The 133,226-nt window shown below is 48.6% G+C and overlaps 5 protein-coding genes and 2 long non-coding RNA genes across 17 annotated transcripts; 5 read left to right on the top strand and 2 right to left on the bottom strand.

Annotated features, from left to right (window-relative positions):
* The first annotated feature begins 18,635 nt into the window (after positions 1-18,635).
* Positions 18,636-20,803, top strand: LOC111851718 (uncharacterized). Its single transcript, XR_002840088.2, has 3 exons — positions 18,636-18,832; positions 19,642-19,725; positions 19,805-20,803. It is a non-coding gene; the product is annotated as an uncharacterized lncRNA (long non-coding RNA).
* A 6,320-nt stretch (positions 20,804-27,123) lies between these two features.
* On the bottom strand, positions 27,124-32,474 carry asb6 (ankyrin repeat and SOCS box containing 6). 3 transcript variants are annotated; one of them, XM_023840735.2, is made up of 7 exons: positions 32,332-32,474; positions 29,769-29,914; positions 29,106-29,269; positions 28,725-28,831; positions 28,537-28,645; positions 28,356-28,442; positions 27,124-28,248 (listed from the first exon to the last, which is right to left on the bottom strand). In XM_023840735.2, exons 2-7 carry the CDS (start codon positions 29,873-29,875, stop codon positions 27,500-27,502), a joined length of 1,323 nt encoding a protein of 440 aa, XP_023696503.2. In that variant the 5' UTR covers positions 29,876-29,914; positions 32,332-32,474; the 3' UTR covers positions 27,124-27,499. The 3 variants fall into 3 exon arrangements, with proteins under 3 accessions (XP_023696503.2, XP_023696501.2, XP_023696502.2); XM_023840733.2 differs by lacking the exon at positions 32,332-32,474 and adding an exon at positions 31,588-31,655; XM_023840734.2 differs by lacking the exon at positions 32,332-32,474 and adding an exon at positions 31,404-31,581.
* A 58-nt stretch (positions 32,475-32,532) lies between these two features.
* On the top strand, positions 32,533-47,803 carry fkbp15b (FKBP prolyl isomerase family member 15b). Of its 4 annotated transcripts, none has more exons than XM_023840728.2 (29): positions 32,533-32,824; positions 35,372-35,478; positions 35,606-35,684; positions 35,767-35,836; positions 36,263-36,337; positions 36,438-36,536; positions 36,706-36,855; positions 37,469-37,537; positions 37,624-37,767; positions 37,949-38,088; positions 38,227-38,275; positions 38,459-38,578; positions 38,702-38,792; positions 38,931-39,022; positions 39,997-40,084; positions 40,168-40,277; positions 40,381-40,574; positions 40,831-40,933; positions 42,302-42,334; positions 42,602-42,773; positions 42,876-43,012; positions 43,572-43,727; positions 43,859-44,011; positions 44,828-44,920; positions 45,040-45,150; positions 45,739-45,846; positions 45,947-46,647; positions 46,841-46,946; positions 47,115-47,803. In XM_023840728.2, the coding sequence occupies exons 1-29, from the start codon at positions 32,775-32,777 to the stop codon at positions 47,193-47,195; spliced, it is 3,681 nt and encodes a 1,226-aa protein (XP_023696496.2). In that variant the 5' UTR covers positions 32,533-32,774; the 3' UTR covers positions 47,196-47,803. The 4 variants fall into 4 exon arrangements, with proteins under 4 accessions (XP_023696496.2, XP_023696498.2, XP_023696499.2 ...); XM_023840729.2 differs by lacking the exon at positions 32,533-32,824 and adding an exon at positions 33,967-34,356; XM_023840730.2 differs by lacking the exon at positions 42,302-42,334.
* A 1,029-nt stretch (positions 47,804-48,832) lies between these two features.
* LOC111858766 (uncharacterized) lies at positions 48,833-57,049 on the top strand. The gene is made up of 9 exons (XM_023840839.2): positions 48,833-48,940; positions 49,566-49,649; positions 50,562-50,760; positions 54,344-54,512; positions 54,647-54,788; positions 55,134-55,245; positions 55,530-55,648; positions 56,478-56,547; positions 56,650-57,049. Exons 3-9 carry the CDS (start codon positions 50,749-50,751, stop codon positions 56,923-56,925), a joined length of 900 nt encoding a protein of 299 aa, XP_023696607.2. The 5' UTR covers positions 48,833-48,940; positions 49,566-49,649; positions 50,562-50,748; the 3' UTR covers positions 56,926-57,049.
* Positions 49,024-50,682, bottom strand: LOC111858767 (uncharacterized). The gene is made up of 4 exons (XR_002841675.2): positions 50,545-50,682; positions 50,003-50,132; positions 49,771-49,912; positions 49,024-49,605 (listed from the first exon to the last, which is right to left on the bottom strand). It is a non-coding gene; the product is annotated as an uncharacterized lncRNA (long non-coding RNA).
* Positions 57,050-71,147: 14,098 nt separating the features above from the next.
* LOC111858663 (CCN family member 1-like) lies at positions 71,148-76,197 on the top strand. The gene is made up of 5 exons (XM_023840606.2): positions 71,148-71,425; positions 72,377-72,590; positions 73,235-73,570; positions 74,229-74,437; positions 75,002-76,197. The coding sequence occupies exons 1-5, from the start codon at positions 71,351-71,353 to the stop codon at positions 75,302-75,304; spliced, it is 1,137 nt and encodes a 378-aa protein (XP_023696374.1). The 5' UTR covers positions 71,148-71,350; the 3' UTR covers positions 75,305-76,197.
* Positions 76,198-85,629: 9,432 nt separating this feature from the next.
* On the top strand, positions 85,630-100,492 carry LOC111858775 (LIM domain transcription factor LMO4-B-like). Of its 6 annotated transcripts, none has more exons than XM_023840865.2 (6): positions 85,659-85,699; positions 85,948-85,984; positions 92,528-92,746; positions 98,293-98,389; positions 99,048-99,215; positions 99,713-100,492. In XM_023840865.2, coding segments are annotated over exons 2-6 (495 nt in total). In that variant the 5' UTR covers positions 85,659-85,699; positions 85,948-85,982; the 3' UTR covers positions 99,722-100,492. The 6 variants fall into 6 exon arrangements, with proteins under 6 accessions (XP_023696637.1, XP_023696633.2, XP_023696632.2 ...); XM_023840864.2 differs by lacking the exon at positions 85,659-85,699 and adding an exon at positions 85,706-85,826; XM_023840866.2 differs by lacking the exon at positions 85,659-85,699 and adding an exon at positions 85,724-85,749.
* The last annotated feature ends 32,734 nt before the right edge of the window (positions 100,493-133,226 follow it).

Here is a 133,226-nt window from a genome sequence, read left to right as displayed (position 1 = left end):
AGAGAGGAGCAGACCTTCCTGCCTCCTAACCTCACTCATGGCGAAATGCTGGTAGGACCTCAAGACAAGCAGTGTTATATATCGCAGCATTTCGGTGCGAGAGCCTGGCTACACAAAATAACATCTACCAAGACAGAGATATGCACACTGTGCACAGACAGTAACACAAGGGAACGCGCCTCAATTAATTTGTGGTACTGAATGACAAACTTATGTGGATGGCAAACCTTACATGCATAACTGCATGAGTATCTTAGAATGGGTTGGTAGCTAAGCAACAAGAGCTTTGTATAGACGGTACCTTTCCTGCAGTCCTGGTTGCGCCACTGGAGATATTTATTACATGAGCTAATTTAACTTTATTGCAGCTGACCAGTGAGGAGTCCAGCAAACTGGGATTTGCTCTGGCAAAAAACCAGAGTCCCCTATGGACTAACTGATTGACTGATTCAATGACCAGTCTGAATTGGGGACGCTCACGGATATCTCCCTGCATCCTTGGTTCATGTAAAAGCAATTTGAGCTGAACCCCTTGCACATTTCCAATGCGTTGGGTCGGAAAAAAACTAAACGAAAAAGCGAAAGTGGATTCAATTCGGGGGCTGCCAGGTCCGCTTAGGAGACGGCCGTGTGACAGGACAGGACCCCCCCCGAGCCGCTCTGATGGGTGAAGTGACCCGGCCAGTGCCCGTATGCAAATGGTGGGGGGAGACATGTGACGGTGCGCGCTCCTGGGGTGGGGGGGTTGGATAGCGTGCCCCACCTCCCCATCCTATCAGTGCCGACCCATGCGTGAGCCCTGAGATGGGGGGGGGGGGGGGGGGGGGGGCTTGTCCAGCAGCCCGCACCTGTCCTGGAGGAGAGGGCCTTCCAGTCTGGGGAAAGAGTAAACCCCCTCTGGGAGATCCATCCTCATTTCTGATGGGTGGGGGGAGAGAATGTGATCCCTGAATTTTGCAAAACAGACCTTTAATTGTCAGTCAATAGCGCTAATCAACGTTACAGAGTTTTGTTGTACATAAATAATGAGAAAGATATTTTACTCTAAATATTCTGTAATGGGATGGGAGAGTGTGTGCAGACCATTAATTTGAAGTATGTGTTACGAAGAGTCCTGAGAAATCTTGAAAACCATTTGAACCATGGTTTTTAATGTTTATGGGATTTTTAAAATAGATTATGACACCTTATAAGCTCGATCTACCACTTATATCAAAACAGCAAGTCACTAAACTTGACCCAGCAGAAATAACTGGGCAAACAGCGCAGCAGAAATACGGCAAAATAAACACAAACAATCCGGCTCCCAGCCGGGACTGTGATGAAAAGGTGGCGCAGGAGGGCTGCACTTCAGAATTCAGCATGGTATATATATACATAAAATATATGTTTTGGTGGGGGGTGGGCTGGGCTTACAGAGTGTTATTTTGCCTGAACCGTGTGTCAGTGGATTCCACTGTGCGGCAATAGAGTTTTATTTCAAGAATAAGCCAGAAAATAAATACATTTCAGCCTCATAGGTGAGCGAGGTTGCCTGCACACTATTTGTGGAAAGACGGGCAAGGCAATCCATCAGTTTAGCCGGGGGAGATGAAAAGGAGGCCGGGTGGCGGGGGTGGGGGGGGCAGCCAGACGGCTGACACCCCCCGTACTATTTCATGCAACAGGGAGCCGTTTAGGAGCCGGCCGCGGGGTGACAAGGGCAATGGAACTGACTTTGCCACAGAAAATGTTCCATTATGTTCCAATTACCCCTGAAGCCAGCACACCAGCAAGGTAGGCCCTCTGCTGCCCAATATAGGCGGGGCTGGGGGCTGGGGGGGGGGGCTCTGTCCCCCTCCTGTCTCAGGAGGGCTCAGCTTTATCTGACAGAACTCCAATAAAATCGGCTCTGCCACTCGGTCACAGTCGCACCCTTTCCGTGACCCGACCACGGGACGGGCCTGTGTGTCACATGATTATTCTCCTGGGTGGGGGGGGGGGGGGCTCGCCTCTTAGGTACAGGGAATTTTCTGAGGCCTCAAGTCAAGGCGACATAAATTGTTTTCTTATATGGTGTGTTTGGGAGTGAGCGATGGTGGTGATTCAGCTCTGATCTCCACCCGGGGTTCACCTCAGCATCGCGTTCCAGACTATGGTGGCCACCTTCATCTCAACGTGCTGGCATAGTGTTAGCCACACGCTTTCTCATTAATTATTTGTAATTTGTATATCTGTTTATTTTTGCAATGCTATTGGACAGCTAAAATCCCCCCTGGATTTGTATCTTTCGTAAAGTTTGTATCTCATCTTGTCTTAGCTTATCGTATTCGCCAGCAGGGGGCGCGGAGTCAGCGTACCCTTCGAGGTGGATGGGTGGTGCTCCTACTCGATGTTCTGCAGAACATCTCTTTGTACTTGTTGCCTGGCAGGTTTCAGCCCAAGCCAGACAGTGAGAGTAACCGTGGCTTAGCGTATGAAGCGGTTCCAGCATGACATCGCTCAACCTGTGAGTGCGGTCCAACAACTTAATTCTGAAAAAAGGCTCGGAAAAGTACGAGGTGGAAAATGTGGGCTTACGTGCTGACCGGAGGCGGTGGCTGGGTGAGAGAAAAACTGCTAGGGATCATGGGAAATAAAAAAGGGGAGGAAGAGGAAGGAGAATATGGAGCTGAAGAGTGAGAGCCTGCAGCTGGCTGCTTAAAAGCTGCCCACCTGGGTCTCTGCTAGCTTAGCCCTCAGAGAGCTTCCCTTTCTTCTTCAGCTTCTCTCACCCCCCCCCCCCTACTTGCTCATGCTTTTTTTCTGGAGCAAAAGATTGAGAGAGTGAGCGAGAGAGAGAGAGGGAGAGAGAGAGGGAGAGAGTGAGCGAGAGAGAGAGAGGGAGAGAGAGAGAGAGAGAGAGGGAGAGAGAGAGAGGGAGAGAGAGAGAGAGAGAGAGAGAGAGAGACTGGCGCCAGCAGTCTGGAACAACCCTGACAGGATTTGAATTATAGAAGCCCAGCAAGAGGAGGTGAAGGAAAAGATGCAGTTGTGTGTGTCAGTCGTTCTGTGTGTGTGTGTGTGTGTGTGTGCGCACACGCGCCTGCTGCAGAGGCAGTCCTATGAGGCAAGCAGGGGAGGCATTTTCATGAATATATTTTAACTGTAGCAAATTAAACTATCAATACATTGAACTCTTTATTCAAGCAAATGTAAGTCTTTCTTCAAAGTAATGACTTAAAGAAGGATCAAACAAGCCTGCATTCTGGGTTATTAATCTCCCGGTGTTACTCTTCGTGTTTTTGTGTCCCAGCAGTGTAAAGCTGAGTAAAGCTAATGCTATAAAGATCGTGAATATCATAAACACATTAGCCTTCAATATCACAGCTTACATCCTCATAGTTTTCTTTGTCCTTCATCTCAGTTTACTTAGAAGTCAGAGCTGGACGTGCCGTAGCAGACTGAGCGATGTTGGATAGAGCAATCGCTCGGTGGGTGAGATCAGTGGACACTGTAGATGAAGCATTAGGAGCTGGCTCTGTACGTCACCTGTGGTGGGCGGGGCCAGTGAGTGCAGTGGATAGAGCGTTAGGAGCTGTCTCGGAACACCATGTATGGCGGGCGGGTCAGTGGGCGCAGTGGGTGTAGCATTAGGAGCCGTCTCTATATGCCACGTGTGGTGGGAGGGGCCAGTGGGTGGAGTGAACTTCACAGGGGTGCTCAGGGTGTGAGGTTAGTGAGCTTCACAGGGGTGCTCAGGGTGTGAGGTGAGTAAGCTTCACTGGGGTGCTCAGGGTGTGAGGGTAGTGAACTTCACAGGGGTGCTCAGGGTGTGAGGGGAGTGAACATCACAGGGGTGCTCAGGGTGTGAGGTGAGTGAGCTTCACTGGAGTGTTCAGGTTGTGAACTACACAGGGGTGCTCAGGGTGTGAGGTGAGTGAGCTTCACTGGGGTGTTCAGGGTGTGAACTTCACAGGGGTGTTCAGGGTGTGAGGTGAGTGAGCTTCACTGGGGTGCTCAGGGTGTGAACTTCACAGGGGTGCTCAGGGTGTGAGGTGAGTGAGCTTCACTGGGGTGCTCAGGGTGTGAACTTCACAGGGGTGTTCAGGGTGTGAGGTGAGTGAGCTTCACTGGGGTGTTCAGGGTGTGAGGGTAAAACATGATGAATTAATACTGAAAAAAAATCATGCTCTACACTTATATGAAAGCCTCCCTGCTCCTTCATTGTCAATGTGAGGCTTGTGCAAACCCATATGCTCCATTTTAATTAATCAGATTACTGTAGTGCTCCGATTAATCAGTTGGTGATTAATTAGATTACGTAATGAATGATGTGTCAGCGAAGCGCCACACTCAGAGCCTTCTGTGCCCTGATCTCCGGGCATCTCGCCAGTGGGTCCGAGGGGGGGGGGGGGGTGTGCACACCCGGGGGACTCGCATCCTCTGCTCACCTGCAAGGCTTTCCGGTTACGGCAACAGCACACTTCCACACCCGGCTCATCCGCTGCCTCCCCCCACAGAAGGTTCCGGAGCACACGGATGGAGAAAGACCAGTGAGCGACTTATGTTGACATGGCTCCCAGTCGTTGTGTGTTTCCTGTTGTCACAGATGTGTGTGTGTGTCACAGGTGTAAATATGAGTATGCTTGTAAGAGAAGTGTGTGTGTGGGTGTGCGCAGTGTGTTACACACCCCTGTCAACCACTTACACAGGGTGTCACAAAACAGTTTTATGTTTCATCGTAGGGCATCTTTTCCATGAGATTGATCATATCCAGTTTATAAGCTAGTAAATCATGATTTATGTTTAGTTCTGGTTATTAAATATTAATAGTTATGTTTCAGATGTGGCGTAGCTCTGTAGGGCATCCCCTGGTTTGAGTTTAAAGTGTGTTTGTCCCTCCAGTTTATTACCACAAGCTGTACCCTCGCAGGGCATTGTTCCTGCATGGGGGGTCGAGCTGAGGGGGGGAGGCAGTGCCCCCGGTGGAGGTTTAGCTGTTCTGCATGCGCTGGCATTTCCTGTGGAGTGTGCCGCCAGTCCCGGCCCCCGAAAGACACACTCATCCAAGCCTCGGTGGCCCCACCCTAGTGGATGAAAGCAGAAATGAAGATGTGCTGGGGACTGAGTTGAGGACGGCAAGCTACCACACTGCGCTGGGATCAGTTGCGGCATGCAACCGACCCTCATGGCTTATGGGACGAAGCATTGCTACCGTGAAGATGGACTTCATCTGCACGTTATTACGGATCACATCGAATTCGGATCTGTATTTCCCCCCAATGCCCCGGAAAACACCCTGATCTCCAATCCTGAACATCTCCCTCTCCCCGCTGCTCCCCCGAGACTCAAAGTCTGTTTCATCTTCCTGTGTGCTTCCCCTTGTGCTGAGAGCCAAACAGCTTCCTTCCTTCTCACTAAAATAAACCCTCCACTCCTTCCTTCCATCCCCCTGTCATATGGTTTAATTCCTTGTCCCTTCCGGAGCCTGCCGGAACCTGCCGGAACCTTTCAGTCCTACAATAATGTTTCCAATATTGGCTCTCCTGGCTTCTTTCCAACAGCATTTGACCGAGTCACCTCACACAGAACAAGGTGCTGGACATTCATAATACATTTATAATAATTTTTATTACTAATAAATAAATTGTCTATCCAATAAATCCATAAAGGAGTTAATGTGTTAATAAGGCACATTTGACCTTCATGTGCTTTTAACATACAGCTGAAACTCATTTGGGCAAACAGAGAATTGGCAAAGAAGCTCTTTAATTACCCATTTTTGTTGTAATTAATTCTGGCTAGCCTGATTAGCTCAGATGCAGCAGTGGACCCTGACTCCCGCACTGGGGAGCTCGTGAAGAGTCTCGCTCAGATGCAGCAGTGGACCCTGACTCCCGTGCTGGGGAGCTCGAGAAGAGTCTAGCTCAGATGCAGCAGTGGACCCTGACTCCCGTACTGGGGAGCTCGTGAAGAGTCTCGCTCAGATGCAGCAGTGGACCCTGACTCCCGTACTGGGGAGCTCGTGAAGAGTCTCGCTCAGATGCAGCAGTGGACCCTGACTCCCGTACTGGGGAGCTCGTGAAGAGTCTCGCTCAGATGCAAAGTGGGACCCTGACTCCCGTACTGGGGAGCTCGAGAAGAGTCTCGCTCAGATGCAGCAGTGGACCCTGACTCCCGTGCTGGGGAGCTCGAGAAGAGTCTCGCTCAGATGCAGCAGTGGACCCTGACTCCCGTACTGGGGAGCTCGAGAAGAGTCTCGCTGTAATCTGGCGGTGATGCTGGACGCTCTGGCGCAATGCCACTTCCTGTGTCACTCTTGGGTCACGGACCTTCCCTTCTGCCCCCCTAAGAAGGCACTGGCACGGCTGCACTCATCCCATTCTCCTCCCCTGCCAAACGGCATCAGCTGCCCAAACGGGCTGACCTAGAAACAGCTGGATGTTTATGTGTAAAAAGGCTCATCAGTGCCACGTTCAGGTCAGCAGTGAGCAGGGGCGATTCTAGGATTTTTTTAAGGTGGGGGGCATAAGAGAGTACATGATTTGTACAGAGGGGCCATCCTTATCATTAGCCAATGATATTTTTTGAATTGGTGAGTGACAGGATAAAGGGCCAATCAGCCAGTCAGTACCCCCTATAACCCCGCCCCATATACGTCCCTGGCACTGAACACCTACAGTTTTAGGTTCTATCAAAGCAAGAGAGTCTTCAAAGGAACAGTAGGACATCCAGTTGTAGATCACCAGTTCCTGTAATCGGTTCTCTTGCTTGATGCTGTGTGGGGAGATGAGCCCAGAACATTGTACATCTGGCATGTATCTCCACAGCGATTAGAAATAGGCCATTTAAACTGCGATGAGTTCTCCTCTTTACATTGCAAGTTCTCCCACAGAGGAATCTGTGGTTATTCACTGACTCAGAGTTGAGGGCAAACAGTCAGCTAAAGATCCTGGAAGCGACCATATCCAGACGCAGACGGTCTTTTTTCATCACCCAAAGATGTTTCCTGGCTGTCTGCTCTGCTGTAATTGTTTACATTAGCTGCTCCCCGGCATTGGAAAAAGAAGCAGAGAGTGTAGTGAGCCCTACATCATGTTTAGCATAGATAAATAATTACAGTGGACTACATTATCCAAAATCCTCAGTCGCAAAAAGACATAAAAAAATTTTTTACAACACAGTCAAACCCTTCCTGTTAACACCCATCCGCAATTTTAATGAGGACAGATCCAGAAGTTTGCCAGGTACAGAACCAATCCTGTCATGCACGGGATACAAAATGCCAGATCACAGCCGGGAACACACGGTGACACAAAAAACACTCTTGGTCACTCAGCCGCACGTGCAGACCGGGAGGGACACACGGATCGAACATGCAGCAAATTCCCCCAGAAATCTGGGTCGGATCAGAACATTACAGTTTAGCTCATATTCACTTTAGCACCCAGGAGTGCTGGGGGTGTCATACAGCTGTGCAGGGGGTGCTGTACCGGACCACTGACTGTATGCCAGTGCTGGTAACAAGGTTCCCAGGAAACAGCCCGCCCCCCCAAAAAGCGTTTTACTGCACTGCAGTTCTCACATGTTATGGTTGCGGGGAGTGTTCAGCTGTGGCAGTGGGAGGTTGCGGGGGGCGTGAAACTTGGCCCCCACCAGACTGTCCGGGTGGGATGGGGGGGAGGAGAGAGAATTAGTACATTTTTCCCAGCTGAAGTCAGCACCGGCTGTGAGGATCTGGAGTCAGGGTTCACACGACGTGCACGCAAATGCGGGGGCAGACTGCAACTTGGAGCCCAAAGGGGGAACTGGCCTCCGGTTCCGTAACCTCATTCAAACAAAGCGGATGGAGAGGAAAGCATCCATTAAGGAACAAAGAGGTGTAATGTGACATTAAAGAGGGGAAAGGGCCAGGATCATAGTGCTAACACAAGACTGGAACCTTCCCAGAATCCCCTGCGGCTACCCAGAATCCACTGCAGGTAAGTAGCAAGTGTGAGAGCAAAGACACCAGCAGCTTGAAAAAGTCAGAATGACTCTGTGCAGCACAGAAGTGACAGATAAATGGATTTTGTCTGTCACAGAAATAGCCACGACCTCTGAGACCTCAGGCGAACGGCGAATGAAGGAGAACTCAAAAATGATGGTTCTGGATGGGAGGGTGGTGTGTTGAAAGCCCAGCGATGGACCTCAGGCTCCCCGGATCACAGGTTCTGTTTCGAAAAGTAAGAGCATGTTTGTAACAGGTGTCCGCGGACCACCGAGGGTGGCGAACTGCCCTTCTAACACGTCAGAAAGAAAGCCACAAAACCCACTGACGACCCCTCTGCTGTGACATGGACACCCCCAGCAAGGGCCGCTCTGCCCCCCCTCACAGCCCGAGTCACGGAGCGGGTAGCTGTTTGGCTCCGTCTAGACAGCGTCTGAGGAAAGACATGAACACACCCACTGAAGGAGTGTGTTTCTGGGGGAGCAGAATCCACCCTGATTCAAAACAGAAACAAAAAAATCACAGAAATACTGCATTCATGATTTTATTATAGAGTGGCAAATGCCTTCTATCTGCTGCACACTGAACCCCATGGCTCTCGGAAGGTGCTACTCCCTATTCTGTCATTTTCTTCGCTTTTTCACATTACAGACCTTTTCCCAAACTCCCTGCCCTTACCCAGACTTTCCCAGCTCCCTAGTTACCCATTCTGACAAACACCTCCCTACATTAAAAGCTCTCTTTGGGTCACAGTGCCAGTCCTGACTTTAAGGCCGGTGATCTAAGAAGAGGAACGTAGTAGCGAAAGGTGAAACACACGCAGAGACCCTCCCCACGCGATCCGCAGAGAACAGTACTTAACCCCCATCTCCAGCTGTAGGAATGAGGGGTTGGGGGGGGGGGGGGTTGCCCCAGTAGGGTGGGCGCCCATTCCCAGTGCTGACCTGTTTGCCCGCAACAACAGCCATTTGTTTCTCCCGGAGTTCTCTTGACAATTTTTTGGTATTTTCTGGTAGGACCCCCCCATTTCGTGAATGTTATCCCCTGGAAAGTTTTGCTAGCCAGCACTTTTCACATGGCGCCTCTGCGAGCTGAGTGGCCCCCGCTTTCGACCTGCCTTCCCCAGAATGCCAGCCTTTCCCGCTCGCTTATAATGGGGTCCCGTTCCAGCTGTCACATGTCCGGGGGAGGGGGGTTGGGGGGGTGCTGCCCGGTGACAGGCCCGCCGCAGTGGCAGTTACGCAGGGTGCCGTAAGCGCAGACCTGCCGGTTGGATGGGGGGGGGGGCGCCTGAGTTACAGCAGAAGCCTGTCAAGGCGATGGCCCCACAGATGAAGCACATGCAAATTCTCTCCTCTAACCGACACCATAGAATAATCACCCATCTGCCAGCAAGGGGGAATTCAGCCGCATGGAGAAGGAAAAAAGGAAAAGAATTAAGAGGATCGGAAAAGGAGGCTGAAGCAGAGGGGAGAGGGAAGGTCGGGGGAGATGAGGGGAAGAGGAGAGGAGAAAAGGAAGAGGAGAGGAGGCAAGAGGGGAGGGGAGGAGAGAGGGGGGAGGAGAGGAGACAAGAGGAGGGGAGGAGAGGAGGGGAGGGGTTAAGGAGGGGAGGCAAGAGGGAAGAGGTAAGGAAAGGAGGTGAGGCGAGAGGCTAAGGAGAAGAGAGGAGGCGAGAGGGGAGGAAAGGCGTGGAGGGGTTAGGAGAGGAGAGAGGAGAGCAGAAGGGAGGTGAAAGAGGGAGCCTTTGATTCTAATTTCAATGACAAATAAGAACAGCAAAAAAAAAATAGCCGAAAGAAACAAGGGTGAGAGCAGGAGTGCAATATGGAGCTTGGGAAAACTAAAGGGACCAGCACGCCGACTGCAAAACCTCTGCTCACAGATGGTTCCGTTTACCTACTCCTCTCCCTCTCTCTTCCTCTCCCTCTCTCTTCCTCTCCCTCTCACTCACTTGCTCCTGCCATTAAGATTCTGATGCTGCGCTCAGGCGCATGGTTTCGAGCGACCACCAGCCAGTGCCGGTCACCAGCCCACCTCTATCCACATGAAAAAGAACCCCCCCCCCCACACACACACGGCCCACGCCGCTGGCCCCAGGCTGGGCTGCCGGGGATACCCTTTTAATTTCACCTAAAGCAAGACCAACGGTTGGGGGGGTGGGCAGAACAGAGGGAGAGAGAAAAATAGGAGGGAGGGGTAATGATGGAAGCAACTCGATACTCTTGTATGCTGAATATTCCCCTGGGGGGTTTTTCCATTACCCGGGGAAGCAGAATGGTGGAGTCATTTAGTTTAGCCAAGCTGTTCCCTCACTCATCTCCCGCCCCTCCCTCCCCTACCCACACACCCCCCCTCCCCACACGCCCCGTGCTCCGGTTTTTTTCCATGGGGCACGTTGTGCAAATGTAACCTTTCTGGAGGCACCTCCCCCTCCAGGAAGTGGACCGGCCCCTTCGCTGCCAGGAAATGTGGAAGAACTGGCAGGCTGCCCGTTTAATCTCCGAACGGCGAAAGGAGAAAGGGGGGAGGAGGGTGTGACAGCAAGGCGGGGAGAGAGAGACAGAGGGAGGGGGGACGGGGGAGGCCAGAGGTGAGCCGCAGGAGAGGGAAACGTAGGAGCTGGACTCGGCAGCCAAACAGGATGTTGCTGAAATAGGGTCGGGATTGGGAATGTGCTCACAGATAGCGGAACACCGGGAAATGCAGCATCTCTACACCGGCCGGTCCTGAGCGGCGTGACGCTCATGACCACGCTCCAGAGTCCGCTCCTCTCCTGCGGCAGCACGGGCCGAACCCTCACAGCATTCCCACATTCTGGAATTCCGCAGGAAAGGTCTCACGCTAGGGCCCCTGAAAGACAGAACCCACAGGGCGGCTGTCTGCCGCTTCCCGGCCCGGCTCTTGCCGGTAAACAAGCGTGTCGTCACGCGAGGATAGAGAGGGAGTCACAGAGGTGTCACATGGGTCTTGCCATGGGTGCTGTGATCTGGCAGACATCAGCGTCGCTCCTCCTGGCGTCAGCCGGCGAGTTACGGCTCACGCTGAACTGGCAGAGCCGGTGGGCACCGTGCATGTGTGTGTTTGGGGAGGGGGGGGGGCTGACCCTGTCTGGGGTTTCGGAGTACAGTCCGTGCAGATGTTGTGTGAGTCACCCCACCGCCGCTCTGTTTGTTGTGTGCCTTTCCAGTGAGCTAAGCCTCCATCCTCTGGCTCTTAAATTAGGACTCTGTCATATTTGCATTCGGGTTGGGAGGGAAGAGAAGAGGTGCATTTAACTACAGTGCCACCCAGTGACTACTCTCAGAATTGCGTGGCCATGCATACAGCGCCCCCAACAGGCCAGGGAGGTAACCACGCTAATCTTTAAATAGGACTCAATATACCATGAAAAAGTTCCCTCATTTTCAGGTCCAAAGGGTCAAATTAGGCACTACATGCCTTTGTAAAAGGCAACTCAGAGTAGGAGAAGGCTTTAAATCAGTTTTGTTAATCTGTGAATATAGATTGCAAAAGTTGTAAGAAATATCAACATAAATTACAGCTTCTATATATCATCAGTATCTGTAAATATTGAAATACGTCTGTATCTATAGATCCATATCCTTGTCCATAGAAAATGCCTTTAGTAAAGTTTGGTTAAATATACCTGAAAATGTTGTCTGTCAGTTTCAGAATTGATGACCCACCCCCCACCCCCCTGGAACGGATGTTGTGCCAAAGTCGTCATTCCAGCTGTGGTGTTTGTACACGAAATTGCAGTTCAACTCTGGAAGCCTCTTTTCATCCTTAACATCTCTGTTGTTGATCCTTCCTTTTCCTGCTCCGAGCACAGGGATTGCGACTTCCGCCTCTGCGTACTCACATCCCGTCAGGCGGCCACGGTCACCCCTCCCCCCCCCCACCACCACCACCACGCGTCGGCACTTCCCGGGGAATTTCCTCCACAGCGGAGGGGCGGCCCTGACTGGGCTCCATCCTGTCTGCTGAACCAGGGCGGCTTTGCCGTGCAGACGGCTTCCTGCCCCGTGCTCTGCTTTCCTGGAAGTCCATGCTTCTTTTGACATCCTCCCATGACGCACTTCCCCCAGCCCCCACTGAGGTTGCGAGGCGACTCTGTGTCGAAGGGACACCGTGTTTATGGGGGGGGGGCTGTCATGCACGGTTCAACCCCTTCTGAACGCAGGACAACTTCATCAATTCACAAAAGGAAGCATTTCAGGGAGCCCAGAAAAATCGGTATGTGCACGCACTCCTGAGCACCCCCTGCTGGTGACATATATATATATATTTTTTGATTCAATCCTATATCAATCACCCATCTGTCCTGTTAGAAACTAAAAGAATTTGAAGCATTTTTTCTTAATATATTTGATGAACGTCTCAGCAGTGTCTTGGTGAGACCTGGTTCCTGGTCAGATCAGACCCATTTCCAGGGAGAATTGGGGCGTGGGCTTGTTTTTCTTTAGCATCTTAAAAGAGAGCTCTCAGTTTTGTTGTCATAGGTTTTATTTTAAATTCAAAACACTTTTACTCAAATAGGCTTTTTAAACATATAACAATATGTTATATGTTTTCTTCTCTCTTTATTAAAGGCCTCTCACAATTTTTCCCCATTTGTATAAAACTATACTGTACTATAATACTCGACATCAAGCACAGGTACTGAGGCACAACCTTCACCGGTGAGGAATCCTCAGCCTTCAGTCCCACCTTTGGCACAGAGACTCCAGCAGTCACACCACAAGATGCAGAAATGCTCCCACCCTCATAAGGATGCTTAATTATCAGGTGTAAGGGCAGCGTAACTTAAACTGCTGGTCATTTTGCCATTTGTGTTTGAGATGCAGTTTTTCTTGTGTTATTGATTTCTCTTGAGCCATTTATTCCTGATATTGTCTGATGCTGCTACTCACTAGCAGTGTTTTTGTTCATGTTCTGTTAACTGACAGCGTACAGGAGGTGTCTGAGTAAGAATCTAATTGTGCAAAAATTACCATGTGCCAGAAACTTCAATTTAACCTTTATGTCCCAAGTCCTTAACCACTGCGCCACTGTGCCCTACAGTGAAGTGAACAGAAGGAGGAGTCGGAGGGAAGAGCAGGTTCACGTCTGCAGCATCTTGGCGGGGATGCCACTTACAGGCGAGAGCCAACAGGGGGCGTGAGAGCTGAGCTCTGGCTTCAACCACACAACTGTTCTTATCGCCTAACTCTAGGCTGTTGGATGTGATACAACCAAACTGCCGCCCTCCCCCCATGACAGTCTGAAGGTGAGGGGGGTAAGAAGGCAGTGGTGGATAGGGGTGGGTGGTATATAAATTCCAGCTTAGTTCCCTCACACCCCCCGGCCCTCCACCCTGTGAACCCTCCTTCCCCAGCATATCCAAGGAGAACAGAACACAAACAGAGGCCCCCTGCTGGGGCAGAGCCTAGGGGAAGGAGGGCCCGGTGCTCGTTTCCTGTTAGGTGCTAGAAGTTGCCTTTAGTTCTGGTTCTCAGCGGCTTCTGCTGCAGGCCGAGGGGCAGATGGGAGTGTCACATGGGGCGGTGAGGCGTCACATGGGGCGGTGAGGCGTCACATGGGCAGGTGAGGCGTCACATGGGCAGGTGAGGCGTCACACGGAGCGGTGAGGCGTCACACGGAGCGGTGAGGCGTCACATGGGGCGGAGTCTCGCATATCCAAATCCCATGGTATCCTTGGAAACCGAGGGAAGCTACAATAAGCAGCATCAAACCCTGCATTCAGAGTGTGTTTGTGTGTAACGTGGGGGTATCTGTGATTTTTTTGTGCTATTATTTTGCAAAACACTCTGCTCCTCTACTTATTGTTGTACTCGATACAGATGTTCATCTACGATGGAGAAATATGCATGGATTATAGCGGTTTTGTGACATCACGTAAGCTGGTAGTTTGAGCCGCTGGGTTGCGTTTCGCTTGTCTGTGGTCGCCATCAGATGAGCTACGTCAGTAAACGTTGCTGTTATTTCAGAAAAGTAGTTAATTATGTTGTGGACAACTTGATATCAAAGGTACAAATGTGAGGACAGATGGGTGACGGGAAAACGGGTATCACTGTTAAAACCGAATGCTTATTTTTGGTGAACGCGGTACTGCATATCGATTGGGTGGCCGCGCTGTCTGCTTTTTACGGTGTTATTGCCGATCTGCCGGTACAAGCTGGTAGGCTTTGCCAGCTACGGTATTGCGTCATCGCACATCGATGCAGAAGATCTCAGAGATGCAGAGGAATCCATCCATTCTGTGTGAAACAGTTTGCAGGCTTTGATTCTGGAAGAGCACTCTCCCCACTGAAATGCAGACTGGCACGGATTAATATTATTGGCAAAAAATACTCCTCGCTCTCTCTCTCCTATTCTCCACCTCCCTCCTTCTCTCCTTCTTCCCCTAGTTATCATTTATTTGTTCCAAGGAGGTCAAGGATTGAGCAATGGTGAGAGACTTGTTTGCTGCAGAGATATCTTGACCCCATGCCAGCCGCGGGCCGCGGAGCGGGCTGGCATAGGACCGGCCATGCGCCCGGCGTTCCTGGGTTCCCTCTTCATCCAAATTGAATTTGCATAGCAGGGACAGCTTCCAGTACCGATGAGACCGGACAGAAATGTGTGGGTGTAACATGAAGCTGTGCGGACAGTCGGAATTAAAAAAAAAATACAACAGCATTTGGGTGTTCATGGTAATAAAGAGTGTTGAGTGATTTTCAGAAGCAGTTAATTCCAAGATTCAGACGAGCCTGTTAGCGGTTAGCTTTGTCTTAAAGCCGCCTGTTAAGTGTCAGGCACTAATCACAGCATTTCACAATAAAAGCAGTTCCTTTGTATAGTCATACAAAATATGTTCCACGTACTGTAAGTAAAGCAGCTGGGGCACCAGAAAGAGATGCTTTGTTTAAATGTTGCACTAATTGTTTATTTTTTTTATTTTACTTACCAAGTAGAGATTCATCTCATAACTGCAGAAGGAAACCTGCATGACACAGGGAGAACCTGCATGACATGGGGAGAACATGCAATCTCCACGCACAGCAGAGGTGGGAGTCAAACGGGCAACCCCAGAGGTGTCAGGTAACAGGGCAAAACCGAGGTGCCTGCATCACGGACGCGACGGCCAGTCTGTTTCCTGGAATCCCGCCAAAAACCAGCATCTTAACCACCGAAACATCCACTGACTAACATGTGATGCTGGAATTAGTGTATTTGTTATAAAAATGCTTAATGCTTATTTGTTGCATCTGCATAACCTGGCTGCCCCAATGAACACTGGGCAAAAGATCCCGCATCAGCGTTACGTGTATACTGAGACACATTGGACAGTCACACATAAGAACGTGACCGACAAAACAGTGACCATTGCTATACTACATCACTGCGGGAAACCAACAAGATCCAATGGAGGAAGGGAAGCAGAAACTCCTCGAGAGTGATGCCTGTGAATGCGTGTTATGCCAGAGCTGCTATTTACCACCACTCAAACAACAAATTTGGTCGGGGCCCCCTGATGGCCACAAACAGTCATTACGCTAAATATTAAACACATTCAATATTTAGAGGACGTTCAAGCAGCATGTTATGCTAACAGTTAGCTAGCTAGCATATTCTGATGCTACTTGATAGCTATTCAGTTTCTGAAACATCTGAGGAGGGCCCAAAGTGACGTTTTGAGTGGGGCCCCTGAAACGACAAGCCGGCCCCTTTGTGGTACTGACCTTCCTATTAGCCATCAGCACTTCCTTCCGTGCTAACTGGCTAATTGTTATTGACTACAGCTCTTATGGATGTAAATGCCTTGTTGACCACACCTGAGAAGTAATGTGTCCTACACCCGAGGAAAACACTCATGGCCAAATCGATCGATCCCCTAGCTTCAGCTCTTCTCGATTATTCCCGCAGGGTTAGGTTTCGAGCCCAGCACAAAAAGCAGACATGGTCGTGTTTTGGACATTCTGGCACGGACAGGATCTTCCGATGGGAGTGCAATATATTTAGGACCCAACAGCCACATGTAGATTTATGAATGAACTATAAAAAACTGCTTTTTTATAGTACCGTTTCATGTGCTATCCATAAATCTGTAAATCACAAAGGTCGTTCCGTAAATTTGGACAGACATAAAGACTTCAGCGGCTGAATTCATTAAGATGAGATAAAATTGCCCTGCTATTAAACTGTCTCCCTCCCTAGAAAAAAAAAGTAATTCAGAGACCGTCACCATGGGCACAACTTACAGGTAGCATAACCGCTAACGCTAACAAACATTATGAGAAGCAGATGCTCATCTCTCATTGGACACGGATCACAGCACAGGGCTGCTTAGCTGGTAATCATCCTGAGCAGCGTTCAGTCACACACCATGTACGCCATGGAAGTATCTTTCACCCCACAGAACTGTGTCCTGAGCAGCGTTCAGTCACACACCATGTACGCCATGGAAGTATCTTTCACCCCACAGAACTGCATCCTGAGCAGCGTTCAGTCACACACCATGTACGCCATGAAGTACCTTTCACCCCACAGAACTGTGTCCTGAGCAGCGTTCAGTCACACACCATGTACGCCATGAAGTACCTTTCACCCCACAGAACTGTGTCCTGAGCAGCGTTCAGTCACACACCATGTACGCCATGGAAGTACCTTTCACCCCACAGAACTGCGTCCTGAGCAGCGTTCAGTCACACACCATGTACGCCATGAAGTACCTTTCACCCCACAGAACTGCATCCTGAGCAGCGTTCAGTCACACACCATGTACGCCATGAAGTACCTTTCACCCCACAGAACTGCATCCTGAGCAGCGTTCAGTCACACACCATGTACGCCATGGAAGTACCTTTCACCCCACAGAACTGTGTCCTGAGCAGCGTTCAGTCACACACCATGTACGCCATGGAAGTACCTTTCACCCCACAGAACTGTGTCCTGAGCAGCGTTCAGTCACACACCATGTACGCCATGAAGTACCTTTCACCCCACAGAACTGCATCCTGAGCAGCGTTCAGTCACACACCATGTACGCCATGGAAGTACCTTTCACCCCACAGAACTGTGTCCTGAGCAGCGTTCAGTCACACACCATGTACGCCATGAAGTACCTTTCACCCCACAGAACTGTCCTGAGCAGCGTTCAGTCACACACCATGTACGCCATGGAAGTACCTTTCACCCCACAGAACTGCGTCCTGAGCAGCGTTCAGTCACACACCATGTACGCCATGAAGTACCTTTCACCCCACAGAACTGCATCCTGAGCAGCGTTCAGTCACACACCATGTACGCCATGAAGTACCTTTCACCCCACAGAACTGCATCCTGAGCAGCGTTCAGTCACACACCATGTACGCCATGGAAGTACCTTTCACCCCACAGAACTGTGTCCTGAGCAGCGTTCAGTCACACACCATGTACGCCATGGAAGTACCTTTCACCCCACAGAACTGTGTCCTGAGCAGCGTTCAGTCACACACCATGTACGCCATGAAGTACCTTTCACCCCACAGAACTGCGTCCTGAGCAGCGTTCAGTCACACACCATGTACGCCATGGAAGTACCTTTCACCCCACAGAACTGTGTCCTGAGCAGCGTTCAGTCACACACCATGTACGCCATGAAGTACCTTTCACCCCACAGAACTGCGTCCTGAGCAGCGTTCAGTCACACACCATGTATGCCATGGAAGTACCTTTCACCCCACAGAACTGTGTCCTGAGCTGCCCAGGAGATAACACTTCAGGGTGAATGAACTCAGTGATGTGGGACAAGATGCAGCAGGACTGGAGCCAAAGCCTGATGGGTTTAGATGGATCGGAGTCATAAAACTAAAGGTGTATGGAGATGTTATTCAGGCAAGAACAAAACAGCGAAGGTCCTGCCACAGGCTGCTACTGACTAGAGGCTTTTTCAGGCAGATTGGTTTGCTTATTGGACGCAATAACACCACAAGTCAAGATTGAGCAGCCAGGCTGAATATAGCAAACCAATACAGCAAATGCTAGATGTAGTGGATCTAATCTGAGCTCCGCTGAGCGCAGAACACCTGAGAACTTGGGCTGAACTCTAGAGCTTGATGCAGATCTAGAAAAATGCAGATTTCTTTTTAATATGTATAATGATCAGCTTTTTCTGCTGAATAAGTATAGATGGTTCTCTATTGTTTGTAACTTTGTTACCGATTCACATAATTTACCATTTCGGAGAACATGAATGCAACAGCAGTAGCACAATTACTAGTATTTTTTTCTTATGCAGTGAAAAGGATATAAAATTGTGTTTTCCAATATTCACAGGTTTATACATCTGCATCACACCTGCCTGTAATGAGCCTTCTCTGCTAATGTAAAAATGTGCAAATAAAAACTTTTAAGGTGCGAAAAAAATCTGCGTTTATTGTTTACTATCATTTCCATGCGTCTGCTCTCCCATTTCCTCTCAGTCCGAAGACGAGCAGTTCAGGTTAAATGGTGATGTCTTCTTTTGTGTCCTTCGTTTTTCATCATGGCACCACACCGAACCGCATAACGACGGTTTGCTTTTCTGTCACGAAGCACGTCAAGCGCAAAGGCAGCAGGCGGCCAGCACTGACGTAGTACCACCCAATTGGTTCAAGGCTGCGTCACTCAGGAGGGCTTTATAGAGGAACTATTTGTCCTCTTCGGAACATATTGTAAAATGTAAATAAACGTCCTAAGCATAAACGACGCATAATTTATTTATGTTTTGCAGGTTATTTGTCCAATATGGCCAAGAGCCATTAGTCTAAAATGAAATGTTATTTGTTTCTGCAGTCTATAGAATTAAATATGCTGCTCCCTCTATATAGCTAGGTGTATAATTTGCAAAATAGAAAAATCAACTTTCGGACTGAGGTGAGCCCAAGGCGCTGGCTAGTTAAGCTATGTTTAATTTAGCCGATAGCTCTAAATCTCCCGGCTGCTTGTGTTGCTTCTTCAATTAAAGTTGTTTAATGCAGCATTTGGTTGTTTATGAGGCTGCATTTGGAAGCTATGCTGTGAGATTGGTTTGTGCTACAGCGACTAATCATTTTAACTAGGTTAGCCCTGTGTCCATCGCTTTCGTCGCCCTTTTGTTACTTCTTCCTTTACCATGGGTCCTGATGATAATGGCCAAACAAATAAATCCAACTTGATTGGAACTGCTGTGTTCTTTTGCAGCAAAAAAAAAAACGTAGAATGGCCGTTAGCATGTGAGAGTACCTACCCGAATGCGTTGTAAGGCACTGGGGTCCTGCCCAAGGGGTACCACGCCATGGCCCAGCGTACTCCAGTACTAGTTAGATAAGCAGTTATTGAAAACGTATGGATCAATGGATGGGTGTCTGTTATGTTGCGCAGTGACACCTGGTGGTTGTTAAAAGATATATTATTTGGAAAGAACGTCAGTTTCACCTTCGTAAACAGGACCGATTTCCCTCTTGTGGGAACACAGGCGCTAGCGGGCTGCTAAATTTAGCTTCGATCGCACAGAAAGAAAGCGGAGCTTAGTGAGCTGACTTAACATTGAAATGTACACATATCTTTCCAGGTGAATTATTTATTGCTTTTATAAACACCCCAGTTGTATTTCAGCAGTAAAATTGGTTAATTACATGAGTACTATCAAGGTTCCTGGGCTGAAAATCTATGCTGAATTTTTTTGTTTTTAATTTTTAAACAAGGACAAATGTACTTGGAGAAGAACGTGCAGGAATATGTGGAAATCCTTCAAAACGCCAAGTGGTGAGGACGCCATCACTGTACAGGTGAGACCTGAAGCCAGGTGTTCCTGTGGCCTAGTTACATCACGGTCCGAGTCTGCACGTCTGTCCCTCTGCGCCATAGATGGAGGAGAGGCCCGTGTTGCCCTCACCAAGTGTCAGCATATGAAAGCAGAGCTCCTTCTGCGTGACCTCTCCGACCAACAGCGACCCCTTGTGGAGGACCGGTGAGATGGCGGGATGAGCGGGGGCAGATGGAAGTATGAGCGGGGTGGGCAGGCTGGGATGACGGTAGAAAGTCAGAGAAGCTGCTGGAAAAAGGGAAGCCGTGATAGCCTGGAAGGAGGAGGCGAGGAGAAGCCAGGGAAAAAATAAAAGGAGGCAGCAGTGAGGAGTAGGGATTCTGCGAGCCCACAGCACGGCAGCCGGATCAATAACTAATTTCAGTACTGGGCTGCACTCAGACTGTTTTCCAATAAGCTCAGGACATAACGAGTCAGCCTGGACAGCCCCGCCGCCCATTCTCCTCCCTCCTCCCTCCTCTCTCCATCCATCAGCCCCCCCGCCATGTTTTCTCCTTCTTTTTCAGGACTCGGGTAACCAATGATCAGGTTGCTATATATGCAGACGACGGCTCTTAATTGATCTAGACCCTCTCGCTCCTGTTCCGTGCCTTTGGTAAGGTACCTCCATGAGAAGGTGTGGATTTAAACAGAAGTCATTCTTTACGCGGGTTTCTGTCTCCGGGAGCCTGTCTCATCCTGCCTGCAGAATCTCGTCGGCTCGAGTCTCCTGTGCTGCTGGCGGGTGTCGTCCAGCAGCCCAGAACACATGTGCAAGTGCAGCTCGCGTTAAGCCAAAAAAAAATCCTTTAAATGAGGGAGTTTCCCATAATCAGCACGCAGGACACGCAGATGTGTGCCAGCTGATGACCGTGAAATTACCTGCGACATTAATGTGAATTAATGCAATGTTTCTGTAATGTTTTTCAGGGACATACGAGTTAGTTGTTCGAGTGGTTCTTTGCCTGAAGGTTAGAGTGCTGTGTGCGTGCCTGTGTGTTTTTGGGTGTATGTGCATATTTGGGTATGTGTGTTTTTGGGTGTATGTGCATATTTGGGTGTTTTTGGGTGTATATTCAAACAGCGTGACTGTAGACAGGGGCCAGTTTGTTGTTTCTGGGGCTCCTTTCAAAAAGTCACTATCTCCCAGCCCCGCCCCCCCATGATGTCTTCAAATCGAATAAATAGCTAGCAAGAAGCATCTGACGATGGTAGCTAGTTAGCTGATTAGCAGAACACATTGCTTCAGCATTACCTAAATAATGAATGTGTTTATTTACTGTTTAGTGCAGTGACTGTTTGTGGCCAAATTCATGGTTTGAGTGAATAGGATAGTGATACTTTATTATTCCCTAGGGGGGGATTCTATTTACCTACTCCGTAAGACACACAGACAGATAAGAGCAAGCTTGGCCATGGGGGGGGGGGTGTCCCATGACAGGATCAGCCTGTAGATGGCAGTAAAGGGTCTTGCTCAATGGCCTACAGAGACATGACTCAGTTGGGGCTCAAACTGGCAACCTTCTGCTCAGAGACCCAAAGACTTAGCCCGCCGAGCCACACAGCAGCCCATAGACACTACTGCTGACTCTAGCAATACTGGCTACAGAAAAGAGGTGGGCTGGGGTGGGGGGCAGCTATGGCCTCCAGCCATTCGCTCTGCCAATCTCCCTCCCTCCAACCGCAGAACCTGGGACACGTACCGGCAGTGAGGTGGCTGTCTGGAAGTCCGCGAAGTGTGGCTGACATTGACCCAGGCGGGCCACCCGCTGCAAAGTCCGTCTCAGGCCCCACTGGCGAGTGAGTGCTGGACCAGATCCACCAATCAATAGCCATTATGGCACTGAAGCAGATCCGAGATGCCTCATGATTACTTCAGGCTTACTTTTCATACAATTCTTAACCTGGACACACTCACTACCCACAATGCATCCGGCTGTGTGGGGAGAGACGAGCGTTCTGTTTACCTTGGACGTTGGAGCCGGGAATGACGTCACACTCGAGTTAACTGTGTTCCAGTACAACTGGCCAGATCAGCCATTAGCAATACCAGTTCTAGCCAGGTTCATTTTTAGCTGTTAAGTAGTATGCATTACCATTACCAGCCATACCATGTGCAGTTCACCTGAAGCTAAGCAGGTTTGGGCCTGGGCAGTACTTGGATGGGAGACCAGCTGGGTTGTCCCATTGTGTGGATCCCAAAGCCCCAGTGCAGTGATGGGGATAGGGTGCTGTAAAGATGGTGCCGTCCTTCAGATAAGATGTAAAACAGAGGTTCTGACTCTCTGAGGTCATAAAAGATCCCTGGGCGTCTTTTGAAAGAGTAGGTGTGCTACCCCGATGTCCTGGCTGAAATTGCTCACTGTGGCCCTATCAAATCTCTAATCATTCCCTATATCTAACTGGTGAATTCTCTCCTGCCCCTTCACCACCTTAGCTACTGTGTGGTGAGCGTACTGGTGCAGAATGGCTGCCGTTGGGTGTCTTGAAAAGGTGCAGTATAAATGCAACATTCTTTCATTACACGTTCTTTGCACATACAAACAAACATGTCCACAGATAGCAGTTGAACAGTACTGTGTGTATGACCAATTTAATGAGCCACAAATAAACTTTAAATGCTAATAAACAATATATAACTACAGTTTTCACTTCTATGGATGAAGGGTGCAGCCATCTCCTATCCTAGCCAAGGTCGAGGTTGCAGCGGTTCCTCCAACTTTCCAAGTTGGAACTCTGACTTCAGGGGGTGTTCCAGTTCCTGATTAGTAACTGAGAAATTCTGACTTTCCAGTTCAAAAGGAATGCACCAAGACACTGGTAAACCAAGCTTGTGGAATAAGTGAGCATTTGCAAATCTCTGTTATAAAACAAAGGTTGAACAACAATTATCACAAATCATTTAGATACTTTTCTCTTAATGTATGAAAAAGTAGATAATTTCCGTAAGTTTTTGCAAAGTCAAACACGCATTTGAAAACACAGAGACAGGCTCAGCAGGAGGCCCGCATAGCCGCTGTCTGAGAACTAGCTGCGGCCCGTTTCATTCCAGCAGCTGAGCCTGTATTAGCAACTGCTGACCAGAAGGTGGGGCTGTTGAGGCGCCCGGACAGAGAATGCTAGAAACGCCCAGCTCTCAGCATGCCTGTCAGCATTAGCATACTGCACACAGAACACGTGCAGACTCTTCAGTGGGAAATAAAAAATTAGATTAAACTGGGGTCCTGTGTGATCCATGAAATATACAATAAATGTAAACAGGACAAAGGCTGATATTCAGCAACTCTCCCGAGAAAGTATACTTGAGGTGTGGCAGAACACTCTACAGCATTTTATTAATGATAGAAATGTATTTCCGAGTCGACTCTGCTCTGATTATCTGCCGCTGTAGCTGGCACTGTGTTGCGCGCTAACAGCTAAGAGCAGTGCTCTGCTCCATCCGGCTTCTGCTCTGCCAGGCAAGTTTGCCTAGCTAAAATATTCATGAAATGCAGGCCATGCATTTTAAAGCGCGCTGGTCGCCAGAGGTCCCGGCAGCCGCCCCTGCGCCGTGCTGCAGCAGTCTGACTGCGATCTGGCCGGCCAGCTGCATCCCCCGCAGTGTGTGCTGGCGGACAAAAGAATCACCGTCCTGGGAAGACGAGCACCCCTGGAAGGGGGGGGGGGGGGCACACCCCCCGAAAGAGAGGCTTACCCAGGGCTGAAAATCACTCCATCCTACCAACCCCAAAAGGAAACCATGCAGAACAGTCACCCCCTCCAAAGAGGGGCACACCCATGGATGAAAGTCAAACTCCCAAAAGAAAGACACCCCCCCCCCAAAAGAGTCATGTTCTACGCAAAGAACACCCCCCCCTCAAAAAAAGCATGTACACCCCTCAAATAAGGCGAGAGCCTAGAATCACACACAACCACAAAGGAAAACCAGATGGAGAGAGCTCTCCGCTCATCTCAGCATTCCAAACAATCCTTTCTCCTTTTTCCACTCCTCTTTGTCTTTCTTTTTCTCTTGCTGGGCTCTTCCCTCTTCCTTGTGCCCCCCCCCTATTAAGTGGACCTTCGAAATGCTTTAAACCTTCAATCCGGCAGAAAGAAGCACAACTCAGATGCAGGTATTTCCTCGTCAGCAGCACACAGTGTTTCTCGCTTATTACCTGCCATGGGGCTAAAGGCAGGGATTCCAGTGGTTGCCGGTTCGAGCTCAGGGACTCGCCACACAGTCTCTGGGGAAGGTGCTTCAGTGATTCCAGCATCTCAAACCGTGTTTAAGTGCTTGGGCCTCAGTATTTTCCCAAAGCTGAAACCAGGAATATTCTGGGAAGCATGCAGGCTGCTGTTAGCCATCAGCCGTCGTGTTCCTATGCAGTCAATGGTATCAGCATCTCCTGGAGCTTCACCTTCACAGCATGATTCCTGGTGAAGGTCGCAGTGGCTGCAAAGACTTCGCCCTCCGTCTTGCAAGTTGCCCCCCGCCCCCAAGGTGAAAGGTGGGGGTCAGACATGGTGCTGCTTGGGTGGACAGTGAGAGCACCACCCAGAGCTGTCCGTTTGAAATGAAGACTCCTGCAAGCACCTATATTTACACATTTCTTATAAAAATTCCCTTTTCCATTTGAGTTAATACGCTATAAATATCATTGTTGAATACTGGTAAATGGTAATTACCGATACCCGGGGTATCATCAGAGTGCGGTAGGTGTAATCGGGGCAGGCATAGGGGAGCGGGTTCCGCATCAGGGTTCTGACATAGAAAGGATGAACCCAGAGTCCCTGAGCGCCATGCTTGGGCCGGGGGGGGACAACAAAGCCAGGCAGCTGGCATGAATGGGGTGGGGTGGCCCAGTCCACTTGGGTGGAGTTGACAAGCCGCCGTGGGGTGAGCTCATCTATACCAGGCTGTCCTGTTTAACCTCCTAAGGCAGCGATTGAGACCAAAGATGGCCAAGCAGAAAATGCTGCACCGGCTGCAACTCTAGTCTTGCCCTCCAGGGGGCAGTAGTGACCCACTCTCCAGGAAAACAGTGACCTGAGCCTGGGGCTGCATCCTAATGAAACTGAGTGACTCCTCCACTGTGTTTGAGTGTCCTGTCTCCTTGCGCCATCTGCCTGGCTGGGAGGTCCCACCGTCCGCAGCTGATTTGGATGGGCTCGCAGTTCTCGGTGCCGCTTCCCTGGCTGAGAGGGCGGGTCTGGGCCGGGCAACGGGTCTGGCTGCTGGGTCAGGTGTCCATCTGTTTGCTCCCGATATCAACCACCTCCCCCCAGACTGAAAGGCAGGCCGCCCCTGTTTGCCATATCGTTTCTCTCAAAAGTATCTCACTTTTGTGGTCTGATGACATTACAAAAAATGTCTAACATGAATCTCCAGCACCGATGGACCCTTGATTGACTGTGCCTTGGTTCCTTTAAAGTGCTGCACATTATGGACATGGACACAACAAGCCAGGGGTGGGTAGTTCAGGTTCAGAAAGTAAAAGTCCAGATAAGGATTTTGTTTCATACAATCAGTTGAGTACTCTGACTGTGACTCTTTATACTCAACTGGTTGATTAAAACAAAATCTTGGATTCTGGATTTTTACTCTCTGGACCTGAGCTACCCACCTCTGCCATAACTTACCATCGATTCCCACCCTGATTCTGCATGGGTGCAGCTTCCATGTTCTCTAGGATTCAGCTTCTGTTTGCCATCCAAAAATGTCTTTGCGTCTTTAACTTGCCCCAATGCTTTGTGATGGACGGAGGACCCACCCAGTATCGCTGCCCCATGCCCTGAGCTCGGGGAAGACGCTGCTGCCTGCTCTGTCCTCAGCGGCAGTGGAAAATTTAACATATAAATGGACCAAATGGAGTTATGACAACTCATTTCACCTTTAGCTGGCACAAATATAGGGGAGTTAAAGGATCTGTGCAGTTGCAAATTAACAGGAGCTACACGTGGATTAGTAGTGAGTAACGATTCAGTCTGATCTAAGTAAGGAAGGAAAGTACTGGAGTATCTTAAACCTCACAGCGCTCATGTTCACGTCGAGTTGCCGTCTTTGTATTTCCATGACACAAAGCTGCCATCTGCTGTTAAGTTTTCAAAATTGCAGCAACTGCGATATAGAAATTAATTCCTTGCAAAAGATATAACTTACACAAGTACTTAGTTTTGTTGCGATTTTTAAAAACAATTACAAAATATGCAATATTCCTTATTTAATATTAAATATATTTGCATATTTGTTTAAAATTCACCAAGTTGAAAATAAACAGGAGTAAATTATCCCTTTGTGACCATTATTTTCTGCTACAGCATTAAGTTTCGGTATCTGATAACTTACTGGCAATTTTTTTTTTACAGTTTCATACAAACCAATTAAATGACCTCACTTTCAGAATAAAGAGCACAGCCCTGGTACAGTTTTGTACCCAAGTTACAAACAACATTAATGTACCACCAATGGTACAAAACTACAGCTAAGGGTACAACTGTCAGGCCCTTGAGGGTACAGCCCCAGTAACAAGTACGGTAATTGAACCCTCAAAAGTACAAATTGGTAGTTTTTTTCCCAGAGAGTGTAGTAAATAAACTTTGCTGCACAGCCAGTCATCACTCTCCTTCATGGGCCCACACACAGCTACTCAATAACCATTTAAAATGATCGATAATTAATAAACAGTAACCTTTAACTAAACGCTTCTCCTTTCGGAAACACTCAGATTCACACACCGTCTTTAGGCAGAGTGATGGTGGGTGGAGATGAAGGTTATTATGATGGAGAACAAGCTAATGTGCAAGGGGCTGGAGGGGAAGGATGCAGGGATGATGAGAAGAAGTGCAGGGCGATGGGGAGGGAAGGAGACGAATGGCAAAAGAGAGAGAATGAAGAATGACAGGGGATGAGTGGAGGAGCGGGAAAGAGGGGAGGGTGTTTCACTTTCTCCAAGCTATAAAAACAGCAACTGCAGAGCTGACTGGCAGATCAGACACAGGACGCCTCAAAGATGTTTCTACGGCAACAAATGCTCCAGTTATAGCAGAGGCCCAAGGGTGGATGCTCCTGACTGACAGCACAACATACCAACTCACATTATATGGGTAAATGAAACAGCAAGATCACCATTAAACCACTTGGGCAGATTGTCAACAGCTCCGCGTGATATGAGAAGAGGGCTGGGGAGAGTCGCGGAGGCGGTGAAGAGGGCGGGAGGCTGGCACAGCACACTCAGCAGAGACGAGGAGAGTGCAGCAACACTGAAGCTCAGGTGATACAGCCAGTGAAGTCAACGGAGCGACTGGAAGCCAGAAACAGTATCTTTCATGGTCAGAGTCTCATGAAGGACACATACTTAGCGGCGTTTAGATGATGGGTTAAAGTTATAAATAAGAACAGATGTCTGGATCATAAGAACTTTATTGTTACACTGAAACACTGCTTCACCACAATAATGTACAGCTACAAGCTTTCACCTTTGATCATGAAGGTATATGTGACGCAAACAATGTCTCAGCTGGGATTCCCCCAAAGCGCACACAAGTGCTTCAAGTTCAGCTGGTTTAAAATGTTTGCCTGCATGTCACTGTCCACAAATGTCAGAATGAACAGGTGATCCCACAAACGAGTTGGCATGGTTCTGAAACATCACCAGTTTGATACAAGATGTTTTTAGAGGCTACATTTCAAAATGCTTCTTGGCCATGGAAATTTCCTCGTTAACTGTCCCTGTGCAGACACGCTTGGTGCATGCCGCCCCTAGTGGCAGGCGTGTGAATCAGCGCAGCGTGCGGTGCGGCTTGAAGCAGTCCGGGCTGAGCTCAGAGCAGTGCTTGTGGGCAGGAAGCAGATACCTCTTCAGGCTGTCTGGCAGAGGCAGGGCCTGCGCCTTGCTCTGCAGGTGCCATGGTCCGAGGCAGCGGCGGATGGTGGCCCGACAGAGGCAGCGCAGCTGGGGGGGGGCTGCATCCTGATCCCGTGGCGGGCTCCCGTGTAGGAACAGCAGCCCCTGGAGGCGGGGGTCTCGTTCGAAGTGGCGGAGGTCCGCTCTCGGGGGAAGAGGGAGGTGCGGTGATGATGCCAATGCCAGGTCCAGGAGGAGCTCTGCTTTGGTCAGGAGCTCAGCCTCCAGCACCGGGTCCTGGCTGCCTGCAAGGGCCGAGCCCAGTCTGCCAAAAATGAGCCCGTGCCCCGTCCAGCAGGGGGCACTGTGGCGGGTGCAAAGAAAAGGGCCACCTCGCTCCAGCAGCAGCACAGCCAGGGGAAAGAGCAAGTCAAAGTACTCCAGGCAGGTTTGGGTGAGCGAGGGTTCACCCACCTCCTCACCAGGCTCAGGCCCCATGTCGCCAGGCGTGAGGCAGCAGCTGGGGTCGGCGCCGTGAACCAGCAGTAGCCTAGCAACAGCCAGGCAGAAGCGGCCGATCTCAGATGCGTCCTCCTCAGTGCCTTCCAAAGCCTCCTTCACCAGGAAAACAAGCGAGGACACGGCCGTCTCCCCGTCTTGTGTGGTGGCTCGCACATCAGCGCCTTCAAGAGGCCAGAGGGAGATGGGTAAGGAAGTACAAGTCAAAAAAAAAAATCAGGAACACCGACACCAAAGGATTCTGGGAAAACTACCCAACCATCTGGTCTACCTTTCTCAAGCAGTAGCTGAATATTGTCAGTGTTGCGGACCGTGAGTCCGTCACTGCTGGCCAGAGCGTGAAGCAGGGCAGTCTTTCCTGCCAAGTGAGGAAGACAAGAAAAAGATGAAGGAAACCGCGAAGCTCTTGTCTCCACATGGGAGTTGGCCGGCCAGGGCATGTCTGACGGTACCATTCCTGTCCCTGGCATTTACGTCGGCACCCAAGTCGAGGAGCATTCGCAGGCAGGGCAGTCTCTCCAGCTCCTCGCTGGCCAGGTCCAGCGGGCTGCTCTCGTGGATCTGCTCGCAAAGATACCACTTGTCACCCAGCACCGCAGGACAGGGGAGGACAGGACAGAGCTGGCCTCGTTGGACTTACCCGATCACGCCTGTTGAGGTCCGCCCCATTGCGTGCCAGCAGCTGCACCATCCGCGGCCGATTCTTCAGCACGGCGACATGCAGGGCCGTGTAGTAGGACACGGGATCTTGGATCAAGCGAGAAAAATTGACAGAGAATAAGACAAGATGCTGCTCGTCTCAGAGTCAGAATCCCTTTATCTGCCAAGTATGAAAAGTACAAGGAATTTGTTATGGCGCTGGGGGGCATGAGGTGTCCAAACAAATACACAATCAAGAGAAAAGTACAAAAAAAACTATAAACTGAATAAAAATAGAAGCAGAAATGAAAATGTGCAAATAAAAACCATACATGTAGATGTATAAAGAGGAGACCTGCAGATGCAGGCTCTCGGTCCTCACCCTCGAAGTTCAGGTCGGCGCCATGGCGCAGCAGGATCTCGGCAGGGGAGGCGAGTCCCCGCTCCGTAACTTTCAGCAGTGCGTAGCTGATCCCCTCCTCAAACACGGCTGACTCCGCTTCCTTCTCCAGCAGCTCCACCAGGACACCCTCGCCCTCTGAGTTCCTGCCACCATGCACATTTTTTCATTTAACCAACGCTTTTATCTAAAGCAGGGGTCTCCAACTCCGGTCCTGGAGAGCTACCGTCCAGGAGGTTTTCTATCATACCCGGCTTCTGATGAGCCACACCTGTTCTCAGGTAACTACCAGGAACAGCTGTGGCTCATCAGAAGCCAAGTGGGACAGAAAACCTACTGGATAGTAGCTCTCCAGGACCGGAGTTGGAGACCCCTGATCTAAAGCGACAAAGCTGGGTCAGGCAACAGAGGCTTAAGGACCCTGCTCAAGGATCTCACAATGTAATCACTCTGCCGACTGCGGGATTTGAACCAGCAACCTTCTGATCACAATCACTGCGCCCAAGCCACACAGCAGCCTCCAAACTGACAGTCAACACCCCAGATCAATCAGTCACAGCATCAAGTGGTTTAGCATCCAGTCCATCTAGAACCACATGCAAAGCTCTCAGGGGGCTGCGGGAAGGTCACCTGATCTACCCTCACCTCTCTGCGACTTCCTCCTCTTCCTCAATCCCCACCACGTACATCACAGCATCCACCAAGGGCTGGTACTCGTAGACAATCCTGCGGAACCCATGTAGAAAGGGCATGTTCTCCGTTCATCTGCCACTCAGTCCAGCCCCCAGATGCTAGGAGGAAAGACAGGGGATGGTGAGAAGCAGCATTTACAATTTCAGAAAAGTAGCTCATGAGTATCCATCCATTTTCTGTAACCCATCCATCCATCCATCGTACCAAATTATCCTATTCAGGGTCATGGGAGGTCCAGAGCCTATCCCAGAGGCTATATACAGAGGCTATCCCAGAGCCTATCCCAGAGGCTATCCCAGAGGCTATGGGCACAAGGCACCTCATGAAATTAGTCATGCATGACTTTTTAGGTTGTTCATCCAAAATTACAAATGTTAACTATAAATGGCAAAAATATGTATCCATATTTGAATAATATTCAAACTCAAATAAGAAAAATATTCATATTTGAATGGCTCTGTGGAAGCAAATTATTTGTTCTTCACCAGTAGCTTGGAGCAGTTTTTAAACCAAAGCAGATTTAGGCCCACCAATGTCAAAGGGTCATGTCGCACCACTGTGCGGATCACATGAACACACGCTTCATTTGTGAGCGACATGGTTCCCAGCTCAGCCTTCTGCTTCAGAAAGATAGATCTTAACCCCGCTCTATTTTTAAATTCCACTCAAACGCCTGGGAGAGAAGTTTAATAACAATTAGAATTAGTGAAGAAAGCCGTCTGCACAGAATTACTGCTCCAGAACCGCAGGGACTGGGAGACACACCGTCGGTCCATTTCATTTCATCTGACTACAACCTCCTTTTCTGAGGGCCCTTTAAAAGTTTTGTCACAGCCTGCATGTTTGTTTTCACTGGGTCACAAATGTGCATTTGGCACCAAGCCAGGGTGAGAACATTGGAAATAACATGGGGAGACAACATGGATGGTCTGGGTTTACACATTTGCATGGTGGATGAAGACAGCAACCTGAAAAAACAGAGTTAGGAGTGTGTTACTATAGTCCAATCATCCAGCTCTAAGGATGTCAATGAGCTTTCAACTCACCACCCTGAAGGATAGGGGGGTGTGAGAGGGTGAGATCGATTACAAGGGCCCCTGAGGGACAGGGCACCAAAAATATTTGGAACGTGATTGGATTGGTTTGGGTTGAGGGCCTAAAGCGATGTGCCTTCATGGGACCCAAAGCGGGAACATTCATATATTTGCAAAGCGTTAACCCTAACCGTAAGCATCTCCCCCTCCGTGTACTACGTTCACGTGCTGTTAAGGACTGGGCGTGGTCTGCCACTTACAGCCACCATAATAGACAATAAAACACGCAAAAAAACACTACTGATCAGAATGATCATCGAAGATCAATGCAAGGTTCTCTGATTAACTGTCCGAATAAATAAATAATAGTGCAGATTTATCATCGGGAAAATCCGCGGCAGACAAGCACAAGACAACACTTGATGTATCCCTGCTTCTTTCAGCAACATCAAACACAAAACGCAAATGTACTTCCCTAAAGACTTGGAATATGTAAAATATTTGCACTCTCATATGTCATATTTAAAATCCCTAATTACTACAAAACGCTCACCAGTTGAATCGTTGCTAATGTGACAGTTCTCTCATTCTTATTAAACTACCATGTAAGAGACCCGAGGAGTAAAAATACATCTCTTTCGTGAAAAAAACTAGCATTAACCACATGTTTCACTGACAAAAAGCTTCTATCTGCACATAAGCTTATTTCATTTTTGAGAAGCTTCTTTTCAACTCACCAAAGTATGAACCGGAAAGGAATAGGCTTGACGTAAAGCTTCGCTTATGTTTAAAATAACGATTTCCGGCTCTTTTAATATCTATGGTCCGTTTCCGGGTTTGGCTTTTCAAAATAAAAGTCGGCCAAAAAATAATGATAAAAAAACGAGCAACTTTGCTTGTATAGTTGTGATTATAAGCAATCTGAATATACATTAGAAGATGTTATTAAATATTATGACTTGCATTATTCGTGACGATGATTTCACGTTTATGTATGTTATGCTTTAAAATTATCTTAACTCTAAACTTCATATGTATTGTGTAATACATAGTTAACATATGTATTAATTCTTATTAATTTACTATTCCAAGAAAAACACAGCAACCGATCCAGGGCTTGAGTCTGCTGTCCTTTTTTCATTAAGGAATATCAGAAATAAACACAATTGTATATCTTCCAAGAAAAAAATCACTTATTATTCAGTTCATATTGATAACAAACCTATAATCCAACTTAACCTTTTTAGTGTGTAGAGAACAACTAATTACCAGACACAGCTCAGAAAATGTGAGCAACACACAGGTAACATAAGCCCTGTAATATACGAATCAAATGAGTCGCAGAGAGCAAATAACAAAAGGGAACTGAGAAAAATGTTCTGAAAATTATGCGTATGGAACAGCTGCTTGATAGACACCCAAATGTAGGGACAGAACCCACAGTGACAGATACCTAGGCTGATTAGCATTTTATGGAGTACCTGTATCACGTCACTCCGGAACACTTTACGGCACATGTAACGTTGTCGCTTAGGCTGTGCAAAGGTACAGGGAACTGGGATGCCCCAGCCCGTCCAACAATGTGTTCTGTCTGAATGTAGATATTAAGCGGTGTGTGATGATAAGAATCGGCCTCCTTGCGCTTTCTGTCCGGAGCCTCCCGGCCCATTGCAGTGCCGCCACCGCAGGTTTTACGGCATCAGCTGATGGGTCATGTGGTTTCCACCGCGGACACCGGAAGAGGGATGCAAGTTGTGTGGCTGTCTGCGATCGCGAGGAACTTTGCCTCCCCATTTTTATCTGTTTGATGTGAAGGGATGCTTTGGCGACACTGTAAATTAATGCGCGCCAATTGCCACGTTTGATAACATACTGTAGTAGCCTTTTTTCGTTTCTTTGCGGTAGATTTCGGCGGGGAGGGGTGATGTTTGCGACGGATGATGAAGACGGAGATTTCCTCTCGCCATCGGGAGGGTGAGTTATCTCCAATATCAGTACAGCAATCCTGATTTGTTTGGGTTACCTGACGCGTTATTATGCCATCGCTGACAAGCTCGCTCTCAACTGCATATGTGTCTGTGTATCATGGATAGCAAGATGGGGCAGGCGAAAACAGAAGTTTGACTAATGAAGTGTCATCATCATCATCATCATCATCATCATCATGATTATTATTATTATTTCACATGCCGAGGCATATACTCTTTACCCTACAATGGATGTGACGTTAAATATTAACCTATACCGTCTGTGACATACCGTCTGATTGACTAATTCAGGCAGTGGTTTAATTTGTAACCCGGTACTTAGGTACGGATACTCAAAACCAAGGATGAAACACACAGCAAGCTGTACCCAGGATGGGAGAGCAAAGGGGCGAATATTTCAGTGTTCAGATCTTTTTTACCCCCCCAAGTACGTAGCTGTTATGGCGGGGTAATTCCAGTTTATTCAATTTTATGGCTGTATTTCGATGTATCCGACACCGTCGCGTTATTCCACAGAGGGGAAGTCCCATCTTCCTTAAATTACTTTTGCAAAGGCGCCGCCTGTTGTGCTTCTGGTAAATGGTTTTCCTTTCGGTTGGCTGGAAATAAAACATAAAAGCTTATGATATAGCACACCCTTATGCTTATGTGTGATTTGCAAATACTTTGTATATTCGTATTTAATATCGCAAGTATGACATCTGTTTTATAACTGAAACAAATATATTTTCCCTCTAAATAGGATAAAACACAAAATAAATTAGCATAAATATGTTGTGCTGTAATATTGAAATGTCTGTCAGTATACCTGTATAATTGCCATATATTACAACCCAAGCTGAGGTGTGTATTATGGATTTTACTTTCCGTATGGAAGTCCTCCTTCGTTCTTTGTTTTTTGTTTTTTGAACATGGATCCAGAAATGCCTGAGCGCAGTAACTGGAAGCCGTATAGATTTGTAGAAACCTGCAGAGCAGCTTGGTTTTCCGCAGGTTTTGTCTTGAACACTGTGATGCTGTCCTGGTATTTTCCCTGCACTGCCTCTCAGCTTTCTAAGGAGGGCGACAGCGTTCCCAGCAGCGTTGTGGGGTGGAGTGTGTGCGAAGGGGGTGGGGGTGATGTCAGCTCCCTAATTCATATCACTTGTTTACAGTTATGGGAGCAGGGTGTGGGTTTCCCATGCAACTCGCTGAGGGGCTGGAGGTTTTCCCTGAGAAGCGGTGGCACAGGCTGGCTGGAGTACCTTGGCGTGGGCCCCCCAGCCTCCTGGCGATGCTGCCCCATGTCTGCTGTCTAGCACCACCGTTTTTGGATGCCTGCTGAATCTGCTGTGGTGATGTGATCGCTGGTTGCTAGGTGGTGAACGGAAAGGCACACGCTGGACACTGAGGCATCTGCCATGGCTGTGGCATGAGTCGCTAGCTGTAGTCTTTTGGGGGCGGCTGGAATCTGGCACACGGGCTTCCCGCGATGGCTGAGGTGTGCGACACTGATTACCTCTGGAGGGAGATCCAGGGGTCAGTGTGTTTGGTTTTTCTGTTTTCGGGGATGTTACAGGATTCCACAGATCTAGGTGCTCTCGTCAGGTTGTGGAAACGGATGTAAAACTGCCTGGCTCTGCGTCTCTGTTAGAATGTGTGACCTTTAAAGAAAAAGCTGATCATTTTCTTAGCTGGCATTTATGGCTGATTGCAGAAGCTTTATAGTCTGGGTGGTACAGATTTATTGAGCTTTTCTAAAGAGATGATAACTTTATCAGTCGGACTGTAAAACTTTGCAGTTTCTTGATTTGAATGCAAGTTGTAAACATTCTGTACATTTACTGTGACGTTGACTGTTTCTGTGCTCTTAAATCAGAAAGTAATGATCCTGGTTTACTTCTTAAGGATGAAACGTGGTTTGCTGCTGGTGGAATTAAAGCTTCAATGGTCTGTATTGTTCTGGTCTAATCATGTAATCCAGAGCATACTATGGATCGGCACCCGGAAAATTTTTGTCTTCAACTTATGTTGATGCTTTTTTGGAAAAGGGCATATTATTAGACAATATAATATTTTAGCAGAAACATAATTTTTGCTTTGAAAAGGGATTTGACCTGGTGGATGGTCATTTATAGTCTTCAAATGTAACACAACAGTCACATGAAATGTAAGAAAAATATGCAGTTAAATTACAGGAACGAGGTTGTATGGGTTTGAATGCTGTGAGCGTAGATGTAGATGTAGATGTAGCAGCAGTGCAAATCTGAATATACGAGTATAAATCAACAGGTGTTATTGTGATGGTTTTTAAGTTTGTTTAAAAAGGATAACGGTTAAAATTAGTTTTTATTGTCGAACCAGATATTTTGAGGAAAACTTGTGATGCACATAAATGCTTTCAGGTTATAAACGGAATGCGCATAAAATTAAATTTGCGTTAAGTGCTCAGCCACCGTGTCATTGTCAGTAACCATGATGGCTGAGTCTCTCTCTTCCCTTCAGTGGATCTTTGCTCACCGCAAACTCGCTCACCCTCTGGGCCTCATTTCAGAGCGAAACTGGCCTCTCTGTTCGGAATGGACCAGGCCACAGCTCAGGGGAACGAGTCCTTCCAGTATACCGCTCCCAAACAGCCCAAGAAGGGCTCTGCCGGCTCGGGTAAGCAGGGCCGCAGGCAGAGGGCGCCACCTCCTGGTCATTGCATTCAAAAACATACAAAGTCTGACCAATCACAGTGTTCCATATTTTCATGGTCTCAGTAAATGGCTTTCTGTTTGTTTTGAAGGCCCCCCAGGGGGGAAGTCCACAGCGCCCCCTGGAGCACCTGCCGTCCTTTTTGCCACGGCCGTCAATGCATTTCAGTAGTAAGTGCAAAATATCATAAAAGATTGGTTTTCAGTTTTAAAATTGGCTGAACAGTGGCTGACTGTGTTTCTGCCTTATCAGTGTGAATGGACAGTACATGAAGCAGGGGAAGCTGGGAGCTGCGGTCCTGGGTCACCATGCAAGCAGAGAGGTGGGAGGAGCCGACCCCTGACCTTTGGGTCCATGCTGGTTCTGTTTGGGCTCTCTGCTGCAATGCGATGTGTGAGAGTGTGCTCAGCTCACGCATTTGTGCTGTTTTATTTTTACTTTCGGTTAGACAGTAGCAAATCAGAATTGAAACCCTGTTAGTAATAGTTGAATAGCAATGGTCTAATTTCCACTTAAAAGTTTTTTAGTAATGATGCTTACGTGTAGACTTTGTTAAAAAGTCTTAAGAAAGCGTAAAATGTTATAAAGGTGTACGTGTAACAAGGTATATTAAAACGGCTCCTATTGTCCTCGTTAATAAGTGTCACAATGTCTGTTATAAAACAGGGCAGTTAGTGGCGACGGTGGCTCTCCTTGGCCAGTGGATGTCGTCCTCCAGCTGAGTCTGACTGTCTGTCTGCTTCCACAGTACAAGATTTTGCTGTATGTCAGTCAGCAGAAGCAGGTGACCAGCACCCGGATCCACACGGGCTTTGTGTTCACGGTAAGTGGGTGACAGCTGGGGGGGGAGGACAGGATGTATGGGGGTTGTCTTATCCCCAGTGGTGAATGACAGACCTGCCCCCCCCCCCCCATCTCTGCAGGTCCAGCCCAGCAACTATGGCACCTTCTACGATGAGCAGCGTCAGAACTGGTCCCTGATGTTTGAGTCAGAGAAGGCAGCCGAGGACTTCTGCAAGCAGGTGGGTGTGCCAGTAGGTGGCATGGCGGCTGAGGATGAGCACTGCCGGCTGCCCCTCTGTGTCCCGCTGCTGTACCCCTGAGGCGACCTGCTGCAGCCACATGGCTCAGCTGGTCTTGAGGCGTCAGGATTGCGAGGCACTAAAATGGCTCTGTTCTTGTGCGACGCAGGTGTGCCTGGCCAAGGCAAACAGCACCCCCACTCTGGACTCGGTGGTCACACAGGAGCTGGTGCTGGGCGAGGGGCAGAGGGTGGAGGTCGGGGACACCCTGGAGGTGGCATACACGGGGTGGCTGCTCCAGAACCATGCAGTGGGACAGGTAGGGCGAGGGCTGGCCGCAGCACGCGGAGTGTGTGCCCGTGCAGGAACATGTAGCTGTGCACATTCAGCGCCCGTCAGGGCTCACTCACAAACCGTCCCAAACTAAAACAACAGAAGAACCCAAACAACAAGGGCTGGTCCTTTCAGTTCTGTATCATTTATTTTTGGGAACTCTGTGTCTGTGACTCTTGTGTCTGTGACTCTTGTGTCTGTGACTCTTGTGTCTGTGACTCTTGTGTCTGGTTGTGAATCCACTTCCCAGTCCTCCCCCACTTCTGTCTTATCCCAAACACCAGGAGCTTCTTTCATGTTGGAATTCATCTCCGCAGACAAACATCAGACTGACATTATTTGCTTAGCCTCGACTTCTCCGTAGGGAGTGCTGTGTGGCTCAGTGGGTTAGGATGCTGTGACTGTGATCAGAAGGTCACTGGTTCGAATCCCAGAGTCGTCAGAGTGATGTCACCATAGGACCCCTGAGCGAGGCCCTTAACCCCCAGTCCTGCTTCTATATCTGTGTCTGCTAAATAACTTACATGTAATATGAGTGCAGTGCAGATGTGCCCCCCAGACTGACCTGCATGTTACTTTTCCTTGATATATATTGATAGATGTTCGACTCGAACCTAAACAAGGACAAACTCCTGCGGCTGAAGCTGGGGGCTGGTAAAGTGATCAAGGTGAGTGTGTGGCTGGGTGAGGGGAGGGGGGGGGGGAGCACTGCCCCTCCTCTCACTCATTCTTCCCTCTCTCACTTTCTTTTCAGGGCTGGGAGGAAGGCATGCTGGGAATGCGAAAGGGTGGACGGCGCCTCCTGGTGGTGCCCCCTGGACAGGCGTATGGCTCTCAGGGCGTCCCCAGCCGCATTCCCGCCAACAGCACCCTGATCTTCGAGACGGAGATACGGAGGGTAGGGCGGCCAGGCTTCTGACATCACCAGGAAATTCTGCTTCTCAGCATGGAGACGTCGTGGGCGGCCGTAAAGGCCTCAAATCTGTGTTGTCATTTTTAATTGGTACCTGGTGTGGATTATTTAATAAACATGTACATAATCGAAATGGCGTTTGATTTCCTGGCCTTTCTGCTATCAGGTGAAGTTCGCCAAGGACGCCGGGCTGGACCGAGTCAGCACTGGGTCGCGGGACTCCGCCGCCCCCTCCCCGGCCCCCAGCGTGGACAGCACCGGGCCGGACACAGCCCAGCCCCCCAGTGCTGTGGCAGCCAAACACGGGTATGAGGCCCCGTCGCTGTTAGAGGGGGGCGCGCCCCATTTTCGGGTGTCCTTAAGCACCATCAGCGCTTAGGCCGACTCTGTTCCGATCCACACTCCTCATATTCCCAGATTTCAGGTTTGAAAATTATTTTTCAGAGACGTTCCCTTACGGGCGAAGTCCGGTTCCCTGAATGAACAGCTGGCAGTGAGTAATTAAAATACTTTTAGTAATATTATAGTCTTTTTTTTTTATTATTATTACTGCCTTCCACTGTCCTTCGATCCCTGTCTGTCCCCGGTGTTTGTGTAGTTCTTTCTCTGGTCACATGATCACTTTGTATGTCCCTCTCTGGTCACATGATCACGCCCCCCTCCGCCGGCCCCATAGAATCCCGACTCCACCAAGGCCAAGCTGATCTCCCGCATGGCCAGGATGGGCCAGCCCATGCTCCCCTTCCTCACGGGGACCCTGCCCTCCCAGCCCGACTCCAGTGACTCCGAGATGGAGGTGAGTCTCCCTGGAGCTGTGAGGTGGCATGGCCTTGCCACATTTCCAGAACGTTCTGTCAGTGGACACCATTACTCCTTTATCTGTTTTGTGTGACTTCGCCGCCATCGATATCTGTGCCAGGACCACAGCGGGTCTCGAGATAGAAAGCACCCCCCTGCCCCCTCCCCCCAGCCTGTGCAGATTTCGGCCACGCCCCCAGTCTCAGCTCAAGGTGAGTGATCGCTGTGCTGTTAACGTCCGACCCACAGTAGCTTTAAGGCTTTAAAGGAGCAGCTCTGAGCTCCTCTCGGTGCCTTCCTCCTGTGTTTACTCGCTCCACTCACGGTTTCTGTTCCTCCCCCCGCTTCAGGTGTACCCGCCCCGTCTGCCTCTATGCTTCCGGTTTCCATGACGACAGCCAATCAGCACCTAGGGCCGCCAGGTTCTGTTCATGCCTTCCAGGTGAGTGGCGGCTGCCTCCCCCAATGGTTGCACAGGCCATTCCTCTTTCACCCCGAGCTCGGTGGGGGTGGCGGGGCCGTACTTCCCATTAAACATTCTGTATAAACACCTCCCCTCCCATTACAAAGCCATGCAGACCTATATGGTATTTATGTGGCATAAGCGTTTACATTATATTTATTTCTATTCATCAGAAGCTTTTGTCCAAAGCAACATAAAAGTGAGGTAATTAGCACATTACAGACATACGGCTGTCAAAGAATCGACGAGACATGAGTGCAGCTTGGCTGAGCTTCCAGTGAGTGACCAGGTACAGGTGTAAGCAGGACTGGGGCAGGAGCTACAGAAACACATCTAACAAAGAAGGAACTTAATAACACAACTATTCAAATCAGGTGTAAGATTAAGAGCATCCAGGGACCACATCGTGGTGTCAGGCTAGTGGAGGAATTCCTGGATCAGATGGGTCTTCAGGTGTTTCTTGAAAGAGGACAGAGAATTTGATTACCAGATTGACTTAGGGAACAGGTTCAATATGCTGTTTTTAATCCAGCTGGCCAACTGATGATTTTGCATTTTGCTTGCGTTAAGGTTACCATTAATGTACAGGTTCTTTACTGTAGAGTAGCGATTCTAGTATTTTTTTAAGGTGGGGCCCATAAATGGGGCCATGATTCATATAGGGGAGCAAAGCTTATCATTAACCAATGATATGTTTTGAATGTGTGATTGACAGTGGAGGGGACACTCCAGGGGCCAATCAGCTTTCAGCTGGGGCCAATGCCCCTTTGGCCCCGCCCCTGTATCTTTATACTGACAGTCACAGCTTCAATTTCCTGATTTGTTCTAACGTAACAGGATAGTGGGGAAAGCAGCATAAGGCTGTAAAATTTTAAGTCGTTTTAAGTAAAGCTACCTGTACATTGTGCTGATGACACATGAAGATTGGGTTTTGCCGTGTTCCCGTCCCACAGCCATACTCATACAGCCAGTCAACTGCAAACACATCCCAGCTACAGCCAGTAAGCCAGATGTACACCACGCAGACCGTGCCGTACCAGGGTAAGTGACTGCCGCTGACAGGGCCAGGTAGCCTGTGACCCTCCAGCGATGAGCACGCTGTCCTGATCCGATTCCCCCATCAGGCCCCAGCGACATCACTGCCTTCTTGATGACTGAGGCCCGACAGCACAACACGGAAATCCGCCTGGCCGTGGGCAAAGTGGCCGATAAAGTGGACCAGCTGGCCTCCAAGGTCAGCCTTTGTGGAAGGTTTTCCTTCCTCCTCCTCCTTCGCTCCTTCCCTCCCTCCCTCGGTGTTCCTCCGGTGACAGGCGCTCCCCTTCTCCCTCTGAAAGGTGGATGACCTTCAGAAGCAGGGAGGGGTTTCCCTTGGCCTGTCCAACGTCTCTATGGAGACGGCCATGATCATGCACAACATACAGAGGATCATCCAGGAAAACGAGTGTCTGAAGAAGGAGGTGTTCGAGAAGAGCTCCAAGATCGAGGAGCAGAACCGGAAGATTGGGGAGCTCATCAACCAAAACCAGAGGTGAGGGGACCCTCCCCCTACCCCCTGCCAACTGCTCCCTGTGTCACTAGATCTTCGGGTGTCAATTTTGAGTTGGTCCCTTAAAGTTGCACAAATGAGCAAGTTCCAGGAGTTTTTTAGTAGACGATTCCTTGACCACTGACTTAATTGAAGGCCAGTTAAGACGGCGCTGTGTACAAGCCATTGTGTTCCACCCTCTTTCTCAATCTCTCTCGCTCTCTCTCTCTCTTTCTCTCTCCTCTTCCATTCCCTGCAGGTACATGGAGCAGAGCAACCTGCTGATGGAGCAGAGGAATGACTCGATGAAGTCTAGCAGTGAGCAAAGCCAAGCCCGCATGCTGCAGGCTGAGCTGGACAAGGTACCGTCAAGTAACCAGATGTCGCTTGCAGACACGGCCATGGGCACACGGTTACACGGCCATGGGCACTCGCGTATACGGGCACACTTGGGTACGCAGCCATGGGCACTCGGGTATATGGGCACACTCAGGTACACGGGCATACTCGGGTACACAGCCATGGACACACTCAGGTACATGGCCATGGGCACTCGGGTACGTGGACATGGGCACTCGGGTACATGGCCACACTCGGGTACGTGGCCATGGGCACTCGGGTACACGGGCACACGGGCACACTCGGGAACACGGCCATGGGCACTCAGGTACATGGGCACACTCGGGAACACGGCCATGGGAACTCAGGTACACGGGCACACTCGGGAACACGGCCATGGGAACTCAGGTACACGGGCACACTCGGGAACACGGCCATGGGCACTCAGGTACACGGGCACACTCGGGAACACGGCCATGGGCACTTGGGCTGCATGAAGCTCCCACTTTAGCCAAAGCTCTGTGCTGTGGAGCACCATCATGAACTTCCTGCCTTCATGCTAATTATTTCTGATGTTAGTCTGCCATTGGACAGTACTGGGTCATGTGATATGAGGTGGAATGTCATTTTACTCATTGTCTTGCCAAATGCTGCTTTTGATTAGGCAGGTGGTGTTGAGGATTATGTGGGACAGCATCATTGCTCTTCTCTGGTTTTGAGTGTTCGTGTCACAGCTTATGTGAATTATAAACTGTTCACTGGCCAGTATGTGCGGCATTTTTAAAACCTGTAGTGTGTCATAAAAATACTGACCTAACACCATTTTTGGGTATATAAGTAATGGGAACTGTGCACTTTGTGGATATTTGTTTTTTTCTTGGTTCCATAAATGTGTGGTTCATGCAGTGTGTGTATGTGTGTGTGTGTGTGTGTGTGTGTGTGTGTGTGTGTGTGTGTGAGTGGTGTTCCCGTCGTGACAGATTCCTCCAGTGAGAGGAACGGGATGCCCCCTGCTGGCCGGCACATGCCGCGGCTCTGCGCGGGGCCATACCGCGCCCATGTTACCGCGTTAAGCTCAACTTCACTGAATGTGATGGGTTAAAACACAAATCCAGTCTCATCCGGCTTCATTGTCACCGGCAAAATTCAGGGAGAATGCAAGAAACTTGCATAACAGTCAGTGGTTCCTCAAACGTGGTAAAATATCTACACAAGTGTTCCTTTCCAAAGCATATGTGTATTTATTCTGTCCTTTCCTGTCTTCCCTGCCTCTTCCTCTGATCATCATGTGTATATAACTCTGTATCTCCCACTAACGCGTCTGTGTTTCCTGGCTGCTTCTCCTGCTCTGACTCTGAGGGCCTCTGTTAGTGACTGATGTCTCTTCCCAGCATGCACTGCCACAGGACCTGGGATGGGGGCAGGTGAGCTGCTCTGCTTCTTCACTCCTCTTCCTCACTGTCTCCTTTTCTCGCTGATTCACATTTCCTTTATCTTCTTTTATCCATCATCCATCACTCTGTTCTTCCCACAGGGTCATGCTGTTTTTTTTTTGCCCCTGCGGCATTTTTGTTGCCCCTGCATCGTTCTGCCCTGCTCTTTCTCACATTACAGGTGTCTGTGATCTCCCGGTTTCCCAGAGCCCTAATCTGCATATCTGCATCTTCCTCCTCCTCCTCCTCCCTGTGCAGGTACGTCTGACGGAGGAGCTGGCGTCGTCCGCAGCACGCGTGTCCCAGTTGCAGCTGGAGGCCAGTTCACAGCAACAGAAAGCCGCTGAGCTGCAGGTCAAGCTGGGCGCCGCCCTGCAGGACGGAGAGAGGCACTGCACGCGGCTTGCAGCGCTCGAGAGCCAGGTGGAAGGTGAGCGGGGATGGGGGATCGGCTGATTTATTTGTCCTAAGTGGTGGGGAGTGAGATGACTCAGAGAACTGGGGGGGGGGGTTCCCTCATGTGCTCGGGCAGAGTTGAAGGAGCAGGCGGAGCGAGCACAGACGCAGTACCGCGGCGAGAAACAGAAACGGCGGGAGATGGAGCTGAAGCTGAGCAGTGTGGAGGAGGAGCTGCAGGACCTGCGGGTGGAGAAGGAGAGCCTGGAGCGCGTGAGTGGAGAATGGCCGCCGTTTCTTTTTTATCTTTATAGTAAGGTGTCCACATCAAAAACATCAAAAATCAAACCGTATAACCACAAGAATACGTCAAACTAAGCAGACAACATGGGGACAGGAGAAAGAGAAATAAGTAACATACAGCTTACATATCCGTGTGTGTGTGTGTGTGTGTGTGTGTGTGTAATGGTCATATTACACATCAGATATATGAGCAGATGATTGTAAGGCAACACAAGACAAATAACCATAAATCCTTTCTTCATGGGTGTCTGTCTTACATCCTCTTACATTTTAATCTAAAGATACTAATTAAGAGCACATGGTTCAAGAGAGAAAAAAATAAATAACTGTTTATAATGTATCACATGCTTAATATGAGAGCAAATATGATTTAAAAATAGTGTCAAAACAGATATTAATTCATAAAGTATAGCAATACGTCCCCTTTACAAAAACAAATTCACAAAATTGGATGCAATTCTAGTCTGATGAACCAAACAAAACACGGTACACTTGTGAGAGTGTCACTGTCATGGCTCTCCACGTGCAGGCGCTGGCCGACAGGAAGAGGAAGTGGCAGGCGGAGCGTCAGCGCAGCGATGCGGAGCTGGAGGAGGCGCGGAGGAGCGGCCAGCAGGAGGTGGAGAGCCTGAAGGCCCAGCTGCGGAGGGCCAGGAGCAGCACGGACCAGGCGGCTGCGGAGCAGGTGGGTCAGGCCCCTGGGGGCGGCGTTGCACATCCTGGATGTAACTGCGTGTCTCCATAGCACTCCCTGACTGCCTGCCTGTTCACGCTCCTCATTCTACCTCCATCTGCACGCTGCCCCCTGGTGCCCAGCTGACACAGCTGCAGGCGGAGCTGCAGGCGGAGTGGGAGGCGCGGTGCGAGCGGGAGCTGGCGTCGGCCCGGGAGCGGCATGGGCGCGAACGGGCGGAGCTACAGGAGCAGAAGGAGGCGCTGGAGGAGAAGCTGGCTCAGCTGCAGGAGAAGGTGAGGAGGTGTGGCCGCTGCTTAAAGCACAAAAAAACATAATTTACTTAACATTCCATTAAAAAGTGGCATAACGAGGTATAAGTTTAATATGTCAGCTGCTCAAAGTTCCACCAGCAGATCCGCACCAGGGATTAAAACCACTTCTGCCTTAAATGTTACATTTATGAATGATGTTGCATGTATATAGTGCTTTTCACGACGCCCAAAGCACTTCAACCACCACCACTGGGCAGCACCTACTGGATGATGCGACGGCAGCCATTCTGCACCAGTACGCTCAACACACAGTAGCTTAGGTGGTGAAGGAGCAGGTGGGAAATCACCAGTTAGATATAGGGGATGATTAAGGGGGCAGATTTGATAGGGCTACAGTGGGCAATTTTAGCCAGGACATCGGGGTAGCACACCTACTCTTTCGAAAGTTGCCCAGGGATCTTTTATGACCTCAGAGAGTCAGAACCTCAGTTTTACACCTTTTATGACCTCAGAGAGTCAGAACCTCAGTTTTACACCTCATCTGAAATACAGTGCCATCTTTACTGCACTGGGGCATTGGGATCCACACAGACCACAGGATAGACTAACCTGTTAGCCACACCAACACCTCTGCCAGCAGCAACCCAGCTTTCCTAGTTGGTCTCCCATCCAAGTACTGGCCAGGCCCAAACCTGCTTAGCTTCAGGTGGACAACATAGTCTGAACTGCAGGTGGTACGCCTTGTGCTGACTAGTGCACTTCTTAACTAGAATGCCACCTTCAGGACGGTTCAGTACAGTGCAGCTCAGTGAAGGCCATGTTCTGCCCTTCCCCCAGTTCTCTGCGCTGAAGCTGTCCCGCGAGTCAGAGGAGCAGCGGCTGCTCCAGCAGCAGGAGCAAGGGGAGGAGCTGCAGGCACTGAGACAGAAGGTACAGGGAGGCGATCCGGGGCTTAGGTGGGGCCGAGACCTGGGGACCAGGGCCAGCCCACCTCCTGCTGTGGTGGAGGACAGTGGACGCCAGCTCTGAGTGCCGGTTCTCCCCCCCAGTGCTCGGACCTGCAGGAGCAGGCGGGGGCCGTGAAGCAGCAGCTGAAGTCGCACGTAGCTGAACTGGAGAGCAGGCTGGCCGAGCAGAGCCAGGCAGACACTGCAGGGGAGGTGAGCGGCGCCTATATGGCACCATCTCTGGGTTCACAGCCATTTATCCAGAGTCAAGGTACAGCTGCAGGGCCTCTTCTCGTGACTTTAAGGTTATGGGGCTGTGTTCCTAACCACCACAGGCTTATATGACAGTAACGCCACCATGTCTGGTTCTTTCCACCTGAATCACGCTGTGTGGTAACAAGTAACAGTATAACGTAATTAGGGAAGGAACATAACGCCTTTATTAGACTGCCTCTGCCGGCCAGGATATGTTACAGCCTTGTGTTACCTCACCCCAGGATCCTTTACGGCCTTGTGTGACCTTATGGTGTGTTATCTAACCCCAGAGGAGGTCAGCTTTCATCCATTACAACCTAAAGGAAAGGGGGCTATAGGTTTTAAGGACAGGATGATGTGTAGCTCATTGGGTTAGAAATCTTAACCCACATCCAGAAGGTTGTTGGTTCGAATCCATGGAAAAGTTTTTAAAGCCAGCAGTTCTGAGTGCCCTGACCTCAGGGCGGTTACAGGAAGCCCTCAGGAGGGTTGACTCCCAGCATGCCGAGCGCCAGCCCTGATGCCATTCTGGATCTTCCCCTCCAGGTGAAACGTGTGATGAATGGTGTGTTCCATTCACTCCGGGGGGAGTTTGACCTGCAGGAGAGCTACACGGGCAGCGCCATTCTGGGGGTCATCGTCAGCACCATAAAGGTGCGTGACGAAGACGCAGCAATGATGGTTGACCCCTTAATGTTTGTTTTGCTTATTTATTCGTCCTGTAGTCATTTATTTTCTCTGCCACTGCTTCCAGAGGGTAACCCTGCAACTGCTGACTGAGGCATCTCAGAAGAACGAAAACGACGAGGAGGAGGAAGATGAGGAAGAGGAGGCAGGACCGGGGGAGGAGAAGCCTTCACAAGAAGTGCAGTCTAATGGAAAGATGGAGGAGGTAGAGGAGGATAAGCCAGCACTACAGGAGGAGAACAGCGTGCAGACCTATGTGGGCCTCCAGGCCAGGGAGGAAGTGGATCAGCAGGAAGTATGTCAACAGGAAGTGACCACTGCGGAGAAGCAGGAAGTGGGTCAGCAGGAAGTAAGTCAACAGGAAGTGACCACTGCAGAGAAACAAGAAGTTGGACAGCAGGAAGTAAGTCAACAGGAAGTGACCACTGCAGAGAAGCAGGAAGTGGGTCAGCAGGAAGTAACTACTACCAAGAAACAGGAAATGAAGGGGGACCCTAAGGGGGAGCTGGCCCCGGCAGTGAGACCTGCAGAAATGGCATTTGCTCCATCTACAGCGGACAACCAGCCTGAGGCCACAGCAGCAAACCATGTCCAACCTCTGAGCTCAGATCTGGAAGCAGAGGCCCAGGCTGAGGTTGTGGATCTAGGTGTGGATGGTGGGGGTCCACAAGGGGAGCCCCAGGTAACAGAGTCAGCCCCTACTGGACCCCCCACACGACCACCACCTCCCCCCGACCCTCTGCGGGGTGAAATGGGCGAAACTGTCAGGTGAGTCCGGATGCAGCCCACTGTGTGCGTTTAACGGGTCTGACATTGCCCGCCCGAACGGGTCTGACGGTGCCCACCCACTGAGCCTCCCTTCTCTGTGCTGACCCCCACCTATCTGTCTTTTTTTTTCTCTGCCTTGTACTCCTACCCTGCACCCCCCCCCCCCCCCCATCCTGGTGTCCTATTCTCTCAGTTCGTCTGAGGGAGTAGAGGAGGAAAATGGAGCAGGGCCATTTTTCCAGAAAGCAGCCCCAACCAAACCCCCCCCACCACCCACGGAGGAGGAGGATGATGAGCTGGTGAGGAAGGATCTGCAGAGCCCCCGCCCCGGACTCTCAGATTTCACCTTCATGCCCCCTGTGCTGACACTATGTGTCAGATTGTGGCTTCGTAAGCCCACCTTTTTGCTTTGGCTCCCAGTGTTTGGTCAGTGTTGACTGATTGACTTATTTATCGTGCATTCACAGAGCCTGAAGGGCCGCCCGCCTCCAGCCCCCCTATTCGGTGATGACGACGACGACGACGATGACCTGGATTGGCTAGGCTGATGGCAGTATGAGTGCGTGCATGTGCGTGTGCGTGTGCGTGTGCGTGTGATGGGTCACGGGTCATTGGGGCAGTCCCGCTTCTCGCCAGGCGTGATCCTTTCCGTCCTGCAAATAGCAGGAAATATAATGACACTGTAAGAGCCTCAGATCTATCTCTGGCGATGAGGCAATATTTTGCTCCAGTCAGTTTCCCTGCCTATGCCTCTCTCTCACAGGCAGGGACACGCCCCCTGCTGGTGAACCAGCCTATCAGACTGTGTGCTGACCTCCGCAGTCTGCTGTGCTCTGGTGGGTGGACAGTGGACTTATTTGGCCTTAATGGCAAACATGTACGTTTTAGTGGTGCAACAAAATCTTCATAGCCTCGGATTTCTTAAACTTCTCCAGAACATGTTTGAACTGAATGTCTCTCGTATAATTAACGGTTGTCAGTTGTTTTCCACAAACGAGAACTGGATAACGCTAAACTACAAATTGCAACGTCCAAGAAAATCATTCTGTGTTACCATTCAGAGGTTATTTTTGGCCTCTCGTGACCTCACTCTGCTACCAAACTTCTCTAACATAGAATGATGAATTATTACAGATTAATAAAATGTTTTCTCTAATTCATGCAATCCTGGTGTTTTATTGTTTTGACTCCCCACATGCTAACCAGGCTCCTTAGTGTTACTCATGCTAGCTGGGGGTGTAATGATTCTCCAAATCCACGATTTGGTTAAGGCATGGACGTAGGTTTGGGTATTGATGGTAGGGACAGAGTACTGTGTGTGTTTAGGGGGCTGGGGGGTTCAGGCCTGATCTGGTCTGTACCAGTATTGAAATCAAGCCTACAGCAGATGATATGCGGGTGTGCTGCCCCATAATATTCAAATGTTCATTCTAAGTTCTGTTCTTATGAACCAGTGATTTCCGTGTCTATCGTAAGTCAGCAGCCTGGTAAGTATTTTTGTCACTTCGCATGGGAGCAAACCCATAGGATGGCAGTTGTCACTGAACAAACCTAATGTCAGTTTTGAGATTTATAACTATAATTTATATAATTCATCAAGAGCCAACAAGCACAACAGTGTTAAGCCACACAGAGCTAATTACTACAAGTGCATAACCTTACAGGACAGACATCAATTAAAATGTACCATTTCTGTTTTACTAAGATTTTTTTAGACAATGCCACTATCCGTACATACTATCTAATCTCGTCAAATAACATTGTAGGTCTCGTAGATCACAGGTGTGTGTTTTTTGCTGGTATATGTGACAACATTTTAATGCCATTTCAGCATGGAGAAATTCAGGGGTCCAACATACCTCATAATGGTTGACCACCCAAATCAGATAATATGCCACTGAAACATTCTGTCCGCCCCACTAGCCTAAACAGTGTCAGATAAAATAAACATGTCAGAAACATTCTGCTCTTTCTAAACACGTTCAGTTCCTTGTCCTAAGTGCTCTTAAGGGTTATGTGACCACCAACAGCTACGTAAAATGGAAGTTAGGCCTCTTTAAGTGAAACCAAAAAAAAGTGCGTAATGCAGACTCGAAGAGACAGCTGAGTGACCCAGCCCTTCTGCACTAATAGAGTTCAGCTTGGCGATTGAGGCAGCCTGTTTAAGAAATACAAGCGAGAGGTTTATCATTCTGTCGGACTAGGTCGGACTGTTGATGGATGGATGGTCAGACGGACGGACAGACACACCCGTCCTAATACCACACCTATGGTGCAATTAACGCACAATAAGGTGAGTCATGGCATCACCAAGTCAAAAAGTCTTGTTCTGGATTTGTAGCTTCTGGACCTGAAATGCCCAAAATTGGTCAAACGGCAGCTGGAAGGTCCACCGTCAATCCGAGCGTCCGCGAAACGTGACGAGCGGTAAGACCTACATGTTTTCTGATTTTCAGTTCCTAACGTGAACATTAGATGGTGCTCTATGTCGATATATTAGCGTGTATGCATCCCGGTGATCGATGGGGTTTCTTCACCATCAAGGAGCCGCTGAAGGACGGGATGATCAGAATCATGGAGCCGTCTGCTAAACTTAACAAGAAATGTAGAACTTGTATCTAGACTTTTTGAAACCCACTTTATTATAACATAGAACTAAGTATAAATGTAGCAGACTTCTATTTTCCATCCATCCACCCATCTTCCTACCACTTGTCCGAGTCAGGGTGATGTGGAGGCCTGAGGTTTACTTTTAAATTAGATCCTCAACCCTGTTCTATCTGAGGAATACACAACCAGTGACCATCCAGTGTCTTCTCTTGATGTGTCTGCTGATAGCTGCTGGAGGACACCTTTTGTCTTCTTTAACCCTCATCTTCTTCCTTCCCTGCCTGCTCCTCATCATTCATATATTCTAGGTTCTCGGTTTTTGTCCCTAACTGCACTTCGTCCCTGTATCTGGGTATACAGATAGCATCGAGAACGCAAATGAATGGGCGAGGGTAAGCTAACGTTATAGAATTGTTTAGATTATGTGTAAACCAACTGGCTAATGTAATCTTGAAGCACTTAGTGCCATGTAAATATTGCGGGAAATTAGTTTTGGATTTAATGCATTCATACCTCAGGAAACATCTCAAAATGAAAAAAATATAAAGTTTTATATTGTGAGCCCACTGCTGCTATTGGTTTAGGCCGGAACACGTGACAAATCCCTGATCCAGATCGAAATCTGTAATCCACTGCGCCGCAGTGACCGTCATTCCTATGGAAGATTATAAGCACAAAAATTCAAATGGCAATTCATTTTGCAATTGACAATTCAATATTCAAGGTGCCCGACTTCTGCCCGTACCTCGACTATTCTTTTGGATTCCCCTCCTGATTTTTGGCTGTTCTCGGATCTTTCAATAAACCCTTTGGCTACTGCACTTCGGGGTCTGCCTCCTGTGTCCGTCCAGTACATCACAGGAGCCCAGACAGCTCTGAAAGTTCAGACGTCATAGCCGATTGTGTCACGTTTCCTCGGGACACTGTGAGATTGATGTCACTATCACATCTGTTTGGATAGGTTCACTGGAGATACAATGCCATACACTCTTCTGCCTGATCATTAGCTTCTAACTAACCCTGTCCCACTAACTAACTGGTTAACATAAGTGGGAATAATGAGTGCGATGACAACACTGTAAACCTCTCCGGTTGCACTGCCATACCTAATGATCGATTAAATGGTTATCCCGCTTCTCAGTAATAGTATCGCTCACATTAAGTCGAGTTAACATTCTATTAAGATTTTCAGATGTCACTCCAGAATCAAGATAAAACTATTTAATTTAACGAGAGATTAGCTTCAGCGAAATTTTCATCAGAAACAGAAATGTAGTTAACCGTCACCTTTTGCATTTCGCCAGGTCAAACGTCAACCAGAAAAGAAGATAATTTGAATCACCGTCATAAAAGACAATGTTCCCTGAAAAATGGGAAATTCCGACACACGAGCCGCCTTTTGCTAAAGCGTCCGGTTGCCCGGCAACGAAGTTACTCACGACCAGATGCAGCTGCACGTGCTGTCACCTCTAGTTTGTTCACCCGCTCCCTATGGCGAATGAGGTAATGTGTTCTAACAAAATGTATGCATTTTTGGGCTGCTTGATTTTTATAGTAGCTTGATATTTTCCCTGATCTCTTCTCATCTTGTCCCACCTTTAAAAAGCCAAAACAATATTTACACAGCTTATTTAATCCTTTTTTTTAAAACTTCAAATCAGCATTTTAATTACTGTGTGTTTATGCGACTGTTGTGAAATAATGATCTGGGTGTTTCATTCGGTAGGCTATTTGATGCATGTGCGCTGCTTGGATAATTTATGCAAACAGCGGGCATATTAAATGGCCTAGCTGGAATTAATAGAGATTTCGTTGGTTAATGGCAAGGGAAAAAATAAGTAATTTAAGTATCTACATAGATAATTGCGATCGGCCGTATTTGTAACTGTGTTTGAGATCTTTCATTTGCCATACAAACTCATGCGCTTATAATCATATTACCACAATACAAACACTCAGCACATTACAACCAAGTTACGACTAGGTCCTTAAGTGAATTGGTCGCTATATAAGCCCATATTTCAAGTATACTGTAGTGGTATTTTCAGTATATTTATACATGTTTATACAGTATTGTACCGTATACTGTAATAAAAAGTATGCTGTTCCCGATACGTGTTTTCTCCCTTTGACAGGTGAAAAACTATGAGTGAAACTGTAATAAACGAAACACGGAAAAGACTTGGGAGATGTCTTATCTAGAACAGCAACGTTACAAGAAGCTGGCCAATAAGTGCTAACGTTAATCATCAACGGAATTACAAAAAAAGGATACGCTAACATGTAGGCATGTTAGTGTCCTTTTGCACATTAGTGAACTAAAACAGCGCATAAAAAATAAATGTCACTTGTACATATTAATTAAGATATGAAACAAGTAAAACACTTACAGCCATTGCTTTCGAAGGCGTAAAAGTATGACAGGGAAACTTAAACCTTGCGCACATCCGTGCTTTACGCGCTGCTGGAGGTTCCCTATCCAATACAAAGCATATGCATCAAACTAAAGGCAACGGACTGCGAGTTCAGTGTACACTCATATGGCATATCATAATAAAGGTCAATAACGGCAAACAATATACAAAATTCCTCTATGGATCCAAATAAATCAGAGAGCAGAATAGAAAGGCCCAAGTTTTCGTATAGTGTATAATACCAACAGGTCGGAGAGCTGGTCGTAAGTCCAGGCGGTTGTAAAACAGGTAGATCGTTAAATGAGTATCTGTAATAATAATAATTCAGTCTATATTTCAGTGATGCCTAATTAATATGCAGATTTCAGGGTCCGTGCTGGTCCATCCCTGTCCTATGTGTTTGTCCCCATTTGGTCAGCAGGTGTCGCTGGCCATCCTGTTCCTTCTGTCATGTAACCCTAGTCCCTAATGTTTTTCTCTACTCCCTGGGTTGTCATAGCTTAATGGGCTGAGTGAGTGGCTCAGAAGTCTTTGTCCCTGTTTTGATTTACTCTACTTGTACCCTATTTTATTTTGCTCTTCTTGTACTTGTGTTCCTACTTTTGTCCTAGTATTAGCCTCTGTGTTTAGTAAAGTTTCCTTAGTTTCCCGTTTTATGGTTTTCACCTGTCCTGAGTCATGGCCTGTTAGTCCTATGTATTTAAGTGCCGACCTTTGTTGATTTCCCTAGTTAGTCATTATGAGACGTTGCTCTCTGTGTGAATGTTACTGTGTTTTTGATACCCTACTTGTCCAGTTCTGTTCCCGGTGTTCTGTAGTTGTGATTATTCTATGGTTTTTAGTTAATTCCTTATTTTTCCCCCTGTTGGGTTTCTGACCCCTCATGGTTCTTTTATTTTTGTGATTTGTTCCCAGTGTATGTTTTGGTTCCCCCCAATAAACCCCTGTTGTCTCTTAGAGCCGCAAGTTGATTGTCACCTTCTTTTCCCGCCTGCACCATGCCCCGAGTCCATAATAGCAGATCGGCTCTCCAGATCAAATTCGTCACAAGATGAACTTTATGCTCTTTGGCTCTCAGAGGAGGAGGACGCACTTCTCTCCCTCTCCCTCCCCTTATCTTCCCTGCTTTGCTCCTCTCGTCTCGTCCAGTCTACTGTCTTACTGTCTATACTTGAGAGACTCTCTCAGCCCTGCTCTTCAAAACCAAGAAAATCATGGATTTGATCAACTGGTCTCTCAACGCAACTGACACCATCTTCTCTACGAGAAGCCCAGGTTTGGGGGAACCTGAGTGTCCTGCAGGAACCTACGCAGCTGGCTACATGATGGACGGATGGGAGAAGTGGAGGGTCGCGTGTCTGGCAGCTCCGTCCGTGGAGGACATCGAAGATATTTACCTATTCGGGACCATGATCACAGGTCTGATGCTGATTGGATTAGGCATTGCCCTGGTTTATCGAAAATTGAAGAAAACTGTGACAGCCGCTCAAAGCCCCACTAGGCTGGCCGGGATGATTGACGGACTTGGCAGAGCTGTTGGCGCTCAGACTATGGCTATAGATCGCAAATTGGATAACATCACTGTGACTATTGACCGCAGATTTGATAACATCACGGAGAAGCTCACAGCTCTGCAAAGAATTTTGGATGGCGGAGACCAGCGTGGACATTAGAGGAGCTGCGAAATTACAGCTTCCCGCCCGAAAACCCAAACAACCCCATTCTATCTGCTTGTGGCTCCCCCCTAATCAGCACGGGCCTTGGCCAAGGTCGCTGCTGAATTCGACAACTCCCCCAGAAGAACAAGGCAGTGAGACTCTCTTGCATTCCTCTCCCCCAAGCCCAAGGACTCCCTCCCCCCATCCCACACCTTCGCCGCTTCATACCCCCAGCGTGAACAGGCGGGTCTGTGACCAGCGCCTCTATGGCTGCAGGACCGAGTGGCTGTTTGTCTATGCTGGACTACCTCCACCTCCCCATTTCCCTCCCCTGTTGCAAGTCACGACTTTTTATGTTGTAAGGTGTAGTGCCCATGTGCTTATGTTGCTACATTGTACTCCCTAATGGAGTACAGTCTGGGGGCTGTTTTTTTTTTCCTCCTCCTCTCTCCTCATGTAATCCTGTTTTCTCTGTTTTTCCTATATCCCCTGTCTTCCTGACCTGTCTACCCCCTATAATGTGATGTGTGTATATGTATGGTCGGGTTGATGACCTGCTTTTCGCTGGTACTTGTGACTAGTGACATGGTGCATTGCAACAGCAATAAAGGGTTTTCATCATCATCATCATCATCATTAATCCCATGTTAATGGATACCCCTCGTGTAGATGTTTATTTTGAATTGGTTTTGTTTTCTTTGGCTGCTTAGTGTCTCTAGTTAAAGTCTGATTAAGTGAAAGTCTTCATTAAACTGAACCCTTTCATGCCCTGCTCGTCCAGTCCTCCTGTGTGCCACGCCCCCTCACTACCTTGTGTGGAATCCCCATGTTACCAGCTGTTTCTCGTTGTTAATTATTCCTGTGTATTTAAGTCCACGTTCGAGTATGTTTCCTCAGTTCGTTCATTGACATTGTGATGTGTTCCAGTGTGCGTTCTTCAATTAAACCCCTTGTTCACCCGATTTTGTGACTCCTGCTCCTGTTTCCCCGTTCCATGCCGATCGACCATAACAGAACCCACTCTGTATGGACCATCGCCCCAGCAAGCTTCTGGATGAGCCCCACTGTCTTTGGGCCTTGTGCCAACATCTTTGTTGCTGGGAAACTGTGCAGCGAATGGCTAGAGGCAACCTTCGATATGCCAACATCAGAACATCCACAAGAACCCAAGTTAGCCGGGAAGGTATGCCGTTCTCCATGGCATTTGTACACAGTGCAGCTGAATAATGTGCTGGGCTTTGATGGAACGTTCCTGAGCTCCCTTTGACCTTTTCCTGGTTCTTTGTGAGAGCTGACTCCTTATCTTGTGTCTCCCAGATGAGCTCCCAGCCTTGAACGTTGTGAATGTGTCTGAGTGGTCTGAATTGGACATGGTCCCCGCAGGCAAAGTCACGCAGAAGAGGTTTATCTCAGAAAAGGTCTCCACCAAGATCCAGCACCCTTGTACTAGCTTAGACAGGTAAAAAGAATCAGGTTAAAGATCCCAAAACATTAAACAAGATCAACACATAACTAGCTTGGATCTTCTGTTGACATTTTCAAATACCTTAATCTTGTGTACCATACGCTTCACCACATGCATAGTTAATTTTTTCATCAATACCTCTATTTTATTTCCCAGTTATATTATCATAGAACAAAAGTGTTACATGAGCACATTAAACTCTCCATACGTTGTTAAATATATTCCTGCTGTAAAATAAGCTTTTGAGTAGCATAGGGATTAATGCTTCTGCTTGTTTAGGGATGTGTGAGTCGTCTATGCCGGCAGCTGCAGAGTGACAGTGTTTACCGTTTCTTTCAGCGCTATTCTGCAGCCGGTCCCCTGCGGCTTGGCCAACGTCCATTTCCCGAAGCTTGTCTCTTCGCCTCCTGCTGTGCGCCCCGCCAGCAGCAAGGACAGCAAGACCATAAAGGTTCCCGCCCCTTTGACCGCTCTGTGAATGCCCACACCATCCTGGCCGTGGCTTTGATATTAACTCTGGGCCTAATCAGCTAGACAGAGGCTTAAAGGAAATAAAACCTTATCGATCAGCAACAGAAGCCAGCTGATCAGCCAAGACTTTTGGATATTGTGCCGTCTATTGCCAGGAACGATGGGGCAGCCTGATGATTAAGTGTCTGCCTGAGTAGCTGTGAATCTTCCTCTGCCTGCTTTCTTTCCTGTTGTTCTCGCCCCTGGCACCTGTTCCCCCCGCAGCTGAGCCAGGCCTACATCCAGCCCCTGGAGCCCTGCCCGGCCCCTGTAATGATCTGGGTCCCCAGCTCCCAGCACATCACCCACAAGCCCCTGCAGTGGAGCTCGTGTGTAGGCCACCTGTAGGCCACTCGCCCGTTTTCTTACTCTACTGAGTGATGGTTTCTCTTGCAAACTGTGTTTCCAGCCATTGCATGTGCTGGCTGGAGATATGAAGATGGTATGAAAATGTAGTTTTGCTACTGCAGATCTGAGAATAAGAACATAAGAATAAGGAAGGGTTACAGTAGCTTTCAGTGTAATATAGTAGTATTCAGTCTACTGTAGTATTCATTGTAGTATAGTACCTTTCTATGTAGTGTTAAAGTATTCAGTGTAGTATATTAATCAGTGGGACGGAGTGGTAGCTCTGAGACTAGGGATCTGTACCCGCAACTGGAAGGTTGCTGGTTCAAATCCTGTGAATGCCAAGAGTGATTCTACTCCGTTGGGCCCTTGAACAAGGCCCTTAACCTGCAGTTGCTCATTCCTGTATATGACGTTAATCTACATCCAGCCCTATAAGGACGTCCTCCAACTTACTGGGAATAACTTGGGGGTTGGTGGCAGGATTGGCACATCAGCTACTGGAAAAAAAACATTTCGGACTAGTGTGGTGCTGAGGTATCACCCGCCACATGGCTGCACTCAGGTTCCCATCCCTGAGGTGGTTTGTCGTGTGGTGGGTGTGGCAACACATTGAAATCAGTGCAAGCTCCTTACCTACCTTAGTAATCAGTGTATTATAGTAGCTTTCAGTGTAGTATACATGAAATGTTATGTATATTATATAGTTTGTCAGATGTTCTAAATCACGCAGAAATTTCAGCATTTCAGCATGAGGTGATAATCAGTGGGTTGGTAGCTTCTGATGTGCATATTTTTTGTAACATTTTCACTACTGGATTTTAGGGCAAAATCTCCCCACGTGACAGTAATGCAGATCTCCTGCAGTTTTCCACCCCGGTTTGCTGACCCTATGGTGAGAGAGACGACCTGGGAAGCCAGGAAATGCTGAGTGTGGGAGTTATTTATCTCTTTGCATAGTTGATTATTAATTAGGTAAATTATTTAATTGCTGCAGGACTGGATGAAATCAAAAACTGGAGCCAAGAGAGTCCATTTCCAGGCCCCTGGAAAGCCAGAGGCCGGAGACGGTCCGAGCACAGATGGCGAGCTGGACTCGGACGAGGCAGTGGATGCACGGGGGGGCGACATGCTTTTAGAGAAAAAGCCAGAGGTCCTCCGCAACTTGAGGCAGAGGAGGCAGCGAGGGGCCTCCTCACGAGACGTCCTAGCGCCTGATTACATGCCAGACACCAAGGTGCAGACAGGGGGCGCTCTCTGGACACGTCTTTAAGCATTTTGAAGTGGCATAAATAGAGAGCAGGTTTCCCTTCCCAGGAGCAGAGGCCTCGCGGCAGGGAGGGAAATGGAAAGCCGTTATCAGGATGTCCCATCGTGTGAAAGAATGCAGCTCTTGTGTGCAGATTATCAGGGTGGGGGGTGGGGGCATGGAGGGTGGTTCTGGGGAAGGCACTATGCCTCAGAAGAGGGTCCTGTTTATGTGATGCGGCCCCTAGATAACGCCCCCCCCCCGCACCAATACCAAACACCTCTTTCATATTTGTTTTTCCGTTTGGGCAGAGCCCCGTGTTGCCAGTCACATTCCCTGCCGGCCAGCCACCCTGAACCGGTAGGAGCAACCCTTTAAATGCCAGTCCGGCTGAATCATGTGTGCTATGTTAAATCACACATTTTATTTGCTTAACAAAAGTCCCCTGACTATAACCAGTGATGCAGATTTACGGGTTACAGATTGAAACTTTTGTCACAGCAGAATGAGCTAATCAGGCTATATTAGGCAATGCCATAAGCTCTGGATATTCTACTGGCTCCCAAGGGCCCCTGAAGCTTCTAAACCATCACTAACCCACCAGGTGTCACTACTAGTGCTTTTCCACTATTATACTCTATACATTATGATTTACTGTGTGCTAATTTTTGCTAGCAAGTCTGTGAGAATCGTCGTATCATGTTAGCATCAAATGTTAGCAGGTTTAGCATTCAGTTGCATTACAAATCCATTCTGTTCAGCTGTTCTATAGTAATTTTTTAAGCAGGTGGTTGGAAATTTGCAAGTTCCAGGTTACCATGAATGCATCACAAGTCGCGAAACTACTAATAATGAATAATATACTTAGAATATAGCCTTTTTTTCCTTTGAATAATCCATGCATATTAATGTAAGACACTGGTATTTCCGTGCATTTCGGCCAATCAAATGGTGGTTTGGTCACACTGTGGGTCGGGTGCAGCTCACATAATTTACAACGAGAGCCACCAGTGCACAGTATGGCTTGGCTATAGCTCAGTTTTTCATAGAGGTATGTGGAAGGTGATTGGGGGGGTCAGAAAATGTCAACAAGAGAGTTTGTCCTTTCGTTTTATGGGGGGTCAGGAGTCATGGGAGTCATTGACTGGCAGAAGGGCGGCACCTACCTCTGGAAGGGAGACAGCATTCTGGGGCCGCTGCTCTGGGGCCACTGCTCAGCGGCCGCTGCTCTGGGGCCGCTGCTCTGGGGCCGCTGCCCAGGGGCCGCTGCTCTGGGGCCGCTGCCCAGGGGCCGCTGCTCTGGGGCCGCTGCTCAGGGGCCGCTGCCCAGGGGCCGCTGCTCAGGGGCCGCTGCCCAGGGGCCGCTGCTCTGGGGCCGCTGCTCAGGGGCCGCTGCTCTGGGGCCGCTGCTCAGGGGCCGCTGCTCTGGGCCACGCCAGTGACAGGTACACACAGCACCGTGCCACCCCACTTTCAGTCCCACTCTGATCTCCTCTCTGTTCCTGTACTCCATCTCAGCAGGCCTGCAGCAGAAGACTTATTTTTTCACTTAAAAAAAAGTACATTTACATCTAGTGAAACAAGGACGGTCTGTAATATTGTTTAACTGTGACACTTAACGATACAAAAAGAACAACAAACTAAAACTGCAGTGAGTTTTCATCACTCTGGCGTTACTTCTTACCAGGTTATCTGAGGTCAGTTCGACATGTCTATATTACAGCCAACTTCGATAAACGTACTTTATCTGACATTTTACACTTTGTGTACATTTGACTTTTACACTGAATAAATGTTTCTCCAGTCCTTCATTGTTGTAAGTCTTGTTACGGAAATGATCAGAAGACTGTTCTCTATATTTTTAACGTTCGCCACAGTTTTACACGGATCAAGTTTTGTTGTCGAGAGATTTCATTAAAATTATATTTGCTGTGAAGCATGGTGGTGGTGTTTTATTACACGGTAGTAAGTTAAAATGTTTCCAAGGTCTTCTGCTTATTTTAAAATCAAAGCACCCTTGAAGATTTATTCTAATGGTTTGTTGATGTTTCTAAACATCCCCTCGCTTATTTTGGTCATTGATGACAATTATGGGGTATTAACTTCACAGATATTCTAATCTGAGATGTGTGTGTGTGGATTTTGTCCCCGCAATGTGATAAAAACATGTTATTTTGACATTGTGGTGACCATTTTTTCAGACCATACAAAGGGAAAGTCAGTTTATAAAAGTTATAAAAGTCAGTTTTATAAAAATCTGTGACTGCAATAAAAAAAAAACGAAAAATGCCAAAAGTCTTGTGTTTTGTTTGGTTACTTATAGTAAGGTTAGGGTTGGGTAGGGGTTAAGGTTGTCATTGTTTTTCTCAGTGGACCACAGTGCCCTGGTTCCCATGGCGACCCCCTTGCTTGCCAGCTCCCTTGATGACTGCCATGTTACTTGGCCGAACCATAGCAGCTCGTGCCCAAACTCTGGACCCCATGTGAGTCCCTCAGCATGTCTGCGGCACTGTCCCCTGTGTCACCCCCCCCCCCCCCCCCCCTCCAGCTATCTGCCATCAGGAAATCTCTGCTGCTGTGGCCAAACCTGTATCTCATTTGTGTGATGCTGGGGTCTTCAAATGGCCGATTTTGGTCTGCATCCGGACTGAAACTCATGCCCTCCCAGTGGGCAAAATTTACAGAGGGGGGTGGTCATAGAAAATTCCCGAGGGGGACTCCCCTCCTGTCAAAGAAATCTCCCAAAGGGAATCCCCCCTTCCCCCCCCCCAAACATGGCTTTGTGCGACCAATAAAATTTGGACCTTTGGGAAAAATAAGCTCTGTGTACATCCCTGTCAGACCACTAGATGTCACCGTAGAGGTACAGTTGGTGTGCCTCCATCCATCCATCTTCTATCTATCTTCCATTAGCTAATCCTGATTGGGGTGGCAGGGGGGCCCGAAGCATAAGATGGCACACATGCTCACATGCTGCCATACCCTGTGTAGAAACACCAGTTAATCTGTAATGAAACCAAGCGGATCAGACTCAGTTAGGTAAGGCAGCAGATGGAATTCACAACTGAATGACCAAATACATCTATGATCTCGTTATTGTTGTGTAATTATTTTTCAAACTATGGACTTTACCTATACTGAATCTTTACAAAAACGCCTATATTTGTTTCATAAATGTGATCTCATGTTGTTTTGCTGAGTAACTTTCATTCCGCACCATCATACTGCTGTATGCTTTTCCGGAAACTATTTTGGTAAAGTAGCTCGTTCTGTCGTCGGCCACGTCGGCCGAGGTATAAAATAATACCTTATTACTTAATTTGCAGCAAAATGCAATATGTAGTCTCCAGGGCAATTTAATCTAAACAATTTATTCGAAAGTCCAACAGTGGGATGTCTCCCAGGATGTGAAGATGGCAACTTCAAGGGATCAACTTTAAGTCCTTAACCAAGGCGCCCCTTGCTGTATTATTCATAATTGCGTGTGTGATTTAGAGACAGGCGTTTAGTATGCCGGTGTTGGGACATCACAGCGGATTGCTGCGTGGCCTCTGTGAACAGCTGGTTTGTTCTGACAGTGCTTGAGAAAGTGGCCCTCACTTCCTTAGCGACAGTCGTAACGACCGCACACTTGGCTTCCAAACAAACGAGCAACATGAATTATGACTCTGTTCACTTATGAAGTCAAGTAGACTTTCTTCATTTTGCCCATGACACTGTGTGCTGGCTCTCTCGCTGTTTATTTGGTAGGTTCACCCGCCGCTCATTGGCGGCAGGACAGATAGGTGATCAAAACACATAAACAGGTCATTTAAAAATTCATAAAATGCTGTTGGCCTATTAATGAAATATTTATGGTGATATTTTTATCTGTTTCAGGCAAACGTCTTGGAAAAGTACCGATGCATTTAGTGTTTATTTTTCCTAATGCGTTAATAAATTCTCCACATGGCACGTTAAAAAGCCTTTAGCTAATTGAGTCATTTGGTGAAATTTTGTAGCGAAGCAAATTTTTAGGTGGAATGACCAGCTATTATGTTTTTCTTATTTTAATAGACTTTGGATTAAGGCTGCGTGGACCATACAGGATTAACAAGGTTGGCTCCTTCAGCGGTTTTTGTGTCGGGTGTAACTCTCACCGTGGCGGTGGGTGAGCGTCCTTGGCCCTGACTGATGCCTGGTGACTGACGTGCCCGTTTTTGATGTCTTTTCGTTGGAAGTCAGCCTGCATGTTACAGCAAGCCGGACACGCGATACGCGGCACCTCCTATGCAGCGGCATTCTGACATGGTCTGGGTCCGTATTAACATGGAGTGGAGCACCCTTCTTGCTGAGGAAAATTCCTGCCTCAGACCAAGAAAAACGACTTAAGACACATTCTGGGACTATCCCCAAAACAGGGCTCATCTGGACGGACGAATCTGATGCCTGCGGAGTATTTTTGAAATTAAATTCCCCTTGAAATTTAAGGTGTTACCTCCCAGCATATTGAATTCCTGTTTCAGCACCAATGTGTACAGATGAATATCTATCTGGAAAAAGACTGACTAGGTTACTCACCAGAGAAGTTGAACATCCACCTTCCACCTGATTCGGGGAGGCTGGGGGGGCACCTTGGCAAGCAGGGGGTATGTGGTGGGGGGCATGGGAAGCCAGGCCATCACAGATAAAGCATACCAGGATTGGCTTAATAAATTACATTTTACCATGGTGCTGCTGAATTCTCAAATCTGATTGGCCAGGAGGGTGTTGATTCATTGTCTATACCCGCACATGTCGTGCAAGCCAGGGGAATCACAGCAGTAAGTCAATGCTCTATTGAAACTACAAAAGCAAAGAGATTGCTACTGATCATTTAGACAGCAACAGTGTTTTAGGCTGAGTCAATTATTTAAACACCAAAATGATTTTCTGATGAGACGCACTAGTAGCCCAGTCATCCTGTGTAACCTGCCTAAATAAGATGGTAAACAAGTCCGCTTTTAATTATCGGTAAACTCTAAGAGGTACATCAAGCTCAATGAATAAAACACTGTACTGTATATATATATATATATATATATATATATATATATATATATATATATATATATATATTACACATATATATGTGTGTGTGTTTATTTTATTTGTCTTTGGCTCTGCAGCTTTGTGCTAAAAAATGCATAACCCTTACAGTAGCTTTTAATCCAACGTGACATTATTTATCTATTTATTTTTTGGGAGATGGCTGGCTCAGACCCCACCCCGCTTGCCAAGTAGTGAAATCACTCAGCCATATATATATATATGTATTTATATGTGTGCATGTGTGTGTATGTATATATGTATAGAAAAACGGACTAGTTTTGGGTTCTGTGTCCCGAGTATCTGAAAGTAGTCCATGAGATCTCATTGTGCTCGGTATCTGTAAGTAATCCATGACATTTCTTAGTGCTGAGTATGTGTAAGTAATCTATGAGATCTCTTTGCCCTGAGTATCTGTAAGTAATCCGTGAGATCTCTTTGTACTGAATATCTCTAAGTAATCCATTAGATCTCTTTGTGCTGGGTATCTGTAAGTAATCCATGACATTTCTTAGTGCTGAGTATGTGTAAGTAATCTATGAGATCTCTTTGCCCTGAGTATCTGTAAGTAATCCGTGAGATCTCTTTGTACTGAATATCTCTAAGTAATCTATGAGATCTCTTTGTTCTGGGTATCTGTAAGTAATCCATGACACTTCTTAGTGCTGAGTATGTGTAAGTAATCTATGAGATCTCTTTGTGCTGCTCTTGCTTTGCTGTAAGCTGCACATCTTCCGCTCCTGAACAGCTTGTGGCAGATTCCCAAAAAGAAGCAGTGATACCAGCAGCCTGCAGCAGTGAGGCCCACTAGACGGGCCGTATAATCGCTGTGGCCTCCCTCCTGCTGTTTTTTCAGTTTTATTTTTTTTTAGGGCGGCACCCACTGTAATAACATCTCGGACAGATGAAGTAACCTCTCTCAACACCCATTAGCGGTTTAGCCATTTTGCACCATCTTGTATAAGAGGACTGAGAAGTAAATAAGTGAGTGTGAGTTCTAGCCTCCCCACGAGTCCCCTCTCTTTTGAACTACAATACAATTTTCAGCACGAAAACAAGCTATATTTGCAGTCTTCCGTCAACACGACAATTTGACACCCTATTACTGCCCTTAAGAAAATATCTGGAGTCACGCAACATGGAATGTTCCAGAATGATACATTTTTCACCGTAAACGCAACCCTGATTTACCACGCTGACATAAGGAAAGTGAATTTAAAACAAATTAAAAGGGTGATTTTAAAGTGTCAACAGCAGCGCTTTAATAAAGAGTAACCCAGTGTACCAGGTGCTGAAGTAAAACACGATTAAGTGATCTGACTTGCTGTGCGATTGAAAGCACCTTTACAATGGACTGATTGTTATTACAATCAGAAGGAACCCCTAGCTTATAAATGTTGTTTCTCAGTTGCTGTTGTCAGTCGATTGTGTAAATCTTCGTCGCCAGATACAAATTCACAAGTGTGGGGAGCAGAAGCACATGGGGGGTGGCATTAGCCACCCTAAAACAGCAGCAGATGTGGCTTGGGGCAGATTGAGGATGAAGGTGGAGATTCCCAGATCTTCAGTCTGCTTTCTGGCTCACGTGGAGCCAGGTATGGCGGCCATCTTGCTGGAGCATCAAGGGACTTTGTGAGTGGGACCTCAAAGTGACTTTCTGAGTGGGCCCCCAAAGTGACTTTTTGAGTGGGGCCCCAGAAACTGCACAGTGACCCCTGGGTACAGCTTATGTCTTGGTTGGTTGTGATGAACCTCATGGTCATGTTTTCTTCCAGTGACCTGAACCTCGGCCACTTCCTGCTTGGTCTCCAAAGCCCTGATCAGGAGCTGCAGCTGTGATTCTTCACACGTTGTGAGGGGACAGCTATGGGGGGGCCATTAGGCAGGCAGCATCGCAAGCTCTCCCACCACCCCCCCCATATTCCGCTGCCACTGGGTGTTTCCAGAGCGGACGGACGGGGGCCAGTTTCCTCCCCCCAAGACCAGGTGTGCCCGCGACAGCTGGGGAGGGCAGGGTGCTCTCGGGGCGAGCCCAGAACTCGCAGTGCTTCCCTTCTGTGGGCTTCTGGAGTCCATCCAGGCTCCAGGCTGGTGACAGGGGTCACAGCACCGACATGTGCTCCCCGTGTGCCCCCCCCTGCTTTATTTGGGCCCCTGGGCCATCTTCCAAGCAGCAAGTGTCTGAAATCTAATGCTCTGTTTTGATCTATGACCTAATTAAAAAATTTCCCCAGTTACACAGAGGCCATTGGCCAGTTTGTTACCTAGAGGAAAGTACTGACAAATGGTGCTTCAGAATAGCCTGGTTATTATTTATATGAAGGCGGTTTATATATACTAACAGTGAGCGCCAGTGTTTGCAGCTGAGCCGGTCGTTAGCCAGGCACTCCGGGGGTTGTTGTTGGCACCGCGCTTGGGGTCACGGGGCGCCTGTACACTGACCATACGTCTGCGACCGCTCTGGGGTGTCACAGAAGGCCCCAAGACGATCACCCTTCTCCCACCCCATCGGTTCTGGGCTGCCAACAGACCAGCATCCTGGGAGCCATATTTGCAAGGTGGGACTTGGCACAGGGTGCGTTCAGGCCACAACTGACTGACGGCCTGACAAACATCAATTTTAACAATATTTGTTTGTGCCCCCCCCCCCCTCCGCTCCTGGAACTTTCTGTTTACAGCACTCTTAGATAACTTTCTCCATTGAGAGTCACAGGCAAGGTTCTGTGAGGCCGCCACAAACCAGCCACTCGCCCTGCATCTGCCCCACCCCCCTCATTAACAAGACACCACTGTGTCAGGCAGCAGGGTCACCGGCCCCCGACAGTTCGACTGTGTTTGTGGACTTCAGGCAAGCGAGAAACCAGCTGAAATTACTTCGTTAGTAACTGGCGTCAGGCTGGCAACTCATCTTCTGATTTTCCCTTTGTTTTTCTCTCTCCTCGGACAGGGTGCCTTTTGATGGCTTGGTGGGGGGGGGGGGGGGGGACCTCAACGCTGGAAGCGACGGCCTTCCAGCGAAGTCACTTTTCATCGTGCTCCAGGAGAGAGGACACACCCGAATGGAATGAGCCCTCGAGGTGGCCAAAATGGCAGCTCACAGCTAACATCTCCTCGGCTGCGTAAGTGTGCACCAGTCGGGTGAAATCCCTGTGCAGTGATTCACCTCCTGCTGAATTTGTGAATGCCGTGTGTGTTTGGCGGTTTAACGTTGCATGCCACATAGGCTGTGGCATGGGGGCATATTGGAGCAGGAGGGTATGGGTGACATGCTACCAGGCGGGGCACAGTGTCATGGCAACGGCATTGGAGAACACACCCCTGCCCAGGAGCTCTGGAATGGGGACTGGCCCACAGCACACCTGGATGAACCAGCCAGACAATGGGCAGTTTATTGCCGTGTGATGGAGGGTATCGCCGTCTGGGGGTATCACCTCCAGCTTTCATCGCTCCTCTTTAGCGGGGACAAGGAATGTGGGCGCGGGCCATGAGACCCAGCAGCCCGCTCACCCTGGCACTGGCCAGGTAAATGGACCCCATTGTGTGACTGGGACAGTCCTGCTCACACCTGCCTCGGACCGTTTGAGGCAGAAATGGCCAGATGTCTGGCCCAGGATATGAAAGCCCTTATGACATCATCGGCAGGTCCAGGGGGGTGTAGGGGGGGCTGCCAAGGCATCCACACCTTTCTCTTGTCTCGCTGATCCCACCCTTAAAAAACTAAGTCTTGGAACCTGAAAATTGTATAAGAGTTAGCAATGCGCCACTCCAACCTCCATATGTTAACGTCCGGGCGTGACAGTGGCGTTAGACAGGATTAGCCGCTTAGCTTCCACACGTTAACGTGCAAGCATGACAGTGGCGTTAGACAGGATTAGCCGCTTAGCTTCCACACGTTAACGTGCAAGCATGACAGTGGCGTTAGACAGGATTAGCCGCTTAGCTTCCACACGTTAACGTGCAAGCATGACAGTGGCGTTAGACAGGATTAGCCGCTTAGCTTCCACACGTTAACGTGCAAGCATGACAGTGGTGTTAGACAGGATTAGCCGCTTAGCTTCCACACGTTAACGTGCAAGCATGACAGTGGCGTTAGACAGGATTAGCCGCTTAGCTTCCACATGTTCACATACAGGCGTGACAGTGGCCTGTGACAGGATGGCCGTCTGTATGATTTCTGCTTAGACTGGATCTATTGTACAAATAGGTGCATTTACATGTAAGTTATTCAGCAGCAGCTTTTATCCAAAGCAGGGTCAGCCAGTCAATGCAGCAGTTGGGGGGGTAAGAGTCTCACTCAGGGGCCAAATGGTGACATCATTCTGCCAAGTCTAAAATTTAAACCAACATCCTTCTGATTACAGATCCAGCAGCTTATCCCTCTGAGCCACACACTGCTGCCATTTAGACACTAAAACTACCATCTTCAATTTTCAGGACAAGCCCCCCCCCCAGATTTTGACCTTATGAAACACACTGATCACATGGATCGATTCCCCCCTCCCCCAGGCCCTAGGATCTTTTAGAAAACTTACGTACAATATTTTCCACTGATATATTTAAACGCAAAATATGCACTTGGTTTAAAATAGAGTCATGCATCAGCCTGGAAAGATCCCATTTTGTGCGTTCCAGTTAATTGCATCTGTCGGTTTGACCGCTCGAGAGCATTGTGTACATCCAGGGGTGTTATATTTATTGAAGGTAACCGGGTAACGTGTGTTTTCGTAGCGCTGCATTTGAAATAGCACGATGAGCTGTGTTATTAAATCAGGGCCATATTTCATAACGAGTGGTTAATTTCGTGTTGTAAGGTAGCCAGGCAAAATTTTTATTTTGGGTGTATGAAATGTATGACGTGGGTAGCCATGGCGATCTTCTGGTGATGTTCAACAAGTGAAGATGTCACCTCTGTCCCCAACCTCTGCCCTTGACTGGCCCTGGATCTGTGGCTCTTCCAGGTCGTCCTTCATCTGGAGATGCAGGAAATGTACGTGGCAAAACTCTCCGGGTTTCTGGTCTCCTGGCTATGATACAGAAATGCAGATTTCATTGGAGGTTTTTTGTGTATTTTCCAGAGCAGAGTGGGGGAGGAGGGGCAGTTCCAACGCTTTTTGTTTCTCCATTCAGATGACAGAAGGGATGTTTGCCTCCCATCCCAAAATAATGCAATTTATTAAGGCCGGCTGTCTCCGGGAATGTCATGGATGCCGAAGGCGTGTCTGGGACACCCTCATGAGGAATGTTCCCCCCACCCCCCACAATCGAGAGCTGATCCTGAAGGGTAAGCAGGCTGACACTCTCCCAGCACAGTCTGTCACAAAACAGGCCTCATTCAAGATAACGGCCATGAAATTAATATTCAACGTGGAGTTTTAGCGTTAGCGGTTGTAGCATGGTTTACGTGCGCGGGCAGACGTGCAGCAGGGGCTCTGCGTCTCGTGAGGACGTCACCGCTTGCTTCAGGGATCCCCATGCAGGAGGGGTACCACCAAAACGAAAACATGCACACACGCGCGCCTGTGAGCGGACCCACAGCGAGGCCGTCATTCGCTACATGCAGCAGAGGAAAAAACAGATCTTGGTCCTCGTTTTCCTCGGCGCTTCCTGTTTGCTCAGAGCCCCGCCCCCCTGCCACGGCAAGCAACCCTTTCGTCGGACCTGCTCAGTGGCGTTGGCGCGGTGACAGCCACACGCAGCCCAGAGAGATGCACGGTGCAGCCGCTGTGCCACCTCACTGGAGGAGCCGGGAGCCAGAGATTCATGCGTGTAGCCGGCCCAATCACGCTCACATTCACCCCGTGACATTTTTAGTGAATGTTTATTTTCCTATTTGATAACTAATGAATGCATCGCCAGGGAAAAGGGCTCTAAAGTTCATGAAAAATGGGCCTCCTTTCAGCAGCCACCGGGAACCTCCTCCGTGATTAAGATGGGAGATCCCCCGCCCCTTCACCTCCCACCCGCCCTGTGCAGGTGAAAGGCATATCTATGCAAGAGCAAATTAATGTGTTTTTCAAAAGCCAGGCTTTATCAGCCAAGCTCTGCATGGAGCTCGGACACGAGTCGACTGTCAAAGGCACCTCCGTTGGATCAGAGGCAGGAGGGATTTTGGACCTGCAGGTTCGGTCCGGGTGTTGGACCAACCCGCGAGGTCCTGAATATGAGTGACTACCCATCTGTATAACTGGATATAAAGTAAAAGTGTAAAAACAGCATGTTTGCACAGGGGCTCCAAGGGGCCCAGTCGCTTACTCTTCACCTCATATTTGCCCCCCCCCCTGTTTTATAGCAGCTGTCACACTTGTGCCGCCTGTTGATTCTGCAGGCTGCTGAACACCGAGGTAATGTACGGCCCAGTCCGGAGACACCCCCAGCTACGGCTGGAAATGTTTATCTGGCCGGCCAACAATGGCTGGCAGGCAGCCAGCGGGCCCAGCCGCCAAACAGGCACCCCCCCTCCATCGGGGTGTTGGCTGGGGGGTAGCACACACATCCTGGCTTTGTGGACTAGGAATCCCAAGAATCTGGACTGCCCCCTCCTGCCCCAACAGCCGAGCCCAAAGCTTAGCCACATGCACCACTAACTGCCATTGCAAGCCTGTAACCACCTCCCTCGCCTGCTGTAGCCTTTGCCATCACCGATTATCACCATCAACAGCTCTAACCGACACCCCCTGCCGTAGCCAACCACTACCCACATCACACCCACACTCAGTGCGCGGACATGTTACACCACCCCAATACACGCCACGGACGCTCAGTGCGCGGACATGTTACACCACCCCAATACACGCCACGGACGCTCAGTGCGCGGACATGTTACACCCCCCCAATACACGCCACGGACGCTCAGTGCGCGGACATGTTACACCCCCCCAATACACGCCACAGACGCTCAGTGCGCGGACATGTTACACCACCCCAATACACGCCACGGACGCTCAGTGCGCGGACATGTTACACCCCCCCAATACACGCCACGGACGCTCAGTGCGTGGACATGTTACACCCCCCCAATACACGCCACAGACGCTCAGTGCGCGGACATGTTACACCACCCCAATACACGCCACAGACGCTCAGTGCGCGGACATGTTACACCACCCCAATACACGCCACGGACGCTCAGTGCGCGGACATGTTACACCCCCCCAATACACGCCACGGACGCTCAGTGCGCGGACATGTTAAACCACCCCGATACACGCCACGGACGCTCAGTGCGCGGACATGTTACACCACCCCGATACACGCCAAGGACGCTCAGTGCACGGACATGTTACACCACCCCGATACACGCCACGGACGCTCAGTGCACGGACATGTTACACCACCCCGATACACGCCAAGGACGCTCAGTGCACGGACATGTTACACCACCCCGATACACGCCACGGACGCTCAGTGCACGGACATGTTACACCACCCCGATACACGCCACGGACGCTCAGTGCGCGGACATGTTACATCACCCCGATACACGCCACGGACGCTCAGTGCGCGGACATGTTACACCACCCCGATACACGCCACGGACGCTCAGTGCGCGGACATGTTACACCACCCCGATACACGCCACGGACGCTCAGTGCGCGGACATGTTACACCACCCCGATACACGCCACGGACGCTCAGTGTGCGGACATGTTACACCCACAGCCACGAGGAATTGAATCTACCACCAGTTCCTAGGGCAGAATCGCTGAGGATGACAACAGGAATGACTAGAAAAATGCTGTCATCCTAAAATCATGGCCACTGCGAGCAGGACTGCATCCTGCCACTGCCTCATGTCTTGGTTGTATCGTTCTGTGGTATCTGTCGCAGCTGACTATGGCATTATGGGGACTCTAACCTATAATCAGAAAATATCAAACTGGGAACACACTATGAAGGTCTGCTGATGTTCTGGGCTGCCCCCACGGGGAACTCCACCTTCGTAAGCCCTTAGTACCAGGCATTAGTCAGGCCTGCTAGCTCTTGATGGCCATCCCATCCAAAATGCTCCGTTTCCGCCATTTAACGACAGCGTGAGCCAGAGTGAACCCAAGGACTTCCTGTACTAGAACAAAAACACTTTTTCAAATGTTCTCTCAGGCCGACAAACCCGGTTTGTGTTTTTCCTATGAGAACAAACAGGGTCAGTGGCGAGGGAACCTGCCTTTCCTGGAATGTGACATGTCAGGAAAGCCTTTGGAAGGATGCCGGTTTGTGGCAGGGAGGGGGATCCGAGCACAGGCTCTTCCCACGATGAGGGGGGGTTGGTGGGATTCTCCATTGTTTTCAGCATTCAAACACCTCGTAACCAGGCAAAGAGGGGATTCCCTGTCTCCTGTTTTTCTTTTTTTTTTAATGGTCGCCCTATATTTCCACTCCGGTTACGGAATCTTTGACTAAGGTGTCTAGCCCCTCTCAGCCTTGGCTGACGCTGAAAGCGACGCAGCCGTCAGGCCATTAGGAGGCTCGCGCGTCACCCGAGAAGGCTGTGGGGTTACCTCCCCTCTCCGCCGCTCGCACTGGCCAGGCGCTGCATGTTTATTCAGTCGCATCGTCGTCTGGATTGTTTCCCAAGCTTTGCACGAGTTCCAAATCTGCACCATTTTAAGCTTGAAATTTGACTTTTTTCTTTCTTTTTTTTTAAACAAACAATCCCTAAACCTTTCAGTTATTTAAGCCTTGTCACACTTTGTAATATTCATTTTTCTTGAAATTTGTACCAGATTCAAAGAGAGATGAATGTCACGCGCAGTGTGGCTGCGAATTTTCTACTCTGCACATTCTAATAAATTTTACACCCAGTTTAAATTTTGCTTTACATGTGCAACAAATCCTTACTTGACAAAAATAAACTGGAGCAGATTTTGCACTGTGCATATATTTGTAAATCACACTTGCACCACAGGATTTTGCACAAGGGAATCTGTCTTTGTTTTTATTTTATGCTTTTATTTCCCTGTGAAAAAGACAGGTGCGAATTTCACAGGGATTCGGTTTTACCGCGGTGCGTGTCTCCTCTGGCATATCCGCCAGCCGGATCTCCTCTCCTCAATCACTCACCGTTCTGCCTTTTTAATCGTCCCCTCTGCTCCACCACTTCTCCCCCCGCCCCACCCACTCAGGGGCTGCCTAGTGATGTCACGGGGGGCCGGCGGCCAGCCGCTATAAGTGGCCGGGCGGCAGAGGACTGATTTCTCAATGAAGCGGAGCGGAGAGCCGCTGAGAGTGGCGGGGGAGGCAGGGTGCGGGACAGACGTAGGACTCAGTGCACTGACACGCAAACCCAGGCGGGCTCTGAACACAGACAGGGACTTCACTCCCCCGCGTATCACGGACTCTGAGGCTTCAGCGACGGTCACATTCGTTGCCAGGAAACGAGGAGAGCATGTTTGCCCCCAAGAGCTTGGCACCGGCTTCCCTCCTGACTCTGCTTCCACTTCTCTGCATCACTGCAGCCACAGTGAGTCGCCAAACCGAACTGCACGCCGCTCTCTCTTACATAGAGCTATACTCCTTCATCATGACTGGACCTCTGGTCATCACTGTCTCTGCATCTGTTCCCTCATGGCGTGAATGACCTGCCATTATATGACATTGTACGATTGCTGAGCATTTGGCCATTAACTCCTGAATCTGGCAGGTCTCTGTCTTTAGCACATGTGGACGTTACAGTAACCTTACAGGCATTCATGCCGAAAGTGTCATGAACTTTAGTATGAGAAATTAGGAGCGATGCTGGCCATGCCTGCTGCAGTTTGTGGTTGAACCTTATTCTTGTGTAGAGATTGTCAGTCCTTCCTCTGAGGTGGTAGGAGCCCAAACCAGGCCGGTTCCAGCTGTGTGCCGTGCGCCGCGTGGTCTGTGTCTGTTCTCTGCTGACGCCCCCTAACAGTAAACAGCCGTGACAGGCTGCCGACGGCTGGAATGTGGGCTGCGGGGGGGGGGGGACTTAGCTCCTGTTGGCCATGTAAAGGCTGCAAGCATGCCCACTCAGGGTGCCGCGGGGGGAGGAGGTCAGGTGTGGGTCTCCCCGCAGAGTGGCAGGGGCACGGAGCTCTCTCTCTCTCTCTCTCTCTCTCTCTTTGTTTGTTTCCTGACATGAAAAAACAACATCTCCATGGCAACCGTACTGTCAATGCCACTCATATTGCTGTCATTAGCCAGAGCAAAGAACAAGCAACATTCAGGTACAAAGTTGTTTCCATTTATTAAACATAAAAACTCCAACCTCTAACCTCAGGAATGACACCCCCTCCCCCCCCACACACACACAGAGGCAAACCTGCATGCTTTTACTTGTTTCCTTCCTTCAGTTACAAACTATAAAGGGTTCGTTTTCTGCCGACTTTGTCCATTGACACTCTTCCTTGTTGGTCATGAAGGTCTGTTGACGACCCCCCCCTCCCCCCAGGTTAACAGCAGCTGCCCCCGAGTGTGCTCCTGCCTTTCATCACCCCCTATCTGCCCGCCGGGGGTCAGCCTGGCCACCGACGCATGCGGCTGCTGCAGGGTCTGCGCCCGCCAGTTCAACCAGGACTGCAGCCCCAGCCAGCCCTGTGACCACATCAAGGGTCTGCGCTGCCAGATGGCTGCAAACGGCGACCCAGATCGGGGGCTCTGCCGGGGTGAGGACCTGGGGGGGGCAGGGAATGACCCAAAGTGGGGGCTCTACTGGGATGAGGACCTGGGGGGGGGGCAGGGAATGACCCAAAGTGGGGGCTCTACTGGGATGAGGACCTGGGGGGGGGGACAGAAGGTCGTAATCACACATTGTCTTTGTAAATCTTTTACGATTAATATTCCCAAGCAGCATGTGCCATTAATCCAAAGGTATATAACACTGTACAGCATTGGGGGACATCAGCTGGTGGGTGGGAATGTTGATTAATTCCCAATGCAGTCATTGGTCACTGGACATTGGAGTAACTTGCTAGAGACTTAGAAACTTCCTGTTTCCATCTAATGAGTTATTTTTTCTCTGCCTATGCATTAGTGCACTTGTTAATTGTTCAGGTTGTTACTGCGTTAGGTTAGTAAGAATCTGTTACCCTGTTCCTGGGTTGGGTACCCCTTAACGAAACTGCAGCCGACTACTGGGCCCTTTGTGTTTTTATTAAATCTGTTACTATCTTCTGTTACTCTTACTAAACCTGTATTTTCATAGCATCTGCTAAATCAAGGAGCATTGATGCTCCCGAGTATAAGGCAGAGCGTAGGGGGCGCTGTGGTGCGGCTGCATGCACGTGATCATGTGTTCTTGCACCTGCAGCTGATGCGCAGGGCCGGCCATGCGAGTTCGGCGGGCGCCTCTACCAGCACGGCGAGCATTTCCAGCCCAGCTGCCAACACCAGTGCAGCTGCATGGATGGAGTGCTGGGTTGCATGCCGCTGTGCCCGCACCGCATGCCGCTGCCGGACCCGCGCTGCGCCAGCCCGCGCCTCCAGCGCCCTGAGGGCCGCTGCTGCGAGGAGTGGGTCTGCGAGGACAGCAACCATGTGGGTGAGGGTCCCCCGGGGCCCCCGGCTCACCCCAATGCCATCAACAGCGCACTGCTGCCACCACCGCCGGACTCCCGCCACCCTGGCGCTGCGGGTACATTCCAAGGTACCTGTCGCATTTATTCCTGCGCCGCTGCTTCTCTGTCACCCCTTTAAGCATGGCTGCCTTTCAAGTTTGCCCCCCGCTTTTGGACTGAGGTCGTGTAAACAGTGTGTGTTTTTGGCTTATATGCTGCATGCTAGCATCTGTGTGCTGCATGTTTCTGTTGGGTGTCTGTACTGTATGTCCGCTCCATGCCAGACTTTAGCCAGGAGTCCACGGCAGGGTTTGATCTCCCCCCCCCCCCCATCAGGACAGCGCAGATGTGGAAAGTTAGCGATGTAAGAGGCAATGAGCATCTTGTGCAGAGCATCTGATAGTTTGTGGATCTTTATTTTTTTATTTCCGTGTTGAGTCTTGCGGGGAAACTGGAGGATGAAAACTAGACAGATGGCTGAAATTTTGTTGTTCGGTGACAATAAACAAGCGTACATTCCTGTGGTCAGGGAATTATGAAGCGTGACTTGTTTTTGTGCAAGTTCAGCCCATGATTAACCTTTTTTTCGCCCGACCTTTAAAGACCTCATCAAGGCAAAAGAACAGATGCTGAATCGGTTGGGGGGGGATCCAGACAAAATACTGGCTGTATTATAATGTGTAAGACCATAAAAAGGGATGAAGAGCCTTTGCTAAGCGTGCAATTTGGCTCCCATTGCCCCCCTAGAGTGGAAGTCCCGCCCCCGCTCCTTTGTCCAGTCCCTGCAGACCGCCCAGTGCCTGCCGCAGACCACCAATTGGTCGGAGTGCTCTGCCACTTGTGGGATGGGCGTGTCCAGCCGTGTGACCAATAGCAACGCAGAGTGCCAGCTCGTCAGGGAGACACGACTGTGCCAGATCCGGCCGTGTGACCCGGAGGTCAGACCGCAGCTCAAGGTGGGACAGACTGCCTCCTGCCATCTGTAACTGGGCAGGATGTCACTCTGTGGCTGGGGATGAACAGTGTGGTAACCAATCAACCATCCATCCATCCATCCATCCATCCTATAGGACTGGGCAATTAATCGAAAGTAAATCAAAACCGACAATCAGAAACTCTATTCGACGTAATCTTAAAAAAAAAAATCTGTCAATACTTTCAGAATTAGAATTTAGTGATCATTGTTGACACACCATAGCACACAGTGCACAACAATGAAATGTGTCCTCTGCATTTAACCCATATGTGACATTGTGACATAGCAGGGGGCAGCTAATTCAGCGCCCAGGGAGCAGTGCTTGGGGGGGCGGTACCTTGCTCAGGGTACCTCAGTGGTGCCTTGCTGGTCGGGGATTCAAACCAGCAATCTTTCAATTACAAGTGTGCTTCCCTAACCATTAAGTTACCACTGCCCACAGTGTGTGTTCATGTACTGTCCTCTTAAATACATCCTGCCACATGCGTTGTCATGTGACTCCCTGGCTAATCTGGCCGACTGGCTTCTCTCTGTCACCCTACAGAGAGGCAAGAAGTGCCAGCGAACGGTGTGGCCCCGGCAGCCTGTGCGCATCACGTTCGCGGGCTGCTCCACGGCAAAGTGGTACCGGCCGCGCTCCTGCGGCTCCTGCTCGGACAGCCGCTGCTGCACCCCCTCACTGACGCGCACGGTGCGGCTGCGCTTCCACTGCCCCGACGGCGAGAGCTTCACACACCGCCTCATGTGGATCCGCCGCTGCCGCTGCCAGCGACACTGCCCCACCCACGGAAACGCCTCCGGGCCGTCTATCAGCCTCCACAATGACGTCCACACCTACGCCCACTGAGGCCTATTTACCAGCAGCCCCCGCCCCCCTCTGCCCGAGTTATCTCTGATGTGAGACTCCCGCCTATAGCAAGCCCCCATCACACCATTGGGCCTTCTGCCCATCAGTCAAACCCTCAGGCGATTGGGTGATTGGCCAAAAGTATTTGCTTGCACTTTAAGATTTACTCTCATTTGATTGGTGTGACTCTTAGATTCAGGTCCATCCTGTGCTCAGGCTGACCGCAGAATCCTGCAGATGCAACTCGACAGCTGCCTTAGCTATCTGTGTTATCGATGACCTTGTTGGGCCAACGACGACGACATGAAGAGTGCAGAAACTGCACGTTTTGCAGTGGAACAAGTTGGATATGTCCATTACAGGACAACAGCTCCTAGTTTGTCCATTTGAACAGGAATTCTTCTCTGGTCGTATGCAACTGGTTATTATTTTTTTTGAGTAGATTAGAGAAAACGTGGTAAAATTCCAGGTTAATATTCTTTGCCGAGAGAGAAGTAAACTATCAGCAGTATCAATATTACTGAGATATTATCTGTCAAGAGACGTCCTGTCACAGCTGATAGGTAAAGGAAAGCAGCTGCTTCCTGCAAATGTCAGACCCGCTCTGACTATAAGGCATCAGCTGAACAGAGCGTGGCGATCTAGTGACGTGGAGTAATGTCGGAGTAATGTCGGAGTAATGCCTTTGCATCCATGTACATGCGGAATGCGTGTGGGAAGCGTGTGTGATGTACGCCATGACTGTACAGACTCTGCCATTTTGGCAGAGTGGCACTTTCTGGAAACCACTTCATTTTTCGAGGTGTTTTAAGTGCCTAAGAGTCTTTTTGTATTGAGATGAAGATTTGATTTGTATTTAACTGCTATTTTGTTTAATATATTTCTTTTATGTCTTCCGTTTGTCTTCCAAAGTCGTCTTCAAAAGAGAAAATATGTAAACACGACAAAAAAAAATGTGTGTCTGTGTGTTGTCTGCTGATGGGCAGGGACTCATATAAACAAACCATACAAAGTCAGTGTTTCGATCGAAGAACAGTTTAGTGCATAAAGCATGAATCTCTGCCTGGGTATATCTGCACAGGCACAGAATGACCCCCAACCCACAACCCTATGGATGGAAAATGGATGGAAGCCTTGAATTTGAATGAATGACATCTGTTTTAAATCAGCCAGCTCATGGAGAGCTGGTGGCTTCTTGGTTAGGGACACAGACTGAAAGCCTGAAGGTTTTTGGTTTAGGTCTCTTGCTGTAGTAACTGTTTGGGTGAGCAGTTAGCCTGAGACAGCAATACAGAAACGCATGCCGCTCTAGACTGCCACCCTACTTATAAACCGAAGAAATGAAAAAGAGCCTTTTGTACACACATGGAGAGTTTGTTAGGGTAAGACTGTGCAGACTGCTACCAGTTCAACATTCTCCAACACAATGCACTGCACTGTGTCCTGAGCTCGGTTCCTGTCCCCGTCTTCCGGACGATGGGGTGACAGTTGAGGACTGGCTCGGTCCCCTGCGGGAACACCGGCCCCTTCCTACCCCACATTCCTGCTAGCATGGCCCCGGATTTTCATGGCAAACATCACAGATGCCTCCGAAATTCCACACAACTTCCCCCCCAGGCTCCTCAAGGCCACCCCTACCTCTGTCCACCCCCTCACCTTCCCACCGAGAAGCACGGAAACACACTGACCTACATTGTAGACTGGGCCGCAGCCAGCTTGGGTGCCCCAGATAAAGTGAGTTCCTATTACAGCAGATTCCTCTTTAGCCATTAGAACGGACACAAAAGGATTGACATTTCTTAAAAAATCATTTTCAAGAGAACCACAGTGGAAACACAATCCTTCCAAAGCAGCAGAAAATTATTATACCAAGTACATTGATTATATTAATACAATTCAGCCAGGCCATAATAGCATACCCTTCTACAGTATGCTATGTCACAATAAATAGTGCATTTGTCCAATTGTTTTTCTCTTAGTATTTTAAAAGTACTAAGTAGGCTAATTAATTTAAAGCATGTTCATAATAAGTGGTTGTTATTAGATTTTATATAAATGAACAAAGGGTATTATGGACTCTTATCCGCGTTCTGCAATTCCTGGTGATATTCACAAACCCCGGTCCGGACGCACAGCGCGCCCCCGTCCCGTATCCACGGCGCGGTTCTGCACCTGAGCTCTTTTCGGGCTCCATTTGAACGTGCGCGCTTTCCCGCTGCTATGCGCGCCTCCTGTCCGGACGGCGGCTGGACGTCACGCCCAAACACGCGCGCACAGCTCCTCGCCGTCTCCCTGGAGACCGTCGCGCCATCTGCCGTCGTCTTCTCCGGGGCTACAGCTGTTCATGTTTTACATGTATTTACTCAGATTTTACCACATTTTCCCTCCCGAATGTGTTTGCTTTGCTGCCGTGATTTATACTGATAAATTAAGCGCTTTCTTGGGAGTTTGTGTGCACTCGATCAGGACGCCGTTCCTATGGCAATGACCGAGAAATGTGTATACATGTCAGAAAAGGCCACGGACATTCCTGGGGCCAGGGCCAATATGTGTTATGGAATCGCTGGAATAAATTATTTTTTTACCTTCTTACTTTATTAACCACATAAGATACTGACATTTTCTGGAAACTCAAAATGATGTCTGATTAAATGAACCTGTTCCCTTACAAAGATCCTGGTCATGCCCTGGAGATATCATGCACCCACTGGACCACCACACCCCATGTGAAAGGCACTTTAAGAAAGGCAGGAATCAAAATTACACATTTATATTTGTCGATGCACGTTCAGAGACGGTCATTGTCAGAGGGGAAGCGTAGTTCTCTGTAAGGACATCAGCGGCATGGTGCCCTGACTGAGTAAACGTTGGCTACAGAGTGAGACAGCAGGGCTCAGGTTTGCCCTGATTTTCAGGGGGCTGACAGATTCACCATCGACCCACTAGCGGAACAGGAAATGTCTCCAAAACTCACAGAAACACCAGGGTATCAGAGGTATGGTCATTTGGGAAGGAGACGAAAGAGAATCCTCTGTCTAATGCTGGGTTATTCAAATCACGGTCTCGAGGTCCGAGCACTGCTGGTTTTCCAGCCTTCCTTTACCTGTCAGTCAGGTGTGAAGCCTCTGACCAATCAGAATCAGTAATTATTGAAATCAAGGTCTGGATTTGGAATCGAGGTCCAGATTTGAAAAACCCTGGTCTAATGTAACAAAAAGAGCGTTAAAAACGTTTTAAGGTGATCCAGGGTAGTAAATTCACAAAAAAAAAGCACGAGTTACCCTTCTGAACCTTTCCTACAGATGGAAGGTTATACAAAATGCCTTTATTGTTATTGTCAAACTCTATTAGTTTGAACTGTCTGGTAACTATTTTTAGCTCAGTTGATTTATAACAAAATGCTTGCTTGGGAATTGTTGGCTAGCATCAGTAAACCATGTCAGAAATTCCTAGCAAATATCATCGTAATTGTTGACATTTGTACTGTTGTACTATACTGTTGCACTTAGTGCTTTGGGCGCCCTCTGTTGGAAATTATTCAGAACTGACATTTAATTTGTTATGCCTACTTATTTCAGGCGAAATAGTACAATACGATAAAATAAAGTTAGAGACCAGATGTACTTTTATTTTAAATATCATTTTTAGATTTTAAAACTCTCAAAGAACTCTAATTTGATGTTCGATGGATGCTAGTACAGCCAAGAAGTGATGCCAACCTATGACAGGGCACATTCATATACACAGTGGGAGGACACAGGAAGAACATGCAAACTCCACAATTGAAAAGTGGAAGCGGGATTCGAACCAAAACCCTGGTGACGAATCTATAGCACACTCTCTAATTCTTCTTTTCTCATAAATTTACTTGCAAGTAAGAGACTGTCCACCAAAGAGCATCTGTATTCATTGGGGTATGAGAGCTTTTTTCAGTATTGGTGGGGTACGGTACGAGTGGGAGTAATTCATCCTAACAGAGTTAATAATTAAAACTGGAACTTGGTAAGACCTCAGCATATTTGCAAACCACAGATAATATACAGATGATTAACCTCCTCGGTAAGATTCACTCACCCACATTTAAATAAAAATATTTCAAGAAGTGCATTCTTTCACCCTACCACCCCCAATAGCTCCCCAAATTATTTTGTTTGTAAAAGTAGCTCTCGTAAAAAAAAAAAAAAAAGGTTGGAGACCCCTGAATTAGACCAATCAGCTGAGAAATAACCAATCTTGCTTGACCACTGATGTAAGAAGTTGCCATTGACAAAATGCATAGTACACAATGTATTGACACACTGCATAGATATCAGCATAGCAGTTCCTTCCGCACAGATTTTGCAGTGGAGTTATAAATTAAGTGTATGTTTACATTTAATCAGTAAAATGCATTTCCAAGCACTGCAAATAAACATATTAAGCAAATAGAGAGCATTAACACCAGCATAATGTTCCATGTTTAATGCATAAGATTCAGAAATAAAGCATTACTGTGACACCCTGCACAAAAACACTTCCTGCATTTATAAGATAAGAGCAGCACGGGCACATTAAGATGAAACTGTAAGCAATATGGCATTTTAAGTCAACATTCTGACAAATGACATATAGTTTATAATATCTTAAAACATTGTGCAACACTTGCTATGGGTGCAGATCTGAATGTTTATGAGACTGGTTACTATCCAGAGTAAAAACAAACAGGTTGGGAATTTACGAGGCACGTAACTACGCGGCATCTGATATAGGCCCGAACCACATGCAAATACACGGGTAAGTCTGATATAGGCCTGTACCACAGGCAAAAACACGGGGACGTCTGACATAGGCCCGTACCAGAAACAAAAACACGGGGACGTCTGATAAAGGCCCGTACCAGAAACAAAAACACGGGGACGTCTGATAAAGGCCCGTACCACAGGCAAAAACACAGGGACGTCTGATATAGGCCCGTACCACAGGCAAAAACACAGGGAAGTCTGATTTAGGCCCGTACCACAGGCAAAAACACAGGGACGTCTGATATAAGCCCGTACCACAGGCAAAAACATGGGGACGTCTGTTATAGGCTTGTTGAATAGAGAAACATGCAGGGACATCTGTTTTGTGAGAGGGGAGGACGAACATGAAGATAGAGTCAGATTCAGTAGCACATCAATTCAATTCAATTTACCCAGCGCCTTTCACAATACAGTTGCCCTATGGGACTTGACAAGAGTGTGTGGCAAGACTACACTACATTGTTAATACACAATGGTACCTGAAACAGGGACAAAGGGAAGAGGGAAAGAAAGATCCCCACCCCCAGGAGACTCTGGGAGGAGGGGGGAGCAGGGGGGCGACGCCCCCCATGATGCCCCCATGGCTCGAAAAACATCGCTAAAGTGCCCTTTAGAGTTATAAAAATGTCACTTTTGGCTGCCCTAGGGTGCCCCCTTCAGGGGAGATGATGGCCCTACAGAGCAAAAAAATGAAGTGTCTTAATGAGTGCCCTTCTAGGTGGGAGAATGTGATGCAGTGCTCTATGAGGTGCCCTTACAATGGTCTAAACAGTGCCCTATATGCCAGCCCTACATGATTAAGTGTCCCAACAGGTGCCCTTTCCAGTGGAGAAAACTGAAGGCAGTGCTGTTTAAGGTATGCCTAAGTGGCAAGAGCCCAAACAGGTGCCCTTTCCAGTGGAGAAAACTGAAGGCAGTGCTGTTTAAGGTATGCCTAAGTGGCAAGAGCCCAAACAGGTGCCCTTTCCAGTGGAGAAAACTGAAGGCAGTGCTGTTTAAGGTATGCCTAAGTGGCAAGAGCCCAAACAGGTGCCCTTTCCAGTGGAGAAAACTGAAGGCAGTGCTGTTTAAGGTATGCCTAAGTGGCAAGAGCCCAAACAGGTGCCCTTTCCAGTGGAGAAAACTGAAGGCAGTGCTGTTTAAGGTATGCCTAAGTGGCAAGAGCCCAAATAGGTGACCTTCTAGTAGATAAAATGTACTGCAATGCAGTACAGGGTGTCTGTTTATGTGTGAACATGTGGGGAGTCCTAACAGATGCTGCTCTAGTGGAGAAAATGTCATTCAAGTGCCCTTATGTTAGTAAACCTGTGTTGCCCTATGGGTGCCTTTCTCATGGAAAAACCCATGAAGTGCCCTCTGGGGTTCCCTTCCAAGTGAGCATACAGGATGAAGTGCCCTTTGGGGTTCCCTACCGAGTGAGCATACAGGATGAAGTGCCTTTTGGGGTTCCCTTCCAAGTGAGCATACAGGATGAAGTGCCCTCTGGGGTTCCCTTCCAAGTGAGCATACAGGATGAAGTGCCCTTTGGGGTTCCCTTCCAAGTGAGCATACAGGATGAAGTGCCCTTTGGGGTTCCCTACTGAGTGAGCATACAGGATGAAGTGCCCTCTGGGGAGCCCTTCCAAGTGAGCATACAGGATGAAGTGCCTTTTGGGGTTCCCTTCCAAGTGAGCATACAGGATGAAGTGCCCTTTGGGGTTCCCTTCCAAGTGAGCATACAGGATGAAGTGCCCTCTGGGGAGCCCTTCCAAGTGAGCATACAGGATGAAGTGCCTTTTGGGGTTCCCTTCCAAGTGAGCAATCAGGATGAAGTGCCCTTTGGGGTTCCCTTCCAAGTATGCATATAGGATGAAGTGCTCTTTGGGGTTCCCTTCCAAGTGAGCATAAAGGATGAAGTGTCCTTTGGGGTTCCCTTCCAAGTGAGCATACAGGATGAAGTGCCCTTGTGATGGAGAGAAAAATATCTCTGCAGGCTGCCTTTCCAGTAAAGAAAATTAGATAAGGTTGCCCACTATGAGATGCAGTGTGATGACTGGCTCGAATCTATACTCGACAAAACATTAGACATGAAGACTACATCAACATACATCATGTACCATTCTACTAGTGGGGGGAAGGGGGTGCCTGACATGCAGTAGGTGCTCTTTCTACTTTTTTGCCCCAGCCCTTCAAACAGCCCGAGTCTGTGACTGATCACCACGATGGCTTGCACTTAGCTCTCCATTATCAGGTCCCCCCCCCCCCCGCCACACACACTGTATTCACTATCTGCCCTTCATGGATCCTCCCCTCAAAAGCAGGAGAGATCAGAAAAATCCAGGGAGCTTCCTGTCACTGGGAGAAATTCCACATGACATTACAACACAAGGCCCCCACAAACCTGCCCTCCTTTTCACACACCCAGGAAAACCCCTCAGACCACCCCACACACACACACATCAACCACTGTCCTGTTCCCCTTTTTTGTGTTTATCTCTCATATTCACATATCCCCTCCATTAGTCCCTCCCTCTCCCCCTCTGCGACTGGCCGGCCTGTTAATTCGGCCCCTCTTGTGCCGGGATATCGCTTTACCCTGGACAATGGGCATGGCCGATGAAAGGATACCCGGCCCAGCAACGAAAGTGTGGCCCCAGCAGGGGGGCGCACCCTCCGTCCCATGACCCCCCCCCCCTCCCCAGAGCACCATCAAAAGCTCAGCCCTCTGCTGATCACCCAGAGAATAGGACTGTGAGCTTTTTGAAGCCTTTGTATGGAGAGGATTTCAGCATAATCACACAGTACTGCCTCTTTTCAAACCGACTTCATTGTTATTGTAAAGAAAGGAGTTGGGGTGGGGGGCTGGTGTTGACCATGCAATGCCCCCAAATTCACACCAACAGGTAGAAAAAGTTACATATCAATGAGACCTTTGAACCCACCGCTTCAGCCAAGGAACTCCACGGGGCCAAGAGCTGCAGTCCGTAGTAATACCTCCATCAATCCATCCATCCAGCTAACCTGACTATGCTCTCGGGGAATTCAAGAAAACTACCTGAGCTGAATTCAGCACTCTTTTACCTTCAATAGGCAGATTAATTTTGAGAAACTGATTCATGTTTTTATTACCTCTCAACTTGACTACTGCAGTTCCCTGTATTTTCAAGTCTCCCCCCCCCCCCCCCTCCTCTCTCTCTCTCAGTCTCCAATCAAAGTCAGTGTCTCCAATTAATGGCTCAGTCGTAGTCTCTGTGGCCGGTGCTTTGCACAATCACACAGATCTCCCCAGACCTCCTGCCCCCCAATCGTGGCACTATATTCAGTGTGCTTTAGCCACACTATATTCTCAGTGGGGTGCTGTATACATTTATCTTTCTGGAGGGGGCTCTAATTCTGCTAAATCCCTCAGCAAACAGCAGCATGGGACCGATAGCCCCTTACCCTCCCTCCAGACACCCACCTTTTCAAGCACTTTCCGTGTGGCCCCAGTCCATCCTTTGGGCAAACAGGTTAAACCGAGGAGGGCTGGGGGTGGGACGTGGAGGGCGAGGGTAAAGGTGCGAGGGGGACAGGAGGTGCAGTTCTGAAGCAGGATTAGGTGTTTCAAAGTCAGCCTGTCAGTGTCAGCTGGAGGAACGCTCAGTCTGCGCTCCTCAAACACCATCTGTCGTGGCGGAAGGGACGCTGGGAGGAGGTGTCCGCTGTTTTAAGGACCATCGGTCCCCCCGCACATTGGCGCGATCCGCCCGTCCACTTTCCTCAGGTAAAGCCGTCACTCAGAAAAGTGAGGAAAAAGTTAAGCCGCCAAAAAGCTCCAAGTAGCCCGGAAATACCGGTATTCCGAAGGAATCCTTTCGAACTCCAAGTTCTTACCGCTGTCTCTATCAAAATATATTACATGGTGTTTGTCATTTAAAAGCAACGGGTATTAAATTAGTCTCCTTGGGAATTTAAGGCATAATTGCTTTCACTGCACTGCGGTCTTTGATGTTCTCGACTGAACATGATCAAGTTGGATTCATACACTGTAAACAACACTAAATAAAACACAAATTATTGCTAAGACGTAGATATTTTCTTTTGCTCCCCCAGAACAGCAGCGCTGATATAATATCCAGTTTACATTATAGCCTTAAGACTAGATGCTAGGATCGTCATAATCTTCTTACGTAAACTTATAGGTTATGCCTATTTGCTTTACTCGATCAATTTGCGTTTTAGTAAGACCCTTTGGATATATTTAATAAATGGATGGACGGAAAGACGTTGTTTAAAAAATAAAAACGTATTCCGTCTTATCCAGAAGGTGGCGCTCCAGCACTCAAAGTAAAATCTTCGTTTTAACAGATAATTCAATTCAATTGAATATTTTGTTCCCGCCAGCACTACACAAACAACGTATAAAACCAAGATTCTGCTGATTTTATACTATGTAAGTTTCTTGTGTTTGGTCGCAGAATCATAACGATTAATACAATGGAGTAAATCAAATATATGACCGATATTATTATAACGATTATTAATTTCGAATCATTACGTTTTCTTACGGTTTTGCTCAGCTGAGACAGACACTAAACTAAACACTCTCTATATTTAGTCGAAAACTACAGGCCTACCTTACAACCTAAACGTTTATTTTAAACCTAATCGTGTGTTTTGAACTTCGAGGCGAGCGCCACGGGCACCTTGTGCAGTCCTGGTGACTTTACGTGCGGCCTCATTGACAGTTGTGACGCCTGTAAATCGTATACATGTATATGAAGGCTGCATAGGCGCACAATGAGCGGCTCCCTAGCTGCTGCCACTCATCGCTTCGCGGCTGATGTGTGCCTGAATAGGGCTCAAACGCCCGCTTTATGCCTCTTTGTCCCGGGTGGTGTCTGAAGTTTTTTATTATGTAAAAAACGATTCTGGCCCTTTGAATGGAGTTTCCTGGTCCTGCGACCTCGCTCCCAAAACTATCCTTGCATCTGCGCCCAGACCCCGAGCTCCTACATATTTATGAGCCATTTAAGCGTACTGGAATGTCAACACACCTCCACACGAACCGCCCACCTCTCCAGACAAGATCAATTTACTATCTGAATAGGGTAACCTTTTTGGATGCGAGATATTGCACTAATTGATCTGCACTCACAGATTACCACGCCCCCCACTGCCGCCCCCAGGGTCGCGGAAAGGATTCAAGACAGAAGTTAGAAATTTTATATGAAAGTGTGTGGTGTCTGAATCACTGCTCGGATTATTGTCGCGATTTTTTTTCTGAATGTTGGTATTATAAGGGCTGAAGGTTGGCCGTCGTAGTTTTAGTAATTCGGCGCGCTAATTTATGTCGTGCAATCGGAACGCATTTAATTTATTGTGCACACACATTCTTGTATGCATTGGCACCCAGTCTGTACCTACTTCTGTCCGGTCTCTGAAGTAGGCCTAGAAAGCGTTCCCTATTCACTGGGAGCTCCCATACATCCAAAAGCAATAAATGAAAGTCTAATTAAACTAATAAATCTTAAAAAGGGACAGAACCAACCAATTATGTCCGATAGGTACACCTAATTAGCCACGTATGGCCCATAGGTACACCCAATTACGCAGAGCAGTCGATCATCGCAAGAAAAAAAGCACATTGTTTGGGGTAAACTATTCGAGTCTAATGTATGGCTATTTGCACTCAAGGCTGGTAATGTAAGCAGGCTATTATAAAACGCGTAGAGTAGATAATACAAATCGATGACGGACAAGCTCGTAGGCGTTTTTTAAAAGTAATTAATTGTTTAGTAGAAGTATCCACATTAATGCTAAACATAAAATCGTTTCGGAAAAATATCTAACAAGCTGTGTATTTGACAATCAGGACCTATGAACGTTTCTTTTTCTTTGCAGTTTCAACTTCCGTAACAATTGAATTGAAATATAAAATGTAAGTGGCTGTATTTTTAAAAAATGCATCATTAACAGTGATTGTCAAGTTATACTCTATGTGGGCTGTGTAATGATTTATGTTTATATGAATCAGTGTGTTTCTGTGTGGAATATGTTTATTAAATGTATTGAACAGAGGCATTCAAATGCAATCGTTCTGCACACGATTTCAATAGACTAAGTGACAAAAACGGTATTTCTGGAGACTAATCGAGGCAAAAGCCGGAGTTCAGTAGCGCAGTAATGAGCTGGTCCAGGTCGTGCGCGAGCGCCCGGAGTGAGGCGTCCTCTCCTTATGGGAGCGGAGGGGGGAGGTCGGGCGACCCTCCTCGGCGCTGGTGATTACGGCCCAGCTAATGAGGGCCACGAGTGAGCGGGGGTCCGTTAAACAGACATCGATCACCCTGTCAGACAGCGCCACACCCCGCACCGGCCGGGGCTCCGTGACGTCGAACGGAAGGCATTAAAAGCTCCGACCGTCGGCGCTCCGTCAATCTGCGGGCGGCGTTGGCGTGGGAGTGTGCTTGTGCCCGGGAGGAGTGTGCTTGTGCCCAGGGGGCGGCGGCTGCAGAAACAAAAGTAAAAAGCGCCGATACAACTTGTTCATTTCGTCTTTTGCGCGTTGAACAGGCGGCTGCTGTTTGTTTCTATGGGCTCAGAACTTGTTAGTCTCCGGTTCCTGTAACGTCGCAGGCGGGCTAGTCTTTTGTTTCCCGTCTCGTCTAGTTGATCGGTCGGTCCGCCGAAACTTTACGGTCCTCTGCTCGGGTCCACCGAGGCTCCCGAACCAGCAGTAAGAGAAGCACACTGGAGATCGGGCTGCTCTATGTTGCATATTTTGTTACATAGACGCGGTAAACACGCGGTTTAATAATAATAAGCACCACACCTTTGGATTTTGATTGCTGGCTCGCTTTTGTGAAATAACTACGGATCAGCAGCTGCAGAGGTGAGTCCTTTTGTTTTCATGCTGTTTTGTTTTCAGTTTTCTTTTGTGTCGATGGATAAGTTATTAAGGTTCATAATATATTTTCATACCTTTTTGGGTGACGTATTGGGTGACAGCTATTGAATGGGGATGGCGCACTGAGATGAGGCATGGTTCTGTGTGGTGATGGGGGTTGGACAGGGATCAGACCCCGATCGAGGGCTCAAAGTGTCCCTGCTTCTTTGAAGTTTTCATCTCGGCGTATCGGCCCCAGTTTCCCCGTTTGGGGGCAGGGGGAGGTTCGCCGAAAGCAGCTTCTCTTTCAAAATGCTAAGTTCAGCGGCTGTGTGTTAATTAAAACGAGACTTGTTTTAATGAAAGCGCGGTGCGTGTAGTTATGGTCCCTTAGTGCTTCATTATAAGAGGATTTATTACTGATCTGCTGTGCTGCCAGCACAAGTGAGGGCTATTTTCTTTTATATGGGTGATTTCCTGGTCATTCTCAACCTGCTCTCCGTGTAGTTTTAAAGTATTGTTAAATTTTAACGTGGAAGTAAAATTCCCTGCAAAATAATGGCATGTTATCCTAAAACAAGGTTAGGCAGCTAATTAAAATGAGATATGCTGACAACTAAACAAACCGGGTGCAGTTTTATGTAACAAATAGTAAGGACGGTTAACCAACACTAAAACTAAATAGAATAGGCCTATGCCTTGCCAAATAAGTGCAATTATTTTATTTCTGCAATAGTGTGAAGGTCCAATAAAGCTTAGGGTGTAATTTTGAAAAAGTTTGCATGTATAAAAAGCTAGCCTTTACGGTCTGAGATTAGCCTACTTTAGTCATATTTCCTAAACCCACATACGTCCAATTGTCAGAAAAAAATCAGAACCTCTTTGGTAAATGCCCAGTTCCGGGTTTATCTCGTTTCGTTTGTAGGGTATTTTTGTGCAGTTTACGTGCAATTAATACTGCCCAAAAGTTGTGAGGCGAGAACGCATGGTAACTCCTCCACCCGCACCCCCACCCCCTAGTTATAGAGTCATATGCTCAAATAGAAACGGCGTAGTCACTGAAGGGTAATTAAAGATTCTTGTTAATAGTTGTCAAGATTGCCCTGCTTATTGGACTCTAGGGAACAACACATGCATAGACATAATTTTGAATGTTTTTCCTTTTTTAAAATGTAGCATTTAATACCATCATTCAACGGAAGACTCCATCTCTTAATTTAGACAGGATATCTGTGTCGATTATCAGTCGGATCTCAATTTGAGGGAAACGGTGACCCGGCCGAACTCCTTCAGATATGCATCTGCTGTATAGGTTAGGCGGCCCGGTTCTGTGCTGCTTTTGGACCCCTCATGGTGGTGTTGTTAGATCCCAGTTTCCCGCGATGACGGGACCCCGAGGTACCACATATTGGTCCAGCATGCCGGTCCAGTCGGTTTCCCCTAGCGCAAAAATCCTGTGAAACGAGAATCCCGTTTAAAAAAAGAAAGGAAAAAAAAGGATGAGAAACTTTCCATTTTTAACTTTACCATTGGTAAAAGCAAGATGCTAAACTGGGTTTTGCAGGGACTGATTACAATATTATGCAGACAATTTTGGGGATCCTGGTTCAAATGGCACATTGACCAGGAAGGTCCACCCTGCCTGACCTCAGCAGCAAACCTTCCCACAGCCTCGCATGTGAGTGGTCTTTGGAGAAGCGAGTGTTCCTCTTTTTAGATGTGGTTTCTCCAGCTATTATTAGTGGCTGCATATTTTTTTTTTTCCCTCACTTGACCGTTTTCTGTATCTCAGCAGACAAATGTTGAGCTGAATGGTTCTCTTTCATTTTGAAGCTCAGCTTTATTATGCAGCAGTCACACTCTTGTGTTTTTCAGAAGAACCGTGCTTCTCTTCCAGGATTTTCCCCTAGCACCCTTCAAAGTTGATAGGGCCAGACTGTTTACCAAGCCTGACCGGTTGTTTTCTGAGATCCAGATCCTGACTGAGGCAGGTGTGTAGACCTAATGTAGCTGGAGATGGTATAATCTGCCCTTGCTGGCCAGACCAGATCGAGACGTGGCATTTTAATAAAAAATATAAAAGTGAATCGAGGCATTGGCTAATGTCCTTGGAATTTCCGTCTGTCCATTAAGTCACGCTCAGTGTCCTGTGCCAAATTTCCCAAAAAGCTAGCGGCAGCAGTGAGTTCTAGGACCACATATGAATGGGACAGTGAAGTATTCCTGTATTTAACCAGGAGTTAGAAGGACAGTGCTTGTATTTCAGGAAGCTGACGTCACGTGTGGGCAGCACGGGGATCGACGCGATGGATCGGGACGTGTACATGTATTGCGATGCCTTGGTAGGATGTCTTTCATTCACCTGCAGCTGGAGCACATCTACGGGTGAGGGGGGGGGCGCAGTTTGAAATGGTTTAGCGGGAACACGCGGCGTTCCCAGAAGAGACCTCTGCGGTCCAAATGGGATTTTCAGAGCAGGGATGAGTTCGCTGTCGAGGTGACGGCTGTTCCTCCACCACGTGTGTCGCTTCCGAACACAGCCCTCCTGTACTGCAATTGGTCGTCCTTGGCAATTGCCCAGAGGGAGTGAGGCGATTGGTGTGTTGGAGACCCGCCCCTGAGCCAGAGGCACGGCTCAGGGTAGCTGACCGGGGGAGTCCAGCCACTGTAAAAGTAGAAAGTTGTCACACACTTGCATGCAGGGCTGTAGCGAGAGGTGTGCTCTGTACCGTCTGTCCCCCGAGGCTCACGCAGCGATGATTAAGTGTTCCCAGAACTTATCTGCTGCAATGCAAAAATATGTCCATCTGCGTCTCCTGGGGCATTCTGGGAAGGATTTATTGCTCAGGTGGGTTTGAATCCCGGTGAAGAAGGATTCGTTCTTTGGCCCCACCCTCTGTAAATCATGTTTAACACTCCTCATCAGTATCACCCTTCCATCCCTCTGCACACCTGCCTCACGCACATCTTAGAGTGCCCCCCCCCCCTTCTCATTCATCTGAAAGCACCCAGTCTTTGTCACTAGGCTTCCTGCCATTTGTTCTAGCACCCCCCCCCCCCCCCCCCCCCCCCTCCCCGCCGGTTCAGGGTTTGTGAGCTCAGACATCCCATTTCATGGGGAGGGTTGGGGTACTGTCGTCATTCGATGCATTCTGGGGCCAGAGACCTTGTGATGTACCTGCAGTGATGCTGCTGTCACAGGAAATGTCCTGTGATGTGGCCCTTTGCTTCTCATCGTACACCCCCCCCCCCCCCCCCCCCCACTCAAGTTTCAGGTCTGTGAACTTGGAGCAGGGTTAAGATTCTGTGACTGTGATGGGAAGGTTGCTGGTTCAAATCCCAGGGCCAGCAGAGTGATTGAGTCACCATTGGGCCCCTGAGCGAGGCCCTTAACCCCAGATTGCTACAGGTTCCGTCTGACCCTAATTTCTCACTTTGTGGAAGAAAAATTCTGCAAAAAATTTTTTAAATGTAAATGAATAGCAGTGCTGCCTACGAACAATGTACATTTTTAAGCTGATCGTTGAAGTTTTTCAGCTCCCAGAGTGACGGTTTGTGGAAGTGCCTCGTTTTTCTAGATGAACATTTACAGATGATGCAGATGTTCAGGTATGAAAGTTCTGCATTTGAGCATTTGATCTGCAAACCGCTTCTTAAGACGTTCGTTTTGGTTGTATTTGAACGGGTTGAGGATGATGCAGTTCGTCCCATAAACTCTCCTATTAGTTGAGGAGGAAATCTGACTTTATGTAGCATAACTTTAATATTAAAAAGAGGTAGTCTGCTTATTTGGGTGTGAATTGTATGTAAATGGAAAAAGCTCCATTTCACTTTGGAGGGGAATCATCCCCCCCTAAGTGAAATGTGATACGCCTAGGTTACCGGGACTATAAGCCTTGGGACTGCGTTTTTTTTTTTTTGTTCTTTGGAGAGGGGGACCCGTGGCCACTCCCATATTTTTCCACCTTTGTCCCGATATTGTGACACACGTGACCTTTTTAATTGACTGGCCTCTCCTGTTTCAGCCTGGAAGATCGGCCCTTTTAACTGTCTTTACAGTGAGGCGTTTGGGCCGGATCCTTATAGGTCCACGGGCCTCCACTGGGAGCCCACGCTTCTGTGGAAGCTCTGTTTTGCATTTGCTCGCACGGCTACGCATTAACCTTGAGTGTGGGAAGGCGTCCTCCTGACTGAGGTCGGCTGAATGGGCTGATGGGACACAGCGTGCACCCCAGGAGTGAGTCAGATGGTTTTCCTGTGCTGGTGTTAGCTCCGCTGACTGCTGCCTGACCTTTCAATCAAAAGGTCGCGGGTCTGACCCCAGCCGTGACCTCTGAGCTGGCTTTAGCCCACGTTTCCTGTCAACAAAAAAACACACCCAGAGGGAACGATCCAAGATGGCTTCCCAGATGTGAATCTGGGCTCCTGCCCTCTGCAGCAAACTCATTTGACGTGCGTCAATGTTGAGTGTCTGTGCTCTCGGTGTGGGAATCTGGAGGATTGTCCTTTGGTGTTGTGTGGGGATTGGTGGGTATGTTTGTCATCAGTAGTATAGGATCAATGCCTGTGGAAAATGCCATTTGTGTCCAAATAAACTCATATATAATTATGTTTTTAAGGGTGAATGGCTCTTGCAGGTTTATAATGCAATGATATGTTAAACTATAATTTTGTGGTGGGCTTGAACAGGCCATTAAGACGAGGGTGTGGCTCCTGTTTGTATCTTCATCTCATGAGAAGTGTCACAATAACCATGAGTTAATTTATAGTTTAGGAATTCATTTGGTTTAAATTGAAAATCTGGTTAGAATGTTCTAGTAACACTCTGGGACTGTGTAGTGACCACCATGAAAATTCCCCTCCTCCAACCCCCCCCCCCCCCCCCCCCCGGCTGATCCAGTTTATCACCTTGATCTTTAAACCCCTTGTACAGAGTGAACCTCACCAGGGGCGTTGCTAGAGATTTTGGGCCCCATGAAAGCATATCATATTAGGCCCCCCAGTCCAAACCAATCCAGTTATTTTCCTAATTTTTTAGGGCCCCTGTCACTCAGGGGCCCTTGGAATCGTCCTAGCTTTCCTCCCCCTTACAGCGCCCCTGACTGTCACATATGGGTTAAATGCAGAGGACACATTTCGTTGTTGTGTGCTGTGGTGTGTCAACAATGACAATTGATCACTAAATTCTAGATAACTGATTATCTCACTAATGAAGTAAAAGGTGAAAGGAGTGTCTCTCGATTTTAATCGGATCCTTTAGTACTTTCTGACATTTCATAAATGGAAAGATTGCTGTTAGATTACATTTCAGAGAAATATTTTGAGGAGGAAAGATCTATAGGTGGTACAGTTAACTGGTAATAATGATTATTCTTACACCCATTCTGGAAAGAACTAGCAGATACGCAGCCTGTCAGCTGGGTTTTGTCAGCCCTGTATCTGAAGGTTAATCTCATCCTACTGTCCATTTAAAAATTGAATTGTGGTTAAACGTTTCTCTGGAGGTCAGAGATCTCAGCTGGCAGCTGGGTGGTCGTCTCCGTGGCCTCAGCCGGGCTCGTGCCTAACGCCGGTGTCCCTCTCCGGCTCCCCCTGCAGGCCCACCATGGTGAACAGCCAGCTGCCCGGCGGCTCCCCCCCCAGGGCCTGCGCGGGCTGTGGGGGCCGCATCGCTGACCGCTTCCTGCTCTTCTCCATGGACCGATACTGGCACACGCGCTGCCTCAAGTGCTCCTGCTGCCAGGCCCAGCTGGGAAAGATCGGCAGCACCTGCTACAGCAAGGGCGGCATGGTGCTCTGCCGGGACGACTACATCAGGTGAGGGGGTGGGGGTGTGGGCGGGGTTTGGGCCCGAGCCTTGATGGCGGTTAGCACTCGGTTCCTCATTGACGTGGAACCCTTAATCGTAGGTGATCTTTTCCTAACGCTAGACCCCTAACTAAGCATTCTGGAATAGACTCCAGGTCCACCATGACCATGTTCTGGATAACTGGTGTTATCCAGAACATGGATACTGGATAGACAGACTCCATACAGGCTTTCACTTTCCTTAATATTCAAACGCAGGGAATATTCACCAGGGCTTCAGATGATGGGCATAAACATTTGTCCGGATGTCAGTTTTTTTTACACTATTTTCCCGCTATTTGATAAGCACATTAGTAGTATGCCTAAAATATTGAGAAGCATATTGTGACACCCGATAGTTAATACGCCGAATTTATACAGATTACTATGTTTAATAAAAAGTCAGTTTAATAAACACTTTAAACTGTGGAAAGTACATCACACCACTGTCTCATTACCTTGTTTATCCACAATATCTCCTCTGCTGAGCTGTTCCTTTCTTCATCGCCACTTCAGTGCTTATTGCTTCCATGATTTACCAAAACAGTCACACGTAGCATGTTCCACATTCAGATACGTCAAATTTATACAGATTACTAACTTTTGGGCATCACAATGCGCCTCTCATTAATATTTTAGGCACACTACTAATCTGCTTACCAAATTGTGAGTGTAAGTAAACGTCCGTATAGCACGAAAAAGACGGCATTCAGACATGTTTCTCCCGTCATCTGAAGCTCTGCCGATTTATACAAGCGCCATATAATCGCGATGTGAAATACCGCAGCCCTAACAATTATCCATCCGTTTTCCGACATCTAATCAGTGCATAGTTATGGGGGGGGGGGGGCTGCCTGGAGCCCCCATCAGGAGTCGCAGGGAATCGCAGTCAAACACAATCACGTACTGTGGAGCAATTTGAAGATGCGAATGGGCCCGCATGTCTTTGGGCTATTAGGGGAAACCCATCCAAACCCAGCGAGGATGTGCAAAATCCACACACAGAGCAGGGCCCGGGTTCGAACTCATGACCCTGGAGGTGTCGGCCTTAATCATTATTCGTACTTAAATTTTCTGACCTGGCGTTGCAGTAACGGTGAGGAAGATGACCTAAAGCAGTCAGCGCTTGCTGCACCGTAGTGGCCCTGGGCTGTCAGCCCAGCTTCTGAACTAAAAAGCAAAGTATATTTAGCACTCAAATGTTGTCCTGCATCAGAGATGTACAACTGGTCCTATAGGAGCCAAAACCCTTCCGTCGTGAGAGCCTTTTAATTAGTGCCTGATTTACACCTGAAACTCCAGGTGAGCAGGCTCGTTATCCAATTAATTGCTCCAGCAGAGCAATTAAGAGCCAGTGTCAAGTGAGATCCTGCACAGCCTGAGGGGAGCTGCTGTGCTGCGACGAAATGCAGACCTGCGCAATCCCTGTGCGTCTGCGTCATGCTGCATGACATCAGCAGCCGTGTCTCCCTGTCTGCTCTTACCTGTTTATCATTCCTAAAGGACTTGCTGGCGATTCTTACAGTGAGAACTTCAATATCTACATGTCTAATTCAACATATAATAGAGGAGTGATACTTTAATCCTTTTTGGGAAATCTCTGTTCACCAAACCTTGTTCTCCATGAGGTGACTGCAGGCTTGGAGGTCAGCACAGGGTCAGTCAGTGTGCAGCGCCCATGAAGCTGGGGGTTAAAGGTCCTTGTTCAAGGGCCCACAAAAAATGTGATCATTCTGCCAAAAAACCAGCAACCTTCTGATCACAAGCACATAACGTTCTTCCCAGTGAGTATCAAACTTCAGATTTTTTTGGGGATGGTGTGTGGCTCAGAGGGTTAGAATGTTGTGCCTGTGATTGGGACTTGAACCAGCAACCAACCAGCAGAGTGATGTCACTCTTGGACCCTCTAATTGCTCCAGGGACTGGCTGACCCTACCTTCTCAAATTTTGTAAATGAACAGTCGCTTGAAGTGGCACCAAGTCACCCTTGGGTACCAAACCAACAAATGTTTGTGTTGGTCAGTCTGGTTTTAAGGTCTGTGTGTGGTGATGGCTAAATCTTTTGGGGGAAAATAAGTAGTGATTTAATAAGTCGGGAGGGAGCACTTGAACCTGATAATGAAGCAATTTATACAACCAGCAAGTAATTACCTTCGCCAACTGAAACAAAACAACACCCCAATCCAACTTGTTTTTAAAGGTCTGAGTACAGACTTGAAGTAAAAGTAGGCTTGTTTTCGTAGCAGTAACTATGCTACACATAATTACTAGCTGTTTGCAGTTTGTTTCCAAGGTAACAAAGAACAACAACATTCTTCCAATTGCCACTCGCATTGGCTTGTTTGTTCGTTTTTTGATCACACTGAAATATCAGCTTACCGTTTAGAGCTGGTCGATAGTTACCCCGGCCTCCAGCTTTGTGAGCCAGCTCTCTGCTCTTGACTGTACTCATTAATGCCAAATTTCAAACAAGTTTGTGGGAAATGCTCTCGGTTTCACTCTGCACATGTAATGGGCTGACGATCCACCCCATCTCCGCCCGCGGTCTGGGAAAGCCGTGTTACTCAAATCAACACATGTCTGACATGTGCTGTAGATAACTCCCGCTTCTCTTGTGGCTTCAGGTCATTTTAGAGGGATTGTATTGCTCCGAGATGCTGGGGAGTCTTAGCTGGGAGTACGCTTGTATTCTTGCGCTATAATCGATACGACGTTGACTTATTTGCCCCAACTTTTTGAAAAGACATGGTTCTAAAAGTGTGACCCTCGCACGTCTCCCCATGGTTCACAGGTTGTGGTGGCTACACACCCTAGCCGCCACCCCCCCCCCCCCCCCACCAGCTAATGCACTCCTAGCCGATTGCCGGCTTGGCGGGATGTGAGTGTTGCCTGAGCCGGCTCACAGAGATGTGTGGAACGGCGATTTGTTGCCGGGACATTCGTAACGGATTCCGCGGATTCCGACGCACGGGGAATGCTTTTCTCTAGCAGTGTGTGTTGGTGATAAATCCTAACAAACGGTGATCGGTTTGGCTTTGACGCCGGTGACTCGGCACAACTGCCTGAGGAGACTTTCTCCCACCCTCATACTTTGGAAGCCATTCATATCCAGAAGTAGTATTTTCCATGTCCGGTGCCTGTGCCGCCAAAGAGGGCCACCCCCCCTCGGGGGGGTGTTGTCGTCCCGATTCGTTAATCTGCTCATTTCGTGCGCAGAGCATGTGATGTGATCCGGGACCAGCCCATCCTCCTGAGGAGGGCGTGAGGCTATTTTAAATCCCATTAACGGAGCAGTGGGTATCTTTCTTCGCACGTTTAGGTTACATGTTCTGCTGACCCCTGACTCTGCTGTAAAGGAGCCTATTTTCAGCCTTGCCGGCGCTGCATTTAACCCCGTGCATCAGTAGCTACTTTAATTCTGATTCACTAGAATATTGTCGTGCAGAAGAATAAGTGCCTGGAAGCGGGATTATGCAGGTGGGGGGGGGGGGGGGGGTCCTGTCTGGAGGCATTTAATGCGGTAAAGACCGGAATGGTGTGCGTACATCAGGGATACAGGGATGTGACTCTATCTCTAGATTTCTCACCTCCAGTCCCCTGTTTTTAAGGCGATGATACTCGGCAACTTTCTGAGCAGTGCTGCCGGGGAACTGCCAACCAGGTGAGAGGAGGGGTAACTCTGGGTGATCGTAAGAAAATTGCTCACTACCAGTTAAAGTTTTTCAGTTAGAAATTTGTTGCCCAATAGCATTGGGAAAGTGCCTGAGCAACATTGCTCAAAAAGTTACTGTACACACCCATTCAAAAACAACAACTGAGCTGTACGCAAGGGCAATAATGTCAGTCAGGTTGGATAAGTGTCAATTCAGATATTAAATCCTGTACTCTTAGTAAGTTTTTCCAGAGCCTGGAAAATCCGGGAAGCAGTTTAGTGGCTGTTTGTGAGCAGCATGAGGGTGTCTGGACAGTGTTTGGCTCATGGCCGTAGTGCAGGCCGGGGATCGCCCTGGGTTTGGTGCTGCCTGTAGGGACTGGCGCTGTGATGCTGGCTTGGGCCGTGCCTGGCTCTGCGGTAGCACCGGCGCACCGTCAGCTCCGGTTCCCCCTTACGCTCCAGAGTAAACAGCCGAGTGGGGCTGTTTGGGGAAGGCGGGGTGGGCAGCCAGAATATACAGGACAGATGGTGCAATCCAGACAGAACTCTGTCAAGAGGTGGCTTCATACCTCTGTTATTAGGACAGAAATCTTATTCAAAGGTGACCCAGATTTTTTAAGAAATTCTGTTTGTGAGTCTGGAGTGTTTAATTATCAATTCGCCATCTACCCAGAAGTCTGAGGGGCAGTGATGTCACAGGATACCGCTGGCCTTCGCTTGTCTATTTTTAACGGTTTTGAGTGTGGTGGTGGGGGGCAGTCACTCCGAGTGCAGCCTGCACGCATCTTCCAGCATTGTCACGCGTTTGTAAATGGCAGCATATTAAATATGTATTATATAGTTAATCAAAAGGGCAAGGGCTTCATTGCCAAATTGCACCGCATGGAGACTGGAGCCTGATAAAAGGACAAACATTAATTAGCAGCAACGCAGTTTCTCACTGGCATCTCTTATTGAATTACTGTTTGAATTAAGATCAAAAATTCATTACTGTGTGCAGAGCTGGTATGGTGGGGGGGTGAAGAGGGGGGGGTCCACTTGGTGCTGCAGTATTATTAGTGTATCGAAGTGCTAAAAAAGTGGCTGGGGTTAGCCACACATTTAATGCACAGTTGAGCATCTGAGGTAATGTGGTCCGGCGTGAGGGCGGGTCGCCCCGCCGGCAAGCTCAGGCTGCGGGGTCCGGCGTGAGGGCGGGTCTCCCCGCCGGCAAGCTCAGGCTGCGGGGTCCGGCGTGAGGACAGGGCGCCCCGCCGGCAAGCTCAGGCTGCGGGGTCCGGCGTGAGGGCGGGTCGCCCCGCCGGCAATCTCAGGCTGCGGGGTCCGGCGTGAGGGCGGGTCGCCCCGCCGGCAAGCTCAGGCTGCGGGGTCCAGCGTGAGGGCGGGTCGCCCCGCCGGCAATCTCAGGCTGCGGGGTCCGGCGTGAGGGCGGGTCGCCCCGCCGGCAATCTCAGGCTGCGGGGTCCGGCGTGAGGGCGGGTCGCCCCGACGGCAATCTCAGGCTGCGGGGTCCGGTGTGAGGGCACGACGCCTGGCAGAGGAGACTGGGTCAATTAAAAAAAAATGAAGGTCCTTCCACACTGTGTTGGGCTGTCTAAGTCACCCATGGTGTTGGCCTCTTGCTCCGTGGCCTCCCGCATGCTAATTATCTGCACTTGCCCCCCCCTCCCCCCCCCCCCCCTGTTGGAGCCCTGTGCCAGTCCTGAGACACTTTCAGCAGCACAATGCAGTTAGTCTTTTCCAGAATGAGCTAAGGGCACTGTGTGGGGCTTCTCTCACATGTGTGCCATTTCATGGGGATTCTGCCCCCCACCTTTTGGGGAGGGTCTAACGAGACTGGTGCTCTGTGTCTTTTGTACAGGCTGTTTGGACACAGCGGGGCTTGCAGTGCCTGTGGCCAGTCCATCCCTGCCAACGAGATGGTGATGCGGGCACAAGGAAACGTGTACCACCTTCAGGTAAGTCCAGCCCTAACCTTAACCATAAGTAACCAAACAAAATGCAAGACTTTTGACAATTTTAGTTATTTGATTTCAGCCATAGATTTTTCAAAAATTTTCTCTTATGGACAACAAAATAATTGTCTCCACAATGTTAAAATAACAGGTTTTTATCACATTGTGAGGACATTTTAGTCCCCAAAATGTAATAATATACACATACACATATACACACACACACACACACACACTCTCCATTTCATCTCAAAGCAGGAAATTTTCAAAGAGGAGGGATTCATGGTCATTTTTAACCTGTGTGGATTCAGGCTCTGGCCTGGAGGATGTTATACCCTCCACTGGACTCAGCAGACGGGGGGGGGGGTCAGGGTACCACACTGAGATTGAATTGTGTGTGTGTGTGTGTGGGGGGGGGGGGGGGGGGGTGTGTGTAACATTTTGTTTAAGTTGAACCTTAGTACTGGAAAAATTTATCATTTTAAAATGACTAACGTTGCATTTAAAACCCAAGGTAACCAATAGGGCCGAAAGCCTGGGGATGGCGTGACTGTGCCACAGAGCCCAGAACCCGACCGGGGGGGACAGGCTTTCCTGTGTTGTTCCTGCCCCTTGGACCCACTCGCTGCTTCTCACACATGCTGTTGCCTCCTCTCTCCAGTGCTTCACTTGCGCCACCTGCAGGAACCGGCTGGTGCCTGGCGATCGCTTCCACTACGTCAACGGCACCATCTTCTGCGAGCACGACCGCCCCGGTGGAGGGAGTGGAACCCTGCTCAGCGGCCACCTGCCCCCCCTGCAGGGCAACACAGTGCTGCCTGACCAGAAGGTGAGGGGTTGGGGGGGTCACTCTCCACCCAGGAATCATGTCCCCGAAGATGTCAGTGGTGCTCCTTGGGAAAGCTGTACTCCAGACGGCGTTTGGCACTAAAGGTTTAAACCAGGGGTGGCCAATCTTATCCGCAAAGGGCCGGTGTGTATGCGGGTTTTTGGGATAACCTGTAGGTCAGCTGTTCAAACCCAGGTGTGAGGACTCTTCAGCCAATCAGTCCTCTAATTAGTAATCTAATTAGGGAGTTGCAGCAAAAACCCGCATACACACCGGCCCTTTGCGGATAAGATTGGCCATCCCTGGTTTAAAGCACCTTAACCAGAGTCCCAGCAGGAAGGGACTGGATCTTGTACCTTACTGGATCAGCCTCCGTCCAGGAGTGTGCATACATCAGACAGTGATATTTTATTGAAGTCTCTGTGCCTTACAATCTGTCAACATGGCTGATGGACTCCTCTCGCTCTCTCTCTGTCCGTCTGTCTCTCTGTCTCTAGGTGTGCTGAGGTGTCTGTCTGCAGCTGCGGTGTGCCTTTGCCCTCCTGCCTCTGACCCATCAGTCATCTTGCCAAGACTCCACTCTGGTGTTGCTGTTGTATGCCCCACCCCCTACCCCCCCCCCCACCCCAACCCAACCCAACCCAGAAACCACACCCTGCCATCAAGCTGTCGCTGGACCACAATTGCTTTGAGACACTGACGTGCTTTTCATGTAGATGTGTTTGTGTTTGGGCGAACGGCTCATAGCCCCGGGACAATCGTGAGACATCACCGGGTGGCCCCCAGCCCCACGGTCTCACGGGGGGGGGGGGGGGGGCTGCATCTCTCACAGCCAAGGAATCAGTATGGGATCAGGTGGGGGGGGCTGTGTGGGCGGAGGGGACTTAGGAATGAGATACATCGCCCATTCTGCCTCAGAAACATTTAGCAGGCTCATTAGCAGATTTGACCCCCCCCCCCCTTCAAAAAAAGTGTTCTGTTTAACATTTGTCTTGTTTAACAATTGTACCCCAAAGATGGACCAGCTAAGGGGTGAAGCCAGAGGTTAAATGGGAAGGGTGACATGGCTACTGCTCTAGGGGATTCTGTAAAATTTGGGGGGGTTGGAGGGTGGGACAGAACTGTAAATATGTTTGGGTTTTCTTTTTTAAAAACGGGACTGTATGTTCTGTGTTTGGATTATATAGCTTCTACATTTTATTTACCAATGGATGTCTTTAAGATACTGTATTCAGTGTGAGAAAGTCGCTTATTAAACGATGACGGTGACGATCGTGGAGCTGTGTCGCGTCTGTCTGTGGTCGCTTAGCCGACCCATGGCGTGTCTTATTGGCGGCCCGGTCAGCGGGAAGCGGAGCCGTCCGTGGCGTGGAAAACACGGCCGATTAACCGCGGGAGCAGAATTAAACTGACCGTTATGGAAGCAATTAAGTGAGCGCTACGTCCCCTTTGCAAAGGATTATGGGAGGCTGAACCTGGGACCGGTTGTGCAGTCGGATTTAATGATGCATAATCGGAGAGCCAGGCTAATTACAAGGGTGGCAGGCTTCCGTTTGGAACTTAAGGCAGCCTAGTAAATTTCGTTGTTTACCAGTTTTTGAACTAATTTGTTTTTTAGAAAATCGCTCTCCCCGTCTCAGCTTACTGTGCTTGCAGCTCATTCCAGTCTAGTTATTACTAAGTAGGCCTATGGCATTAAAAACACACAAATTGCACATTTTTCGTTTTAAACTACCTAGCACACTTAATTGGCTAGTTATGTCCATGGTGGGCTGATAGATGCCTTGGCTTTCTAAAACTATTTTTTTGTCCATCTCTCTTTTTGATGAAAGTGAACGGGACAAAGAACTTCATTCGAGTTTCCATGGAGAGGAAGCTGACAGACGTGAGTACTGTCAGTTTGTCAATTATGAAGAGACACTCAATCATTAAGGTTTATGTATTCAAATTAGTTCAGTGAATTTACAGGGATCTGAAACCGTACGGAAAGCAGGCAATCTTAACGGTACCGTTTGTGTGTGTGTTGGGGGATATGACACGGCTTAAGTGCTGATACGGCATCAATTATTTATTCCACGTCTGGCAGAGACGCATCAGGCAAATTCATTAACGTATGCAAATGCTCATAATTGCAATTATCGTCATATCTTGATAAGGAAATAAGAAGGCTTCGCGCAATCCGAATCCCACAGCACAGCGAGTTGTGCTTTGCATTCAAACCAATCAAGTCTCATCTGCATATTACTAATTAGCTGAACATATTCAGGTGCCAATTAGCAGGTCTCATAAATAGATTCTCTCGGCTACGAGTCTTTCTTCTTCCCCCAGAAAAGTTTGCAGGTATATAGACTTGTACGACAGGAGTCGCATACAAAAGTGTTTATATTCACTAATTAATCAAATTAACACATGCAAATGAGTGTAATTGCACTGAGCTTCTTCACCTCCTGCTAAGTAAAAACCGCTAAAGAAAAAGACAGGCCTGGATATTTTTGTATGCGGTATCCCAATAAAAGAAAGTGCCGCGTTCAGCCTCCCCTGTGCGGCGGGCCCCTGTCCGTGCTCCGGGCTGCCAGCGGAGCCTCTATCCGCAGACAGTAGACAGGTGGTGTGCAATGAATCATTTCCACAGCTGAATGCGCTCCCGGTGCAGGAGCGTCTTTGAAATGATGTAAAGTCTTTTTTTCCGGGCAGTTAATGACTTCTGTGCGAGCCTGCACAACAGGGAGGAGGACCCGCGGAACCGAGGAAAGAAAAAACAACTCGGGGAAGCGGTGACAGTCCCAGCACACCGGAGCTGTGTACGAGATGCATGCATGTCGGGGGAGGTTGATCAGCGGGTTCAGCTTCGCACTGAGCCCTAAACGGCTTTTACCCGATCCCTGACCTGCGGGTTGCGATATCCACCTCAGCCGGGAAACGCCAGGTTTTCCGCTGCTCTGCACGACTGCGCAACAGGGCATCGCCCCGCGGCTCACAAGCGTCCGGATTTGGACCAATACATCCGCTCGGCTTCTCTGTTGATGAAATGGTCCCGCAAGGAGACGGGGTCATCTGCGGGCTCTACAATCTGAAGCTGCGGTACCGCTTAAGGGGAGCCCATGGAGGCGCTCAGGAGCACGTTAAGCTCCGGCTCCTCTGCGGAGATGAAACTAATGTTAACTATGTATGTGGGCAACCATTCAAAAGGAGGCATGAAACATTATTTATTTGGGGGGGAGGAGCGCTTTGAAATAAACATCAAAGTTACGGTCTTCCCGTAGATTAATCAGCTGTTAACACGCGTCGACTGTTTAGTTATGGGAATTGAACCTTTAATGACGACGCGTTTTACGAGAATCTCCTGCTCCTAATAACTGGTTTACACAGCTGGACGTAGTTGACTTTCATTATATACCAAAAAAGCCCGTAACAATCTGGCCGATGCTCAAAACATGTTTTACAGCAACGTGTTCCGATAAATGCACCCACGGACTGGAGGTGGACAGCTAACGGACCGAGCGCTGCTGTCCAAGACGGACGGTCGTGATGGAAATCCGCCGGTCGCCGGGTCCCTCGGAGTCTTCGTTGTTTCTGCTACTAACGCAGAAGCAAAGTCAAAGGAGGGGGAAATGACTAACTATGGATATAAAGTGATGCAGGATATTGAGAGGGAAAAAGTTCCCCACCCAATCAGAATGCTTTGAATAATTAAACTGATCGGCTTAATTAGTTCAATTAAGTTAATTTGACCACGGAACATGGCCATATGGTGAGAGGAAACAAAAGAGGGGGGAACTAATTAAAAGTAAAATAATGAGGATTTTAATTAACTCGTTCCCCAGACGTCAGCAAGCAGCGATCTGGAGTCTGGTACCGTAATTAAAGTGCTGTAACGCTGGCAACATATCTTTTCTATTTTTTTCCCTTATTTTTTTACAGTGAGGCCTCCATCCATCTAATTAAATCTGTAAATAAATTAGCGACATCGAGGGTTCCTGCTTGACTTAACACCCCGTGCACCTCGCCTGCTACCCACACCTCCCTAATAACTCCTGACACACGTACACCTCTCCCTCGCCACACCCACTAATATTAACATTAATTTCAAATTGAAATCCTTTCAGTGTCATTCCAAGGTGGCAGTATGGCAGTTCTGCCTAGCATCTATGTTGAGGGGTCACAGTATGCATGTGACTGCAGGAAAACCTTGCAGGCATGCGTGTATGACATCTCCAAGGGGATCTGCACTCTAAACTATACTATACTACACTATACTATATTATACTCGACCTACATGTGCAACTCATTATCATTGCAAGGATATCCTCAGCAACATATCTGGACTTTGCACCCAATCCCAGCCCAAACCAGAAGTCTAACCTGGGCTTTGGCCACCCAGCATCCAGCCCTGGACGGTTCCTGTGGCAGCGGGATGGCTACGGACACGGTTGCCGGGCAGAGTCCGGGAAGCGAAAGCGTCACATCCTTGAGGAAGGTACTTATCTTGAATTCCTCCAATTAAAGATGCAGGTCTGTGGATGAATAGAACTGAAGTGTCTTTGAACAAGACAGTGGGCCAACAAACAAAAAAAAAATAACACATTTCGCCCTGTCGCTCAAAGGTGCCCCCACACATTTACCCCCACCAAAGCCCCACCCCCTCGTTTTTTCTGCCTTCTTTGGGAAGCAGTTTTTTTAATTAAAAGATGAGTTCATTTTAAACAAACCAACGTCTCCCTAAGGTCCCCGCTGTACCGAGGTTCTGCAGAGAGGCGGGGTCTGATGAGCTGACACTCTGCCATTGATGATGTCTGGCTGGAACCATGTATGCGACGTTGGTGGGGGGGGGGTAAGGGAGGAAGAGCGACACATGATCTATTGTTTACATCCCGTCCCACTGCAAAATTGGGCTCTGGGCCGTTTGCCGGAATTTTTTGGGAGTCGCAAGCATAACAGACGTGGTGGCTGGCCCCGCATCCCTCGATGAGCTTAGCATCGCCCCTGTGGTACTTTGCGCTCCAGGTTTAAGAGAGGTCACGGCTCAGGCACTCCACCAGGGCGTCCGATCAGGGCTTTAGCCGTCTGAGGATCCTCTAATCAGCCATGTTTGCATGTGCAAAATCTTCTGAGCGCTGGGAATCATCCACCTCTTAATCCTCGTGTCTTTAATCGCACAGGTTACCCATCAATTATGGCTGACTTAGCCGCCACACGGGTCCACAAACGCAGTGCTGCATGTTAATCACTCTTAAAACACTGTGTTTAGCCCAGTGTCCAGAACCGTCTGCTCATTTCCGACACCTTTGTGCAAATTAGAATAATAATAGACTATTAGCATTGAAAACATTCTGTGCTAGATAAACAGTTGTGGAAGATGGATGCATGGATGGATTTTCACTGACTGGAGTCATATCTCAAATATTAGCTGTACCAATAGTTGCTGAGCGGAGCTTTGCCACGCAAAGCATGCTGGGAAAGGCATGATGGCACGTGATGAGAGTCGTCTGCAGAGCGGCCTGGCCCAGGCCTGGCCTGGCTGCTCCTGCTGTGCTCAGGAGCTAATTAAAGCTGATTAGGGCATTAATGAGCCGCTTGGCCTGATCAAAGGACTGTAGCTGCCGGGTTGGGTGTCTGTGTACCGGCCATAACCTGGGAGGGGGGTTTCTCTGCTTCCAGGACAGCGTGTCCTGTGCCTGACAATGTCACCGGAGCACCAGCCGAGGTCGTGTCACACAGAAAACGCAGGCACAGGAAGAAGAATCACACAGGCCAATACGTTGTAGCCCCAGCTAAAGTGCAGCAGGGAGTAGAGAAGGGCAGCTGAAGCAAAGGCAGCTCCTACTGCAGAACCCTTAAGAGATGCACTTAACCCCAGAGAACAGACATTACAGCTGAGTAAATGCCGTAAATGTTCTAAGGGGCTTTGGCCAGAAGTGTCTGCTGAGTAACTAAACGTACACTTACCGGCAGGGCGCCATGGAAACGGGGGAACACCTTCATTTTGGCCAGCCTTCCTCTGAGGTAACTGACCCCATTTCATCACGGATTGATGGTGCACATCTCCACGGTTCTGTCCGGAGCACCTTCCATAAAAGCTCGACCAGTTTTAGCTTTCATATAACGCTGCTTCTGCAGGATGTGCACCCCCCCCCCCCCCTAAACTAAAACTGATGCTAGCATTAAGCAAGGTTTTGCACCTCACCCAAGAAACATAAAATAATGAAATATCTGACATGGTCTCAGCAAAGCAAGATTGACTCCCTGCCCTGCAGATGATCAGCGAGGTGACCCGCACACTTTCACCACAGTAACACTCATTCTGTCAGATTCTTTACTCAGTAGCATTAAGCAATGGACAAAGGTCATGACCCCAAAACCCAGATACAAGCAGTAACCCCTGTGCAACATTGCTTAATAAGTGAAATTCTGCAATACTTGATATCAGTGGTTCCCAGACCTTCCCTTAAGCTCCTCTAAGGTCTTGCGTCATTGCATTTCACATCCGGAACCCCTGATTCAACTAATTATGAGCTTTTAGATTAGTTGATTGGTTTAATCAGATTATCTGGTGGAAACTTGTGTAGAGGTCTGGAGAACCACCAGTCCAAAATATGGTAGTACTGTACACTGCATAGAAATCTGTTAGATACATTTTAATTTAATCAAGTTAAGACTATCATTGAACTGAGCAATCTCTGACAATTAAAGACAGTACCTTCTGTGGGGGGTGTGATTCACTGTAAGTGTTTGAATGTGCGCTGCTCTGGGGTCTTTATTAGTTCCTGGCACATCTTGGCACAGTCCAAAGTGAAAGTCTCACTTGCCATCCAGGGCATAGCCCTGCCTCATTACCTGCTCTGCCTGGGATGGGATCCAGGCTCCCGCAGTCCTGCTCACAACAAGCAGCTGTATGATGGATGGATGGACAGATTTCTCCTCTGGATGTCAAAGCGTCTTTGGTGTTGCTGTGGTGCACAGCAGCTTATAGTATGAAAACTGTGATCTCAGCTATAACCCCAGCCTGTGTGTGCATGTCTGTGTTTGTTTGTGTATATGTGTGTGTGCATGTCTGTGTTTGTCTGTGTATGTGTGCATGTCTGTTTGTGTATGTGTGTGTGTGCATGTCTGTTTGTGTATGTGTGTGTGTGCATGTCTGTTTGTGTATGTGTGTGTGTGCATGTCTGTTTGTGTGTGTGTGCATGTTTGTGTGTGTGTGTGTGCATGTTTGTGTGTGTGTGTGTGCATGTTTGTGTGTGTGTGTGTGCATGTTTGTGTATGTGTGTGCATGTCTGCGTTTGTGTATGTGTGTGTGCATGTCTGTGTTTGTGTCTGTGCATGTGTGAGTGTGTGTGCACAAGTGAACATGTGTGTGTGCCTGTGTTCATATCTGTGTGTGTGTGGCCGGCAGTGCTGAGCCAAGCTCTGCCCCTTTGTAGGTTCCCCCAGCTGCTGCAGAGGCTCGTTATCTCAGCATTCCATGCTAATTAAACATACCGCTTTAAGACACACACAAACAGGCGTCTGGAATCCACACCATCATCCTCCCTTGGCCCAAATTCCTTCAGCGGGCACCTCCTTGTGGCTGCACTCGGCCTTGTCAGTTAAAACCTTGAGTAGAAGTCAGACAGATGCTTCTGCTCCCGCCTCCATCTTCAGACACACTTGGTCCAGAGCTTAGCAAATTCCAATATAGATGTTAGAAGCCATATCACCATGTGGGCCACTATTAACCAACTGAGAAGCCTTCGATCCTCCAGTGAACATGTCGCCTGCCCGTTACTCAGAAAATGGTTTCTAAGGACACATCCCAAGAGCCACAGCGAAACCTGAAAGTGATTCCTAAGCTGGCTCATCCTGCTCTTAGTGCTTTCATCTTTCTGACAGCTGAGGTTGCAGTGAAAAATGGGAACATTTTAGCCAAATGTTCCTTAAACATTCTTCTGCGTGATTGGCTGTGTTATTTTCATTGGTTAACAAACAGCCCAAAATGTAGCCTCTAGCATTTAAGCACTGTGATGAATCAATGCCCGTGTTTCTGAAGTTGGAGGTCAGCACCATGAGATCAGCTGGGGGGGGGGGGGTGGGGTGGGGTGTGATACTGGATCACAGTGGCCACTGCTTGATGGGAGGGCCCCGCTCGACATAGTCACGTGCGGAGGAAGTTGGGAGAAGCTGAAGAGGGCGCCGGCATGTCCCCCCCCCACCCCCTCGTCCTGCAGCAGCATGTCAGCCGGCCTGCTCTCCCAAGGCCGCTGGGAAACACGTGCCTTCATTTGCACTCCTTAATTAGGAACAGATGCAATTTGCAGCTCAGGGCGCCCGACATGCCGCTCTGAGGCCACTGCCATCACTTGCCTCTCTCGCTCCCTCTCTCTCTCTGTCCCTCTATCTGTATCTCTCTCCCTCCCTTTTTCCTCTCCCTCTCTCTGTCCCTCTCCTTCTCTCCCGTCCCCCAGTCACACACGCAGACTGGTCACAGGTCAGGACCAGCACTTCTCGTTAAGGCATTCTGTCCGGGGCCAGTGCATTCTGATCTCTCTCTCTTCTCTGATTCTGCTATTTTCAAGCTCTTCCCTTGTTCTTTTCCCATCCTGTTCCTCCCCAGCACTTATTATTGCTGCTTTTTGTGAAATTATGCTTAATGCTGAAATGGGCTTTAGCTCAAAAATGTAAGGCCACACACATGCCTGTTTGATATACACATTTTGGTAACTGCCTACCCTTTTATGTATTTTTAGAAGGCAGTACCAACCTTGTATAACACTACAATGTTTCTTTCTAATAAAAACATTCAGGCAGATATTGAATAATTTTTGTTCTTTTATGAAATCTTGCATACACACAATGGGGATCGGTTTTATTTTTTACTTTTGACTTGATTATATCGTACAGTACAGAATTTGGCTTGAATCTGCAGTGTTTTGGTCATTTTGGTCACAACTCCTATGTACTGATTTGAGAATTAATGCCTTGAAACTCAGAGTAAGTGGGATTATCTGGCACTGTCCCTCACTGATCAGTATATCCTAACTCCCATTGGTTACTTGGTTGGTTTCTATTGGGTTAAACCTGAAAGTGATTGACATTTCACAGAAGTCCCACCCACTTCATTTCTACCACCTAATTACTCCTCAAATGTTTACAGATGTTGTTACGGCCTGTGATACAATGCCCATTCCAAATACGCTAGGAACATCACTGGCAGACAATAACAAATCAATAATATTCATATGTTATTGTTATATTTTGTGGGTATCCAGGTGTACGTTTTCTAACACCCTCTTATCCATGTTGAATATGCTCCAAAACCTCTCGCAGATGCCTGAAACCATGGATGCAACTGAACCCTATATATACCGTTTTTTTCCCTATACATACATACACCATATGGACAAAAGTATTGGGACACCCATAGTAATTACAGGAATGGGTCACATAGGCCACACCCACTGCTGACATACAGGTGTATAATTAAGCACACAGCCATGCAACCTCCAACATGGCATCAATGGCAGCAGATTGGGGGTCATACAGAAGAGGTTAGTCAGCCCAGCACCGTCACTGGACACCACTGGACACCTTTCCAACAAGTCGGCTCTCCTCATTTCTGTCCTGGTCAACCACAAGTGAAGTGATTATGAAGTAGAAACATCTGGGCAAGTGCAGCTGTGAGGTGGGGGCCACAAAGAGTCACAGAAAGGGACCTGATCACCCAGCATCAATACCCAACCTGAACGGCAGCAAATCCCACCAGCAATGTTCCAGCATCTAATGGAAAGCCTTCCCAGAGGAGTACAGGCTGTTATAGCAACTAAGGGTCAGTCAGCTTCTTATTAATGTCCTTTGATTTGAGTGAGATGTCCACATACTTTTGTCCATATACTGAACTTATGATAGTTTAATTTATAAATTAGGCACAATTAGAGATTAACAACAATAACTAATAATAATGTAGAATGATTATAACAAGCAATATTGTGACAGCTGATCGGATAACTGAGACGGCTGCTAAGTGACTAACGGGAGGAAATGATACTCAGCACGGGGACGCTGGATAAAGGGATGATTCACGGCCCGGACGGGACAGCAGGAGATTTCAGCACACTACTCAGAATAGTGTGCAATTTAAAAGTTATGACCTATTTCTTGAATTTTCCATTTAATATTTTCAGACTGTGGTTGACTGTGGGTAACTGAAACCGCGGAAGGCAAAACCGCGGATAAAGGGGGACCACTGTACGTCCATATTTTTTAACCAATTCCTTGTTAAAGGCAGAATTGAGACGAATAATGACTGTGTTAGATCATGATGTTTCTCCACCAGCATGAGTTGGGACCGTTTTCTCATGAGTCCTTGGGGCAGGCAGGCACCAAACATCTCAGAGTTTCTGGAGCTTTCCACAGATTAATAAACAAACAAACAACATGTCTGAGGGAATCTTTGTTGGCATGGAAACGAGTGTGCCACACTTTCTTGCTGAGACTGGTATTGTCCAAATTCCGGGTTTGAAATGGATCCATTTAGCAATCTAGCCTGTCTGTGTTCCTGTTGATTTCGCTCAGCGGGAGGTCGAGTCCCCGTCGGGTGAGAGACAGATTGACAGGAGCATACACAATGGGGTGGTAAACTGGCTTGCTCATCTTTGGTTCAGGATGCTCTTATTATACTTGTGATGTTTTTTGATATTCCTCCACACTGCTAATTCCCCAGGAATATACAACATTAGCCCGTGAATTGGAATCCTTTATCCAGATTAATTTCTTTTTCACACTTTTTAAAAATACGCACGTTGTCATCACTGAAGCACTTGGTTCAACGGTATAACTGCCCTTCCTTTCATAGGACATCAACCGCAATAGTCTTGCCTCAAACAGTTTGGCCACCCTTTCCCTTGCATACATAGAGGTGGAGTGAAAACATGTTAAAAAAAAACTAGACTCGTCTAATTGTGCTGGTTTGTGATTCCTATTAAACTTCGAGTTATGCACTGTTAGGACTGTTGCTGCGTGTGTGTGTGTGTGTGTGTGTGCGTGCTTTTTTTTCATGCCACGGTTAATAAAACCACTGCTAATGAGGACGTGTTTATGCAACATAACAAGAATTAGCTGGATATACGGGGCGTTTTCCAGCCGTTATTTTCGCTGCAGTGTTTTCCTGTGTACAATCAAAATTTGTGCTCAATCACAGACTCAGCTGGAGATGCATTATTCTTAACAAATCAGCATAATGTTTAATAAGTTTTGGGTAATGAATTAGCCATCATTATTGTGTCGAATGAATCTATGCAGCCACTGTAGTATCGCTGGAAATTTACCACATTATGGAGCTGGAGGCCTCTTTCATGCTTAATAAATGATTAATTTCTAAAGAATAGTTTATGATGTCAGGCAAGGTGGCTAATGTGAGGTAACTACCCATGATGCAATTCGCAGGCCCTGACTTCTACAGCTGGCTCCAATACTGGTACACTGACCGGGCTGAGGTCAGGGTGGATTACAGCCACGTACCTTCAACACCCTGAAGCTGAGAGCCTGACGAGCTGCTCAGACTGGCATTGTTTACCACTGCAAATGACAAAATCACTTGCTTTGCTGTTATGACAGGGCTCACAGGCTGTTTTTTACTACACTGCTCCTTGCCGACAGTTAATTTTCTCATGACAACTGTTTGCTCTCTTTCTTGGTGCCGGGCAAATTTGTAAACAGGGCACAGCTCGCTGGATACGCGGTGGTGCTCAGGTGGGGAGTGAGTTAAATGTGGACGGGCACAGAAATTCCTTGGGGAATATGGAGGAAATTCCTAGAATTTTCGCTCTGGAAAAAAAAAAATTGCTCAAAGAAAGAGGGCATAAAGTGTGCTAGAATATTCTACACTACCATTTGGCGCTGGATTTCATCAGCCATTTCAGTGTGAAGAAACTTTGAGGGCTACTGGACTTTTAGAGATCCATCATGTTCTCTAGAGTGTCTGTCACACAATGTATAGGCAGCTAATTTATGCTAGCATCAAGTGGCCTTCTTGCTAATCTGTACGTACAAAATTCACCCAATAGCCAGCTAACAATTTGAGAACAGGAGAACTTTTCCCATAGACGTTTATAGACGTCCTTCTCAAAATGTTAGGGAAACATTATGGAAATATCCGCATTAGATGTAATTCTGCTTGCTATTCTCGTAATATTAATTTCATTAGCTGAGTAGCTAGGCAACCCTGGGCTAGTACGTATAACCACACCCCTACAAATCTTCCCTTGCATCTTAATTTGACACACTGTTAGCTAGCTAGTGCTTGTTTGAGCTGAGAAGCTGGCGTCTTCACCTAACGGCCTTCTATGAGACGGCAAAGCTGAACAGGTCATGCTAACTGAAGTACATGTAAACACTCGATGCTTTATTAAATATGACGCTGGGAGCCACGATGCTAAATCTGCTCTCAGAGACACGCCCATAAGAGGCTGTTTGTCGGAACAGGACAGGCTGTTCCTGTGTTCATTTTTTTATTATTTTAGCTAATTTTAGATCTATGTTGTATAGCCTGGGTCACAGCCTGCACCCATGTGCCCACAGTGCCCCCCACCTCCACTGCCCCCCTCCACACACACCCATTCCCAGCACCCCTAGAGAAGGGAGGCAATCCAGACACAATATTACTAATTGCCCATTAAAGTTAACACACAACAACCCAGCCAAGTGTTCTAATTAGACTCCTAAAAATAAAGAGGGAGCTTTATAGGGGACATGGCCAGTTGGATGTGTTGGTGCGACTGGCAGTAACGCTGGAGTTTCCACTGAAGCCTGCACTGGTGTTTTGCACTGGTCTCCCTGCAATGATCCCTCTGTGCTGATTCCCCCTCCCTGGGGACCCTGCTCTAGCCTGAAGCTCATAACAGCTATTTCCAGAACGTCCTGCCTGCTGACGTAAACACGTGGATCAGGGCCCAGGGATCCAACAGCTGGAGAAGAGAAGTGGCGTAAAAACGTGGCATGAGAGATAAACTCTGATTGGTTGATTGATTAATTAAATGGTTGATTGGCTGAGTACTCTGCAAATACTTCGTGGAACTGTGCACGGGTGACTGGTCCCCAAAACATCTAACACTCCGAAGGTCTTTCAGTTTGAATTCCCCGTTGCATTTGCAGAGCCTTGTCTTAGGTAACTCCACATGGACAACTTTCAGAAAGCATTAGATTGTAAGCTCTAAAGCAAATGACTACACGGATTTCACAGTATCATCGTCGCTAAGAACAAGTCACACTGGATATATTATAGCAGATGAAAACACTCATATGAAAACAGTTTTGTTTTCTGTTATTACTCGACACCCTTGTTAGTAAAATGCGCTTAAAGATAGCTGCCAGATCAAAATACATACAAGACACTGCATACAATCCTGTAAAGGTTAGACAGGTCGCAAAATGTTAATGGAATGAGTTGACGGTTGTTTTTTAGCCAAACGCCACTAAATGAGAGCTAGCAAGTGCCTGGCGATACCGATCAAACCGCCAGGCGAAAACAGAAATGTCAGCACATGTGGTCTGGCATTTTGCGGAGGATATCGCTTCTGAGCCGAGCTGGAGGGGCAGCGTCCTGTTCCAGTCCTTTTCGGCACCTGCCCTATAAGTCGTTGCGTGGGGCTGCACCTGTTAGCATTAACATTTCATGGTGCCGGCATGCTCTGGCAGAGATTGTGGTGGAATGGGGTGAAAGGTCACAGGCATGGGCGTCTCCTCCTGAGGGCATGTGTGACCATGGGCACCTACCTGAGGGCCCGCGAATCTCTCCGTGTCCTCTCGATAAGGATGGTCAGCATGCCCTTCACAGCTGTGCCACCTAAACCTGCAAATGCCAAGGCTGGGCTGGACACAGAACACAGGACGTTTCCAGCTGTCTTTGGTTGACCCCCCCCCACCTTCAGGGCAGTTCTCTCTGTTATCAGCTTCCATACACCTGCAGGAGTGGCAGCGGGGGGGGGGGAGGGGTCAGCGCAGGGTCTTTCACAGTGTGTGTGATAATTCGGTATCTGCGTCACGGCAGGGAGGAAAGCAAAGAGGACAGGGTTACCTAGTGAGTCAGGGACGAGTTTAAGCAAAACTTTTCACCAAATTTAGCCACCTAGCACACACAGACTCACAGTAGTACAGTTTATATTTGTCTGTAAGCAATTAATGACTTATTGCTCTCCCCTTTCAGGTAAAAATTGTGATTTAGCCAGTGAGCTAGCAGCTACACCCAAATTGTTACCTTGATGCTAACCACTACACTCTCTTAGCAGCCGTAAGTCCAGACTGCTAACCTTGACATTAAATGCTACGCTGTCTGAGCCATAAGTCGAGACTGTTAAGCTCTACACTAGCAACTATGCTTTTAGCCATACATCTAGACTGCTAAACTTTGAGCTAATTGCTATAAACTCTTAGCCATAAGACCACACCGTAATGAATTGTGCTAACCACTGTGAACCTTTCAATCTAACTGTACAATATCTTGAAGCCTTGATATACACATGCTTATATTAGTCAAATCGATACCCGGCAGCTTTTCCGGTACCTCTCTCTTTATTCCGCTACTCTTCTCCATTTGTGGTTTTTCTTTCAGTGTCAAGACTGCTGTGGAAGTAAACTTTCTAAAAATGGCAAAAAGCTTGGCCAGATAAGAAGAGGTTCTGACTAACGGTCAGCTTCTGTTTTTATCTGTCTGTCATGCTCTTGCAGTCCGTGCCTGAGGCACCCTCTCTGGCCTCAAAGAGACTACCCAACATGACACGCACTGCGTTTCACATGTGTTTTTGGTGATTAGCGTTCATGTGTCTGCATGAGGTCTAACAACAAGACTTCCTGAAAGATGGCATGCTGACTTCAGTGGGGATATCATGAAACCTCCCGTTTGCTTCTCTATAACCACCCAATAGGCAGGATCGATTATACCCATGTTCTTCAAAAATGGTGCAATCATGTTCTGTCAATTGAAATTTTTCATAGAACATCAAGGAATTACCATTGAGGATTTTGGGGAAAGGGGTGTATGAAACTGGCCCAAACTGGGGAAAGGGCAAGTTGTCAGGGTCACTGCCCATCTGGCCCTGTCCAATGTGCCTTTTCCCTGTTTGGCTAGCAGTTCCCTTTAGCTTGTTTGGTGTTCCCCTATTGTGTTTCCTCAATACCCTGGTTGCTGTGTAGCTCAATGGGTTGAGTGTGTGACTCAGAAGTGCCCCTCCAGTCATGAATTTGAGTCTAGCCTGAGGTGTGTCTCACCTTTGTTATATTGTATCCCCTGGTGTCTGTATGGTTATGTTATGCTTTGTTTATGGTTATCCTGCCTGTGCCTTATCTATGTTCTGTTTTACTTGTGTTCCTTGATTTCTCCTAGTGTTGATAGCCCTCAGTGTTTTTTCCTGTTTCCTAGTCTGTAATTGTAATTAATTAATTAATTGTAAATTACCCCAGCTGTTCCTTGTTGCCCCGTACCCTTACTGATTGGTTGATTTGGTTATGATTCTCACCTGTCAAGTGTTGTGTCTTGTTAGCGGTGTATTTAAGTGCCCATTCTTGTTCTGTCCTTTGGTGGTTCATTGTGGCTGTTTCCTGTGTGATTCTTACTTGTGGTTATCCTATGTTCCTTCCTAACCTTTGGTATTGTTGTTCCTGGTGTTGCTCTCTGTCTTAGTTTCATTTTGACCCACTGTGGTGCCTTTGCTTGCTGTTTCTCCCTTTATGTTCTGTTTTGTTAATAAAACCCTGGACTGTTGAAGCCACTATGTGGATCATCTCCTCCTCCTTCATGCCCTGCCATAACATAGGTGGGCAACACTTTGGTCTAATGATTGTTAGTGTCACTGAGCGTAGAACTGGGTGTGAAAAAGGGTATGATAATGTTTTACACCCCAATGAGAGCAAGGGTGATCATGCATGCCCTGGGGTCATCCAAAAGCACTGTAGACAGACGTTCTGCTGACCCATGTCCTTGCTCACATTCCTTTTGGGCTGATGTTCTTCTGAGGAAATCGTTCACAGCTTAGGTGCTCAGTGGGCCCAGAAAGGGAATCCAGGAGGATGATGAGATCAAACAATTGCAGAGAGAGGTCTCTGAACATGAAGACATCAAGCCAAGAGATCTACCCCGTACAGTGATAGGGAAACTAGGAGAGAAGTCGATGGAGAAAAGTCATCACATACATAGAAATACTATAAATAAAGCTAATTGGATCTAGACATCTGAGTGTGTAATTGATAATGTGGTTCTTGCTAATTAATGTTTCTTGCTTTGTGCATGTACATTCGGTTAATCCTCTCACTGGACTAAATCTGGAATTTTTGGTTAGGTGATTTTGTTGTTGTGCCGATGAAAGAGCATATAAACTATTAAGACTGCAGAGCATTGTGCCCATTCCCCCACCCGCTCAGTGCGCTGTAACCCAGCCCATTCTCCCACAATGCCAATGGGTCGGGTCAGTTATGTCTGCGTGTGTGTCTACGAGTGTGCCGCTGAAGAGCTGATAACCCAAGTGGAGCCAGACGGCTGACGGTTTGCTGGCGTGGTGCAGATCCCGGCGCTGATACCAGAGAGAGGAAGTCAGCGGTGCTGCTGACATGCATGCACAGGCACACAGGCGCACGCAAATGATATCGCCGTTATTGTATTTGCTCCTGTTCTGCATGCAGACAAGCTCATGCAAATACCTGTTCAAACAGACAGATAACCCTAAATAAACTGCTCCACATGGGCACACTTGGGGGTCTGCTACCATCCCTTATTAAAGGGCCATGTGCACATTTGGGATTCTGTTACTATCCTGGATTATAGTACCATGTGCACACTCACGGTTCTTTTACCGTCCTGGATTATAGTACCATGTGCATGTTCATGGATCTTTTACCACCCTAGACTTGTGTCTTGTTCCCTTTGCACCGTCAAATCACATGTAGACACATATTTCTCCATTGTAACATAAACAACCAATCAGAGAGAGATGAGCAAGGGATACCCTGAAGGGCTTAACTAAACACACTCCTTCATACTGGCTAAAGGAAATCAGATAGCCTTATCTTAATTTGTATCACAGAGGGTATCCGTCCGCTACAGCCTTCTGAGAAATGGTTTCAGGAGTAGCACCATAATGTCCTAACTAACGTCAGACATATTGATAACTGCCATTGCCTGACTACCATTTTGTTTATTTCCAGTAACAGCCTATTTAGCAGCTGCTAGGTGTCAACTACCAGTCAGAATTAGCATGACGTCTCGAAAAAAATAACATCTTAGCACCTCATTTTGCAGACTGCCTAACATTTACATTGCATATATTCTCTAGCTTATTATTTGCACTGACAACAAGGTGAAAACTAAATACATTTAAGTAAATTGCACATAAATATATACTTGTGTATGAATGATGTAAACAGAAAACGACAGGCTTGTATCCAAACACTTAAACTTGGCTAGCTAAAATATTTTATTTAACCAACTGTTGTTACAAGACCCAGTGGAAAACATCCAGTGCACATGTTTACAATGCTATCCCAGTATGAGGTTTTAGCACCATTAACAATGAGAATAAGCTACTGAGCACAGTGATGACAGGCTGGTTTAGTGAGCGCATGCTAGTGAAGCTAGCCTAAAGAGGTCTTGTTGGTAAAATTTACCAAGTATCTAATCAGCCAATCATATATCAGCAGCACAAAGTAGAAAACCATGCATATATAGGTCAAGAGATGATGTTCACATTCACCAGAAAGGGCAAGAAAGGTGATTTAAGTGACTTTGAATGTGGCATGGTTATTCGTGCCAGATGGGCTAGTATGAGTATTTCAGAAACTGCTGATCTACTGGGATTTTCATGCACAACCATCACTAGGGTTTACAGATAATGGGCTGAAAAGGATATATCATCCAGTGAGCAGCGGTTCTCTGGGTGAAAATGCCTTCTTCATAGCAGAGGTCAGAAATGAATGGCCAGACTGGTTCAAGATGATAGAAAGGCAACAGTAACTCAAATAACCACTCATTACATCCAAGGTATGCAAAAGAGAATCTCTGAATGTACAACCTGTTGAACCTTGAAGCAGACGGGCTACAGCAGCAGAAGACCGCACACCTGTATGACTGCTGTCAGCTAAGAACAGGAAACGGGCTACAGTGGGCATGGACTCACCAAAACTGGACAATGGAACACTGGAAAAATGTTATCTGGCCAGATAAGTCTCAATTTCTACTGCGACATTCAGATGGTAGAGTCAGAATTTTGTGCAAACAACAGGAAAGCATGAATTCAACAATTCAGGCTGGTGCTGGTGGTGCGATGGTGTGCGTGATATTTTCGTTACTCTTTGGGCTCCTTAGTACCAATCGAGCATCATTTAAATGCCACATCCTACCTGAGTATTGCTGCTGACCATGTCCATCCCTTTATGACCACAGCCTACCTGAGTATTGCTGCTGACCACGTCCATCCCCGTATGACCACAGCCTACCTGAGTATTGCTGCTGACCATGTCCATCCCCGTATGACCACAGCCTACCTGAGTATTGCTGCTGATCATGTCCATCCCTGTATGACCACAGCCTACCTGAGTATTGCTGCTGATCATGTCCATCCCTGTATGACCACAGCCTACCTGAGTATTGCTGCTGACCATGTCCATCCCTGTATGGCCACAGCCTACCTGAGTATTGCTGCTGACTGTGTCCATCCCTGTATGACCACAGTGCACCCAGCTTCTAATGACTACTTCAAGCAGGATAAGACACCATGTCACAAAGCTCATATCATCTCGGACTGGTTTGTTGAACATGACCATGAGATCACTGCACTCAAATGGCCTACACAGTCACCAGATTCAGTCACTCAGTCCAATAGAGCACCTGTGGGATGTGGTGGAACAGGAGAGTCGCATCATGAAGGTGCAGCTGACAGATCTGCAGCAGCTCTGTGATGCCATCATGTCAACATGGACCAAAGTCTCTGAGGAATGTTTCAAGCACCTTGTTGAATCTATATATCCATACTGTACTTTTTATCTAATACTCCCTCTTCAGCCTAGGAAGGGTGGTCTTGGCAAGGCCAAACTTGTCTACTAGATGCACTCTGGGGTGCATGTCTGGGAACAGGTGGAGCCTTTTCTGTGCTCATGGACCAATGTAAACGGTCTTAGTGGTTACTGCCGTTGGAGGTCTGGGCTGTGAAGCAGCAAAGTTCCATGACAGTTGATCCTGTAAACTTCTTTCCATTTCTTTGTTTTTCTAAAACTTTCTATCTATTACTTGTGATTGAGCAGTTTATTCCAAAGTGCTGCCATGCTCACTGTACGCGAATGTTTTCTTCTGTTCACGTTCTCACCTCATCTCCATTTGCGGCCTTGTGCTCCCGAATCTGTGCTGGCATTAATTTGATCATCAGAGCTGACCTTATCGATCCCCCTCTGGGTTTTGTGTAGATGGATCCTGCCCATTTGGTCGAGGCCAAAGGTGTTTAACGTTGCTGACCTGTCCTTGTATGGCGGCACTAATTAGACAAGCCGCTTTCCCACTCTAATGCAGTGCCGTCCTCTCTGATGCGAGGTGACTCACTTCTATGCTAAAAGAATTTGCTAAAAGGGCTAAAAAATAATAATCCTATCTCCCTGCCATCTCTGTTTTTCTAACTTTGAGACAGAGCCACCTGGGTGCTCTCCAGAGAGGGCAAGCTCACTGTTACCCCCTAATCCCCCCCCCCCCCCCGCACGTTTCCATTTTCTGCTCTCGCTGTAACGAGAAAATTGGTCTGTCTTTCCGCTCTAGTTGGGATTGGTGGCGCTGATTAGCATAGCGAGAATTAGAGGCAGTTCAAGTGAGGGGACCTGAAATTATACCAAGTTGTCATTATCGACCCATGTGCTGGGGGGACTCAATATCGCACTGCATTGGACCCCCCCCCCCCCACCGGCAATTAGCAACTCCAATAGTTACACAAAGGTTCAGCAATCCCATTAAGCTACAGATCTTTCTTCTTATGAGAAACTGGCCTAAGCAAGGATTGTCGTGTAATGCGACGCATAAAATGCTTGAACCCACACAGAGACTCTGCCATGAAGGAGCCTTTTGCATTCATGACGCATGCCCTCCATAACCCGCAATTCATACTCACCAAGTTTCCATTCATCCATTACTTTACAGCTATTGTACAACCATGAAAAGTATTATATCATGAATCCAACCCATAACTGGATCGGAGTGGATATAAACCCATAACTGGATCAGAGTGGACATAAACCCATAACTGGACCGGAGTGGACATAAACCCATAACTGGACCGGAGTGGATATATACCCATAACTGGACTGGAGTGGATATAAACCCATAACTGGACCGGAGTGGATATAAACCCATAATTGGATCCTGGTGGATATAAAGTCAGACGGCACAAGCGTATGTTTATCGTAATATTGCAGTCCTAATTGGAATCATGGCACCTGAGCAGAGGTGCAGCAAGACTAATGCCAGCTTCGCGGTACTGAGGAGGCCAGATTTATTAGGGCCACGGTGGGCGAATTTAGCCAGGACATCAGGGTACCACACCTACTCTTTTGAAAGATGCCCTGGGATCTTTTATGACCTCAGAGAGTCATGAAGTTGGTTTTATTTCTCATCCCAAGGACGGCGACACTTTTACACCACAGTGTCCCCATCACTGCACTGGGGCACTGGGATCCACACAGACCACAGGATGGGCTTCCCTGCTGCCCACAGTGTCCCCATCACTGCACTGGGGCACTGGGATCCACACAGACCACAGGATGGGCTTCCCTGCTGCCCACAGTGTCCCCATCACTGCACTGGGGCACTGGGATCCACACAGACCACAGGATGGGCTTCCCTGCTGCCCACACTGTCCCCATCACTGCACTGGGGCACTGGGATCCACACAGACCACAGGATGGGCTTCCCTGCTGCCCACAGTGTCCCCATCACTGCACTGGGGCACTGGGATCCACACAGACCACAGGATGGGCTTCCCTGCTGCCCACACTGTCCCCATCACTGCACTGGGGCACTGGGATCCACACAGACCACAGGATGGGCTTCCCTGCTGCCCACAGTGTCCCCATCACTGCACTGGGGCACTGGGATCCACACAGACCACAGGATGGGCTTCCCTGCTGCCCACACTGTCCCCATCACTGCACTGGGGCACTGGGATCCACACAGACCACAGGATGGGCTTCCCTGCTGCCCACAGTGTCCCCATCACTGCACTGGGGCACTGGGATCCACACAGACCACAGGATGGGCTTCCCTGCTGCCCACACTGTCCCCATCACTGCACTGGGGCACTGGGATCCACACAGACCACAGGATGGGCTTCCCTGCTGCCCACACTGTCCCCATCACTGCACTGGGGCACTGGGATCCACACAGACCACAGGATGGGCTTCCCTGCTGCCCACAGTGTCCCCATCACTGCACTGGGGCACTGGGATCCACACAGACCACAGGATGGGCTTCCCTGCTGCCCACAGTGTCCCCATCACTGCACTGGGGCACTGGGATCCACACAGACCACAGGATGGGCTTCCCTGCTGCCCACAGTGTCCCCATCACTGCACTGGGGCACTGGGATCCACACAGACCACAGGATGGGCTTCCCTGCTGCCCACAGTGTCCCCATCACTGCACTGGGGCACTGGGATCCACACAGACCACAGGATGGGCTTCCCTGCTGCCCACAGTGTCCCCATCACTGCACTGGGGCACTGGGATCCACACAGACCACAGGATGGGCTTCCCTGCTGCCCACAGTGTCCCCATCACTGCACTGGGGCACTGGGATCCACACAGACCACAGGATGGGCTTCCCTGCTGCCCACAGTGTCCCCATCACTGCACTGGGGCACTGGGATCCACACAGACCACAGGATGGGCTTCCCTGCTGCCCACAGTGTCCCCATCACTGCACTGGGGCACTGGGATCCACACAGACCACAGGATGGGCTTCCCTGCTGCCCACAGTGTCCCCATCACTGCACTGGGGCACTGGGATCCACACAGACCACAGGATGGGCTTCCCTGCTGCCCACAGTGTCCCCATCACTGCACTGGGGCACTGGGATCCACACAGACCACAGGATGGGCTTCCCTGCTGCCCACACTGTCCCCATCACTGCACTGGGGCACTGGGATCCACACAGACCACAGGATGGGCTTCCCTGCTGCCCACAGTGTCCCCATCACTGCACTGGGGCACTGGGATCCACACAGACCACAGGATGGGCTTCCCTGCTGCCCACAGTGTCCCCATCACTGCACTGGGGCACTGGGATCCACACAGACCACAGGATGGGCTTCCCTGCTGCCCACACTGTCCCCATCACTGCACTGGGGCACTGGGATCCACACAGACCACAGGATGGGCTAATCTGTTGGCCACACCAACACCTCTTCTTATATGTGTGTCATACAGTATCACTAGATCTGAATGCTTTGTATCTCTACTCCTCTAAGATTTTATAATGTACACACGTCTCTCATTCTCTCCATGTCTTATCACATCACCCAGCTCCTTTTCCTCCAATTACATCCCCGTCAGCCCGGGTCCTCTTTATCCCTGGGGAGGGACATCAGTCAGACACGACTAAACTGTTACCGTTTGTTCTTCCAACAGGGTGGAGAGCCCTGTAGCAGAAATACACTGATCCATCGCCAGCCCTCTGCATCCAGCTTTCACAGGTACAGCAAAGTTCAAAGGTCAACTGTTTTGTGTACTCCCTTTGATCGTACTCTTATGGAGATTATGAGCCATGCAAGCACAATCGGGCTTAGTACAGAAGCAGAGAGTAATTTAAGCGTGCCTGACCTTGGGCTGGACCTCGTGTAGATGGCTTGATCTCAGCAAGACCTCGGTGAGCTCAGCAAGATGCGGGCAGGACAAACCCCTGCCACACATCCTATGGTACTCTGGGAAAATGGCATCACCTGCGTCTCTTTTCCTATCTGCCAAAGCCTTGTCACTGCTAGCACTACCCGTAATTACTCTGGGGTATGGCCAAGCCACAGCAGCCAATCAAATAAACAGGATGATCATGGCCGCAGAATATATGATGAATGGTTTAAGGGTGCAACTTCAGTAGGTTTGTGAGAGTTAGGGGTGGGGGGGGGGGAGAGAGGGGCTGAAGGGCAAATCTAATGCAGGGTCCTCGAGGGCTGGAGTTCTGGGGGTGTCGGAAAATGCATTTTAATTAGCGGCTGCTCTGCCACCTGAAACACCAGGTGAGGTCACTTGCTATCTAAAAGGATCATGCCGTTTATGCAAATAAGGGCTGAGGTTGGGTAAAAACCAGCACTGCCTGGGGACCTGGAGGACCAGAGCCGGATGCCCTTGGTCAAATGCCCCTCAATAAGCGCCATTACTCGAGCACATTAGCCTCAGCTATCGCTGCTGAGTGGGAAAAAGCCCTTAGCTGTATGTGAGATGGAGCGTCTGTGAGTATGTGTGGGTGGGGAGGAGCCTGGGGCTTGGGGGGCTTGGGGGAGGGAGGGCAGGGGCTGGGGGTTGTTTTTGAACTAGGTGAAGTGGACCATCACAGAGGGAGTCAGACAAAGGCTGCCTGAGTGATGGAGAGTGCGATTAGAGGCGGGAGAGTGAGAGAGAGAACGCCATGCTGCATTCCTCCATGTGCTCCTGAACGCCCGCCCCCATGACACAGGAATTTTCTGGGGGTAAACAGGGAACACTGCCCCCTGTTGGTAGGGGTGCACCACTGGATGGGGGTAATATAAGCCTGATGAATGCAATAGGAAGAAACAAATATTTCCAAATATTCAAATATGCACATTTTCAGACTTTACCTGGTTTATCTATAGGGTATTTAATTAGCTGGGAAGACCAACAAAATATAAAATGAATTCTGAGGTGTGTAAAGAATGGAAATTGATAGAATGTGAATGACCCATTGGCTGATGCAGTGGATGGTGGTTCTGTCCCCAGCCCCGGCTCTCTGATTTCCTCTTACCATTCAAAGACATGCACTTTAGGTGACAGGGCATCTCTAAATTGCAGTGAGTGTGTGTCTTGTGATGCAGTGGCACCCCATCCACTGTGTGCCCTGTGCTGCCTTGGATTGGTTCGAGGATCATGGAATATGGATAGATTGATATTGCTGTTTTGTCGTTTTTACTGCGGTTGTATAAAATGTTTGTCATTTTTATAATTAGGGTAAAAACAAAATAGTTTGGAGTAGAATGATAAAATTCAGGTCTTGGTACCCCCCAGCGCTTGTGGTTGTGACCCCTCTCCCGCCACATCTCGCTTGCAGCCAGTTGAATGCCGCCGGGCCACATGCGGCACAGCGTGGTACAGCGTGTGTCTGAGTGTGTCTGAGTGTGTGTGGTCTGCTACAAGTATGCCACTCGCTTTGCAGATAATCCCCCAATTTCCTGCAACATTCCTTCCTCACTCCCCCCCCTCCCCTTCTCCCCCCGCCCCAGATCACATCTGTCTAAACCCCCCCCTCTACTGAGCCAATTCTGTAGAAACAAGAAACTTGGAAAAAAAAAAAAGTCGACCAAATAAAAACATGGTGAAACTTCCCCAAGGGACCGTCCCTAAGTGGCCCTGAGGACACATGCTCTCGTTTCCTCCGAGCTCGATGGCACAGGTGTAAACCTGACGAGAGACGAGTTAAAACGGGGTCTTTGTGTGCAGCTCTCTGGCTCTCTGTCTCACTGCGGCTGACCGGGCGCTGGCACGTCTCGGGCAGCAGGCTGACCACACCCGCTCGCCCTTCACTTTGGGCCAAATGAAACAGCACGCGCCACTCATTAGGGGCTGCTAACAATGCCTCCCTGTGCCCTGAGACCCTAGTGCCAGTGACTGCCTTACACATTACTCTCTGTCTGTTACCCTTCAGAGTGTCCATGTCCACTCCCAGCTGCAGGGCAGCCCTTCAGATGAGGTTTGATCATGTGACTGTGTGCGTTCGGCAGGTTTGATCATGTGACTGTGCGTTCGGCAGGTTTTATCATGTGACTGTGATTGCTGGGTTTGATCATGTGCCTGTGTGCGTTCGCAAGGTTTGATCATGTAACTATGTGTGTTCACTGGATTTTATCATATGACTGTGTTTGCTGGGTTTGATCATGGGACTGTGATTGCTGGGTTTGATCATGTGACTGTGTTTGCTGGATTTGATCAGGTGACTGTGTTTGCTGGATTTGATCATGTGACTGTGTTCGCTGGGTTTGATCGTGTGACTGTGATTGCTGGGTTTGATCATGTGACTGTGTGTGTTCGCCAGGTTTGATCATGTGACTGTGATTACTGGGTTTGACCATGTGCCTGTGTCTGTTCGCTGGGTTTGATCATGTAACTGTTCGCTAATGTGCACATTAGAATCAGAGTTTGATAGTGTTACTTTGATCATGGACATTAGCTTTCCTGTTATTTTGATAATGGACGTTAGTGGGAGATTGAAAGTCTGAGTGTGACAGAGTACATGAGACAGTGTCATGCTGATGGTGTGATTCCGATAATGTGTCTTCCTGTGCACATCTGAGAGCATGAGTTTGATAGCATGATTCGAAAATGCATATGAAGCAGCCCAAGTCTGGCACCAAATGTGACAAATGTGATAGCGAGTGTGAGTTTATGCGGTTCTCATTTGTGAACACACATGGCCGAGTCATTGTGACACATTGTGACACATTGTGACACATGAGGAGCTAGCTGCTAACCAAGCTGCTAGCCAAGCTTAGAGCAGCGGGCTAGTGGCCGAGAGGCTGCCGTGACAACGAGGCACTTGAGGAGTATGCAAATGAGGAACAGCGGGGCAAGGCAGCAACAATAATGTAACATATATGCATATATGATATGTACATATAGGTTTTGAAATACATATATGCATGCGTCTGGTCTTCGTCTTGCACTCTGAGCCATCTTAATTCGCCAGTCACCCCCAGTGGGGCTGTTATCAGTTCCCCCATCTGGGCGGCAGAGAGCTCCAGGTGGGGGGGGGGGTGGCTTGGGGGGAGACGCTGATTGAAATGCAGCGTGGGAGCGGAGCGAAAGGGGAGCTGCTGGGGGGTTTTAATAAAAGCTTTAATTGTGTAGGTGAGGCTCCACTTACAGCTCCGCGGCTAATTGGCTGTAAATGAGTCCATCTGGTTTAATTTGGAGCTCGCCGAGGCAGCAGGAAAACAGCCTGCCCTTAACTGCCTCCCCACCACGTCCCCCCCCCCCCCCCGCCCCCAGCCGCCCAGCGGGAGTCCCAAGGGCCTGACGCGCACGGGGGCCGCCCCCGCCTCATGGGGTTGAGGGGGGGGGCAGCTGGCAATTCATAGTCCGAAGGTACAGAGGGATCCCCGCTTCTGCTGTCATGGTCCTGCGGATGTTTTAATGACTGTGTGTGTGTGGGGGGGGGGGTCACTGGAGGCTGGTGGGGCGTCAAGGAAGGGGGGCACGGAACAAGCGTTGGTCTTACACATGTCACAGACCCAGCCCAGGATAAACGACGCGGAGAACACGTGTCGGTTCTGTCCCAAAGAACCGTCATGGAGGCTCTGTCTTCTTGTAGGAATGGGAGGAAAATGGCAGGAAAGGAGAGGAAGAAAGAAAGATAGGGTTAGCATGAAAAGGATGAGGATAACGGGGGTGGGGGGGGTGTTCAGCCTGTATAGTGTGCCGGGCGCAGATTGTTCTGTCCCCTGTATCCGGGCAGAAAAATCAGGCTTCCCGTGTTTGCTCAGCTTGGCTGTCCATGAGCCCAGCGTGATCGCCACCCGCCCAGGCGAGACCGCTCCCACGGACGCCGAGTGGGGTACCCGCGTGCTCCTAAAATGGGCACTGCCCCCCCCCCCCACACCTTAGGGAACTGAGTGAGGGTGCAGAGCAGGCCCAGATGCCACAGTGAGACACGCCCCCTAAGCAAACTGCATCAGGAACGAGATGAATCAGAGGGGCGACAAACCAATACATTTGGACATGGGGGGGGGGGGGGGCGGGTCAGGCTGCCAGCTGACCTTGAGTGTCCTGTGGATGTGAGAGCTCCCGGCCATCTGCAGGGCTGCCGGGGGGGAAACTGGAGCCTGGGGCCGTCACTTCTCCTCTCTTCCCTTTCCTCTACGACACAAAGAGCCCTCTTCCCAAGGTGTAGCCGCCTTATCTGTGTGGAGCAACAGCCGTTTCCTCTCGTGTCCCGTCCTGACAGGGAGCTTGCGGGCCGGACACTGGCAGCCATCACCTCTCCTGCCCTTGCCTCACTACCCCATTCTGCACGCATTTCCTGGCCCTTTCTAACCACCCAAAGAGGGTGGAGCATATTAGCCAGTTAGCACTGGACGCCATTTCCTAACATGAGGGTCTCAATTTCCCTCCTTCAGTCTTCTGGATTCCTCCATGTCGACTCTTAATAACGTCGCCTGTGGTTGTTGCTTTCTGGTGCTGCCCTGAATTAGTCTCAACCCCACGGCTGATGCCTTCTTGTGGTCTTTTGTTTTTGTTTAGTTGCTGTTATGCGCTCAGGGATAACTGCGCTGGGAAGGGCACTATATGTAAATACGCTGAATTTAATTGAATATTTTCCATACCGCAAGGCTGTGTTCCTCCCACGGGACACGCAAAGCAAATCACACCAAAAGGCAGCGCCCACGTGAGCGTCCCCCCCCCCCCATTGGCCAGCTACGTGACCCACAAATACATATTGAAATCGGCAAAACTGCGGCAACCTCGTGTTTGTTTACGGACGGCGTGGAAAGTGCCGACTGTAAGGATAGAATGAAGAGAGATGCGGGAAACAGGAGGAGGAATAAATAAGGAGGAAAAGGCTAAGTGAGGGAGAGAGAGGGATGGAGGGAGGGAGAGAAGGATGAACATCAAAGATGGGGGGGGAGGGTTTTCCAAAAATTGTAATTAATCTGGTAATTAAAGTGTTGCTGGTTCCCTCTCCAGATCGGATGCTCCGGTGGTCCCTGTGCAACACAATTCAATTTGTACTTCATTTACAGCGAGCAGGAAGCCAGCCCTATCAGATGTCCGTGTGTTGATGGCTCCCCGAGCGTGCTCGCTTCATGGTGCGTGGGCTAATTGAGGAGAAGCACTTATTATATAAAGCGCCGCCCAGGCTGGAGAATGCCGCAGTCGAGGGTCAGGGATCCTGCGGGGGGCGCTGTGACCGAGACACTGCATGTGTGCGTGAGTTTGTATTTTTAAATTTCTCCCTTTTCTTCAGATGAATATTACACATAACTGCAATGTGCATTTGTACGCGTGCAGGTTTGTGTCTTCCTCATGGTAATATCAAAACATAAATGTGTGCCTATTCAGGGTCTGTCCCCACAAAGTCAGAACCTCCACAAAGACGTCCCCGCTAAGCATACCCCCTATATTTTTTATTTGTTATTAGATTTGAGGGACAGGGTCAGGGGGCATGAGCTGCATTAAACCGAGAGTCAGTGGGAATTACCTCAATAAAAACAAAACATAAACGTGTGTGTCTGTGTGCGGGGGGCTTATGTACAATTTACTAAAAACCTGTTATTTTGATGTTGTAGCCACATTTCTTCAGTCCCCACAAGGGGAAACTTAATTTCAAAAATATCTGTGACTGCAACCAAAAAACAAAAAATCCCAAGTCTTGTATTTTGTTTGGTTATTTATAGCTAAGGTTAGGGCTGGGTAGGGGTTAAGGTCGTCATTGTTGGGATTAGGGTTTTTTTCTCATAGAAATGTGTGGACGGTCCCCACATAGTGTATATATATGTGTGCGTCTTTGTGTCTGTATGTGTGTCCGCTTGTATCTGTGTGTGTGTGGAAATGAGGTGGTGGACATGTGTCCGTGTCCCTGCAGGGGTCTGTTCGACGGCATAGAGCCTGACATGGTTGTAACTAGGAGGCCTAATAAAAAGCTTTTGTTGGCAAAGCCACCACACTGCAAAACAACGTGGCACAGGCCCACGGCCCTCGCGGGAATCCCGCTTAATTGTTTCTTTCCACTACGGCCGCTTGCCACTCGGGAGAACGGTTGCATCACTGTCATTAATTTATGTAGATATTAATTGTGGGGGTGTGGCAGTGATTGCCAGGCGGCTGGTCTGTGGTGACCTGATGAGGTGGGTTGCAGTGTTTAGAGAACTTTCTGGAAGACTGAAGGGCTGAGGCGGTGGAGTCTGGAGGCCCATGGACCTTAAAGTGACATTTTCCCCCCCATAATTTTGTATTCAACAAAAAAGGACATATTCCACAGGCTGGAGGAAACACAGACGCAAAGAAAAATAGGAGGAGCTGAGAGACAGGGAGACGGAGGGGTGGAAATCGATAAAAGCGATCTGTGCTTCAGGGTTGCCTTTATTTCTTACAAACTACACACAGCTCCCCCCAGGGTGCACCCCCCCACCCGCACCCCTCAGGCAAGGGGAAACAATGACTGCGCATCAATACCTGCAATTGGGAGCCAGCGGGGGGGTGCTGCGTGTGGTTGTGGGGAGGGGGTGCAGAGAACTCACTGCGCAAGTGGGTCACTACTCTGGCTGGCGGTAAGTGGGCCTCAATCGTTCACTTCCATTCAATGGAGTGGAAGACGACGCTGGACGGGCCGGGGGGGGGGTGTTGTTATGAATCCTGCAGGACATGGGGAAAAAAATGAGAATTGGAAGATGCCAAATGTGGGCCGTGTGTGTGTGTCTGTGTGTGGCTGCGTGCATTTAGAGTGGGGGGGTGGTATCGGTATTTTCAATTACCGCCGTGCATCGCGCAATTTCAGGCCTACTCCGGCCAGGCCCCCGCTGCTAAAGTAATGGAGGCCGCACCGAAAATGGTCGAATCCACGTCAACTGTGCGATTGTTTGAGAGGGTGTGGGATTATTTCTCCGTCCCCTTTCTTCACTTACCCCTTCTCTCTCATGTTACACAAGCAGCGATAAAGACCCTTTAAAACGACACATCGATTATGCTCTTAAATAAAAAATAGCGATAAAAATTTTAAAAGAGCTCTGAGTGATTTCAGAGAATAGCCTTCACCCTATTAAACATGACTCATTAGCACTGTTGCTGATGTCCCCAGCTCTGGTCAACGCGTTGGTCTTGCTGTCAAAGCCCAACTTGTCCTTCAAATATTCACACTTTTCCAGCTCAGAATAACTGTGGCAACCATGACCACTATGCTGTTGTAGAGAGCAAGCTTTGATTCCCAGAAAGGGGAGCTACACCTGTCCCCGGCGCCGTAGAAACAGACAACAGGTGAAAGTTCCCGCCATTTCTTATCAGGACCTCCTGGGGTTGAGCCAGGATGGATGGTTATAGCCCATCAAGTGAGGACCCCCAATGTTCCCATTAGGGAAACGGCAGGTAGCCGACCAGCTAAATTACAGTCCCGAGGGTCACTTCCACACCACGCCCACCCCCTATTCGCATGGTAATGGCACCCACGCAATTTTCACAGCTCCGTGCCTGGCTCCTGCGCCTGCCGGAGGGGATGGCCTGCAAAAAGAGCGCTTTCGTCCAGCAAATATTCAACAGCAGCTTCACAAAAAAAGTCATTCGAAACTCAATCTACAATTTCCACTAACTCACCTCCTGGCCGCCATCAATCGGCTCGGCTCTTGGCTTTGGAAGGTCATAGGTCATCCGCAGTCCTTGGCACAGTTAGACATGGATAACTGTCATCTAAAACCATTCCAACTGTTACATGAAGAAAAAACACATCTGGAATCAAACAAAATACTACATGCTAACCCTAACTCCTGCCCAGGGGAAGCCACACAGCAGTGGGAGCTAAAATGGAGAGCGCACAATTTACTGCTTAGGCTAAACACCGGGTCTTCATAGCGATACATTTTGTGAAAAATTGTGAATAATAACATTTATTTAGATAAAAAAAAACCAGTGTTGGTAACAGTATGGGCCAAGTAAATATAATAATCCACTGCTCCACTAATCTACATTCAATAGCCACTTGTCCATTACAGCAGGGATGGACGACCTTGATCCTGCAGTGTGAGGATTCAGCACTGCAGGGTCAGGGCTGCCTACCACTACATTATGGGTTCTTCGGCAGAGTTGGTCCTGTCCTTGGAAGCTCAATACAGAACTGGATGCCAGTCAAATAATCCGTTTGCCATTAACCAAAAACAAACCAATGAATCTTACAGAAGGCATTTTGTGCTTAAAACCCACCCAAAAAAAAAGTAGTTAGATGTGCGTGAGGACGACCTAAAATTGAGTGTCTTACTTTAACCAGGGAAGCACGCACCAAGCGGCAGGCAGGATGTCGCGCTACTCGGCCGAGCTGCCCGTCACACGTTTGGATGCGCAGATAACGCTCATTTATCGATGACAACGCTTCCGGTAGCTGCCGACCTCTCGGTGAAGTGGGGCTTCGAGATCTGGCAGGCGCTCGCAGAGCCGCAGCCGCATGGCAGCCCCGTGCTGGGGGGGAGATACTGCCTCCCGTCGCAGGCTGAATAGACCCCCGTTTCTGCTTTTTCCCCTTATCTCGCGACGCATGTTCGCTTGCCTCGCGCCATTTGGCAACACGTCTGCTGCAACCGTGACAACGGACTGAATCGGAAAAAACAAACAGAAAAGTAGACAAACAGAGCAAAATAATTAGAAATTAAATTACAAATGAGGCTGAAAATATAGAGAAGGGGACAGACGAATGCAAATGTTAAATCTGGAGTTGACGGAAGGGTTAAAAAAAAAAAAACCTCTCTCAGACTGGATCTGGTTGCAAGCATACCGTCGGGACTTGGCGTTTTGGGTTTGAGAGAGAGACAGAGAGATGGTGACAGAGAGAGAGACAGGAAGGGAGATGAGAGACAAAGAAAAAGAGACAGAGAGAAAGTGGCAAAGAGGAAAACTGAGAGACAGAGACGGGCCAGACCCCCTGATTGCTATCTGACTCCCGGTCGGAAATGAGCCCGTATTAAAAGCCCGCGTGACACGCGACCCAGGAGCCGCAACTGCGCCTCCTTTAAATCAAAAAGACACAAAACTCATTCCTGCTCTCCCTCTGCACAACCCAGCTTTTAGTACAGGAAATTAAAAATATTTAAGAATAAATTTATAAGTGACACGGGCGTCAAAATGAGAAAACAAGACGGGGCGGCATACAGTGTGGGGACCTCGCCACCTCTTTCTGTCCCTTCTGTTCGACTTATTTATAGTGGCGCTATATATATATATATATATATATATATATATATATATATTTATTTATTTATTTATTTATTTAAGCTCCATATTATACTTTACCTCAGTTTGAACGTTTATCTACTTTGTGGTGATTTTGTAAATCACGGTTTCCCGCTACTCTGTACAGCGGTACCGTCGGCGGTCATAAACAGGACACAAGTTTCTGCATTTTCACCGCAGTTATCGTACGACCGTGTAAAGATTCGGTAAGTCTGAGAAATAGCTGATTTAAATGACTTTAATCTTTTAATGAACTTAACACGGAGTCTCCATTCCGTCTGCGCGTTACCGTGGTAACGTGATACCGCATCGGACGCGTGGGACTGGAGCGCGCTTTGGACCGGTCGCTCCGGTTCGCCTCCGGTACTCTTTCCCGAAAACCCCAGGCCCACCCCGGCTGCATCAAAGGCGTCTGCCTTGACGTTAGCGGAATTCCAGTTTATGTGAACCTGATGAGTTATGGAGTGTTAAATAAACAGTGCTTTGAGGTGTTTGCTGGATACCTCGTCTGGGTCAGCGCCACGGCACAACTGTGGCGCAGCTGCCTTGGGGAAGGCAGGAAACTGCAGTTTGTGCATTACTGTACTTTTAAAGTTAATTAGGGAGAATTTAAAACGGGCCCTGTTAAAGAGACAGGCGTTCATTAATTTTCTGGCAGTGGATAAAAAGTAGGACCCGAGCCATTGCCTGTCAGGAGACCCACGCAGTACTTTGATTTCCTGCGTTAAAACAAACTTTCACCCCATTCGGATGATCTCATGAGCCCCGACCATTTGGCCAAAATGGATTTTACGGGGGTGACAGACTCCTGTTCGTTGGCGGCCTGGATTTTATGGTTTGGTCCCTGAAGCTGCCGTCAGACTGGGAAAGTAACAGTTTTTTGCTGCTTAGGTTCAAAACCCTCAACAGGATTCATGGTTTCCAGCCCAACTTGTTCCGTCTTGCTGCACACCAGTGCCCCCTGGTGGGCCAACTGGGTCCAACACATGGGTGATGTGCTCTCTCACACTTGTTGGAACTCTCCCTCTTCCATCATCCCGCCATCTGTTCCCTGAGCTCAGCTGATATCAAATAAGCGTCAAATTAAAAATAAAAACTGGACTCTGCAGATTCCCTCCGAAAGATTTGCTTCAAGTCTCCAGGGTCCAACTTTTTTCCACCTTTTGTCAAGCTTCTATATTTATTTATTTCCCCCCGAGGAAATTGCACATGAATTGCTCGCAGGGATCAGTCGCGTGGGTGAACGAATTAATTCCGCCCGTGCTCTGATGCTGCACTCGAAAGCACTCTGAACATCTTAATGGAAGCATTGACATGGATATGAGCCCTGGCGTGTCAATGTAAATTACCCCTTATGAAAACACAATCGATCACTCCCCCTCCCTTCCCCGTCCCCTTGTCGACTCTGACGATGGGGGGCCCCACTGCTCCTCCTCCGGGGACAGATGGCACGTTCCAGAAGAGCGCCCCCTCATTGCGGGGGGGCAGAACTGCGTAATGCTGAAGGACAGCGGGCCTCCCTGGAGAAGGTGCCAGAGTCCACTGCCGCTGCCTGGCTACTGTCATGCTTCCCGTTTCACTGTGCCATCACATGCCTTTGCAGAAAGCACCTATGTATCTCAGGAAGCACAGTGCACCCTGACCAGCAGGGGGCACCATGAACGGGATGCCAGTCCAGCGCAGGGCATCATCCAGAAACAATGATAAACCATCGTTTTCAGTCTTTGTTCCTCACATGCTTCTTTCGCCGGTCATCACAGCACCATAAAGCTCAGACATGCGTGTAGGTGTTAAGTGAAATTGAGGCAGGGGGTGCGATCCTTCTTCACCTCTACTCTCCCACATGCTTGTTTTATTTACCTGACAGATCATG

The sequence above is a fragment of the Paramormyrops kingsleyae genome, chromosome 2 (assembly GCF_048594095.1).
Source record: "Paramormyrops kingsleyae isolate MSU_618 chromosome 2, PKINGS_0.4, whole genome shotgun sequence".
Lineage (NCBI taxonomy): Eukaryota > Metazoa > Chordata > Actinopteri > Osteoglossiformes > Mormyridae > Paramormyrops > Paramormyrops kingsleyae.
Note: the sequence above shows the minus strand (reverse complement) of the source record. Positions and strands in the feature narration are given on the sequence as shown.

Bases quoted from the DNA above. Each gene is read 5' to 3' on its own strand.
- LOC111858775 (XM_023840865.2), top strand. The intron at 92,747-98,292 runs GTGAGGGGGTGG...TCTTTTGTACAG, and splicing joins TGCCGGGACGACTACATCAG to GCTGTTTGGACACAGCGGGG. The intron at 98,390-99,047 runs GTAAGTCCAGCC...TCCTCTCTCCAG, and splicing joins GAAACGTGTACCACCTTCAG to TGCTTCACTTGCGCCACCTG.
- LOC111858663 (XM_023840606.2), top strand. From the start codon at position 71,351: ATGTTTGCCCCCAAGAGCTTGGCACCGGCTTCCCTCCTGACTCTGCTT. The intron at 71,426-72,376 runs GTGAGTCGCCAA...CCCTCCCCCCAG, and splicing joins TCTGCATCACTGCAGCCACA to GTTAACAGCAGCTGCCCCCG. The intron at 73,571-74,228 runs GTACCTGTCGCA...TTGCCCCCCTAG, and splicing joins CGCTGCGGGTACATTCCAAG to AGTGGAAGTCCCGCCCCCGC.
- LOC111858766 (XM_023840839.2), top strand. The intron at 54,789-55,133 runs GTAAAAAGAATC...CGTTTCTTTCAG, and splicing joins CCTTGTACTAGCTTAGACAG to CGCTATTCTGCAGCCGGTCC. The intron at 55,649-56,477 runs GTAGGCCACTCG...ACTGGATTTTAG, and splicing joins AGCTCGTGTGTAGGCCACCT to GGCAAAATCTCCCCACGTGA.
- fkbp15b (XM_023840728.2), top strand. From the start codon at position 32,775: ATGTTTGCGACGGATGATGAAGACGGAGATTTCCTCTCGCCATCGGGA. The intron at 35,685-35,766 runs GTAAGTGCAAAA...CTGCCTTATCAG, and splicing joins GCCGTCAATGCATTTCAGTA to TGTGAATGGACAGTACATGA. The intron at 35,837-36,262 runs GTGGGAGGAGCC...CTGCTTCCACAG, and splicing joins GTCACCATGCAAGCAGAGAG to TACAAGATTTTGCTGTATGT.
- asb6 (XM_023840735.2), bottom strand. From the start codon at position 29,875: ATGCCCTTTCTACATGGGTTCCGCAGGATTGTCTACGAGTACCAGCCC. The intron at 28,832-29,105 runs GTGAGGACCGAG...GCTTGATCCAAG, and splicing joins CGCCGACCTGAACTTCGAGG to ATCCCGTGTCCTACTACACG. The intron at 28,646-28,724 runs GTAAGTCCAACG...CTTTGCGAGCAG, and splicing joins ACCTCAACAGGCGTGATCGG to ATCCACGAGAGCAGCCCGCT.